The sequence below is a fragment of the Hyperolius riggenbachi genome, unplaced genomic scaffold, assembly GCF_040937935.1.
Source record: "Hyperolius riggenbachi isolate aHypRig1 unplaced genomic scaffold, aHypRig1.pri scaffold_170, whole genome shotgun sequence".
NCBI lineage: Eukaryota > Metazoa > Chordata > Amphibia > Anura > Hyperoliidae > Hyperolius > Hyperolius riggenbachi.
This window is the reverse complement of record NW_027152381.1, coordinates 4337-148515: the sequence shown is the minus strand read 5'-3', so window position 1 is coordinate 148515 and position 144179 is coordinate 4337. Positions and strand designations below refer to the sequence as shown.

The following is a 144179-nucleotide window of genomic DNA, read 5'->3' as shown; positions in this document are numbered from 1 at the left end:
GGATGGTGGGAGAGAGAGTGTGTGTGGGTGTCGTCTCTGGAACGATTCCACCCCGCCATTGCGGGGTGGCATCGTTTCATAGACGACATCCTCATCCTATGGCAAGGCCCTCAAGAGGACCTCAAACAATTCTTGAATTTGTTGAATACCAATGATGTGAACATATTTCTAACATCTGATATCTCCTCCACAACAGTTAATTTTTTGGATTTGCATATTACGAAGGATGAGGAGGGACATCTGAACACAACTCTCTACCGGAAGAAAACCGCTGTCAACAGTCTGTTGCATTTTTCCTCTTATCATACGCCCACAACGAGGAGAAATGTACCAGTGGGACAGTTCTTGAGGCTGAGGCGGAATTGTTCAACGCCGCAAGCATTTGAGGAAGAAGCAGGGAAACTGGCATGTAGATTTCGTGAAAGAGGTTATCCAAACAAATATGTGAGAAAAGCATGGATGAGAGCCAGATTTACGAACAGGGAGACCTTGCTACAACCTTCCAGCACCAAAAGGGAGAAAACAAGGGGGGACCAAATGGTCACACTAACAACAAGATACAATGACAAATGGAATGAAATATACAAGATTATACAGACTCATTGGGGTATTCTACAAAGTGATCCTATTTTGAAACAACATCTAGCCAAGAAAGCCTCAATCACAGCCAAGAGGGCACCTACCTTACGTGACCAGTTGTGCCACAGCCACTATATGTCGCCTATAAAGAATCTAAGTGTGAAGGGGAGCCACCCTTGTGGACATTGCTCGATTTGTAACTTAATGCCTCCAACCAAATTTATAATTAATTATAGAGATGACAGAAGGATCTATCTACAGGATTTTATAAACTGCCAAACTCCCTGGGTTGTATACATGCTTGAATGCATATGCGGGAAGAGATATGTAGGACAAACTCAAAAGCCTTTAAAAATCAGGATACAGAAACATCGATCCACGATAAAACTGGCCCCCAGGGATAATCTGGAGGGTAAGATGCTCACTACAGTGGCAGCACATTCCTTATTATGTACACCTGGAAACATGGATAGATGGAGGGTCTATGGAGTCAAAAGACTATCCCTCAACAATAGAGGTGGTAATCATACAATCAAACTGCTACAGTTGGAGCTACAGTGGATACATAGATTAGGTACAAGGTGCCCTATGGGCCTTAATGAAGAATTTGGGTTTGGGTGCTTTTTACCATCTTAATGAAGCTTGAGTTTAACCAGGGGAGATTGGGGTCACCCTTTGTCTGATGTGGGCACTACGTATTTCTGGCCTGGATCACCTCTGTGGGTGTGTAGGGGTTTTTTGGAAACTTGGAAATCTATAGGCTCACCTATGCTGTCTCTTATTCTAGGATCTCAAGGTGAGGAGATCTGACTCTTGTGTTCTCGTGATACTCTTTATGACACTCTCTAAGACCCTAAGGTAGGAGGGTCTGACTTTCTACATCATTCCCCATTACTATGTTTTTATTACTTCCCTACCATTTGATCTAAGACCGTGAGGTAAGACGGTCTGACTTTCTTTGTATTTGAGAGAAGTAGTGGCGCACCTATGTGTATGTTTTTCTTTAGGGGATGAGTAATAACACTATGTATTCTTTATGTTTCCCCTTGATTGAACCTATAGGGCTCTATACTCCATTATGAAGGCCTTATGTACTAAATGATGAAGATTCTACACATGGTCACATGGACTAGTCCTCAAGAAGATGGTGGGATAGAGAATCCAGGAAGGATGTGACTTTTTGGATGTGTCTTATATACATGTTTTGGACGTGTTTTGTATATACATCTTCTTGTGAAAAACATAGCTAAATTTATTGTTGTACACAATTGTCTGGGATTAATGCTTATGGAATGTGACCATTGGATATGTCTATTTCTTCCAGTTCTGAATTTATACTTGGCTTGTAATACAGGCTTGTGGCTATAATTATAAGTTTTTGGGTATTGCTTTTATTGTGAAAGGATGCTGTTCATTGTTCCACCACTACATGTCCTTGGCAGTCTCTTTTTCCATTTCCCTCGTTTCCTCATCTTTTTCTTGTCCCTGCACTACTTGCACTCTCCACCAGATGTCTCTGCAGGGCTTACATTTGATCCCAATGCCTTCCAGTGAATTTTGAATGATAGAAGCAACCGTAGTTTGAGGGGCGGATTTGGCAGCGCCGTTGCTATGGCAACGGCGCGCCTGATCACGCCGATGACGCGGCCGCGTCCATTACGGAAGTATAGTATTTAAGCGACTAGCTGATAGACAGCGTTATCCCTGAGGTAGCTTCTGGCGCAACCGGTAGGATCTGGATCCCCACGGCCCCATCCTCTTCTCTAAACAAGGGTAAGCTCCGCTCAGATGTGCGAACTATTACCTTCCTTACATGGTCATATCTTTGTCTGATCTTTTCTTACTGCGGGCTTTGGTCCATTACACGTGGTCATCTGTTTCTGGGTTTGTTTGGGACTGTTCCCTGTTTTATATCACCTCATCTTTCACTGAATTGCTCTGCACTTTCTCCATTGGAATTTTATCACCATTATTAGTCCTCTTTTGACTTTGAATTGTATTTCAAATATTGTTAACACATTGTGGTTCACATTTGTCTAATACATGACCTTACATTGACTGTATTGCACAGCACTTTATGCTTCTGCATTTTTGCACATTTCCTTAACCAGCAGTTATTGTCATACTGTTTTATAACTTGTTTGGCTCCCTGGATTATTGGTTACGCTGACACAGCTACTAAGCTCTTATACTTTATATATTAAATTGGCTGTTTATTAAAACAAGCCCCTGGATCAGCATACTAACAATCCCGGGTCCCAACCTTACTGAGCGGATCTGTGAATTCATTGTATTACACTACAAGGGTATATGGATGGCAAGAGGCCAGGGGATCTTTATTGTTGTTTTTAATTGTTTTTAATCATCATTTTGTCTGAATCTAGCAATAAATATGAATTTATTATTTGAGAATTACTGTGGCTTGAGTACGATTATTGATAGACACTAAGGGGGCTACTTTTTTTCCTTTGTTTGTGACTTAGGCACTACCTCGGGACGTGCATGCCATGCCTGCTGTATTCCTTAGATGTGTGGTAGCCGTTCCTGCTCCTTTGCCCACAGGGTGCTTGCTGCCTTCATTGGATGTGTGGTGGTGGTAGCCGTTTCTTAGGCTCCCACTCCGGACCGGAATCTAACCAGAATTCCCCGGCTATTACCAGTGGTCACTCACAATGGCAGACTTGCCCTCCATAAAAGATTCTCGTTGCAGGTACTGAACTGCAAGCAGAACAAGTATTTAAAAAAATAGATGTAAGCTTTAACAATGGTAGAGAAAGAACCATTGAAAGTTGATAAGGCAGTCAGACATTACCTGACATCACTGAGTGAGTAAGAGCAATCTCGCCATGGTGCGCACCAGTCCAGCACGTCCATCACTATGCAAACAGCTGTTTGCGGTGCGTTACACAGTGAGTTTGGTGTGTGAGTGTGAAGCAGTACACTCCCTAATTGATGTATACACATGCAAGATGTTTTAAACCACATTAGGCCTGCAATTTAGCATGCAATTTGATTTCTGCCCTTAAAACACTGCTTTGCGTCAAATCCAGATTTTTCCCCGGGACTTTTGGCATCTATCCCACTCATCCATGCCCCTCTCCAGGTGTTAGACCCCTTGAAACATCTTTTCCATCACTTTTGTGGCCAGCATAAGTGTTTCTATCTTTCAAAGTTCGCCTCCCCATTGAAGTCTATTGCGGTTCGCGAATCGAACTTTTGGCAGAGGTTCGCGAACCGAAAATCGGAGGTTCGGGCCATCTCTAAAAATCGTACCGTATATTTGGTATATAAGGTACACCCATTTCACCCCCAGATGTGAGAAAGACAAGTGTGTCTTAAATTCTGAAAAAGACGGTATGTACTACATTAAAAGCAGAAGCAGCATGTATGCACCTGTGTATTGAATGCTTTCTCCTATGCTACAGCAGCAATCATTCACTCTTAGAGGTTTACAAAATAAAAACATGGTGGTGTCAGAGTGTCTGTGTACATATTTTCTATTTTTTTAATGAAATTTCACCTGTACTTGGCCTTAAGATGTGTGTGCAGCTCTAATGACTGCCGCCTGTAGCAATTGTTAGGGCAACAGTTTGTGGCCATATTGCTGTGCAGATTGATTACTATGCAGATGCCTAGCACTGCATCTGCATAGTATTAGGTGCTCCAAACTGTCACCCTAGCGATCAGAGCCAAATTGCTACCGATGCGCAGTCAGGGGATAATGGTCTGCTACATGCCCAACTAGTAATAAATTAAGGCATATGTGGTGTCATTTTAACAAATTCTGCTTAACTGGATGGGTATATCCATCCAGCAAGAATAATTTAGTGGTAATCTGGATGGACATATCCATCCAGCAATGTCGCAGCAGTTGCACGCTCATTCCCGGTGGTTATTGCAGGGGATTGATCGCGGAAGGGGAACGAGTGTTCCCCCAAGCCAACCGATCCCCTGTGAATGAATCAACATGCCTTGAATCATGAGGCATGTTGATTCATAAGACTTAAAAAAAGACTGTTGACTTCCCACTAACTTCTAGGAGAGTGTACAGCGCCAACTAGTGGCCAAAAAGTAAGATTAGAGCAAAAAATAAATAAATAAATAGGTTTATTGTTTATTAAAGCTCTATTAAACCCCCAGCCCTCCCCAGTAGCTGCAAAACATAAACACAACAAAAAATGACAGTTTAAATAAAAATACATAAATAGTTACTTTTGGAACTGAACTTTTTTTTAATATGTAGGGTGTGAGGGTTTATTACTGATGCACTTTTATTTCCAAATAAAATATTGGCGCCATACATTGTTCTAGGGAAATGTTTTAAACCTTGCAATAACCGGGACAAATGGACAAATTAAATGTGTGCATTTACGCACAGTAGAACATTTTATTTTAAAACTATAATGGCTGAAAACTTAGAAATAATGAATTCTTTCTATTTTTTTTCTTATTATTTCCGTTAAAATGCATTTAGAATAAAATAATTCTTAGCAAAATGCACCATCCAAACAAAGCCTAATTGGTGGTGAAAAAAAACAAGATATAAGGTTGGAGGTTTGTATTGGCAGACGTTCACAAGTCAGGAACTCCCTGCAGTTGGACTATAAGACGCAGTGACTTTTTTTTATCCACTTTTGAGGGAGAAAAAGTGAGTCTTATAATCCAAAAAATACAGTATATAATTTAGGTGTGATAAGTAGTGATAAAACTATTGGCAAATGAATGGAAGGAGCTCTGATGGGAAAATTGCTTCCGTCCTTAAGGTGAAAACTCCTGTGGGCTTAAGTGGTTAACCAGGAAGAGCCAATAAATATATTTTGAGGTATTTTATAGCAGTGGCACTTGTGTAAAAATTGGGAAGACCTGAAAATTGGGAACCTGAAAAAATAATATTTTCTGCATTTATGTCCCTGGTGTTCAGTGGTTCTTGTAATTAAAAAATATACCTTCAAGCTCACTGTAGGATTGTGATGAATAGCGGAAAAGCCGCCGCATGTTCTGACAGTAAGGCGGCTGATTCCGCGTCTGATGCGGCGGTTTGTCCGCGTTTGTCCTAAAAGCATAAGAGGAGCGATGCTGCCAGCGCATGCATCCACCCTCATTTTCAGTCAGAGTATCATGTGGTCGGATCCCCGCAGACACGCTGTTGACATCATCCCCGCCGATGCGGCCGGCCGCACCGGAAGTGCCAGATGCGCTGCCAGCAGAGGTAACAGCAACTGAGCTGGTAAGCGCAGGATTACTGACAAAATGTATGACCAATTCTGATATAGTAAACTACTTCTCCTGGCCCCTTGGTGTTTACCATAAATGGATTCTACTGTATAGCAATTCTGTAGCAAATATGCATGTCATATCAAAGCAAGGACTGGTAAGAGGTCAGTGAATTCAAGTTTCTGATATTTCAGCCATATGTATGAACGTGCGGCAAAAACTTTTCTAAATAAGTACAGACTGCTGTAGATTTATGAAACGTGTGTTCCTGCCTCTGCTGTTTGATAGAAGACCATTGTTTTAAAGGACAACTGAGATGAGAGGAATTTGAAGGCTGCCATATTTATTTATTTTTGATAAAAAAGAAATAACTATGGCAGCCTCCATATACCTCTCACTTCCGTTGTCCTTTGAATCTAAGCCAGGTTTTCATTTTTTAATTTGAAAAATCACCCTCATACACACCACCAATTTAAAGCGTACCTGAAGACAAAAAATAAAAAAACCTTGATATCTACCTCAGTAGAGGGTAGTCTCTGGATGGTCCAGAGGTTACCCTGACCTCTTCACACCCGTTCCTATGCAGCACTGGATCCCTCTAAAACTTGCTTATGGCCACATACCAGTTGAGGCAGGAGCACGGCCCTACTAAGCAGACACCACTAGAGTTTGCACCTGCACAGTACCACAAAGCCACTCGTGCACATATTTTCCCTCAATGCATGCGTCTGGGTTATCTGGAACTAATGGTGCACATGGGAAGAAAGGCGTGTGGGCCGCCGCATGTTCTCACGGTAAGGCAGCGGATTCCGCGTCCAGTGCGGCGGTTTCCGCGCAGAAACATGCGTCTGGGTTGTCTGGACCTAGTAGTGCACACAGATGGAGAGCTACGCGCGCGCGCTGCAAGACAAGCTCTTTATACCAATAGGAGGAAGATCAGCTGATCAGGGCGGTCAGCTGATTCCTGCTCAGCTAGGGATTGGTTAATGGGAGCTGGGCGGGCCATGAGGCGCTTTACTATATATATCTCTTGCTGTTCAGTTGCTGGTTGTCTGGCGTTGCGAATGCCTATGTGTTAGCACTCAGACCTTAGTCAGATCTTTCAGTGTGGTGGAACCAGGAGGACCTGGGAATCTACACTTAGCCAGTTACTGTATATCATCTGTGTTATTCTCTAGCATAGTTCCAGGGCGTTGAGATCACGGCCCTCACACCCCAGACTAGGAATACTGTATATCATCTGTGTTATTCTCTAACATAGTTCCAGGGTGTTGAGATCACGGCCCTCACACCCCAGACTAGGAATACTGTATATCATCTGTGTTATTCTCTAGCATAGTTCCAGGGTGTTGAGATCACAGACCTCACACCTCAGACTAGGCCTTGTTCTGATATCTGTTATGACCTGTAGCTTTCCTGACTATTCTTCTGATCTCTGATTTGGTACCTTGCATATCTGATACACTGTTGCCGACCCGGCCTGTCTGACCTTCTGGCTGTCACCCCCCCTCAGGGTGTCCAGCCTTCCCGCAGGGGTCCCCTGCTCCACAGAGGGGACACTGCTCCTTATCAGTCAGGGACTCCCTCTCCAGGTGTCCTTGACTGCAGTAGAGTCTTCTCTACTTATTGGACCACCTGCTACCCCGGTGGTCCAAAGATTACTTTTGCACCAAAACACTTACACACTTAGGAGTCTAGAGGTTAAATATATTTGATTATTGGCGATTCTGCAGATCCTCAATAATCAGGTATATCTGTATTCTTGGGGATACTGCAGATCGCCAAGAATCAGATTCTCTCTCTGGTTGCTGACACCTATCGTTACAAGGATCAGGGCACCGGTCAAAGGTTTTCCTTAACTTTGTAACACTGTAACTGTCAGGTTACTCCCAGCCCCTCTTCTTGAGTTTCCTGTTTGCATGATAAGTAGTAGCAGATTTGCATATGATTTGCATCTGAATTGAATGTGAAGTGTGCAGAAAATCTATTTAGGTGCTACACACTGAGCTGGTGGTCATTTCAGATGCAGCCTTAGTGGTATGTGCTGGCGTTCTCCCCGCTGTTAACCCAAATGTAAGTTACACATTTTTTTTGCTTAGCTGCTCCCAAGGTTTTAAATTTAGGTTAGGACACTTGCCCGGAGGTCTGTCTCACCGTGGCGCAAGTGTCTAGTATAATATATTTTGCATGAAAACCGTATTGGAAACTAAAGTTCCTCCTAGTTTAATAAATGTTAGCACTTGTCTTGGATGCAGGGCATGCATTTTTCAGTCCGGCAGAGGCGGTGTACGCCTGTGCCATTAACCATTCAATTGCAACATGTGTTTAGGGATGCGCAGCCTTTCCCCCCACCTTTCCTTAACTTTGTTTTTCTTTTTAGTTTGTTTGTTTTTAGTTTAATTACAGTCGAATCTTGTTATAGTAAACTCAATCCTAAGGTCTCAGCAAATGTGTCTGTATAAATATGCAATGTGTAACGATCTGCTAGTGTGTGAGCACTAGCAAACAGACAAATATCGGACGTTCCCTAAACGGGAAACGGCTACAGACAGTGTCAGTAGAAGGCAGCACTAACACGGAGTACAGATAATGAGAATGGTCAGCAAATAGGGTTGGTAGCAGTTCTGACAGATATGGTACAAAATCGGCAGGCAAATACAACGTGAGTGAACAGGCAGAGGTCGTCAAGTACAGAATCGGCAGGCAAGGGCTAAGTGAGTGTTCAGGCACAGGTCGGCAACAGATCAGATATGCAAAGGTACAGAATCCTTAGGCAAATGGGAAGTCAGATAACAGGCAGAAGTCAAACACAGTATAACAGATAATGATAATAATAATAGTAGGCTAGCTAGTATGGAATCCCCAGGGTCCTGCCGGTTCAAGCCACACACGGAACTGACTAAGGTCTAAAGCCTTCACTGCGAAGTGTTAGCTAGAGCAGACAGTGAGCAAGTGTCAGAACAGACCTTAAATAGCCCGGGTAAGCAGGAGAACACGCCCCCCAGCCGCTTGGCCAATCAGGAACCGGAGGTGGAGTCCTGCATGTCAGCTGACAGTTGGTCAGCTGACACGCTTCCTAAGAGCATAAGAGGAGCGATGCTGCCAGCGCATGCATCCACCCTCATTTTCAGTCAGAGTATCATGCGGTCGGATCCCCGCAGACACGCTGTTGACATCATCCCCGCCGATGCGGCCGGCCGCACCGGAAGTGCCAGATGCGCTGCCAGCAGAGGTAACAGCAACTGAGCTGGTAAGCGCAGGATTACTGACAAAATGTATGACCAATTCTGATATAGTAAACTACTTCTCCTGGCCCCTTGGTGTTTACCATAAATGGATTCTACTGTATAGCAATTCTGTAGCAAATATGCATGTCATATCACAGCAAGGACTGGTAAGAGGTCAGTGAATTAAAGTTTCTGATATTTCAGCCATATGTATGAACGTGCGGCAAAAACTTTTCTAAATAAGTACAGACTGCTGTAGATTTATGAAACGTGTGTTCCTGCCTCTGCTGTTTGATAGAAGACCATTGTTTTAAAGGACAACTGAGATGAGAGGAATTTGAAGGCTGCCATATTTATTTATTTTTGATAAAAAAGAAATAACTATGGCAGCCTCCATATACCTCTCACTTCCGTTGTCCTTTGAATCTAAGCCAGGTTTTCATTTTTTAATTTGAAAAATCACCCTCATACACACCACCAATTTAAAGCGTACCTGAAGACAAAAAATAAAAAAACCTTGATATCTTCCTCAGTAGAGGGAAGTCTCTGGATGGTCCAGAGGTTACCCTGACCTCTTCACACCCGTTCCTATGCAGCACTGGATCCCTCTAAAACTTGCTTATGGCCACATACCAGTTGAGGCAGGAGCACGGCCCTACTAAGCAGACACCACTAGAGTTTGCACCTGCACAGTACCACAAAGCCACTCGTGCACATATTTTCCCTCATTGCACAAGTGGCTTTGTGCTACTGCGCAGGCATGAACCCCACTGGCACCAGCACAATACAGAGGTGAAGAGAGTCCCAGGCAGCAGCGGGTGGATCAAGAAAAATCCAGGACTATCCAGAGGCTTCTCCCCACTGAGATTAGTATCTGCCTTTTAAAAGTTTTTTTTTTATTTTTACCTACAATTTTAAAGTGGATCTGAGCTCAGAACTTCCTCTCTGCTCTAAAAGATTAGGCACAGTATGAAAACAATTAGGGAAAATTATTTGTTATAATACACAGAAATCCCCCAAAAAAGCCCTGAAAATGTACTGGATGAACTCTCAGGGAGCAAAGGAAGGGTTAAAGCATTTGTCTTTTCCTGTATAGCAGCGCCTAGGCACTGTGAATCATGTCTACTGATTACACACTTGTTACACTACTGTATCTAAATAAACAAACACACCTCAGTGCAGCTGATTTCTATAGCATTTCTATGTGTAATGAACACTTTTCAGTATGTTCTTTGCAAGAGCTCGGGTCCACTTACAGCACCCAGCATGTGGAAACAAAATCATGAATAAAATCTCACAATCTGTTTTGTGAATCACTGTGCTTCTAAAGCCCCATCTACACGATGCGATTCTTTGTACGATTCGATTACGATTCTATTTACGATCCGATTAAATCCTACATGTCCGATCGGGATTCGATTCAATTCAATTAGATTATCCATTGTGAAACAATGGCAAATTGAATTTAATCGAATCGAATTCCGATTCGGGCATGTCGGATTTAATCGGATCGTAAATAGAAGCGTAATCGAATCGTACAAAGAATTGTATCGTGTAGATGGGTCTTTACAATTACACTTTCCCATTTGTTATATACGAAGTTCGATCTTTTTGGATTTTAAGATCCAAGAAAAAGTGATGTTTTTCAACTTAGACCAAATCACATTTAGGGCTTCAAGATTAAGGCCCGGTGCACACCAAAACCCGCTAGCAGATCCGCAAAATGCTAGCAGATTTTTAAACGCTTTTTTTTATTTTTATGAGGCGTTTTGCTGATTGCTGCTGCGGATTTCAGTGTAGCAAATTTCATATATTGTTACAGTAAAGCTGTTACTGAACAGCTTCTGTAACAAAATTGCCTGGCAAACTGCTCTGATTAGCCGTTTTTCAGAGCGGTTTGCGTTTTTCCTATAATTAACATTGAGGCAGAAACGCCTCCGCAATCCAAAAAATGCCTCTCTCCGGGAGGATTCGTTTCTGCAAAACGCCTCCCGCTGTGGTGTGCACACCCCCATTGAAATACATTACCCTAGCATAGGCTGCAAAAACGCTCAAAAAAGCCGCTCGGTGTGCCCCAGCCCTAAAAGGGTATTGGAAAGTGCACACAGTGCTCATTTATAATTCCAAGTCCTAAATAATGTACATGTGCATTAGGAATAAAATGTAATCATTCTCTGCACTGTTTGGAAGGAACTAACTCGAGGTATGTAAGGAAGTCAGAAATGCAAACAAAAAACTGACTTGAACTTAAACAATAAATATAATAAGTAAAAGAACCTGACGAAAGTTAAACAATGACAGCCTGCTTCCTCCTTTGGCTCCAAACTACCGGATCAGGTGTCCTGGCTTACTCTTCATTTGTTTACCTTGTGTTTCTAACAGCATATGCTTTCTACTGCCTCCGATAAAGAAATAGGCTTCTCTACCACTCATATACCATTACACTGCTGCCTGTGTGTTTATTGTGGAGAATGTATTTACTGCCAGTCTCAAGGGTACAACTAGAGATGTCGCGAACCTCCGTTTTTCGGTTCGCGAACTTCCGTGGAATGTTCGGTTCGCGTAAAAGTTCGCGAACCACAATAGACTTCAATGGGGAGGCGAACTTTGAAAAATAGAAAAAATTATGCTGGCCAGAAAAGTGATGGAAAACATGTTTCAAGGGGTCTAACACCTGGAGGGGGGCATGGATGAGTGGGATAGACACCAAAAGTCCCGGGGAAAAATCTGGATTTGACACAAAGCAGCGTTTTAAGGGCAGAAATCACATAAATTGCAGGCCTAAAGTGCTTTCAAACATCTTGCATGTGTATACATCAATCAGGGAGTGTAATTAGAGTTCTGCTTCACACTGACACACCAAACTCATTGTGTAACACACCGCAAACAGCTGTTTGTGTAGTGACGGCCATGCTGGACTGGTGCGCACCATGGCCAGAGTGCAGGCCGTGGCAGTTTTCCAGCCCATATGGTCGCCGGGCTGTGGTAGCTCAATGATAGAACAACAGTGACTGTCCAGCTGATCGAATTTGGTCTGTCCACAATGAAGCAACAACCTTATTATCTTCTTGTATGTAGGTAGGCATAGGTAGGAGTCCCAGTATAGGTAGGTAGGCATAGGTAGGAGTCCCAGTATAGGTAGGTAGGCATAGGTAGGTGCCTCAGTAGTTAGCTAGGCATAGGTAGGAGACCCAGTATAGGTAGGTAGGCATAGGTAGGAGTCCCAGTATAGGTAGGTAGGCATAGGTAGGTGCCTCAGTAGTTAGCTAGGCATAGGTAGGAGACCCAGTATAGGTAAGTAGGCATAGGTAGGAGTCCCAGTATAGGTAGGTAGGCATAGGTAGGTGCCTCAGTAGTTAGCTAGGCATAGGTAGGAGACCCAGTATAGGTAGGTAGGCATAGGTAGGTGCCTCAGTAGTTAGCTAGGCATAGGTAGGAGTCCCAGTATAGGTAGGTAGGCTTAGGTAGGTCCCCTAGTATAGGTAGGTAGGTAGGTGTCCCCGTATAGGTAAGTAGGTGCCCCAGTAGTTAGGTAGGCATAGGTAGGTGTCCCAGTATAGATAGTTAGGCAGGGCCTGGCTGGCACAGTAATAACAATTACCAAGGTCCAGCTAGGGCTGTATAATGTCAGTGAGCAACACACACACAAAAAAACACATCAGGAAAACATTATCTCTCAAAAGAGAGCTGAGGGGTGCTATTTTAGCAATAACAATCATCCAGGAGCAAGCCAAGAGCCTAACTAATCTGTCCCTAGGAGAACAAGTCTGCAGCAGCTGTCCCTAGTCCGTCTCTAGCAGGCACACGAGTGAGTGTAATGGCCGGCAAACCTGCCTTATATAAGGGGGGGGTTCCAGGGCTTAGTGCAGCCTGAATGGCTACAATGTGCCTGCTGACTGTGATGCAGAGGGTCAAAGTTGACCCTCATAGTGCATTATGGGGCGAATCGAACTTCCGCAAAAGTTCGCCTGGTGCAGGCGAACGCGAACCCCCAAAGTTCGCCTGGAACCGTTCGCTACATCTCTAGGTACAACATGTTTATGGTACAGCTCCCTAAGTGCCACAGGAAAAGGGGAACTCTCCCCTATTGGGAACGTACACCAGTGACGAATTCGTGTGCAAAAACTAAAAACACACATTTTACGGAATGGTACAAAGTTTTCATGAAGAGTTGATAGAGCACAATGAACAATTCACAATACGGTCTCCGAATGGGGCTGACACACTGAAGTCTCCACCACATTCTAAGGCAAATTATTTTTGGGGATGCTAAATGATCCAGTATGCATTGGGTTGTGGGAAGAAAACGGACTTGAAATCTAGAAAAGACATAATGGGAAAGGGGTATAAAACTATAGGAATATTGGAGTCCCCTAACATCACCTAAAGGTCTGAGACACCAGGTGCCTGATGCACTAAATGCCAGTAATTTTGCCATACACAAGCAGTGCACGACAATCGTACTGGTGGGGGGAAAGGCTGCGCGTCCCGAAACACATGCTGCAATTGAATGGTTAATCGCACAGGCATACACCGCCTCTGCCAGACTGAAAAATGCATGCCCTGCATCCAAGACAAGTGCTAACATTTATTAAACTAGGAGGTACTTTAGCTTCCAATATGGTTTGCATGCAAAGTATATTATACTAGACACTTGCGCCACGGTGAGGCAGACCTCCAGGCAAGTGACCTAACCTAAATTTAAAACCTTGGGAGCAGCTAAGCAAAAAAAATGTATAACTTACATTTGGTTGAACAGCGAGGAGAACGCCAGCGCATACCACTAAGGCTGCATCTGAAATGACCACCAGCTCAGTGTGCAGCACTCTATTTAGGTGCTGCACACTGAGCTGGTGGTCATTTCAGATGCAGCCTTAGTGGTATGTGCTGCCAATTGTACTGGGCCTGACGTCAGGGCGGCACCGGCCGATACTCTATTAGCACACATGTAGCCCCTGGATAACATGCATGACCATAGCAACATGCACATTACCCCGGTAATGCATGTGACGCTAATAGAGTGGTCTGCCTCTTTTTTGCATCAGGAATATTGTTGACATGTAATGTCATTGTTTCCATGTTCTATGGTTTAGTTTGCATCACCCAAATCCTGTGCTGATGCAAAAAATAATTAAAATTGATAGGTTTTCTTAAACTAAAAAAAAAAAAAAACGATAGAAATTGCGTGCATCATGTGGGATTGCAATTTTATGTTAGTCTAGTGTATTTCAATGGCATTGCATTGAAATTGCGTTTTCCTGAAAATGTTCTCACATTCAATGTGCAAATCACATGCAATGAAAGGCAATGGTGTGTCTCAAGGAATTCTGTTGGATACCCATGTCAACCATGTAAAAAATTAAAGCTTTTTATTTTTTATCCAGAAAGTGAATGGATGAAATAAAGGTTTTGTGCACTGGATATCCTCCAATAAAACCCCTGTGTCCCTGCATCACGCTGTCCCTGTGTAGCTTGGTCCATGCTTTTTGCTACTGCGCATGTGCACAGCACAGACCCAGCATCACAGAGATAGGAGGACGGGGCCAGGGAGCCGGACGAGTGTGTGAGTGGGCGGCAGGGTGGGCGCGGCGGGTGTGCGTGCATGCGCAGTAACATGCGGTGGGCAGCGGCGAGAAATAGACCCTAGAGCCTGTTTTTAAACGGGCTTGGGTCTGCTAGTTTTATTATAAACCGTTACTTACCTGGGTTTAAATTGATTGGTCCATTTCCAAACTGCATACATTTGCATAAAAATGTGCATCAACTCAGAAGAATTTGCATCTTATTGATCATCCCTAGTCCTGTAACAAGGCGAGATTAGAAGTGATGCCATACAGAGGGTGCTCTGAATCTCAGCTCACTACCTGCATACCGTGAAGATGCCTGGAACCTTGCTGATTAAAAGGGGATCAAATACTTATTTCACGCATTACAATGCACATCAAGCTCTGACTTTGCTGAACTGGGTTTTTCAGGGTTCATTTGCTCTTATTCTGTCCCTTTAAGCTACAATAAACCAACCATTACAATTACACTTGTAAACTGGTCATTTCTTGGTCAGAGGGCAAACAACATAATTACTTGTTTGTAATGTATTGCGTGATGTAGTGATTTTTACATGCATCACTGGAGGACATATACAGCAGTATATAGTATGAATGCCTCTGGAATTATGGTAATTAAATCAAGCATGGCCACATGCAAATAGGGAACAAATCTGTTTTGCAGCACCTGCTTGGCATGGTACACAACATTATCCACTCATGGACGAGCCAACTTCCTTTATAAAATCAGGCCATGGCTATAAATCAAGAGCATAATTGCAGAGATTATTGATTTTTCTTTCCTCTACAAATTCTGCAAATGAAAGCATTAAAGGTTCCTAGCAGAGATGAGGGAAATGTGCTTTCACCAAGGCAAAAGTAGGTGAAAGAAGGTTTAAATAGCTTTCACACATCTGCAATCAATTATTTAGCCAACAGTATTAAATAATCAATGTAAAGATAGAAAGTATTATGTGGTATAATTTTTTAAAGACTTGCACAAAATAATCATGTGGGGTTAAAATAAGAAAAAAAAGTGACCTCATTAGAGGGAAGCCTCTGAATGATCTAGAGGCTTCTTTGAACCTTATCTAACTCTCCATGCTCGCCGGGACCCTTTCTACACACGTGCGCCTCTGGGGTTACAGTAACAACCAGTAATTAGGAAGTATGGAAGCTAAGAGGAATGGAGGATCCAGAGCTGTATAGCGGCAGGCGGCTGCAGTGTACAGGGAAATCACCAGCAGCTGCAGGAGGAGAAGAGGAGCATGCCTGCATCAGCAGGACCAGAAGGGAGAGTAGCACAGCCGCAGGATCAGGTGAGATCATAAGTGTTAGTGTAGTGAAGTGTAAGCGTAGTGTTAGTGCAATGCAGTGTTAGTACAATGTAGTGTAGTATTAGTGCAATGCAGTGTAGTGTTGTGCAGTGATGTATAGCTTAGCTGGTGGGGCAGCAGGGGTTAGTGTAGTGTAGGGGAGTTAGTGTAGTTAGAGGGCAGCAAGGGTTAGTGTAGTGCAGTCTAACTGGTGGATGCAGCAGGGGTTAGTGTAGTGTTGCTGGGCAGTGTAGCTTAGAGCAGCTTAGAGACAGCTTGGGGGAAAAGGTCCATTAGATGCCCCTGCACCATACACACACCAGGTTTAGTATTTTCTTTCCCTAATTTTTTCCCTCTTAACCTAGGTGCATCTTATAGTTTGGTGCGGCTTATGGTCCAAAAAATACAATAGCTGATGTAATATGAAAATGTGTACAAAGGGTATAATTTGTTTGGAGAACATTGGAAAGTATACATGGATTAGCCAGAGCACTGATAGAACCTGTGTAATATACATACACCATAACTCACACCACCACACCAGCTATGACCCCTCAAAGTATGGACTCATCTATGCTTCCATATGACTCAAAGGAAGGATCTTTATTTTTTCAGATATGTTTAAAAATATTCAACCCCCATGTGATACAAAAGGGGAAGGAATTCCAGAAAAAGGGAGGTGCTTGTGAGAAGTTCTGTAAATTAGAAAGTGAGGTGATGCTAGGACAGGTGTGGGCAAACTACGGCCCGCTTGGCCATTTCATATAGCCCGCCGATGCAGAGCCAGTTTGGATGCCCCCCCCCCAGTAGGTGAACTGGCTTGCGTCGTCCAACGGGCACCGCCCCAGTTGACACGCTGCAGCTCACCAGTTCCAGGCTGCAGGTGTCTCTTCTGAATTCTAAAGAAGGGTTGGGGGAAAATTGCATGTGAAGCCCGACAATGGAGTCTATTTGTGTCTCCAGCCACCATTTTCATGTAACCCTGCTCTGCCTTTGACAGCGCGGGAGATTTACAACTGTAATGAAGATCAGAGAGCGACCCTGGAGGCCCAAGAGAAGAGCCTTCAGCCAGGTGAGTAGTGTATTTTTTCTTATTAGGTGCACCACTAGCACCAGGGCTATTAGGGGCACTACCGGGGGGGGGGGGGGGGACATTAAAGGATAACCCTGCCACAAATTTTATGGGGAAAATGCTGCCAATTAAGTGGGTTTTTTTCTGAATTATTTTCTGGGGAAATGCAGTGCATTATATGTATGTTATGGGAAGAGCTGTGCATTCTGTGTATTTTATGAGAAACACTGAACATTATGTGTATCCTATGAAAAACACTGCATGTTATGTGTATTTTAAAGAGAATCTGTACTCTAAAATTCTTACAATAAAAAGCATACTATTCTATTCATTATGTTCGCCTGGACCCCTCTTTGCTGTTTCTGCCACTCCCTGCTGAGATCCTGGCTTGTAATTGCTAGTTTTAGGCAGTGTTTACAAACAAAAAACATGGCTGCTAACCAGCATGTGACAGGCTCAGAGAAGCTCAGTCTGTGACTCATACAGAGCATGCAGGGGGCGTGGAGAGGGCGCGCATAACTTCCATCCTATCACAGCCATGGGCGTCTGCAGAAAATGTTCCAGGGGGGGCAAAGAAAAAAAGAAGGTAGCGCGCGCCGCGCCGAAAAATGGGCGTGGCCATAGACTATAATGTGGGCATGGTCATGGGAGGAGCCAACTTTACATGAATTTAGCAATGGTGGGAGATTAGGCTAGGAGTATGTAGGGATTACATTGTGAGCACCTCTGACAAGGTTCAGTAATATGACTATGAACTTTAAGGTGCTGTAGAATTAGTCAGTGCTATATAAATACACAATAAGGTAGGACATTAGACTAAATATGGTAGGATTAGATTGTTAGCTCCTCTTGAGTATGTACTCAGTAAAGTGCTGCAGAAGATGTCAGTGCTAAATAGAGTACATAGTCAAGAGGCGCTAACTATCTAATCCTACCATATTCAGTCTAATTAAGCAATCGTACTGCGGCAGTATGTCACCATTAAGCAATCGTACTGCAGCAGTGTGTCACCATTAAGCAATCATTGTGCTGCAGTGTGTCACCATTAAGCAATCATTGTGCAGCAGTGTGTCACCATTAAGCAATCGTAGTGAGGCAGTGTGTCACCATTAAGCAATCGTAGTGAGGCAGTGTGTCACCATTAAGCAATCGTAGTGAGGCAGTGTGTCACCATTAAGCAATCGTACTGCGGCAGTGTGTCACCATTAGGCAATCATTGTGCAGCAGTGTGTCACCATTAAGCAATCGTATTGCGGCAGTGTGTCACCATTAAGCAATCGTACTGCGGCAGTGTGTCACCATTAAGCAATCGTATTGCGGCAGTGTGTCACCATTAAGCAATCGTACTGCGGCAGTGTGTCACCATTAATCAATCGTACTGCAGCAGTGTGTCACCATTAAGCAATCATTGTGCAGCAGTGTGTCACCATTAAGCAATCATTGTGCAGCAGTGTGTCACCATTAAGCAATCGCAGTGAGGCAGTGTGTCACCATTAAGCAATCGTACTGCGGCAGTGTGTCACCATTAAGCAATCATTGTGCAGCAGTGTGTCACCATTAAGTAATCGTACTGCGGCAGTGTGTCACCATTAAGCAATCGTACTGCAGCAGTGTGTCACCATTAAGCAATAATTGTGCAGCAGTGTGTCACCATTAAGCAATCATTGTGCAGCAGTGTGTCACCATTAAGCAATCGTACTGCAGCAGTGTGTCACCATTAAGCAATCAAACTGCGGCAGTGTGTCACCATTAAGCAATCGTACTGCGGCAGTGTGTCACCATTAAGCAATCGTACTGCGGCAGTGTGTCACCATTAAGCAATCATTGTGCAGCAGTGTGTCACCATTAAGCAATCGTATTGCGGCAGTGTGTCACCATTAAGCAATCGTACTGCGGCAGTGTGTCACCATTAAGCAATCGTACTGCAGCAGAGTGTCACCATTAAGCAATCGTATTGCGGCAGTGTGTCACCATTAAGCAATCGTACTGCAGCAGTGTGTCACCATTAAGCAATCATTGTGCAGCAGTGTGTCACCATTAAGCAATCATTGTGCAGCAGTGTGTCACCATTAAGCAATCGCAGTGAGGCAGTGTGTCACTATTAAGCAATCGTACTGCGGCAGTGTGTCACCATTAAGCAATCATTGTGCAGCAGTGTGTCACCATTAAGCAATCGTACTGCAGCAGTGTGTCACCATTAAGCAATAATTGTGCAGCAGTGTGTCACCATTAAGCAATCATTGTGCAGCAGTGTGTCACCATTAAGCAATCGTACTGCAGCAGTGTGTCACCATTAAGCAATCAAACTGCGGCAGTGTGTCACCATTAAGCAATCGTACCGCGGCAGTGTGTCACCATTAAGCAATCATTGTGCAGCAGTGTGTCACCATTAACCAATCGTACTGCGGCAGTGTGTCACCATTAAGCAATCGTACTGCAGCAGTGTGTCACCATTAATCAATCATTGTGCAGCAGTGTGTCACCATTAAGCAATCATACTGCGGCAGTGTGTCACCATTAAGCAATCGTAGTGAGGCAGTGTGTCACCATAAAGCAATCATTGTGCAGCAGTGTGTCACCATTAAGCAATCAAACTGCGGCAGTGTGTCACCATTAAGCAATCGTACTGCGGCAGTGTGTCACCATTAAGCAATCATTGTGCAGCAGTGTGTCACCATTAAGCAATCGTACTGCGGCAGTGTGTCACCATTAAGCAATCGTACTGCAGCAGTGTGTCACCATTAAGCAATCATTGTGCAGCAGTGTGTCACCATTAAGCAATCATTCTGCAGCAGTGTGTCACCATTAAGCAATCGTACTGCGGCAGTGTGTCACCATTAAGCAATCGTAGTGAGGCAGTGTGTCACCATTAAGCAATCGTACTGCAGCAGTGTGTCACCATTAAGCAATCATTGTGCAGCAGTGTGTCACTATTAAGCAATCATTGTGCAGCAGTGTGTCACTATTAAGCAATCATTGTGCAGCAGTGTGTCACCATTAAGCAATCATTGTGCAGCAGTGTGTCACCATTAAGCAATCGTACTTCGGCAGTGTGTCACCATTAAGCAATCGTAGTGAGGCAGTGTGTCACCATTAAGCAATCATTGTGCAGCAGTGTGTCACCATTAAGCAATCATTCTGCAGCAGTGTGTCACCATTAAGCAATCGTACTGCGGCAGTGTGTCACCATTAAGCAATCGTAGTGAGGCAGTGTGTCACCATTAAGCAATTGTACTGCAGTAGTGTGTCACCATTAAGCAATCATTGTGCAGCAGTGTGTCACCATTAAGCAATCATTGTGCAGCAGTGTGTCACCATTAAGCAATCATTGTGCAGCAGTGTGTCACCATTAAGCAATCGTACTGCAGCAGTGTGTCACCATTAAGCAATCATTGTGCAGCAGTGTGTCACCATTAAGCAATCATTGTGCAGCAGTGTGTCACCATTAAGCAATCATTGTGCAGCAGTGTGTCACCATTAAGCAATCGTACTTCGCAGTGTGTCACCATTAAGCAATCGTAGTGAGGCAGTGTGTCACCATTAAGCAATCGTACTGCGGCAGTGTGTCAGCATTAACCAGTCGTACTGCAGCAGTGTGTCACCATTAAGCAATCATTGTGCAGCAGTGTGTCACCATTAAGCAATCGTATTGCGGCAGTGTGTCACCATTAAGCAATCGTACTGCGGCAGTGTGTCACCATTAAGCAATCGTACTGCAGCAGTGTGTCACCATTAAGCAATCGTATTGCGGCAGTGTGTCACCATTAAGCAATCGTACTGCGGCAGTGTGTCACCATTAAGCAATCGTACTGCAGCAGTGTGTCACCATTAAGCAATCATTGTGCAGCAGTGTGTCACCATTAAGCAATCATTGTGCAGCAGTGTGTCACCATTAAGCAATCGCAGTGAGGCAGTGTGTCACCATTAAGCAATCGTACTGCGGCAGTGTGTCACCATTAAGCAATCATTGTGCAGCAGTGTGTCACCATTAAGTAATCGTACTGCGGCAGTGTGTCACCATTAAGCAATCGTACTGCAGCAGTGTGTCACCATTAAGCAATAATTGTGCAGCAGTGTGTCACCATTAAGCAATCATTGTGCAGCAGTGTGTCACCATTAAGCAATCGTACTGCAGCAGTGTGTCACCATTAAGCAATCAAACTGCGGCAGTGTGTCACCATTAAGCAATCGTACTGCGGCAGTGTGTCACCATTAAGCAATCGTACTGCGGCAGTGTGTCACCATTAAGCAATCATTGTGCAGCAGTGTGTCACCATTAAGCAATCGTATTGCGGCAGTGTGTCACCATTAAGCAATCGTACTGCGGCAGTGTGTCACCATTAAGCAATCGTACTGCAGCAGAGTGTCACCATTAAGCAATCGTATTGCGGCAGTGTGTCACCATTAAGCAATCGTACTGCAGCAGTGTGTCACCATTAAGCAATCATTGTGCAGCAGTGTGTCACCATTAACCTCCTTGCCGGTCTAAAAAATCCGGCAAGGAGGCAGCGCCGCACATTTTTTTTAATTTTTTTTTTTTTTAAATCATGTAGCGAGCCAAGGGCTCGCTACATGATAGCCGCTAAGCGGCGGCATCCCCCCACCCACTCCGATCGCCTTCGGCGATCAGAGTATGCAGGGAATCCCGTTGAGAACGGGATTTCCTGCAGGGCTTCCCCGGTCGCCATGGCGACGGGGCGGGATGACGTCACCGACGTCATGGACGTCGGGACGTCATAGGGAATCCCGATCCGCCCCTCAACGCTGCCTGGCACTGATTGGCCAGGCAGCGCAGGGCTCTGGGGCGGGGGGGAGCGACTCGGCGCGGCGGATTGCGGCGGATCGGCGGCGAGCGGCGGCGATCGAAAGTTACAAGCAGCTAGCAAAGTGCTAGCTGCTTGTAACAAAAAAAAAATTATGCAAATCGGCCCAGCGGGGCCTGAGATATCCTCCTGCGCAGGTTACCCCGAGCTGAGCTCGGGATAACCGGCAAGGAGGTTAAGCAATCATTGTGCAGCAGTGTGTCACCATTAAGCAATCGCAGTGAGGCAGTGTGTCACTATTAAGCAATCGTACTGCGGCAGTGTGTCACCATTAAGCAATCATTGTGCAGCAGTGTGTCACCATTAAGCAATCGTACTGCAGCAGTGTGTCACCATTAAGCAATAATTGTGCAGCAGTGTGTCACCATTAAGCAATCATTGTGCAGCAGTGTGTCACCATTAAGCAATCGTACTGCAGCAGTGTGTCACCATTAAGCAATCAAACTGCGGCAGTGTGTCACCATTAAGCAATCGTACTGCGGCAGTGTGTCACCATTAAGCAATCATTGTGCAGCAGTGTGTCACCATTAACCAATCGTACTGCGGCAGTGTGTCACCATTAAGCAATCGTACTGCAGCAGTGTGTCACCATTAAGCAATCATTGTGCAGCAGTGTGTCACCATTAAGCAATCATTGTGCAGCAGTGTGTCGCCATTAAGCAATCATACTGCGGCAGTGTGTCACCATTAAGCAATCGTAGTGAGGCAGTGTGTCACCATAAAGCAATCATTGTGCAGCAGTGTGTCACCATTAAGCAATCAAACTGCGGCAGTGTGTCACCATTAAGCAATCGTACTGCGGCAGTGTGTCACCATTAAGAAATCATTGTGCAGCAGTGTGTCACCATTAAGCAATCGTACTGCGGCAGTGTGTCACCATTAAGCAATCGTACTGCAGCAGTGTGTCACCTCTAAGCAATCATTGTGCAGCAGTGTGTCACCATTAAGCAATCATTCTGCAGCAGTGTGTCACCATTAAGCAATCGTACTGCGGCAGTGTGTCACCATTAAGCAATCGTAGTGAGGCAGTGTGTCACCATTAAGCAATCGTACTGCAGCAGTGTGTCACCATTAAGCAATCATTGTGCAGCAGTGTGTCACTATTAAGCAATCATTGTGCAGCAGTGTGTCACCATTAAGCAATCATTGTGCAGCAGTGTGTCACCATTAAGCAATCGTACTTCGGCAGTGTGTCACCATTAAGCAATCGTAGTGAGGCAGTGTGTCACCATTAAGCAATCATTGTGCAGCAGTGTGTCACCATTAAGCAATCATTCTGCAGCAGTGTGTCACCATTAAGCAATCGTACTGCGGCAGTGTGTCACCATTAAGCAATCGTAGTGAGGCAGTGTGTCACCATTAAGCAATCGTACTGCAGTAGTGTGTCACCATTAAGCAATCATTGTGCAGCAGTGTGTCACCATTAAGCAATCATTGTGCAGCAGTGTGTCACCATTAAGCAATCATTGTGCAGCAGTGTGTCACCATTAAGCAATCGTACTGCAGCAGTGTGTCACCATTAAGCAATCATTGTGCAGCAGTGTGTCACCATTAAGCAATCATTGTGCAGCAGTGTGTCACCATTAAGCAATCATTGTGCAGCAGTGTGTCACCATTAAGCAATCGTACTTCGCAGTGTGTCACCATTAAGCAATCGTAGTGAGGCAGTGTGTCACCATTAAGCAATCGTACTGTGGCAGTGTGTCAGCATTAACCAGTCGTACTGCAGCAGTGTGTCACCATTAAGCAATCATTGTGCAGCAGTGTGTCACCATTAAGCAATCATTGTGCAGCAGTGTGTCACCATTAAGCAATCGCAGTGAGGCAGTGTGTCACTATTAAGCAATCGTACTGCGGCAGTGTGTCACCATTAAGCAATCATTGTGCAGCAGTGTGTCACCATTAAGCAATCGTACTGCAGCAGTGTGTCACCATTAAGCAATAATTGTGCAGCAGTGTGTCACCATTAAGCAATCATTGTGCAGCAGTGTGTCACCATTAAGCAATCGTACTGCAGCAGTGTGTCACCATTAAGCAATCAAACTGCGGCAGTGTGTCACCATTAAGCAATCGTACTGCGGCAGTGTGTCACCATTAAGCAATCATTGTGCAGCAGTGTGTCACCATTAACCAATCGTACTGCGGCAGTGTGTCACCATTAAGCAATCGTACTGCAGCAGTGTGTCACCATTAAGCAATCATTGTGCAGCAGTGTGTCACCATTAAGCAATCATACTGCGGCAGTGTGTCACCATTAAGCAATCGTAGTGAGGCAGTGTGTCACCATAAAGCAATCATTGTGCAGCAGTGTGTCACCATTAAGCAATCAAACTGCGGCAGTGTGTCACCATTAAGCAATCGTACTGCGGCAGTGTGTCACCATTAAGCAATCATTGTGCAGCAGTGTGTCACCATTAAGCAATCGTACTGCGGCAGTGTGTCACCATTAAGCAATCGTACTGCAGCAGTGTGTCACCATTAAGCAATCATTGTGCAGCAGTGTGTCACCATTAAGCAATCATTCTGCAGCAGTGTGTCACCATTAAGCAATCGTACTGCGGCAGTGTGTCACCATTAAGCAATCGTAGTGAGGCAGTGTGTCACCATTAAGCAATCGTACTGCAGCAGTGTGTCACCATTAAGCAATCATTGTGCAGCAGTGTGTCACTATTAAGCAATCATTGTGCAGCAGTGTGTCACCATTAAGCAATCATTGTGCAGCAGTGTGTCACCATTAAGCAATCGTACTTCGGCAGTGTGTCACCATTAAGCAATCGTAGTGAGGCAGTGTGTCACCATTAAGCAATCGCAGTGAGGCAGTGTGTCACTATTAAGCAATCGTACTGCGGCAGTGTGTCACCATTAAGCAATCATTGTGCAGCAGTGTGTCACCATTAAGCAATCGTACTGCAGCAGTGTGTCACCATTAAGCAATAATTGTGCAGCAGTGTGTCACCATTAAGCAATCATTGTGCAGCAGTGTGTCACCATTAAGCAATCGTACTGCAGCAGTGTGTCACCATTAAGCAATCAAACTGCGGCAGTGTGTCACCATTAAGCAATCGTACTGCGGCAGTGTGTCACCATTAAGCAATCATTGTGCAGCAGTGTGTCACCATTAACCAATCGTACTGCGGCAGTGTGTCACCATTAAGCAATCGTACTGCAGCAGTGTGTCACCATTAAGCAATCATTGTGCAGCAGTGTGTCACCATTAAGCAATCATACTGCGGCAGTGTGTCACCATTAAGCAATCGTAGTGAGGCAGTGTGTCACCATAAAGCAATCATTGTGCAGCAGTGTGTCACCATTAAGCAATCAAACTGCGGCAGTGTGTCACCATTAAGCAATCGTACTGCGGCAGTGTGTCACCATTAAGCAATCATTGTGCAGCAGTGTGTCACCATTAAGCAATCGTACTGCGGCAGTGTGTCACCATTAAGCAATCGTACTGCAGCAGTGTGTCACCATTAAGCAATCATTGTGCAGCAGTGTGTCACCATTAAGCAATCATTCTGCAGCAGTGTGTCACCATTAAGCAATCGTACTGCGGCAGTGTGTCACCATTAAGCAATCGTAGTGAGGCAGTGTGTCACCATTAAGCAATCGTACTGCAGCAGTGTGTCACCATTAAGCAATCATTGTGCAGCAGTGTGTCACTATTAAGCAATCATTGTGCAGCAGTGTGTCACCATTAAGCAATCATTGTGCAGCAGTGTGTCACCATTAAGCAATCGTACTGCGGCAGTGTGTCACCATTAAGCAATCATTGTGCAGCAGTGTGTCACCATTAACCAATCGTACTGCGGCAGTGTGTCACCATTAAGCAATCGTACTGCAGCAGTGTGTCACCATTAAGCAATCATTGTGCAGCAGTGTGTCACCATTAAGCAATCATACTGCGGCAGTGTGTCACCATTAAGCAATCGTAGTGAGGCAGTGTGTCACCATAAAGCAATCATTGTGCAGCAGTGTGTCACCATTAAGCAATCAAACTGCGGCAGTGTGTCACCATTAAGCAATCGTACTGCGGCAGTGTGTCACCATTAAGCAATCATTGTGCAGCAGTGTGTCACCATTAAGCAATCGTACTGCGGCAGTGTGTCACCATTAAGCAATCGTACTGCAGCAGTGTGTCACCATTAAGCAATCATTGTGCAGCAGTGTGTCACCATTAAGCAATCATTCTGCAGCAGTGTGTCACCATTAAGCAATCGTACTGCGGCAGTGTGTCACCATTAAGCAATCGTAGTGAGGCAGTGTGTCACCATTAAGCAATCGTACTGCAGCAGTGTGTCACCATTAAGCAATCATTGTGCAGCAGTGTGTCACTATTAAGCAATCATTGTGCAGCAGTGTGTCACCATTAAGCAATCATTGTGCAGCAGTGTGTCACCATTAAGCAATCGTACTTCGGCAGTGTGTCACCATTAAGCAATCGTAGTGAGGCAGTGTGTCACCATTAAGCAATCATTGTGCAGCAGTGTGTCACCATTAAGCAATCATTCTGCAGCAGTGTGTCACCATTAAGCAATCGTACTGCGGCAGTGTGTCACCATTAAGCAATCGTAGTGAGGCAGTGTGTCACCATTAAGCAATCGTACTGCAGCAGTGTGTCACCATTAAGCAATCATTGTGCAGCAGTGTGTCACCATTAAGCAATCATTGTGCAGCAGTGTGTCACCATTAAGCAATCGTACTGCAGCAGTGTGTCACCATTAAGCAATCATTGTGCAGCAGTGTGTCACCATTAAGCAATCATTGTGCAGCAGTGTGTCACCATTAAGCAATCATTGTGCAGCAGTGTGTCACCATTAAGCAATCGCAGTGAGGCAGTGTGTCACCATTAAGCAATCGTACTGCGGCAGTGTGTCACCATTAAGCAATCATTGTGCAGCAGTGTGTCACCATTAAGTAATCGTACTGCGGCAGTGTGTCACCATTAAGCAATCGTACTGCGGCAGCCAGCAGCGTGTCACCATTAAGCAATCGTACTGCGGCAGCCAGCAGCGTGTCACCATTAAGCAATCGTACTGCGACAGCCAGCAGTGTGTCACCATTAAGCAATCGTACTGCGCAGGGGCGTAACTAGGCCCCACCGGGCCCCCTGCAGAATTTCAGAGCGCCCCCCCCCCCCCTGGGGCCCGCTCGTGGCCTTTTTTGGGGGGCTGGAGGGGTGGCAGCATGAGGGGGAAAGCCTTGGCCACAGTCGGCGGGGAGAGAGGAAGTTCCCCCCCTCTCCCTCACCTCGGGGCTCTCCCCTCTGTGCTCCCCTCCAGCTAGTTACAGTGTGTGGGCAGCGGCGGGCTGATACATACCTTCTTCCGTGCGTTCCATCGCAGACTGCTCGCTCTAGCGGCTGACGTCAAGTGACGTCAGCCGCTAGAGCGAGGAGTCTGCAATGGAACGCACGGAAGAAGGTATGTATCTGCCCGCCACTGCCCACACACTGTAACTAGCTGGAGGGGAGAGCCCCGAGGTGAGGAAGAGGGGGGGAACTTCCCCTCTCCCCGCCGACTGTGGCCAAGGCTTTCCCCTCATGTTGCCACCCCTCGAGCCCCCACAAAATGGTCCCCGCGGGAGCAGGGGATGCAGGGCCTATTGTTACGCCACTGGTACTGCAGCAGCGTGTCACGATTAAGCAAGCGTACTGCGGCAGAGTGTCACCATTAAGCAATCGTACTGCGGCAGAGTGTCACCATTAAGCAATCGTACTGCGGCAGTGTGTCACCATTAAGCAATCGTACTGCAGCAGTGTGTCACCATTAAGCAATCGTACTGCAGCAGTGTGTCACCATTAAGCAATCGTAGTGAGGCAGTGTGTCACCATTAAGCAATCGTACTGCGGCAGAGTGTCACCATTAAGCAATCGTACTGCTGCAGAGTGTCACCATTAAGCAATCGTACTGCTGCAGAGTGTCACCATTAAGCAATCGTACTGCGGCAGAGTGTCACCATTAAGCAATCGTACTGCGGCAGAGTGTCACCATTAAGCAATCGTACTGCGGCAGAGTGTCACCATTAAGCAATCGTACTGCGGCAGAGTGTCACCATTAAGCAATCGTACTGCGGCAGAGTGTCACCATTAAGCAATCGTACTGCTGCAGCGTGTCACCATTAAGCAATCGTACTGCGGCAGAGTGGCACCATTAAGCAATCGTACTGCGGCAGCGTGTCACCATTAAGCAATCGTACTGCGGCAGTGTGTCACCATTAAGCAATCGTACTGCGGCAGCGAGTCACCATTAAGCAATCGTACTGCGGCAGAGTGTCACCATTAAGCAATCGTACTGCGGCAGAGTGTCACCATTAAGCAATCGTACTGCGGCAGCGTGTCACCATTAAGCAATCGTACTGCGGCAGAGTGTCACCATTCAGCAATCGTACTGCGGCAGAGTGTCACCATTAAGCAATCGTACTGCGGCAGCGTGTCACCATTAAGCAATCGTACTGCGGCAGAGTGTCACCATTAAGCAATCGTACTGCGGCAGCGTGTCACCATTAAGCAATCGTACTGCGGCAGCGTGTCACCATTAAGCAATCGTACTGCGGCAGCGTGTCACCATTAAGCAATCGTACTGCGGCAGTGTGTCAGCATTAACCAGTCGTACTGCAGCAGTGTGTCACCATTAAGCAATCATTGTGCAGCAGTGTGTCACCATTAAGCAATCGTATTGCGGCAGTGTGTCACCATTAAGCAATCGTACTGCGGCAGTGTGTCACCATTAAGCAATCGTACTGCAGCAGTGTGTCACCATTAAGCAATCGTATTGCGGCAGTGTGTCACCATTAAGCAATCGTACTGCGGCAGTGTGTCACCATTAAGCAATCGTACTGCAGCAGTGTGTCACCATTAAGCAATCATTGTGCAGCAGTGTGTCACCATTAAGCAATCATTGTGCAGCAGTGTGTCACCATTAAGCAATCGCAGTGAGGCAGTGTGTCACCATTAAGCAATCGTACTGCGGCAGTGTGTCACCATTAAGCAATCATTGTGCAGCAGTGTGTCACCATTAAGTAATCGTACTGCGGCAGTGTGTCACCATTAAGCAATCGTACTGCAGCAGTGTGTCACCATTAAGCAATAATTGTGCAGCAGTGTGTCACCATTAAGCAATCATTGTGCAGCAGTGTGTCACCATTAAGCAATCGTACTGCAGCAGTGTGTCACCATTAAGCAATCAAACTGCGGCAGTGTGTCACCATTAAGCAATCGTACTGCGGCAGTGTGTCACCATTAAGCAATCGTACTGCGGCAGTGTGTCACCATTAAGCAATCATTGTGCAGCAGTGTGTCACCATTAAGCAATCGTATTGCGGCAGTGTGTCACCATTAAGCAATCGTACTGCGGCAGTGTGTCACCATTAAGCAATCGTACTGCAGCAGAGTGTCACCATTAAGCAATCGTATTGCGGCAGTGTGTCACCATTAAGCAATCGTACTGCAGCAGTGTGTCACCATTAAGCAATCATTGTGCAGCAGTGTGTCACCATTAAGCAATCATTGTGCAGCAGTGTGTCACCATTAAGCAATCGCAGTGAGGCAGTGTGTCACTATTAAGCAATCGTACTGCGGCAGTGTGTCACCATTAAGCAATCATTGTGCAGCAGTGTGTCACCATTAAGCAATCGTACTGCAGCAGTGTGTCACCATTAAGCAATAATTGTGCAGCAGTGTGTCACCATTAAGCAATCATTGTGCAGCAGTGTGTCACCATTAAGCAATCGTACTGCAGCAGTGTGTCACCATTAAGCAATCAAACTGCGGCAGTGTGTCACCATTAAGCAATCGTACTGCAGCAGTGTGTCACCATTAAGCAATCATTGTGCAGCAGTGTGTCACCATTAAGCAATCATTGTGCAGCAGTGTGTCACCATTAAGCAATCATACTGCGGCAGTGTGTCACCATTAAGCAATCGTAGTGAGGCAGTGTGTCACCATAAAGCAATCATTGTGCAGCAGTGTGTCACCATTAAGCAATCAAACTGCGGCAGTGTGTCACCATTAAGCAATCGTACTGCGGCAGTGTGTCACCATTAAGCAATCATTGTGCAGCAGTGTGTCACCATTAAGCAATCGTACTGCGGCAGTGTGTCACCATTAAGCAATCGTACTGCAGCAGTGTGTCACCATTAAGCAATCATTGTGCAGCAGTGTGTCACCATTAAGCAATCATTCTGCAGCAGTGTGTCACCATTAAGCAATCGTACTGCGGCAGTGTGTCACCATTAAGCAATCGTAGTGAGGCAGTGTGTCACCATTAAGCAATCGTACTGCAGCAGTGTGTCACCATTAAGCAATCATTGTGCAGCAATGTGTCACTATTAAGCAATCATTGTGCAGCAGTGTGTCACCATTAAGCAATCATTGTGCAGCAGTGTGTCACCATTAAGCAATCGTACTTCGGCAGTGTGTCACCATTAAGCAATCGTAGTGAGGCAGTGTGTCACCATTAAGCAATCATTGTGCAGCAGTGTGTCACCATTAAGCAATCATTCTGCAGCAGTGTGTCACCATTAAGCAATCGTACTGCGGCAGTGTGTCACCATTAAGCAATCGTAGTGAGGCAGTGTGTCACCATTAAGCAATCGTACTGCAGTAGTGTGTCACCATTAAGCAATCATTGTGCAGCAGTGTGTCACCATTAAGCAATCATTGTGCAGCAGTGTGTCACCATTAAGCAATCATTGTGCAGCAGTGTGTCACCATTAAGCAATCGTACTGCAGCAGTGTGTCACCATTAAGCAATCATTGTGCAGCAGTGTGTCACCATTAAGCAATCATTGTGCAGCAGTGTGTCACCATTAAGCAATCATTGTGCAGCAGTGTGTCACCATTAAGCAATCGTACTTCGCAGTGTGTCACCATTAAGCAATCGTAGTGAGGCAGTGTGTCACCATTAAGCAATCGTACTGTGGCAGTGTGTCAGCATTAACCAGTCGTACTGCAGCAGTGTGTCACCATTAAGCAATCATTGTGCAGCAGTGTGTCACCATTAAGCAATCATTGTGCAGCAGTGTGTCACCATTAAGCAATCGTACTGCAGCAGTGTGTCACCATTAAGCAATGGTACTGCGGCAACGTGTCACCATTAAGCAATCGTACTGCGGCAGCATGTCACCATTAAGCAATCGTACTGCGGCAGCCAGCAGCGTGTCACCATTAAGCAATCGTACTGCGGCAGCCAGCAGCGTGTCACCATTAAGCAATCGTACTGCGGCAGCCAGCAGTGTGTCACCATTAAGCAATCGTACTGCGCAGGGGCGTAACTAGGCCCCACCGGGCCCCCTGCAGAATTTCAGAGCGCCCCCCCCCCCTGGGGCCCGCTCGTGGCCTTTTTTGGGGGGCTGGAGGGGTGGCAGCATGAGGGGGAAAGCCTTGGCCACAGTCGGCGGGGAGAGAGGAAGTTCCCCCCCTCTCCCTCACCTCGGGGCTCTCCCCTCTGTGCTCCCCTCCAGCTAGTTACAGTGTGTGGGCAGCGGCGGGCTGATACATACCTTCTTCCGTGCGTTCCATCGCAGACTGCTCGCTCTAGCGGCTGACGTCAAGTGACGTCAGCCGCTAGAGCGAGGAGTCTGCAATGGAACGCACGGAAGAAGGTATGTATCTGCCCGCCACTGCCCACACACTGTAACTAGCTAGAGGGGAGAGCCCCGAGGTGAGGAAGAGGGGGGGAACTTCCCCTCTCCCCGCCGACTGTGGCCAAGGCTTTCCCCTCATGTTGCCACCCCTCGAGCCCCCACAAAATGGTCCCCGCGGGAGCAGGGGATGCAGGGCCTATTGTTACGCCACTGGTACTGCGGCAGCGTGTCACGATTAAGCAAGCGTACTGCGGCAGAGTGTCACCATTAAGCAATCGTACTGCGGCAGAGTGTCACCATTAAGCAATCGTACTGCGGCAGTGTGTCACCATTAAGCAATCGTACTGCAGCAGTGTGTCACCATTAAGCAATCGTACTGCAGCAGTGTGTCACCATTAAGCAATCGTAGTGAGGCAGTGTGTCACCATTAAGCAATCGTACTGCGGCAGAGTGTCACCATTAAGCAATCGTACTGCTGCAGAGTGTCACCATTAAGCAATCGTACTGCTGCAGAGTGTCACCATTAAGCAATCGTACTGCGGCAGAGTGTCACCATTAAGCAATCGTACTGCGGCAGAGTGTCACCATTAAGCAATCGTACTGCGGCAGAGTGTCACCATTAAGCAATCGTACTGCTGCAGCGTGTCACCATTAAGCAATCGTACTGCGGCAGAGTGGCACCATTAAGCAATCGTACTGCGGCAGCGTGTCACCATTAAGCAATCGTACTGCGGCAGTGTGTCACCATTAAGCAATCGTACTGCGGCAGCGAGTCACCATTAAGCAATCGTACTGCGGCAGAGTGTCACCATTAAGCAATCGTACTGCGGCAGAGTGTCACCATTAAGCAATCGTACTGCGGCAGCGTGTCACCATTAAGCAATCGTACTGCGGCAGAGTGTCACCATTCAGCAATCGTACTGCGGCAGAGTGTCACCATTAAGCAATCGTACTGCGGCAGCGTGTCACCATTAAGCAATCGTACTGCGGCAGAGTGTCACCATTAAGCAATCGTACTGCGGCAGCGTGTCACCATTAAGCAATCGTACTGCGGCAGCGTGTCACCATTAAGCAATCGTACTGCGGCAGCGTGTCACCATTAAGCAATCGTACTGTGGCAGAGTGTCACCATTCAGCAATCGTACTGCGGCAGAGTGTCACCATTAAGCAATCGTACTGCGGCAGCGTGTGACTAGTAAGCAATCGCATACCTCCCAACTTTTTGAGATGAGAAACCGGGACACTTAAGCCATGCCCCCAACCACGCCCCAACCACACCCCCTGACACACCCCTAGTCAAAAATGTGTATATATATATATATATATATATATATATATATATATATATCTGAATGGTGGGGAGAAGGGTGAGGGTGCCCATTCCTCGTCGCATATGGGCATCTCGTCTTCTCCGCTTCCTGCTTCCTGTGACGTCACAGGAAGTAGATGGAAGCAAGAGATGCCCGTACGCGAGGAAGATGGTAAGACTGCCGCTCTGCTGTGCTCGTATCTCGCCATACAGGGGGACACTGGGGGGCACATTCGGAGGGAGGGGGACAAGCTTAACCCAGACCCGCATCCCGCACACCACAGCCGCGGCTGGCGCCTCGATCCTTTTTTTTTCCTCCGCTGCCTCCTCTGCTGCCTGCGGGGACACAAGGGGGGCTATCCCGGGACAGCGGGACCCCTCCCCCAACCCGTGACGGTCCCGGCGAAAACGGGACGGTTGGGGCCCCTGAGCAATCGTACTGCGGCAGTCTCTCTCACACTTCCAGAAACTGCAACAGACACAACTTGCCAGGTAGGAGAGGGCAATGGTGTGGGCTGGGCTCAGGCCTAGTGAGGTCTGGCACTACCAAAGGGGACAGTGACACTGACTGACACCCCAGTGGGGTGTCACACTATGAGGGTCACCCACACAAATAACAGGCAAAGAAAACCACTCACATAATCTGCCTCAGGAACAGCCTGTCACTCAGCTCACTCCCCAATGCCAGCATGTGTGTGCAGCTTGACCAGACCAGCTAAAACTGGATAAGGCTGGTCTGGAAATGTCTAGATCACTGATTGCACCAATGTTAAAATGGGGGAGGTAGGGGGAGTCTGGGCAGAACTTACCACAGCAGTAGGTACACCTTACACGCAGACAGTTCCACTCTACTCCGTCCCCCACACACAGTTGCAGGTGGCCCGACTCATTGTTCAGTCTGCAGACAGTCCCTCCTCCCTCAGCTCCCTGGCCATGCCCGCCTCCTTGCTGACATCTGTCTGTGGGCTGGGCTCTGGCCGCATGATCCCCCTCCCCGAGAGAGTAATGTTTATTTGTGTGTGACTGACTGACGTCACGTCAGACTCAGTCACTCGGTTGGGACTCACTGTGACTGGAGCAGGCAGCAGGAGGAGCAAAGCGGCCAGCCTAGCATCAGAGCGTGCTGCGGATGCAGGCGGCTGCTGCTCTGACACCATGACTGCCTCCTCCAGGCTCCACCATGTGACTCCACGCCGTTGCCATGCCTCCCGCCGTCCCCCGCAATCGGCTATCGCCGATAATCAGCCAGCTGCCCACCTGGTGCCCAGCTGCAGCCCAGCCTGAGTCAGAGTGGAAGACAGAGACTCAAGGCAGCGCAGCAGCAGCAGCCGGACTGTCAGCTTGGCGGCTGGTGGCCGTGGCCTCATACTTCCGGGTTCGGCAATCTAGGGGGGGCCGCAGCTGGCTAGGGGAGGGCCAATGCCCTATTTTGCCAGACGTGCGGACGCCCATGATCACAGCAGAGCAGCACATTCCAGCGTGGGCCGATAAAGGCGGCAAAGGAATGAAGATTAGATTAGATAACAGAGATAATACAGCCAATTTGCAACTAGGAAAGGTTGCAGTAAGACAGACCACATTAGAACAGGTATAAGAACTTATAGGATAGAAGAAATAAGGCTGAACATTTTGTTACAGGGTCTCTTTAAGGGGAACACTGTACATTATGTGTGTATTACGAGAAACGCTGCAGCATAAATGTGTATTTTGTGGGTTAACACTGCCAAAATATGTGTATTTTGGGGTAATGCTGCCACAATTGTGTATTTTGTGGGGTAACGCTGCCACAATTGTGTATTTTGTGGGGTAACGTTGCTATGTGTCTTGCTGTCTGAGGGGGTCTGCCTGCTGTCCCTAGGCTTGTGTTGTTCGCTGCCAAAGACATCTTGCTGCTGCCATTTGAAACCATTTGGTTACTCAGGTTTTTGATTTTAAAAAAGTGCTTTAATATGTTGTGTCACTCAGCTATATGTTTTATTCCACGTATAAGGGCAATTCAATACTCGTGTAGGTTTGTACACGGAATAGTGCTTTATGCCAGAATATTCTTTTTTGAATAATATTCATGTATAACATGCTGTGTACTGACCAACATGACGATTTTATTATTGTGCCTATACCGGGAAAACAAACATATAGCAGCTCAGCATGGTTGTTTTTCTCACTTCTGTTCAGTTGCTGTCCGAGGGGGTCCACTTGCTGTCCTTGGCCCTGTGTTTGGTGCCAAAGAAGTATGGCTGCTGCCATGTGCAGTTTGGGTGGGGGGACATTGTCTAATTAACTTTACAGTCACTTTGCCTAACTGACAGTCACTTTGCCTTTGTTTTTGGAGAAAACTAGTGCCCACTGTCTTTGCATTACATTACAGTTAGCTCTGCCCACATCCTTTTATGTACACAAAGAAAATTCTTAGGGTGCGCTCAGGTATGGATGAAATTACTATACCCTCGTAGAGGGGAGCCAACCTCTGACTGAAAAGTAGAGTTGGGCCGAACCTCCGATTTTAGGTTCGCGAACCTGGTTCGCGAACTTCCGCGGAAGGTTCGGTTCGCGTTAAAGTTCGCGAACCGCAATAGACTTCAATGGGGATGCGAACTTTGAAAAAAAAATAATTATGCTGGCCACAAAAGTGATGGAAAAGATGTTTCAAGGGGTCTAACACCTGGAGGGGGGCATGGCGGAGTGGGATACATGCCAAAAGTCCCGGGGAAAAATCTGGATTTGACGCAAAGCAGCGTTTTAAGGGCAGAAATCACATTGAATGCTAAATGACAGGCCTAAAGTGCTTTCAAACATCTTGCATGTGTATACATCAATCAGGTAGTGTAATTAAGGTACTGCTTCACACTGACACACCAAACTCACCGTGTAACGCACCGCAAACAGCTGTTTGTGTAGTGACGGCCGTGCTGGACTGGTGCGCACCATGGCGAGAGTGCAGGTTTTGGTGGCTTTACAGCCCATATGGTCGCATGGCTGATGTAGCTGCGGGTTCACAGAACAGGTATGCAGTGGCAGGTTCACTGAACACAACAGGTATGCAGTGGCAGGTTCACTGAACACAACAGGTATGCAGTGGCGGGTTCACTGAACACAACAGGTATGCAGTGGCGGGTTCACTGAACACAACAGGTATGCAGTGGCGGGTTCACTGAACAGGTATACAATGGCGGGTCCACTGAACACAACAGGTATGCAGTGGCGGGTTCACTAAACAGAACAGGTATACAGTGGCGGGTTCACAGAACAGGTATGCAGTGGCAGGTTCACTGAACACAACAGGTATGCAGTGGCGGGTTCACTGAACAGGTATACAGTGGCGGGTCCACTGAACAGAACAGGTATGCAGTGGCGGGTTCACTGAACAGGTATACAGTGGCGGGTCCACTGAACAGAACAGGTATGCAGTGGCGGGTTCACTAAACAGAACAGGTATACAGTGGCGGGTTCACTAAACAGAACAGGTATACAGTGGCTGGTTCACAGAACAGGTATGCAGTGGCAGGTTCACTTAACACAACAGGTATGCAGTCGCGGGTTCACTGAACAGGTATACAGTGGCGGGTCCACTGAACAGAACAGGTATGCAGTGGCGGGTTCACTAAACAGAACAGGTATACAGTGGCGGGTTCACAGAACAGGTATGCAGTGGCAGGTTCACTGAACACAACAGGTATGCAGTGGCGGGTTCACTGAACAGGTATACAGTGGCGGGTCCACTGAACAGAACAGGTATGCAGTGGCGGGTTCACTGAACAGGTATACAGTGGCGGGTCCACTGAACAGAACAGGTATGCAGTGGCGGGTTCACTGAACAGGTATGCAGTGGTGGGTTCACAGAACAGGTATGCAGTGGTGGGTTCACAGCACAGGTATGCAGTGGTGGGTTCAATGAACAGGTATACAGTGGCGGGTCCACTGAACAGAACAGGTATGCAGTGGCAGGTTCACTGAACAGGTATGCAGTGGTGGGTTCACAGCACAGGTATGCAGTGGTGGGTTCACAGAACAGGTATGCAGTGGTGGGTTCACAGCACAGGTATGCAGTGGTGGGTTCAATGAACAGGTATACAGTGGCGGGTCCACTGAACAGAACAGGTATGCAGTGGCAGGTTCACTGAACAGGTATGCAGTGGTGGGTTCACAGCACAGGTATGCAGTGGCGGGTTCACAGAACAGGTATGCAGTGGTGGGTTCACAGAACAGGTATGCAGTGGTGGGTTCACAGCACAGGTATGCAGTGGTGGGTTCAATGAACAGGTATACAGTGGCGGGTCCACTGAACAGAACAGGTATGCAGTGGCAGGTTCACTGAACAGGTATGCAGTGGTGGGTTCACAGCACAGGTATGCAGTGGTGGGTTCACTGAACAGGTATGCAGTGGTGGGTTCACAGCACAGGTATGCAGTGGTGGGTTCACAGCACAGGTATGCAGTGGTGGGTTCACAGCACAGGTATGCAGTGGTGGGTTCACAGCACAGGTATGCAGTGGTGGGTTCACAGCACAGGTATGCAGTGGTGGGTTCACAGCACAGGTATGCAGCCAGACAGGAACAAGTTAAGCCTAACTAATCTTTCCCTGAGAGACAGTCTGCAGCAGCTCGCCCTACTCTCACTAACGCAGGCAGCACACGAGTGACCGTAATGGCCGCCGCTGCCTGCCTTATATAAGGGGGGTGGGGCTCCAGGGGCTAGTGTAGCCTAATTGGCTACACTGGGCCTGCTGACTGTGATGTAGAGGGTCAAAGTTGACCCTCCATGTGCATTATGGGGCGAACCGAACTTCCGCAAAGGTTCGCCTGCGGGACGCGAACGCGAACCACTGAAGTTCGCATGGAACCGTTCGCAGGCGAACCATTCGGCCCAACTCTACTGAAAAGTCATAAAGTACAAAAAAAATTCAGAGGATGTCTACAAAAGTAACAAATTTTATTCGAACACGTATCATGTACAGCCCATTAAACAACCCTTATCCCCCCTTAAAAACACGGCCGTGTTTCCTAGTCAGCTGACCTCACACCCTTCCACCCACACGACTCACACATTATCAATGAGGTATGAGCAATTTGGGGAGACTCCCCACTCTATGCTCAAAGTCCAATGGATCGTGATCCTTCATATGTTGGTAATTGAGATTTATAAAGGGTGATACATGCCGCTTTGAAAAACAACTAGAGCACTTCCCTTTTGGCCAAGAGTTCAATAGCAAGGTGTCTATAGTATAGAGCAACCAGAGTAATGCACCGTGGCACCCGTTAGTTGTCCATGATATAACAGTGGCATCACAGTAGTGTCACTTCCATAGCAAGCCTGCCAAATGAATACACACTGTTGCCACCGGTCAACACAAGTTTTAACTTGGAGGGTTCAGCTCTAGGACCTAGATATTAGGCAATCCACATCTCATACTACGCATTTTCCACAAGCTCAATCGCAGCCTTAAACATCGATGCCTTTACTATGCCTCAGCTTGTTGTCATGCAGATGCAAAGCCATGCGTGTTAGTGAAGCCTTGAGCAGAATGTAACATTGCCCGGTCGGGCTCTCACCCCTCAGGTTGTGTTGTTTTTTATCCTGGACACTCGGCATGAGTCCACGGTTCCCGGCTCATCCGGTCTCTCTACGCTCTCCACTAGGAGAGGGTAATTCACTAGCGTTCAGCGTGCGCCGCTACACGGTGTGCAGAGTCAGCCTTTGGTCACGTCCGTGTCACGTGACATGTTTCGCTTGGTATGCTCCAAGCTTTTTCAAACGCACTTTAGGATTGGATGGTATTTCCTTCTTATATAGTCACGTGAATTGTGTATTAGCCAATCATATTTCAATTAAAATCTTGCCTGGCAACTGGTGATGCTGCTTACGAGTCCATCATTACTTGCCCTTTCATTTTAACAAAGCTTTTCATGCAATGTTTTTCTCTTGATCCAGCGTTACCTTGTCACACCAATCATAGCACCTTGTCACCATACTTGCTCATGATCGACCATGGCACACACATGCGTAAGTGCAGACCCAGTATAGCATGCTATATATCAGATACATTTTATGCATTATTTACATTTTTTACACACAGAGACCCAGTCATAGACCCCCTTGAGAGATTAGGAAGTATATAATCGCGGACCTGACCATCATATACGCCTAAGGGCCGCAGATGCAACCTCCCATTCTCAATACTTGGAGGCTACATAATCAGTTGAAGTCCAAATTTATCCAAGGACCCCCCGCCCCCAGAAAGGACCATGAACTTTCATTATACATGGTGACAGGATGTCCCAGGGTCCCCAGGGGCTGCCCGGCTTTCAGATATTACACCGCAGCAGGACCTGAGCCCCCCGGGCTGTCCATTACGCCCTAATGAGGCAAGAAGGGTACCAAGGACATATCAGTGTTCAAACCCCTAGGTATCAGCGTATGTAATTTAAAAATCCATTTGATTTCCATTTGTTTTAAGATCTCTCATAGTCACCGCCTCTTGGGGATAAATTCATCTTGTAAAATCCCTTAAACTTGATTTGATCTGGATCACTTGCATGGAAGAAACAACAAAAACGCAGACAGCAGCCAAAACCGATCTTGAAAAGGGAGATACCCCATCGGGAAGCCAAGAACCCGAGGGGGAAGTGATAGATCAAGAGGAGTCCAATGAGAAAGGAGCAAGTGAAGGAGGAGCCAATATAATTAATCTATCGGGATTTCAATTGAATTCTGCCCATACTAAATTGCTAAATAAGGGATTAACCTTCTGTCCAATAGCAGTGAGGGATCATTTTGAGGTCTAAAAGATCTACGGCTCTTCCTACGAAAAGTACTGCTCAAAGCTATGTGGTCAGGGGATCAAAATGGCGAATCCATAGATCCAATGACACCTCACGATCCTAGAACTATATCAGACACGATAAGAGATAGACAGGCTCTTATTGATTTGGAGTCCCTATTGGATGAGAATCATCCACAAGATTGTGTGTCCAATGATGAAGTGAAAAGATTTACTAGAGTTAAAAAGAAATCCACCTACTTCCCCTCTATCTCAATTAACCCGTATTTACGATAATTTTGTGGGGCAGTTGAACAGGATTTAAAAACAATAAACTGGCACCCCCCAGGGAAAAATAATCTCACAGTGGAAGAACAACAGGCACTTGTTGAATTAAAAGAGATGGAACAGGTAGTGCTAAGACCCAGTGATAAGGGGGGCAATCTGGTACTATGGGGTGAGCAGTTATATATGGAGGAAGCCCAGAGGCAACTAAATGACCCTGAAGTGTATGTGAAACTAAGAGGTAATCCCTTTCCAGAAATAGTGAAACTTTTGAATCATAAACTTAATGTAGCGTTTTCTGCGGGGACCATTAATTTCAATGAATGGACATATATGAAGGTAACCTCATACCGTATACCTATACTCTACCTAATACCTAAAATACACAAAAACCAGGATCTCCCTCCGGGGAGACCCATTGTGTCTGCGATAGAGGGACCCTTTGAAAAAGTGTGCAGATTTTTGGATGAAGTTTTTAAGCCACTTGTGGAAGGGCTTCCCTCATTCGCAAGGGACACAGGTGAAGTGCTGGCCCTCTTAGATGGTTTTCAAGTATTATCAACTGATCTATTGGTAGGCATTGACATAGAAGCCTTGTATACATCCATACCCCATCACGTGGGAATAGCAGCAATTGAATTTTTTCTTACCGAAGTTGAACAGATGCAAAATGAGAGAAAACAGTTCATCCTGGAACTACTTGAGATGGTACTAACTCGTAATTGTTTCAAGTTTGGAGGAATGTTTTACCGCCAGATCAGCAGGACGTCGATGGGGGCGGCGTGTGCCCTATCATACGCCTGCCTGCACCTCGATTTGTGGGAACGAAACGAGGTGTATGTGAATGCGGCGTTTGGGGCGCACGCCGCCTGCTGGATTCGTTTTATTGATGACGTCTTCCTGGTCTGGCGGGACACAGGTTGTGATCTTGCAGTATTTCTCGATCATTTGAATATGAACGATAGAAACATTTCACTTACCCATACAGTTGACAGCAATGAGATCAGCTTCCTTGACCTATTGATTCGAAAGGATGATATTGGAATCTCTACATGCACATTTAGGAAACCGACAGCTGGTAACATGCTGCTGCATGCGTCCAGCTTCCATCCTAAAACTCTGATTCGGGGCATCCCTGTGGGTCAGTTTCTGCGCATTCCCAGGAACTGTTCCAGGGAGAAGGATTTTGCCCTTGAATCGGAAGCTATGACAAAAAGATTTCGTGAAAGAGGCTATGATGATAAATCACTAAATGAGGCAAGAATAAGGGCTCAATCTACCCCACGAGAGAACATGATTGTACAAAAGGACAAAAAATCTGTTCCAAAGAAAGATGACCCAATTAGATTGATTACAAGGTACGGCACCCATTGGAGTCAGTTGAGGGGCATCCTGTCCAGGCATTGGCACCTACTGCAGCTTGATCCAAAAATTGCTGGAATAGTGGGTGACTATCCTAGAATGACAGCTAGAAGGGCACCCAATTTACGTGACATATTGGTGCGCTCAGACTACCAGCCCAAAGCGGCAACGACCACAGCCATGTGGCTGGGTATGTCTCAGCGCCCCAAGGGGATGTTTTCTTGTTCGAGCTGCAGTGTTTGCCACTTGGATAAAAGAACTGATGTCTTTGAGGATGCAGACTCGAGGCATGAATTTCACATTCGGTCATTTATAAACTGTAACAGTAAATTTGTACTGTACATGATTACATGTCCATGCGGATTAAAGTACATAGGGGAAACAACACGGGCCTTAAAAGCACGCATTCAGGAACATGTGAGCAATGTCAAAAATGCAACCATTGGTTCACTGCTAGGGGAACACTTTCAGAAATTCCATGCAAGTGATCCAGATCAAATCAAGTTTAACCACTTAAGGACCGCAGTCTTTTCACCCCTTAAGGACCAGGGCCTTTTTTCCATTCAGACCACTGCAGCTTAAATGGTTTATTGCTCAGTCATACAACCTACCACCTAAATGAATTTTACCTCCTTTTCTTGTCACTAATACAGCTTTCTTTTGGTGCTATTTGATTGCTGCTGCGATTTTTACTTTTTATTCTATTCATCAAAAAAGACATGAATTTTGGCAAAAAAATGATTTTTTTAACTTTCTGTGCTGACATTTTTCAAATAAAGTAAAATTTCTGTATACATGCAGCGCGAAAAATGTGGACAAACATGTTTTTGATAAAAAAAAACCCATTCAGTGTATATTTATTGGGTAAAAGTTATAGCGTTTACAAACTATGGTGCAAAAATTGAATTTTCCCATTTTGAAGCATCTCTCTCATTTCTGAGCACCTGTCAGGTTTCATGAGGTGCTAGAATTCCAGGATAGTATAAATACCCCCCAAATGACCCCATTTTGGAAAGAAGACACCCCAAAGTATTCACTAAGAGGCATGGTGAGTTCATAGAAGATTTTATCTTTTGTCATAAGTTAGCGGAAAATGACACTTTGTGACAAAAAAAATAAATAAAAAAAAGTTTCCATTTCTGCTAACTGGTGACAAAAAAAAATGAAATCTGCCACGGACTCACCATGCCCCTCTCTGAATACCTTGAAGTGTCTAGTTTCCAAAATGGGGTCATTTGTGGGGTGTGTTTACTGTCCTGGCATTTTGGGGGGTGCTAAATTGTAAGCACCCCTGTAAAGCCTAAAGGTGCTCATAGGACTTTGGGCCCCTTAGCGCACCTAGGCTGCAAAAGAAATGTCACACATGTGGTATCGCCTTACTCAGGAGAAATAGTATAATGTGTTTTGGGGTGTATTTTTACACATACCCATGATAGGTGGGAGAAATATCTCTGTAAATGAGATTTCTTTTGATTTTTTTACACACAATTGTCCATTTACAGAGATATTTCTCCCACCCAGCATGGGTATGTGTAAAAATACACCCCAAAACACATTATACTACTTCTCCTGAGTACGGCGATACCACATGTGTGACACTTTTTTGCACCCTAACTGCGCTAAGGGGCCCAAAGTCCTATGAGTACCTTTAGGATTTCACAGGTCATTTTGAGGCATTTATTTTCTAGACTACTCCTCACGGTTTAGGGCCCCTAAAATGCCAGGACAGTATAGGAACCCTACAAGTGACCCCATTTTAGAAAGAAGACACCCCAAGGTATTCCGTTAGTAGTATGGTGAGTTCATAGAAGATTTCATTTTTTTTTCACAAGTTAGCGGAAATTGATTTTTATAGTTTTTTTCACAAAGTGTCATTTTCCACTAACTTGTGACAAAAAATAAAATCTTCTATGAATTCCCCATACACCTAATTGAATACCTTGGGGTTTCTTCTTTCTAAAATGGGGTCACTTGTGGGGTTCCTATAATGCCCTGGCATTTTAGGGGCCCTAAACCGTGAGGAGTAGTCTAGAAACCAAATGCCTCAAAATGACCTGTGAAATTCTAAAGGTACTCATAGGACGTTGGGCCTCTTAGCGCACCTAGGTTGCAAAAAAGTGTCACACATGTGGTATGGCCGTACTCAGGAGAAGTAGTATAATGTGTTTTGGGGTGTATTTTTACACATACCCATGCTGGGTGGGAGAAATATCTCTGTAAATTAAAATGTTTTGATTTTTTTTACACAAAATTGTCCCTTTACAGAGAGATTTCTCCCACCCAGCATGGGTATGTGTAAAAATACACCCCAAAACACATTATACTACTTCTCCTGAGTACGGCGATATCACATGTGTGACACTTTTTTGCAGCCTTGGTGCGCTATGGGGCCCAACGTCCTATTCACAGGTCATTTTGAGGCATTTGGTTTCTAGACTACTCCTCGCGGTTTAGGGCCCCTAAAATGCCAGGGCAGTATAGAAACCCCACAAGTGACCCCATTTTAGAAAGAAGACACCCCAAGGTATTCCGTTAGGTGTATGGTGAGTTCATAGAAGATTTTATTTTTTGTCACAAGTTAGTGGAAAATGACACTTTGTGAAAAAAAACAATACAAATCAATTTCCGCTAACTTTTGACAAAAAATAAAATCTTCTATGAACTCGTCATACACCTAACGGAATACCTTGGGGTGTCTTCTTTCTAAAATGGGGTCACTTGTGGGGTTCCTATACTGCCCTGGCATTTTAGGGGCCCAAAACCACGAGGAGTAGTCTGGAAACCAAATGCCTCAAAATGACTGTTCAGGGGTATAAGCATCTGCAAATTTTGATGACAGGTGGTCTATGAGGGGCCGAATTTTGTGGAACCGGTCATAAGCAGGGTGGCTTCTTAGATGACAGGTTGTATTGGCACTGAAGTGCAGGAATGTTCTCAAATCGTGACCTGGACATGGCAATTAAGTCGTACCAGCAGTGATCAGAAAAAAAATTTCTGTCACTGCGGTGGGGCGGGTGAGGGTTTGGCCGGGTGATCAAAAGCCCGCAGGGGGCATATTAGGGCCTGATCTGATGGGTAGTGGTGACAGGGGGTGACGGGGTGGTTGATAGGTGATCAGTAGGTGATTACAGAGGAGAATATATGCAAGCAATGCACTGGCGAGTTGATCAGAGGGGGTCTGGGGGGCTAATTTAGGGTGTGGGCGGGTGATTGGGTGCCCGCAAGGGGCAGATTAGTGTCTGATCTGATGGGTAGCAGTGACAGGTGGTGACGGGGTGATTGATGGGTGATCAGTGGATGATTAGAGGGGAGAACAGATGTAAACAATGCACTTTCAGAGGTGATCTGAGGGTAGGTCTGCACGCAATCTGAGGGTGTGGGTGGGTGATCAGGTGCCCACAAAAGGCAGGTTAGGGTCTGATCTGATGGGTGGCAGTGACAGGTGGTGACAGGGGGTGATTAATGGGTGATTGACAGGTGATCAGTGGGTGATTATAGGGAAGAATAGATGTATACAGTACACAGGGGGGAGGGTCTAGGGAGGATCTGAGGGTGTGGGGGGGGGTGTGTTCAGGAGCCCCCAGGGGGCAGTTTAGGACCTAATCTAAAAAATAGCGTTGAGATAGTGACAGGGAGTGATTAATGGGTGATTAGGGGGGTGATTGGGTGCAAACAGGTGTCTGAGGGGTGGGCAGGGGGGGTCTGATGGGTGCAGTGGGCGATCAGGGGGCAGGATCAGTGTGCTTGGGTACTTACTAGGAGGGCTGCAACCTGCCCTGGTGGTCCCTCAATCACTGGGACCACCAGGGCAGGAGGCAGCCTGTATAATACGCTTTGTATACATTACAAAGCGTATTATCCGCTTTACATGCGGCAGATCGGGGGTTAACAACCCGCCGCCGCTGGTAATTGGCTGGCGGGTTGACGTCGCGGGTGGGCACATCCAGCGTGCGATCCCCGGCCAGCTAGTCCGCAACGAGCCGCCGCCGATCGGCGTATTGCGGTCGTTGCGGGCTCCACTTTGCCGCCGCCCCTAGGTAGGGGCGGTCGGCAAGTGGTTAAAATCACAATCCAGTAAGAAGAAAAAAAAAAAAAAAAATTATATATATATATATATAGATCTATATATATAGATCTATATATATAGATCTATATATATATATATATATATATATAGATCTATATATATATATATAGATCTATATATATATATATATATAGATCTATATATATATATAGATCTATATATATATAGATCTCTATATATATATATATATATATATATATATATATAGATCTATATATATATAGATCTATATATATAAATATATATAGATCTATATGGGAGGGGATCAAGGGATACATGGGGGGGGGAGAGCTGGATAAAAGTTTATTTTTATACTAAAATCGCACAGCCTGTCACGGCTGCAGGCTGTGCGTCTCTCCCTGTCACACAAGATCCACAGTGACAGGGAGAGGGAGGCGGAGAGGGAGGCGGAACGGCAACTATGTTGCCTTTCAGAGGGTGATCGCTGTGATTGGCTCACAGCGATCACACGGCAGGGAGCCAATCAGTGACGGCTCCTGCCGATACCCGGAAGCCTTAGCTGTCATAAGACAGCTAAGTGCAGCCGGTTCGGTGCGCGCGATCGCGGCGGGGAGCGGCGGCGCCGGTGATAGAGATCTACGCCCTGCCAACCAGGAGCCCATCAAAACAGGGCGTAGATCTCTATCACTGCGGTCCGGAAATGGTTAAGGGATTTTACAAGATGAATTTTTCCCCAAGAGGCGGTGACTATGAGAGATCTTTAAAACAAATGGAAATCAAATGGATTTTTAAATTACATACGTTGATACCTAGGGGTTTGAACACTGATATGTCCTTGGTACCCTTCTTGCCTCATTAAGGCGTAATGGACAGCCCGGGGGGCTCAGGTCCTGCTGCGGTGTAATATCTGAAAGCCGGGCAGCCCCTGCGTTTGAAAAAGCTTGGAGCATACCAAGCGAAACATGTCACGTGACACGGACGTGACCAAAGGCTGACTCTGCACACCGTGTAGCGGCGCACGCTGAACGCTAGTGAATTACCCTGCCGTGAGTTTCATCTAGTGGAGAGCGTAGAGAGACCGGATGAGCCGGGAACCGTGGACTCATGCCGAGTGTCCAGGATAAAAAACAACACAACCTGAGGGGCGAGAGCCCGACCGGGCAATGTTACATTCTGCTCAAGGCTTCACTAACACGCATGGCTTTGCATCTGCATGACAACAAGCTGAGGCATAGTAAAGGCATCGATGTTTAAGGCTGCGATTGAGCTTGTGGAAGATGTCGAGTATGAGATGTGGATTGCCTAATATCTAGGTCCTAAAGCTGAACCCTCCAAGTTAAAACTTGTGTTGACCGGTGGCAACAGTGTGTATTCATTTGGCAGGCTTGCTATGGAAGTGACACTACTGTGATGCCACTGTTATATCATGGACAACTAACGGGTGCCACGGTGCATTACTCTGGTTGCTCTATACTATAGACACCTTGCTATTGAACTCTTGGCCAAAAGGGAAGTGCTCTAGTTGTTTTTCAAAGCGGCATGTATTACCCTTTATAAATCTCAATTACCAACATATGAAGGATCACGATCCATTGGACTTTGAGCATAGAGTGGGGAGTCTCCCCAAATTGCTCATACCTCATTGATGTTGTGTGAGTCGTGTGGGTGGAAGGGTGTGAGGTCAGCTGACTAGGAAACACGGCCGTGTTTTTAAGGGGTGATAAGGGTTGTTTAATGGGCTGTACATGATACGTGTTCGAATAAAATTTGTTACTTTTGTAGACATCCTCTGAATGTTTTTTTGTACTTTATTTTTTTGTACTTCACATCCTTTTATGGTCAAATCCATTTTTTACCACAGCACACTGTACGCACACCTATTTCAGTTGAGTCGCTTTGTCAAACTTGAAAACCCTATGTGGCCCTCGATTCAAAAAGTTTGCCCACCCCTGACCTAGCTGCTTGTGTCCCTGTTAGGCTGTAAAAAATCTGCGTGCAGTAGGAAACACAGATGAGTCAATGTAATTAAAGTAACTTTTGTTTATTCAGTCAGTGATTGCAAAGCGTTTCAGGGACATTCCCCCTTTCATCAGGCAAAAAATTGTCAATTACATACGTTTAAATACAATGGTGTGACGTTGGTGTTGAAACAGCCAATCTTATGTGGTTATGCAAATTTAGGTACCATGAATGTTTGCATGAAAGATTAGTGTCAGTTTGGATTGTATTAAAGTAAATGTTAAGGTACATACACATGTCTGATATTCGTGAACGATTTGTCGTTGAAACCGGTTGTTGGAATGACAGTTTGGTGTGTGTACGAACGATCGTTACACTGATAGCAGCAGTTTTAACTGATCTGCTTGGCAGATGCGTGGATTAACTGTCGTTCAAGCGAGAGTTTGGTCCGTACATGTGTACAAACGACTTGTTGTTTGAAAGTCTATTACTTTGACACTAATATACTTTCAAACAACAAGTCATTTGATCTAGTCCATTGTTCTATCAAGTCCATTGACCAATCAAACGACATGTAAATTAGCTGTAATTAGCATTTCAAACATTTTGTCATCTATGTGCACAAGGAGTCTGAACAACTTTTTGTTTGAAGGACAAGTCGTTCAAACGTCCAGTTTGAATGACAATCAGGCATAAAATCAGACGTGTGTATGGACCTTTAGGAATTGCAAAAAGCGCAATCTAGGAGCTAAAGGGATTATATTCAGGCTGGCCATAGCATTGTGGTGCGATGATCCACCCCCATTGCATCGCAAAAAACTACATTCGTATGACCCAGCGGCAGAGTGCGCTGACAGGGTCAAATGCATAGCAATAATCAGTTGGAAGTTTAAAATAATTCTGTGTAAGAGTGTATAAAATGTATACAAATAGTCAATACTTCATGCATAACATGTAAATAAGAGCATAGTATAATCATAACACTGGAAACAAAATATTGTCCTGAGGATAATTCATTTTTGAGGATTCCTGAGACAAATATACAGTAAAAATGTATGTTTTCTATGTTTTAAAAAGACCATTTTTAAAATAGGAAGAACACGTGTCCATATACATATGTTGTCATTCATAGATTTTATTTGGACATGTTTTCCAATGCAATAGTGAGGCCATTAGCGGTCAAGGACTCCAGCAGCAAAATCCAATGTTTCCCAATTGCACAAAGCTCTGAATCTATTAAATTTGTTATCAATAATCTGTTCTATGATGGTAATTTTCATTCATTAAAATCTCGATAATGCATTTGCTAAAAATGTTTTGAAACATTTTTTTTGCAACCTTTTTGTTGTTTTCTCCAGGTTTGTAAATGCATTTATGAAGTGGTTGTTTGGTTATGTGCTGAAGGTTGTGAGGCAATTAAAGTAGGTAGATCACATAGTCAGTTTTGCATGTTATAAATTGATGAATGGGCCTCTTCTCATTGGTATAGGAGGTGACATTTTTCATGCCGTGTTGATGTTCTCACAAGAGAGGCATTTTCCCCTCTGCAATTATAACATCCAGTATTCCGTGCATGGGTTTAGTATAACGGAACTTTGCTCCTCTGTATTTTTCAATAGGCTGGTTGCTATCAGATTTTATATCATTTTTCATTTTCTGAAAGTGATTTTGGGTTTCAGTAGCAGTACAGTTTTAAGTAATGGATCATGAAGCAATAATCCCCAGCATTTTTCTAAAATGGCTCGGAACTTCTTATGTTGACTTGAGTAGTTAATAACGATGTTCACATTTCTTCTTGTTTCAGTGTTGGTGTTTGAGTCTTGTGGATTATTTCTCTTTTTCCTTGGTAGTAGGCAATCTTGTTGGGTTAGGCTGCTTCCACACAGGGACGTTACAGGCGCACGTTAGTGCAGCCTGTAACGCTCCCCCAACGCACAGCAATGTAACACAAGAGGGCTGTTCACACTGCCCACGTTGCGTTACATGTAACGCTGCACGTTGTAGTGAAAGTGCAGCATGCTGTGCGTTCTAGCGGCTTTAGCCGCGTTAGACTGTTTGCACATGCTCAGTGGGGGGCGGAGAGGAGGCGGGAAGATGCCGCTACAGTGGCCGCGCACATGGCTACTTAATATGCACTGCACTGGCGGCCGCTGATTGGCCGGCGGGACCACGTGATGCGGAGTGTCTCGCTCCGCATCATGTGGTCCCGCCGGCCAATCAGCGCCACCCTGGGAGACCTTATGCGGATAGAGCCGCCTAACGCGGCTCACTCTACCGTCCTCTCCCGCACCACCATGCGTTGCGTTAGGGGCACGTTATGCGACCATAACATCCCCTAAAATGCAACGTCTTGGTGTGTAAGTAGCCTAAGGCCTGATGCTTTTTTGAATACGTCTTTAACTTTTTCAGGGTATTTTTTTAAATAAAAATCTATTTTTCAGTTGTTCAGATTGTTCCTCAAAATTGCTGGTTTGTGTACAATTTCTTCTTATTCTTTTAAATTGTCCACATGGCACATTCTTCAACCAGGGCTTTTAGTGATTGCTTGTGTAATTTAAATAGCCATTACAATCTGTCTTTTTGAAGAATGTTAATGCTAATATTTTTTTGAGGTATTTTCTTCAATATAAAAGGTTAAGTTTAATAAGTCTATCGTTTTCTCGTCAATGTTATCAGTTAGGACAAATTGATTTTGGTTTAAATAGGTAATATAGTCGTTGAGCTTCTATGTCGATCCATACCAGATGCAAATAATGTCATCTATAAATCGTCTATAGAAGACCAGGTTCATACCATATGGGTTGCTGGGTGACCAAATGAGGGTGTATTCCAGCCAACCCATATACAGTCAAACACGCGACCAGAGTGCGGAGACGGAGCCAGCGGCGGAAACAGACAGGTAAAGTATTCATGCATGGGGCACTGGGGGTGCATTTCACACTAGGAAGGACATTGCCGGGGGTTCCGTTGCCGATATCGCATGGCGTTACCGCCGCACCAGTGATGTTCGGATACCCCCAATCACAAATTCAAGTAAATCTGGCCACGGCAGAATAGAAATCCGGATACACCGTGATCATGATCCGGATTTGAATCAGAGCTCCGAATTCAACTCGGATTTTAGCTGTGATTACATGTAGAATCTGTGATCACGGATTTGACTTTAACGTTAATAGCAAAGCCCCCATATATGCTACAATCACCAAAATTGCATGAATTATAAAGGTGATCAGTGGCTACAACTTTAGTGGTTAATAGCAAAGCCCCCTTACATATTAGAAACACCACATTTGCCAGATATGTTAAGAAGAACAGTGGGAACAAGAGGAAAAACATTTTTTCAAAAAGACCTTATAGTTTTTGAGAAAATAGATTTTAACGTTTCAAAGGAAGTTTCAAAGGAAAAAAAGTATACATATAAATGCGGTTAATAAATTAACTGTCATTTACCGCATTTAAATGTATACTATTTTCGTTTGAAACTTTAATCGATTTTCTCAAAAACAATTTTTTCCCCTTGTTCCCACTGTTCTACTCAACATTAGAGATGGCCCGAACCTCCAATTTTCGGTTCGCAAACCGCGAACGCGAACTTCCGCAAAAGTTCGGTTCGTGCGAACTTTCGCGAACCGCAATAGACTTCAATGGGGAGGCAAACTTTGAAAACTTGGAACATTTATCCTGGCCACAAAAGTGATGCAAAAGATGTTTCAAGGGGTCTAACATCTGAGTTTTTGCATGGGTGAGTGGGATGGACGCAAAAAGTCCCAGGGAAAAATCTGGATTTGACGCAAAGCAGTGTTTTAAGGGCAGAAATCAAATTGAATGCTAAATTGCAGGCCTAAAGTGCTTTAAAACATCTTGCTGTGACGATCGGTGTAACACAGAGAGGATCTGATTACCGGTGATCTGCAGTATCACCGAGAATACAGATATATACCCGATTATTGATGATCTGCAGTATCACCGATAATCAGATATATCTCTATCCTCTGGACACCTGAGTAATATGAGTGTTTGGTGCGACAGTAATACTTTGAGGAGGATCCCCATAAAGGGGAAACAAGGCAGTAAGCGATACTGCCTAAAGGACAGACTCCTTCCAAGGCCTGAGGCTCCCTAAGGGGGGGGGAGTCAGGCTGAGTGTGGGAAGGACCAGAGTGTGAGTGACACCAAGGGTGGAGTGTCACTGACAGATCTGTGAACTATCTCTAAATAGAGGAGATCGTTCTCGAGGTCGGACTAGCCAGGTTGGCAACAGACAGACAGATAAGGTACAAAGACAGAAGGCTGATTCGGTATCCAAGTCAGGCAGGGTTTGGCAACGTGATATCAGATATGCGTGGTACCGAATCAGAAAGCAGAGGGGTGGTCAGGAGAGCAGAAGGTCATAACAGATAATATACAATGCCTAGTCTTGGTGTGAGCTCCGTGATCATCAACACCCTGGAACTAGTCTGAAGAATAACAGAATGACAATACAAGTCCCTAATCTGGGTGTGAAGTCCGTGATCATCAACACCCTGGAACTAGTCTGACGTATCACAGATTGGTAACACAAGTCCCTAATCTGGGTGTGAGCTCCGTGATCATCAACACCCTGGAACTAGTCTGAAGTATAACAGGTTGGTAACACAAGTCCCTAATCTAGGTGTGAGGTCCTTGATCATCAACACCCTGGAACTAGTCTGAAGTATAACAGGTTGGTAACACAAGTCCCTAATCTGGGTGTGAGGTCCTCGATCATCAACACCCTGGAACTGGTCTGAAGTATAACAGAGATATAACAGAGAATCTGACAAAAGGTCTGAGTGCTTCCACGTAGTGATCGCAACGGCAGACAACCAGAGAATGACCAGCACCCAGTATATATAGCAAAGCGCTCTCCAGCGCCTCCCCTAAGTGCTGGACCAATGAGAAGTGGTACTGCCGTCAGCTGACCGGCTTGGTCAGCTGACTCCCTTCTGGCTGTCATATAAGCTCTGCCTCTCAGAGCGCGTGCGCGTCCTTCTGAACCTGTGTGGACTATCAGTCCCAGCCACACCAGACATGTGATGTAAAGCACCCGCCGCGCTGGAAGCGGAAACCGCCACACCGCTATCAAGGCATGCGGCGGTTTCTCCGTGTTCGCCCATACCACTGAATGTAGGCCTATGCGTGCCAACTGCCGCGTTGGACGCGGAATCAGCCGCCCCGTTCTGAGTACACGCGGCGGCTTTTCTGCGTTTCCTCACAGTACCCCCTGAGGAGTGGACTCCGGACAGCTCCTACCCGGTTTCTCAGGATGTAGGGCGTGGAATTCCTTCTTTAATTCATCCGCATGCATGCGGCAATCAGGTACCCATGTTCTTTCCTCAATACCATAACCCTTCCAGTGAACCAAATACTGTACTGAGTTTTGTACAATGCGTGAATCTAAAATCTTTTCCACTTCATACTCAGGTTGGTCATCCACCATCACAGGGGGAGGAGGAGTGGAACCTACATGCACTGCTGGCTTAAGCAGGGATACATGGAACGATCTTACCCCACGCATGCTGGCAGGAAGATCAATGGCATAAGTAACATTCTTGATTTTCCTGGTTACTGGGAAAGGGCCCACAAATCTGGGTCCTAACTTGGGCGAAGGCTGTTTCAAATTCAAATGACGGGTGGACACCCAGACCAAGTCTCCTCGTCGGAACTTCCATTCTATGAAACGTTTCTAGTCAGCTTGATCTTTCTGACTCTGAAAGACATTCTCTAGATTCTTTTTCACGTTCTCCCAAATGTTCTTAAATGACTTTTGCCAAGCCTCCAAAGCTGGAAACGGAGTGGAAGCTACTGGCAGTGGGGAGAACTTAGGCAACTTTCCAGTTACCACCTGAAATGGAGAGAATCCAGAGGAAGAACTTTTTAAATTATTGTGTGCAAATTCTGCAAATAGCAAGAACTTGACCCAATCATTTTGCGCATCCGCAACATAACACCTAAGAAATTGTTCCAGTGACTGATTAATTCTCTCGGTCTGACCATTTGTCTGTGGGTGGTAGCCCGATGAAAATGACAGTTCCATGCCCAATTGATGGCAAAATGCCCTCCAAAATTTAGAAACAAATTGGACTCCCCGATCAAACACTATATTTTCCGGGATGCCGTGTAGCCGGAAAATGTGCATGATGAACAGATCGGTCAACTCCTGGGCCAAGAGGAGTCCTTTCAGGGGCACGAAATGGGCCATTTTACTGAATCTGTCGACTACCACCCAAATGACCGACATGCCTTCAGACCTCAGGAGCTCACCCACAAAATCCATGGAGAAGTGGGTCCATGGTTCACTCGGGGTGGGCAAAGGCTGCAATGTTCCCACAGGAGCCAGACGGGAGGGTTTGCTTTTCGCACACACTGCACATTCTCTCACATATTCCTTGCAGTCAGTTGCCAATGAAGGCCACCAAGCACACCTAGCAACAAGGTCCTGCGTTCTGGAGGCCCCAGGGTGTCCAGCATTTTTGTGGGAGTGGAACATCTGCAATATCTGAAGAGGAAATGGCAATGGTACAAACATGACCCCTTCAGGCTTTCCCTCAGGAACATCCTGCTGGAAGGGATTGAAAGTCTCCATCCAGTTCTTCCAGGTCTCTGTGGCTGCCAATACCACTCTCTGTGGGATAATGGTCTCTGGGTCTGAGGGCTGTGCTGTCTCTGGCTCAAAGCATCTGGATAAAGCATTTGCTTTAATGTTTTTACTACCCGGAGTATACGTAATTACAAATCTGAATCTCGAGAAAAATAGTGGCCATCGAGCCTGACGGGGACTCAATCTCTTAGCCCCCTCAATGTATTCCAAATTTTTGTGATCAGTGTAAACTGTAATCGTATGTTCTGCTCCTTCTAGCCAAATACGCCATTCTTCAAAGGCCAATTTAATGGCTAGGAGTAGTGTTGGGCGAACATCTAGATGTTCGGGTTCGGGCCGAACAGGCCGAACATGGCCGCGATGTTCGGGTGTTCGACCCGAACTCCGAACATAATGGAAGTCAATGGGGACCCGAACTTTTGTGCTTTGTAAAGCCTCCTTATATGCTACATACCCCAAATTTACAGGGTATGTGCACCTTGGGAGTGGGTACAAGAGGAAAAAAAAATTTAGCAAAAAGAGCTTATAGTTTTTGAGAAAATCGATTTTAAAGTTTCAAAGGGAAAACTGTCTTTTAAATGCGGGAAATGTCTGTTTTCTTTGCACAGGTAACATGCTTTTTGTCGGCATGCAGTCATAAATGTAATACATATAAGAGGTTCCAGGAAAAGGGACCGGTAATGCTAACCCAGCAGCAGCACACGTGATGGAACAGGAGGAGGGTGGCGCAGGAGGAGAAGGCCACGCTTTGAGACACAACAACCCAGGCCTTGCATGAGGACAAGAAGCGTGCGGATAGCATGCTTTGTACCACCATGCAGTCATAAATGTAATAAAGATAAGTGGTTCAATAAACAGGGACCACGCGGCAACGCTAACCCAGCAGCAGCACACGTGATGGAACAGGAGGAGGCGCAGGAGGAGAAGGCCACGCTTTGTGAGACACAACAACCCAGGCCTTGCATGAGGACAAAAAGCGTGCGGATAGCATGCTTTGTACCGCCATGTAGTCATAAATGTAATAAAGATAAGAGGTTCAATAAACAGGGACCACGCGGCAACGCTAACCCAGCAGCAGCAGCAGCAGCAGCACACGTGATGGAACAGGAGGAGGCGCAGGAGGAGAAGGCCACGCTTTGTGAGACACAACAACCCAGGCCTTGCATGAGGACAAAAAGCGTGCGGATAGCATGCTTTGTACCGCCATGTAGTCATAAATGTAATAAAGATAAGAGGTTCAATAAACAGTGACCACGCGGCAACGGTAACCCAGCAGCAGCAGCAGCACACGTGATGGAACAGGAGGAGGCGCAGGAGGAGAAGGCCACGCTTTGTGAGACACAACAACCCAGGCCTTGCATGAGGACAAAAAGCGTGCGGATAGCATGCTTTGTACCGCCATGTAGTCATAAATGTAATAAAGATAAGAGGTTCAATAAACAGGGACCACGCGGCAACGGTAACCCAGCAGCAGCAGCAGCAGCAGCAGCACACGTGATGGAACAGGAGGAGGCGCAGGAGGAGAAGGCCACGCTTTGTGAGACACAACAACCCAGGCCTTGCATGAGGACAAAAAGCGTGCGGATAGCATGCTTTGTACCGCCATGTAGTCATAAATGTAATAAAGATAAGAGGTTCAATAAACAGGGACCACGCGGCAACGGTAACCCAGCAGCAGCAGCAGCACACGTGATGGAACAGGAGGAGGCGCAGGAGGAGAAGGCCACGCTTTGTGAGACACAACAACCCAGGCCTTGCATGAGGACAAAAAGCGTGCGGATATAGCAGCAATGCTTTTTGCCGCCATGCAGTCATAAATGTAATACAGATGAGAGGTTCAATAAACAGGGACCGGAAACGCTAAACCATCCCAGATGTTCATCGGTCATGTTACTTGGTTGGGGTCCAGGAGTGTTGCGTAGTCGTTTCCAATCCAGGATTGATTCATTTTAATTTGAGTCAGACGGTCTGCATTTTCTGTGGAGAGGCGGATACGCCGATCTGTGATGATGCCTCCGGCAGCACTGAAACAGCGTTCCGACATAACGCTGGCTGCCGGGCAAGCCAGCACCTCTATTGCGTACATTGCCAGTTCGTGCCAGGTGTCTAGCTTCATGCCCGGTTTCAGGTCCAGCGGTGCCAGCCACAAATCCGTCTGTTCCTTTATTCCCCTCCAAATTTCCTCCCCTGTGTGCTGCTTATCCCCAAGGCAGATCAGCTTCAGCAACGCTTGCTGACGCATGCCAACAGCTGTGCTGCACTGCTTCCACGATCCTACTGCTGCTGGTGCTGGGTTAGCATTTCCGGATGAGGTACAGCTTTGAGATGCGTTGGAGGAGAAGGAGTCAGAGAGGTAGGTGCTGCTGTTGTTATCCAGCTGTTTGCGGCGTGGGCAACACCCGCGCCGTAGCAGGTGAGGAATCGCTGCCAGGCTCCACAAGGTTCACCCAGTGCGCGGTAAGGGAGATGTATCGACCCTGGCCGAACGCACTCGTCCAGGTGTCAGTGGTGAGGTGAACCTTGCAGGCAACGGCATTCTTCAAGCTTCGGGTTATTTAGCTGACCACGTGCTCATGCAACTCAGGCACTGCAGAGCGCGCAAAGTGGTAGCGGCTGGGAACAACGTAACGTGGGATGGCCACTGACATCATGCCCTTGAAGCTGTTTGTCTCCACCACTCGATATGGCAGCATTTCGCAGGCCAGAAGCTTGGCTATGCTGGCTGGCTGTTACTGCCACGGCCCGGGGGTCATTTGCTGGCAATTTCCTCTTGTGCTCAAACATCTCAGAGACAGACAACTCAACCGTAGCGCTGCACACCGAAGGGCTGTTGGTTGTTGTGTTTGATGAACACTGGGAGACCTCAAGAGCACTAGTCCGGAAAGTGACAGTGTCAGCATCGTCTGATGTTTGTGAATGTTGTGAACCACGCAATGGCTGGGCTACTGCTGCTGCTGAGGCGGGTCTGGTGGTGAGTCTGGTGAACCCAAGGGAGGCAGTGTTGCTGGTGGTACCCTGTCCTGCCGCGTTTGCCCACAGAGTGGGATGTTTGGATAGAATGTGGCGGCTCATGCTGGTGGTGGAGAGGTTGTTAATACTTTTCCCCCTGCTCAGGCGGGTCTTGCACACCTTGCAAATCGCCATGGTAACATCCTCAGTGCAGTCTTCAAAGAAAGCCCAGACTTTAACTGGCTGAGGACTCGGACCTCGTGCGTGATGTGCTGGTGCTGCTTAACCCACTGCTGGACGCTTGAGAGGTCATCCAAGTAATTATCTGGTCCTGTTCTTTTGGATCTGTGAGGGTTGTTGTCCTGGACAACATGGGCAGTATTGAGTGGGTTTTCTTGGGTGCTCCCCTGTGGCCTGTACGTGAACCGTCAGGGGAAACACCTCTTCCCTTGCCCCTCCCTCTTTCACCGGATTTCTTCCTCATTTCACTTATCCTTAAAGTACACGCTGACTGGCAGCAGTACAGTGGCAGTACAGAAATGCTATACAGTGGTGGGTGAGCGGTGTACCACTATTGTCAGCAGTGACACAGAGCACAATGCTATACAGTGGCGGGTGAGCGGTGTACTACTGTTCCCAGCAGACACAGAGTGGAAGTAAACACAATGCTATATAGTGTGGCTGAGCCGTGTACACAGAGTGGCATTAAACACAATGCTATATAGTCTGCTATATAGTCACCCCGAACAGGGTGATGTTCTGCAGAACCCGAACAGTGGCAAACACTGTTCGCCCAACACTACTGGGAGGGAACGCAGATTTTAGTACCTAAACACACGATACAACATGTTTTCCGGGGTCGGACTCTGAGGCACATACAGATGGTCCCGATCATCATCCTCATCATACAACTCTTCTCCTGAGTCTGACCCACCCACCACCTCTGCCACCCCAACATCCCCAGACACAGACCCCTCATCGTCCTCAACATTAACTTGGGATGCTGGCCTGAGCCAGACCTCCTCCTCCACATCAGGCCCCATCATCTCCTCAATGGCAGCCCTCATTAATCGCTCTGGCGACGGACTGATGGACACAACGTTCTCCTCCGGGGAGGGCTGCTGCTGACCACTGGCTGCTGGGGTGGATGTTATAGCTTGCGTGGGGCGTTGGCTGTTGCTGTTGTTGGGAGTGCTGCTCACAGCGGAGGTCTCTGGGGAACTCATGTTGAGCTCATATAGTGGTTGACGGTGAGTGGAGTATTACTGATCCCAGCAATATACACACTGACTGGCAGAGTACGCAATGCTATATAGTGTGGCTGAGCGGTGTACACAGAGTGGCAGTAAACACAATGCTATATAGTCTGGCTGAGCGAGCGGTGTACTACTGTTCCCAGCAGAATCAGAGTGGCAGTAAACAATGGTATATAGTCTGGCTGAGCGGTGTACATAGAGTGTCAGTAAACAATGGTATATAGTCTGGCTGAGCGAGCGGTGTACTACTGTTCCCAGCAGAATCAGAGTGGCAGTAAACAATGGTATATAGTCTGGCTGAGCGGTGTACATAGAGTGTCAGTAAACAATGGTATATAGTCTGGCTGAGCGAGCGGTGTACTACTGTTCCCAGCAGAATCAGAGTGGCAGTAAACAATGGTATATAGTCTGGCTGAGCGGTGTACACAGAGTGTCAGTAAACAATGGTATATAGTCTGGCTGAGCGGTGTACACACAATGCTATATAGTCTGCTATATAGTGTCAGTAAACAATGGTATATAGTCTGGCTGAGCGGTGTACACAGAGTGTCAGTAAACAATGGTATATAGTCTGGCTGAGCGAGCGGTGTACTACTGTTCCCAGCAGAATCAGAGTGGCAGTAAACAATGGTATATAGTCTGGCTGAGCGGTGTACACAGAGTGTCAGTAAACAATGGTATATAGTCTGGCTGAGCGGTGTACACACAATGCTATATAGTCTGCTATATAGTGTCAGTAAACAATGGTATATAGTCTGGCTGAGCGAGCGGTGTACTACTGTTCCCAGCAGAATCAGAGTGGCAGTAAACAATGGTATATAGTCTGGCTGAGCGGTGTACACAGAGTGTCAGTAAACAATGGTATATAGTGTGGCTGAGTGGTGTACACAGAGTGTCAGTAAACAATGGTATATAGTCTGGCTGAGCGGTGTACACAGAGTGTCAGTAAACAATGGTATATAGTCTGGCTGAGCGAGCGGTGTACTACTGTTCCCAGCAGAATCAGAGTGGCAGTAAACAATGGTATATAGTCTGGCTGAGCGGTGTACACAGAGTGTCAGTAAACAATGGTATATAGTGTGGCTGAGTGGTGTACACAGAGTGTCAGTAAACAATGGTATATAGTCTGGCTGAGCGGTGTACACAGAGTGGCAGTAAACACAATGCTATATACTCTGGCTGAGCGAGCGGTGTACTACTGTTCCCAGCAGACACAGAACAGTAAACAGAATGCTATATAGTGTGGCTGAGCGAGCGGTGTACCACTATTCCCAGCAGACACAGAACAGTGAACAGAATGCTATATAGTGTGGCTGAGCGAGCGGTGTACCACTATTCCCAGCAGACACAGAACAGTAAACAGAATGCTATATAGTGTGGCTGAGCGAGCGGTGTACCACTATTCCAAGCAGACACAGAACAGTGAACAGAATGCTATATAGTGTGGCTGAGCGAGCGGTGTACCACTATTCCCAGCAGACACAGAGTGGCAGTAAACAGAATGCTATATAGTGTGGCTGAGCGAGGTACACAGAGTGGCAGTAAACAGAATGCTATATAGTGTGGCTGAGCGAGCGGTGTACCACTATTCCCAGCAGACACAGAACAGTGAACAGAATGCTATATAGTGTGGCTGAGCGAGCGGTGTACCACTATTCCCAGCAGACACAGAACAGTGAACAGAATGCTATATAGTGTGGATGAGCGAGCGGTGTACCACTATTCCCAGCAGACACAGAACAGTAAACAGAATGCTATATAGTGTGGCTGAGCGAGCGGTGTACCACTATTCCCAGCAGACACAGAACAGTGAACAGAATGCTATATAGTGTGGCTGAGCGAGCGGTGTACCACTATTCCCAGCAGACACAGAACAGTGAACAGAATGCTATATAGTGTGGCTGAGCGAGCGGTGTACTACTGTTCCCAGCAGACACAGAACAGTACACAGAATGCTATATAGTGTGGCTGAACGAGCGGTGTACTACTGTTCCCAGCAGACACAGAACAGTACACAGAATGCTATATAGTGTGGCTGAACGAGCGGTGTACCACTATTCCAAGCAGACACAGAACAGTGAACAGAATGCTATATAGTGTGGCTGAGCGAGCGGTGTACCACTATTCCCAGCAGACACAGAGTGGCAGTAAACAGAATGCTATATAGTGTGGCTGAGCGAGGTACACAGAGTGGCAGTAAACAGAATGCTATATAGTGTGGCTGTGCAAGCGGTGTACTACTATTCCCAGCAGACACAGAGTGGCAGTAAACAGAATGCTATATAGTGTGGCTGAGCGAGGTACACAGAGTGGCAGTAAACAGAATGCTGAGCGAGCGGTGTACTACTATTCCCAGCAGCGACACACAATGACTGGGGGGGACCCTGGCTAGCGTGGCTGGAGCGCGAACTACCCTGCCTGCCTACCCAAAGCTAAACCCACAGACAAATGGCGGAGATATGACGTGGTTCGGGTATTTATTTACCCGAACCACGTGACAGTTCGGCCAATCAGAGCGCGTTCGGGTCCGAACCACGTGACCCGTTCGGCCAATCACAGCGCTAGCCGAACGTTCGGGGAACGTTCGGCCATGCGCTCTTAGTTCGGCCATATGGCCGAACGGTTTGGCCGAGCACCGTCAGGTGTTCGGCCGAACTCGAACATCACCCGAACAGGGTGATGTTCTGCAGAACCCGAACAGTGGCGAACACTGTTCGCCCAACACTAGCTAGGAGCTCCCTGTTGCCTATATCGTAGTTTTTCTCTGCTGGTGAAAACCTACGAGAAAAATAGGCACACAGGTGTAATGTTCCCTGCAACCCAGATCGTTGAGACAGCACAGCCCCCACCCCAACCTCTGAGGCATCCACCTCTACAATAAAGGGATAGGATGTGTTAACGTGTCTCAAGATGGGTGCAGAACAAAACAGCTCTTTCAGGGTGGAGAAAGCAGCCAAAGCTTCGGGGGACCAGTGGTTGGTATCTGCCCCTTTCTTTGTGAGACTGGTGAGGGGTGAAATGACTGTGGAGTACCCCTTTATGAACCTTCTATAGTAATTTGCGAACCCTAAGAACCTCTGGAGGGCCTTCAATCCTACTGGCTGAGGCCATTCCAGGACAGCAGAGACTTTGGCAGGGTCCATAGAAAGGCCCGAGGTGGAAATTATATACCCCAGAAAGGCGACAGATGTTACCTCAAAAATGCATTTCTCCAACTTAGCATAAAGCATGTTTTGTCTTAGCTTGTGCAACACAAATCTGACATGGGCCCTGTGCTCTGTGAGGTTAGCTGAGAAGATTAGTATATCATCTAGATATTCCAGGACAAATTTACCTAAAACCTCCCTGAACACCTCATTGATGAGTTCCTGAAAGACGGCCGGGGCGTTACACAACCTGAAGGGCATCACCAGGTACTCGTAATGCCCATCGGGTGTGTTAAAGGCCGTCTTCCACTCATCGCCCTCTCTGATCCGTACCAGGTTGTATGCACCCCGCAAATCCAATTTTGAGAAAATTTTAGCATTGGTGACCTGAGTAAACAAATCGTCTATCAAAGGTAATGGATAGCGATTTTTTACTGTAATTTTATTCAGACCCCAGTAATCAATGCACGGTCGAAGGCCTCCATCTTTTTTCTTTACAAAAAAGAAACCTGCTCCTGCAGGTGACCGGGAACGGCGAATGAACCCTTTAGCGAAGTTCTCGCGGATATATTCCTGCATGGCCAATTTCTCCGGCCCCGATAAGTTGTAGAGGTGACCTCTAGGGGGCATACAACCAGACCGGAGATCGATGGGACAATCGAAAGGGCGATGTGGAGGAAGTTTATCAGCTGATCTAGGACAAAACACGTCTGAGAATTCTGAATACTGAACTGGTACTCCCTCCACGTGAATCTTGGTCAGGCCCAAAGTTACCTTCGCCAAACAGTGATGAAATCAATTGGAGGACCAGCTCGTTAGCTGACCCGTGGCCCAATTTATCTGAAGAGAGTGGAGTTGTAACCAGGGCATGCCCAGAATGTTCGTGGAGGTTGTCATGTGTAACACAAAAAAATGCAAATTTTCTCTATGCAACACCCCAATAGCGACTCCCACCTCTGGAGTCTGTGACAGTGGACTGTTACCCTGCAGTGGGGAATCATCCACTGCAGTAACTTGAATCGGTGGTTTCACCGGTGTGAGCGGAATTCCCAGTTTCTTAGCAAATTCGTAATCCATAAAATTAGCCGCTGAGCCTGAGTCAATGAAGGCTACAGTGACTTCAGACTTATCTTCCCATGAAATAGTACAAGGAAGAAGCAAACGTTTCTCATCTAGGGGTAAAAATTGTACGCCTAGGGTATTACCCCCAACTACACCTAGGCAGTAGCGTTTCCTGATTTCTTAGGGCAATTCTGTACTCTATGACCCCTTTCTGTACAATACAGACAGAGCTGCTCTGATATTCTGCGTTTCCGCTCCACCTGAGACAATTTAGACCGACCAATCTGCATTGGCTCAGGAGGAGGTGATGCGGGGGGAGTAGGAGTTACTGGGGGCACAGCATGGGACACCATTCTCACGTGGTTTTTACCCCGGGTCTGCCTCTGATAGCGCAGCCGACGATCTATCCTAATGGCTGATGAAATGGCCTCATCGATGGATTTGGATTCAGGCTGACTTAACATAAGATCAGAGACTTCATCTGACAACCCTGATAAAAAACAATCTAAAAGAGCAAAAGTATCCCACCTGGCCGATACCGACCATCTCCTAAATTCAGCAGCATAATCTTCAACCAGACCCTTGCCTTGACGCAAAAGTTTGAGCTTCCGCTCAAAGGAGTCGAGGCATTGTCTGGGTCGTCGTAAATTACAGCCATAGCTTGAAAAAATTCCTCTACAGAGGCCAGGGCTGGGTGATTGATGGGGAGACGGTACGCCCAGGTCTGGGAATCACCAGATAATAAAGTTTTGATAAATGTAACCCTTTGGGCCATAGTGCCTGAAGACTTAGGTCTTAACTCAAAGTATGATAACACTCTACTTCTAAAATTTCGGAAGTCAGATCTGTGACCAGAAAATCGTTCGGGTACAGGCATACGTATGTATGTGCTAGGAGGAGATCGTACTTCATCCACAGTCGTCTGGAGGGTTTGTACAGATCCAGATAAGGCGTCTATTAACGTCCTGTGGCTACCCAGCACTTGGTTGATGTTATCCACCGAGGTGGTAAGTGTGCCCAGACGGCTGGTGAGTGCGTCCATTTGTGTTTGGTCTGCCGTTCTGTAGTGTTGGGCGAACAGTGTTCGCCACTGTTCGGGTTCTGCAGAACATCACCCTGTTCGGGTGATGTTCGAGTTCGGCCGAACACCTCATGGTGTTCGGCCTTTTTAGTTCGGGTTCGCCCGAACAGCTCAATGCCCAGCCGAACATGCCGAACAGGGCCCCTGTTCGGCCGAATACTGCCCCCCTATGGGGTCGCAGGCATAAGGGGGGAGCATGCCCCGGTCGCGGGGGGGGTCGGAAATTCCCCCCACCCCCTCCGCTAGCGCTCCCCCCTCTGCCCGCTTCCCCATACAAAAATTTTCCTTAAAGTTCAATAGTACCTTCAGTGGCTGGCCTGGCTGGCACTGTGGTGTGTTGTGAGTGAGGAGGAGGAGGAGTCCGGAGAGTGACGTGTTGAGTCCGGGCAGCGGGCGGTTCAGCGGTAGTACCCTTGTGGTACTTCCGCCCTTTCTCTGACCTCACGTCCTCTACGTGATGACGCATACGAGGGTACGCGTCACGCGTACCCTCGTATGCAGAGGACGTGAGGTCAGAGAAAGGGCGGAAGTACCACAAGGGTACTACCGCTGAACCGCCCGCTGCCCGGCCTCAACACGTCACTCTCCGGACTCCTCCTCCTCCTCACTCACAACACACCACAGTGCCAGCCAGGCCAGCCACTGAAGGTACTATTGAACTTTAAGGAAAATTTTTGTATGGGGAAGCGGGCAGAGGGGGGAGCGCTAGTGGAGGGGGTGGGGGGAATTTCCGACCCCCCCCCCCGCGACCGGGGCATGCTCCCCCCTTATGCCTGCGACCCCATAGGGCCCCCAAAAGCGGGATGTTCGGGGAGTTCGGGGTTCGGGCCGAACATGCCGAACATCTGGCCCATGTTCGGCCTGTTCGGCCCGAACCCGAACATCCAGGTGTTCGCCCAACACTACCGTTCTGTGACGATCGGTGTAACACTAAGAGGATCTGATTACTGGTGATCTGCAGTATCACCGAGAATACAGATATATACCCGATTATTGATGATCTGCAGTATCACCGATAATCAGATATATCTCTAACCTCTGGACACCTGAGTAATATGAGTGTTTGGTGCAACAGTAATACTTTGAGGAGGATCCCCATAAAGGGGAAACAAGGAAGTAAGTAAGGGATAATGCCTAAAGGACAGAATCCTTCCAAGGCCTGAGGCTTCTTAAGGGGGGGGAGTCAGGCTGAGTGTGGGAAGGACCAGAGTGTGAGTGACACCAAGGGTGGCGTGTCACTGACAGATCTGTGAACTATCTCTAAACAGAGGAGATCGTTCTCGAGGTCGGACTAGCCAGGTCGGCAACAGACAGACAGATAAGGTACAAAGACAGAAGGCTGATTCGGTATCCAAGTCAGGCAGGGTTTGGCAACGTGATATCAGATATGCGTGGTACCGAAATCAGAAAGCAGAGGGGTGGTCAGGAGAGCAGAAGGTCATAACAGATAATATACAATGCCTAGTCTTGGTGTGAGCTCCGTGATCATCAACACCCTGGAACTAGTCTGAAGAATAACAGAATGACAATACAAGTCCCTAATCTGGGTGTGAGGTCCGTGATCATCAACCCCCTGGAACTAGTCTGAAGTATAACAGGTTGGTAACACAAGTCCCTAATCTGGGTGTGAGGTCCTTGATCATCAACACCCTGGAACTAGTCTGAAGTATAACAGGTTGGTAACACAAGTCCCTAATCTGGGTGTGAGGTCCTTGATCATCAACACCCTGGAACTAGTCTGAAGTATAACAGAGATATAACCGAGATATAACAGAGAATCTGACAAAAGGTCTGAGTGCTTCCATGTAGTGATCGCAACGGCAGACAATCAGAGAATTACCAGCACCCAGTATATATAGCAAAGCGCTCTCCAGCGCCTCCCCTAAGTGCTGGACCAATGAGAAGTGGTACTGCCGTCAGCTGACCGGCTTGGTCAGCTGACTCCCTTCTGGCTGTCATATAAGCTCTACCTCTCAGCGCGCGCGCGCGTCCTTCTGAACCTGTGTGGACTATCAGTCCCAGCCACACCAGACATGATGTAAAGCACCCGCCGCGCTGGATGCGGAAACCGCCGCACCGCTATCAAGGCATGCGGCGGTTTCTCCGCGTTCGGCCATACCACTGAATGTAGGCCTATGCGTGCAAACTGCCGCGTTGGACGCGGAATCAGCCGCCCCGTTCTGAGTACACGCGGCGGCTTTTCCGCGTTTCCTCACACTTGCATGTGTATACATCAATCAGGGAGTCTAATTAGAGTACTGCTTCACACTGACACACCAAACCGTGCAGAAGCTGAAAAAGATCAGGTGTTCTGTGTTAAATAGTCAACTACGTCCTGACAATATTGGGGGTTGATGGCACGTGTCTTCTTCTGAACACTGTACTTTGGTCGAGGGCCACACAAAATCACGACAGCACGACCTCGACCTGCCAGGTGGCCTGCCTCTGCCTTTTGTTTTGTCCATATAGGGAGGTATGAAGTAAAAGGTATGCACTGATTTGACTAATACAATGTGCAGTCACACAGGTGCAGTTAACAGGTATGCACGGAGTGGTATATCACACTGCGTGAACTCACGTAGGTAGGTGGGTGCACTGAACACAACAGGTAGGTATATGCAGTGAAGGGTATTATAAATGTGCACCTGTCACACACAGACAGGTACCGGACAGGCACAGTGACAATGCGTGCAATCACATAAGTAGGTGCGTGCACTGTGAACAACAGGTAGGTATATGCAGTGATGGGTATTATAATGTGCACCTGTCACACACAGACAGGTACCGGACAAGCACAGTGACACTGTGTGCACTCACGTAGGTAGGTGCATGCACTGTGAACAACAGGTAGGCATATGCAGTGATGGGTATTACAATGTGCACCTGTAACACACAGACAGGTACCGGACAGGCACAGTGACACTGTGTGCACTCACGTAGGTAGGTGGGTGCACTGAAGTGAACAACAGGTAGGTATATGCAGTGATGGGTATTACAATGTGCACCTGTCACACACACAGGTAGTCAATGAATGTGCTGGGCCTGGCAGTGGCACACACAGTAGGAATAACCAAGGCTGTCTATTCAACATAAGTAAGTGTCTGTGGGACACACACACACAAAAAAAAAAGATCACAAGAACAAGATTAGCTCTCAAAAGAGCTGTTGAGGGATGCTTTTTAGCAATAAGAATCAGCAAGGAGCAAGCTAAGAAGCCTACAAGAGCCTAACTAAGCTTTCCCTATGACAGTCTGCAGCAGCTTTCCCTTCTCTGAATAATGCAGGCACACGAGTGAGTCCAATGCCTGACTCTGACTGCCTTTTATAAGGAGGGGTGGTGCTCCAGAAGGGAGTGTAGCCTCATTGGCTACAATGTGCCTGCTGACTGTGATGTCAAGTCAGTGCATACCTTTCACTTCACCCCCCCCCCCCCCCCAATATAGACAAAACAAAAGGCAGAGGCAGGCCACCTAGCAGGTCTGTTCGAGGTTGCGCTGTCGTGATTTCGTGCGGCCCTCGACCAAAGTACAGTGTTCAGAAGAAGGCACGTGCCATCAACCCCCTGGCTACAATGTGCCTGCTGACTGTGATGTCAAGTCAGTGCATACCTTTCACTTCACCCCCCCCCCCCAATATAGACAAAACAAAAGGCAGAGGCAGGCCACCTAGCAGAACTGTTCGAGGTTGCGCTGTCGTGATTTCGTGCGGCCCTCGACCAAAGTACAGTGTTCAGAAGAAGGCACGTGCCATCAACCCCCAATATTGTCAGGACGTAGTTGACTATTTAACTAGAACACCTCATCTTTGTCAGCTTCCGCACGGAAGCCTGACATATCTTCCTTCTCCTGCTCTGATTTTGGCGCCCCACTTAACACTCAATCGGCCGCCATCACCCCAGGGTTCAGCGGTGTGGAACATTTTTTGTGTGTCTGTGTTATGATCGCTTCTGCAGGGTTTACTGCTGACTGCAGTGGTATTGCAAACCAAGCAGTTCTAATGTCATTACATGCATTTGCTTGCATAGTTTGGTTTGCACTTAAACTAGTTGCTGATTCCATCTGCAGTCGCTCTGAAGTTAATGACAGTTTAATATGCTTTTGTGTAAACAAACATTGTCTGCTGCAATGGAGGGGCAATCCCTTTCCTGCAGGCTGCATATCATTTTCTGCCTTTTCCTGCTATCAGCCTGTGATTAATTACCATTCACTTGTGTGGGAATCTGCAGGTCTGCTCCCATTGGATGACCTCAGTATAAAGAACTGCTTCCTGCAATGCCTCATGGGCTACCATAGTCTCAGATTCTGTCTGTTACTCTGCTCGTGCCCCACCTCGTTCCTAGTCCGTGTGGACTGCGCTGACTCCTGCGAAGGGGTCAGCGAGTCCTCCTAGTTCTGCTCTTGTTTCTAGAAGTTGTTACTTTGCTTGTCTTGTGTCATATATTGGTTCATCGCCAATATATACGCATACTTGCACGTTTATTATTTTCCTTGTATTCGTGTTACGTTGATACATCAGTGTCGCTGATATATACGTACACGAACTGTTTATATCCTGTGTTCCGTTAGTCAGCGTTCCAGCACGCTGAGCTAGTTATCCTGTTCCTGGTCCTGTTTGTGGATTGCGTTCATCTCTGCGAAGAGATAGCGAATCCTTCTGAGTCCTGTTCCCTGTATTACTCCAGTCTTAGAGTTCCTGCTTATGTCATATATCGGTTCATTGCCGATATATACATATGTTAGTCAGACGTTACAAATAGTTTCATTGATAGCTGTAATTGTAATACGCTAGGAAATCATACTTATTGTATATTTATCTGTGTTACGTTTCTCTATCTTGATCCTGCTATTTCCTGACTATCCTGTCCTGTCTTTGTGAGGCACGCCATCGCTGCAAACGCATTGGCTACCTCATTCCAGTCTGTCTTGTTGTGGACGCTTGATGTCACTAAGTAGTGGCTAGTTAAGCAAGCGTTCATTCTGTCTACCTGTCCTGATCTCCTCAGTCCTGGTTTATGCGCTCAGCGCTACTTTGCGCTGAGACGTTATTACGAAAGTGTTGTTTGTGGCTGTTCGGATCTGCACCGGCTCTGTGCACCACAATCTCCTATTGGAGTCAGTCCTCTCCTCCACTAAACTGGGGATATCCTGATTCCTTGTGCTAGTGTGTGTACCTCCTTCACGTCAGCTTATGTGTTGCATGCTGACTGTGGAGAATACACCCCCAAGCTTAACATTATGGTAGCCCCATTACCAATCCCCATTGTGGGGGGGGGGGGGGGGGTTCCCAGCAAAAATGACACTGTTTGTTATGGTTCCTGTTCCTTTAAGAAATTTGAGAAACTTAATTCTGAAACAGAAAATGAGGTTTTTTCTGAATGTACCAGGTTTTTGGCCAATCCCGAGCTCCAGGCTACTCCTGTTTCAACGTGGGCCCCCCAGTTAATTTATGTTTTGTTTAAGGGAAATTTGTTCCAGTGGGCGTACGATGTCTTGGATCATACGAATTTGAAAGAAAGACCGCTGGAATTTCTAGCGTTTGTGATCCATAACTGGCTGCGCAAAACCGATTTGCCTAGCCCTTTTGATAAGCTCCTGGCAGCTTGTCAATCAGCTGCTCCTTCTACTGCCTACAAAAATAATCAGCAAGCAGATAATTGTTCTGATAACTTTTCTTCTGCTAAGGCAGCAGGGTCTAAAGCCAAACGTAAACGCTCCAAAAGAAAAGCGTTACAATCAGCGGAGTCGTTGCCCTTGGCGACTGCGCATCAGATCTGTAATGAGACTTCGCCAGTAGCAGCTAATGAAATTCAGTCACCATTCAGGGGAGTCAAATGGACCTATGAAACTACTAATGAACTTTCATTGCTAGCCAGGGAAAATAAAAGTTCTTGTTTAAATGAATTATCTGAATATGATTATGAAGATATATTACAGAGTATTGAACAGATCAATTTATTCGTGCAGCAAGGGAAATTTGCATACACTACAGTTCAACACTTGCTACAGGTATTGGAGATCCTTAGGAATAAGAAATCGGCCAATCACCTAAATAACCCAATGTATGTTTCTGCCACTAACACATTTGCAAACTATGATCAGCCGGAATGCTCAGCTGTTAAATATGCATGGGATCCTCCATTTGAGAAAGGAGAGATGGAAGCCCTGGTCTATGAATGGAAGAAAGATGCAAGTTCATTTTGTCAGTTTTACAGTGCAAAAAGTGAATTAGTATTGAATGCATGCATTAAGTCTGCCTATAACCTAATAAAAACTGGTGTGTGTGGGTATGACTTTGTGGTTCCATTGATCGATGTGTGGAAGATGATTTTGGACAATTTTTATGCGATTCAATCAGTTGATACCAGGGAAGACACACTGTCAATTGGAGACTGTCCCACTTCTCCAGTTACTGAGTCCCTGCCATGTCTTGTGAATGTTCCTGTAACTCTACCCTGTACCATGGATAACTCAGTGTTACTTCCCAGTAAAACAGAAGCCACTGATACTTTCTTAACTTTGCCCTGCACAAATTTCTCAGCAGAGAAACCAGAGGTCCTGCTGACTTCTGAGTCCAGCCTAGCCAGTACTCATGAGTCTTTGTTCAGTGAAACAGACATTAGAAAATCTTTGCCTGCCTCTGCAAACACTTCTGTAGAATTTACCTGTGTTAATAAAGTTCAACTCCTGTCTGATCCAGCAGATGCCAATAGATGCACTACATTAGTTTCTGAGTCCCAGCAATCCTGTCTAGAAACCTCAGAACCCCAGCATCTGAATTTTCCAATTTTACAATTGAATAGTGCTTCAGATGCACAAACTTTGTGTCTTGATCTTCCTGTCTCTACACCTCGCTCTAGTTTCGTGAATAGCTCAGAGCATCTGCTATGTGAACCTGAAATCGTAGAATTATTACCTTGTTCAGAAAATGTTCCAGTAAATTTGCCCTGTACCATGAATTGTGCAGTAGATCTCTCCAATGAAACTCAGGTCACAGAATCATTATGCTGTCCAGCAGGTGCTTCCATGGTTTTGCCCTGCAATATGGACTGTTCAGTGATCCTATCCAGTGAAGCTGTGGTCGCAGAGTCTTATGCTTCACCCAGTACTTTGGATACTTCAAACCCTCTAGCAGAGGAGTCTGAGGCACTGCTTACCTCAGTTGGTGTTGCAGTAATATTCACTTGTCTAGCAGCTGTTTTGGAATTACAGTCTGCTCTAATAAAACTTGATGAATTTCTGCCCAGCAAAGCAGAAGCCATTGAAATATTGTCCTCGTCAGCAAGTGTGTTAGATACCTTGCCCTGTACACAGTCTGATTTAACCAATGTTGTTGAGTCCCTCTCCAGTGTTGTAACAGCCGAGGAACTCCAGCCCTGTCCTCTGAATGTTTCAGAAGTCTTGCCCTGTAACATGGATAATTCTGACTCGCTGGAAAAAATAATAGAAATCTCAGAATTTCAGTCCAGGTTAATGAGTGTTTCTGAAACCCAGCCCTGTATCCTGGAAAATTCTGGTTTTCTACCCGGTGTGGCAGTAGTTCCAGAGTCCCCTTCCTGTCCAGTGAGTTTCTGAGTTTTGCCTAGTTCAGTGGGGATTGCTGCAATATTGACTTGTTTTGCAGCCCTTCATGAGCTCCAATCCAGTGTATTTGATGAGTCTCTGTCTAGTCCAGAAGAAGCTATGGGAACCCTGTCTAGTTCAGTGCATACATCAGAAGATTTGCCCTGTCTTGTAAATGCCCCTGAACATGATTTGTTAATAACCCTGCTGGAATCAGCGACATCTAAGTCTGATCCTGCAGTTTTTAGTGAGAATCCAGTAACTGTGAAGTCTAGTCATGATGAATTTTTTTTGCCCAGTTCTGGTTTCGGTCCTGTCTTGACTGACTTTGAGGTTCGCAGTTCCTTGACATGCCCAGAGGTTTCTCTTGTGCCGGTGTGCCCAGATGTGCTTCGTATGCCAGAGTGCCCAGATGTGTCTGTGTTAGCGTGCTCACGTGCTTCCCTAGTGGAGACATGTTCTGATGTTGCCGGTTGGCCTGCATGCCCGGAGATGGTTCTGGTCCCTAAAAGCCCTGATCTTGATGTTTGTCCTTGTGACCCTGACTCTGGAGTTGCCCTGGGTTCCATAGGGGTTCTTGATGGTTCTCCATGTGAGCCTAAGGGGCGTTCTGACCTGTGGGGATCTCTTTGGAGCTTCCAAGTGTTCTGGGAGATCTCTGAGGAAACTTGTCCTGGTACCTTGGACTGGTTCAACAGTGGGTTTTGTGTTGGTAAGGACAGTTCCGGTGGGCATTGCAAAGGCTTTGGCGTTTTTGGACGGTCCTTGGAAGGCGGTGGGTATCGCTCAGAGAGTTTCTTGGGGTTGTTTTCTGGAAGTCGTGGTTCTGATGGGTGTCACACTGAGGCTTGTGGTGCTGACGGGCATGGTTCGGTAGGTTCTGGTTCCAATTGGTCTAGTTTTGGTGAGACTGATTCGGGAATTTGGTTTTGTCGGGCTGATCCGACCTTCATGAATTTTCAGTCAGATCAGTTTGCTGGATTTCCCACTTCTGATTTTTTGGTTTGGGTGGTTCAGGAGAAATATGTCAGTTTTTATAGGCGTCCAGAGGCCACGTTTAAGGGAGGGGGTACTGTTATGATCGCTTCTGCAGCGTTTACTGCTGACTGCAGTGGTATTGCAAACCAAGCAGTTCTAATGTCATTACATGCATTTGCTTGCATAGTTTGGTTTGCACTTAAACTAGTTGCTGATTCCATCTGCAGTCGCTCTGAAGTTAATGACAGTTTAATATGCTTTTGTGTAAACAAACATTGTCTGCTGCAATGAAGGGGCAATCCCTTTCCTGCAGGCTGCATATCATTGTCTGCCTTTTCCTGCTATCAGCCTGTGATTAATTACCATTCACTTGTGTGGGAATCTGCAGGTCTGCTCCCATTGGATGACCTCAGTATAAAGAACTGCTTCCTGCAATGCCTCATGGGCTACCATAGTCTCAGATTCTGTCTGTTACTCTGCTCGTGCCCCACCTCGTTCCTAGTCCGTGTGGACTGCGCTGACTCCTGCGAAGGGGTCAGCGAGTCCTCCTAGTTCTGCTCTTGTTTCTAGAAGTTGTTACTTTGCTTGTCTTGTGTCATATATTGGTTCATCGCCAATATATACGCATACTTGCACGTTTATTATTTTCCTTGTATTCGTGTTATGTTGATACATCAGTGTCGCTGATATATACGTACACGAACTGTTTATATCCTGTGTTCCGTTAGTCAGCGTTCCAGCACGCTGAGCTAGTTATCCTGTTCCTGGTCCTGTTTGTGGATTGCGTTCATCTCTGCGAAGAGATAGCGAATCCTTCTGAGTCCTGTTCCCTGTATTACTCCAGTCTTAGTCAGAGTTCCTGCTTATGTCATATATCGGTTCATTGCCGATATATACATATGTTAGTCAGACGTTACAAATAGTTTCATTGATAGCTGTAATTGTAATACGCTAGGAAATCATACTTATTGTATATTTATCTGTGTTACGTTTCTCTATCTTGATCCTGCTATTTCCTGACTATCCTGTCCTGTCTTTGTGAGGCACGCCATCGCTGTAAACGCATTGGCTACCTCATTCCAGTCTGTCTTGTTGTGGACGCTTGATGTCACTAAGTAGTGGCTAGTTAAGCAAGCGTTCATTCTGTCTACCTGTCCTGATCTCCTCAGTCCTGGTTTATGCGCTCAGCGCTACTTTGCGCTGAGACGTTATTACGAAAGTGTTGTTTGTGGCTGTTCGGATCTGCACCGGCTCTGTGCACCACAATCTCCTATTGGAGTCAGTCCTCTCCTCCACTAAACTGGGGATATCCTGATTCCTTGTGCTAGTGTGTGTACCTCCTTCACGTCAGCTTATGTGTTGCATGCTGACTGTGGAGAATACACCCCCAAGCTTAACAGTCTGCCTCAGATGAGAGCAATGCCATCTGTACTCTCTGCCACTGAAAATTGAGCCGTGGAAAGACCAAGACCCGCGTAGGGACAACTACCTTACGAAGGCACATGATTACAAAGCACAAACTGCAATGGGATGACCACCTGAGGAAAAGCAGCACACAAAAGCAAAGCCACACAACGCAGTGGAAGATACCAGGCCACAATTTTTTCTCAAAAAAGGCGATACCTAAACTGTACCGTGATGTTGAAAGGCAAATAGTGACATCTCTGGCACACAGCATTGGGTCAAGGGTCCATCTGACCACGGATGCCTGGTCTGCAAAGGATGCTCAGGCCTGCCCGAAGCCTAAGTCAGTCCCCACACACAGCATCTCTACCTGCACGCCGTGTGACTGCCTGCCCCAAGACTAAGTCGCTCCACACACAGCATCTCTGCCCACAGGCCGCTTGACTGCCTTCTCCACCACCACCAACTGCTAGCAGCAGCCACTATAATAATTTTTCTGGTGCGTGTACATACCTGCCTAATTTTTCTGGCTGCACTGCAGGTGCATTACTTATACAGCAAATGCGCAGGTTCATTACTTATACAGCAAATGGGTCCTTAGTTGGATGTGTGGTGGTGGTAGACAGTTCTCAGGCTCCCACTCCGAACCGGTATCGAACTCGGATTCCCCCGGCCATTACCCGTGGTCACTCACAATGGCAGACTTGCCCTCCCACTCCCCTGGGCTGCGTGTGCGCTCCATTACACTAAGCGTCACATGCTAATCATGTGACGCTTAGTGTAATGGAGCGCACACGCAGCCCAGGGGAGGCAGAGGAATCAGCGTGCTTCTGAGCCGAATGCTATGCGCCGGCCAGAAGCGAAGTGGGGATGACATACTGCGCACACAGGGCACAGTATGTCCAGGTTATAGGTCAACAAAGTCGCCGGACACCGGGAGGGTTATTAGAGGAACGGCAACAGACGGAGGGGGGCAGGAGGAGCTAAAGGTATTTACTTATACTCCCCCACACACTGCCGCAATCTTATTTTCAGTTGCGGTATCCTTTAAGGGAAAAAACCTGTGATCCTCAAGTGGTTAAAGAAGTCCTAAATATAAATTTGCCTTCGTAAAACAGAAGATATTTACAATAATTCAACTGAATGTGAGTAAAAAAGATCTCCCATGATGGTCTACAAACTTCATATAAACATTGTAAAACATATTTATGTGATTAACAGACTAAAAATGGCAACAGCTGCTTTATGCAACATTTTTGTATTTAGTCTGGGAATGTGTTTGGGCCACTTTAACGCTACCACTTGACCCATACAGGTTGTTTTCCATATGTGGACCAAAGCAATTTTTATATTTCAGCACTCCGCCCATTCATTTGCCAAAAACATTATCATATTTAAATATTATTGTATTATAAATATTATATTATTTTTTAAGACAAAGTAAGCTTTTTGTGGGCTATATTTTTCTTTTTTAGCAAATTGCTTTGTTTTCTATGCATTTTAAAGGGGAAAAACAAGGGGAAAAAAAAACCGCACTATTTCCCAGCACCGTTTATTTGTTTGCATAGCCCAAGAGTAAAGGGGCCCATACACCTAACGATTTTCCCGCCAAAATACGGCCGTTTCGATCACAGTGATCGAAACGGCCGTGAAATCGCCGCGCACACCGCTGACAGAACGATGGATTTCCGTCCGAAATCCATCGTTCCCGTCGACTTATGTCGATCCATCCGTGCGGAAGATTTTTCTCGGGTCGGGAGTGCGTCGATAGCGGCGTTTGAATGCCCAACGACCCACGCAATACAGCGGAGATACATTACCTGCTCCGCCGGCGCGAGTCCTCGCTGTCACCTCCCGGGTGGCATCTTTTCCGCATCACGGCATCCGGCATAACTTCCTGTGTCACTGCAGTGACAGCAGAAGTACAAATAGAGGGCGCTCTATTTGAACTTCCGCTGTCACTGGAGTGACAGAAAGTTATATGCAGATGCCGGATGTGGGATGCGGAAGGTGATGGGAGAAGATGCCAGCCGGGAGCCGATGCGGAGAAGATGCCGGGACCAGGCGGAGAAGAAGACAGTGGTGGATCAGGGGACTTGCGCCGGCCGGAACAGGTAATGTATGCAGGAAGGGGGGGGGGGGGCGGCAGCTCCTCCACAGATTGTGATCGGTTTTAGGCTGAAATCGATTCACAATCTGTTTGCAGAAGGTGGCCATACGATCCCTCTCTGATCAGATTCGATAAGAGAGGGATCTATCTTTTGGCCGAATCTGATGGCAAATCGACCAGTGTATGGCCACCTTAAATGACATCAGAAAAGGGCCTCAAATGTCACCATTATGGAAAGCTAACAATCAGAGCTATTTAAAAGTGGGTGATTTGTAAACTCATGTAGTTTTGCTCAAATATTCCCAAGCTTGATCATAAGATGCCATAGATGGGTTAATACTTCGGAAACCACAATTCCTAATTTAGATATTAAAGAGACTCTGTAACAACATTTTCAGCCTTATTTCTTCTATCCTATAAGTTCCTATACCTGTTCTAATGTGGTCTGTCTTACTGCAGCCTTTCCTAGTTGCACAGTGGCTGTATTATCTCTGTTATCTAATCAAATCTTCTTTCCTTTGTCAGCTTTGTCAGCTGAGGTAGGAATGTGCTGTTCTACTGTGATAGGCAGAAGCTATACACATCCTCTCCATGCCCCCTGCAGGCTCTGTATGAGTCACAGACTGAGCTTCTCTGAACCTGTCACATGCTGGTTAGCAGCCATGTGTTTTGTTTGTAAACACTGCCCAAAACTGGCAATTACAAGCCAGGATCTCAGCAGGGAGTGGCAGAAACCGCACAGAGGGGCCCAGGACAGGGGCGTGACTAGAAATCACTGGGCCCCCCTGCGAATATTTGGATGCCCCCCCCCCCCCCCCCCCATAGGTGCCAAATAATCGTAATGGGGCAGCGTTTCACTGTAAATTAATTGTAAAGTGGGCAGCATTTTACCAGACAATCGTAATGTGGGCCAGAAAATCGTAATGTGGGCAGAGTTCACCAGAAAATCGTAATGTGGGCCTTTAGAAAATCATAATGTGGGCAGAGTTCACCAGAAAATCGTAATGTGGGCACCAGTCACCAGAAAATTGTAACGTGGACAGCATTCACCAGACAATCGTAATGTGGGCAGCGTTCACCAGAAAATCATAATGTGGGCAGAGTTCACCAGAAAATCATAATGTGGGCAGAGTTCACCAGAAAATCGTAATGTGGGCACCAGTCACCAGAAAATCGTAACGTGAGCAGCAGTCACCAGAAAATTGTAACGTGGACAGCATTCACCAGACAATTGTAATGTGGGCAGCGTTCACCAGAATATCGTAATGTGGGACAGAAAATCGTAATGTGGGCAGAGTTCACCAGAAAATCGCAATGTGGGCAGCAGTCACCTGAAAATCGCCATGTGGGCAGCAGTCACCAGAAAATCGCCATGTGGGCAGCAGTCACCAGAAAATCGCCATGTGGGCAGCAGACACCAGAAAATCGCAATGTGGGCAGCAGACACCTGAAAATCGTAATGTGGGCAGCAGACACCAGAAAATCGTAATGTGGGCAGCAGACACCAGAAAATCATAATATGGGCAGCAGACACCAGAAAATCATAATATGGGCAGCAGACAACAGAAAATCGTAATGTGGGCAGCAGACACCTGAAAATCGCAATGTGGGCAGCAGTGACCAGAAAATCGTAATGTGGCCAGCAGACACCTGAAAATCGTAATGTGGGCAGCAGACACCTGAAAATCGTAATGTGGGCAGCAGACACCTGAAAATCGTAATGTGGGCAGCAGACACCAGAAAATCGCAATGTGGGCAGCAGACACCTGAAAATCGTAATGTGGGCAGCAGACACCAGAAAATCGCAATGTGGGCAGCAGGCACCAGAGAATCGCAATGTGGGCAGCAGACACCTGAAAATCGTAATGTGTGCAGCAGACACCTGAAAATCCCCCTGCAGAATTTCAGAGCGGGCCCCCCCCTCCCCCGGGGCCCGCTCGTGGCCGGTTTTTGGGGGCTGGAGGGGTGGCAGCATGAGGGGAAAGCCTTGCCCACAGTCGGCGGGGAGAGAGGAAGTTCCCCCCTCTCCCTCACCTCGGGGCTCTCCCCTCTGCTCTCCCCTCCAGCTAGTGAACCTGTGTGGGCAGCGGGCAGCAGCGGCGGCGGCGGGATACATACCTTCTTCCTTGCGTTCCATCGCCGCCTTCTCGCTCAAGCGGCTGACGTCACTTCCGCTTCCGGAAGTGACGTCAGCCGCTAGAGCGAGAAGGTGGCGATGGAACGTAAGGAAGAAGGTATGTATCTGCCGCTGCTGCCCGCTGCCCACAGACGGTAACTAGCTGGAGGGGAGCGCAGAGGGGAGAGCCCCGAGGTGAGGGAGAGGGGGGAACTTCCCCTCTCCCCGCCGACTGTGGGCAAGGCTTTCCCCTCATGCTGCCACCCCTCCAGCCCCCAAAAAACGGCCCCGAGCGGGCCCCAGGGGGAAGCCGGGCCCCCCCGCGGGCGCAGGCGCTGCAGGGCCTATTGCTACGCCCCTGGCCCAGGAGAACATAATGAATAGAATGGTATGCTTTTTATTGTAAGAATTTTAGAGTACAGATTCTCTTTAAAGAGACACTGAAGCGAAAAAAAATATACGGTAATGTAATGAATTGGTTGTGTAATACGGATATTTACTAGAACATTAGTAGCAAAGAAAATATTCTCCTATTTTTAATTTCAGTTATATAGTGATTTTTATAACATTGCATCATTCTGTAATAGTTGCAATTTACACACGACTCACCATTCTAAATGATTTTACAGAGCAGGCAAGTGAACTATTGACCTGTCCTCTGCAGAGAAAAAGAAAATACAGTGACCGTTGTGATAACAAGCTTCAGAAGACAGAGCTCTCTGCAACTTTAAAAGTTGTGGAGCTCAATGGCTCTTCTGCATAGATAACAACTGGAGTTTATTAACTCTTCCTGTACTGGAGACAATACTATACTTATGTCTCTGCTCCTAATGTTTTATTTCTTAGCTGTAGTACACATACAAACCATTATATCTTTTATTTACTTATTTGTTTGCTTCAGGGTCTCCTTAATGTAGTAGTACAAAATTTGCAATGATCTAACTGATGTATGATACTGGGATACTTGATCCCAACCTATGTGAGCTGCTACCCAAATGGTTTTGTGTTACTGTCTGTCATGAAGCCTGCTTCTCTTGATAAACATATCTGATGGACATCTGGCCCTGACTCATGTCATCATGTTTGCATTCTCACTGGATTGATGTATGGTTTAATTTTTTTGTTGCTATGTTTTGTTTGTTTCTGTTATTGAAGAAAATCAATAAAAAATCTTGTTAAAAAAGAATTAGGTCACTTCAACCTCATTTACTAACAAACTGGATGCCCAGTAATCCAAATTCAATATTCTTGAGGTGTACCTACTAGTGTTTTTGCACTAATTGTTACAGCACCATTCTTTTTTATTTTTTGCATTGCTGTTCCAGCATTGGGACCCTCTGACCATATTCAAAAATAGCATAGGAGCACTCAGAAGGTGGGACAGAGGACCAGGAGGGGGGCAGTAGGGGGGACAATGGAGGCACAGGGGGACAATGGTTTCCTGGAGGGGGGACAGTAATGACACTGGTGGAACAGATGGGGGCACAGTGGGACAGAGGGGGATACTTTGAGTACAGTGTTTGGACTAACAAACAAATTCAGGTTAAGAAAGAACCCACAGTCCCCATCTTCAACAGTCAACGACCAGTATATTATTTATTAGCTTACATGTGGAGAAATATACTTGAGCATTAGACAAACAAAATGCACAAACTGACTCTCCATATTTCATTGCAAATGACTCAAGATATAGGATGTTCTCTTTCCAAACCTATGCTTAGCTTCAATCCCAACATTTAGTTCTTGCCATGATGTACAATTCTTTGTTCCTACAGAAAAAAACAAAGACAAGAATATTTTAAACTTGTAATACAGATTGTGCGCATATTTTCAAAGGGAATGATTGGTTTCCAGGAGGTGTATTTTTTGTGTAGTCCAGGTAACACTGTTCAGTGCAAACACAAGGGCTCAACACGGAATGCTTTTAGTTTATATTTTAATGGTGCTGTTAAAAATTGAACTATTATGCCTTAAAGAGGAACTGTAAGCTCAAAATAATTTATTGCCAGCAGGTAGCCTATACCCAATTTATAGATGAAAACCCAGTATTTTCTGCTAGAAATCCAGCATTTTGCTGGAATCACACCTTTAAGTAGGAAGCCACGCCCCCTCATGAGGCTGCTCCGCGGCTGTATATTCATTAAGCTTGTGCGCACTGCCTTCTGGGTAGTGACATCATGGGTTGCTAAGGGGGGAAAAAACAGCAGTCCTCACTGTTATCAAGGTGGGACATGTGCACGAGGCAGAAGAAGTTTATCTTGCAGCCTCCGATGGGATGATTGATCATCCCTCTCTGCCCTGTGAAGCTGCCGCTGCCACTATCAGGTCAGCGACATGTGTTTAACTCTCCTCATCCCAGCTGGAATCCCTCTTGTCAGCTCTTCCTACAGCCTCCGATGATCTTATAGCTCTGCCTGCATGTCATGTGCATTCACCCGACATGCAGGCAGAGCTATAAGATCATCGGAGGCTGTAGGAAGAGCTGACAAGAGGGATTCCAGCTGGGATGAGGAGAGTTAAACACATGTCGCTGACCTGATAGTGGCAGCGGCAGCTTCACAGGGCAGAGAGGGATGATCAATCATCCCATCGGAGGCTGCAAGATAAACTTCTTCTGCCTCGTGCACATGTCCCACCTTGATAACAGTGAGGACTGCTGTTTTTTCCCCCCTTAGCAACCCATGATGTCACTACCCAGAAGGCAGTGCGCACAAGCTTAATGAATATACAGCCGCGGAGCAGCCTCATGAGGGGGCGTGGCTTCCTACTTAAAGGTGTGATTCCAGCAAAATGCTGGATTTCTAGCAGAAAATACTGGGTTTTCATCTATAAATTGGGTATAGGCTACCTGCTGGCAATAAATTATTTTGAGCTTACAGTTCCTCTTTAAAGGTAACCAGAAGCAAAAGGAGTACATTGACTGCTATATTTATTCCCTCATAAACAATGCCAGTTATCCTCAGCATTTTATTTTGTTATTTTTGAGTCACGCACCTATAACAAGCATGCAGCCAGTGGCATCAGACCAGAGTCGAAAAATCTTATCTGTATGCTCATTCTGGGCCAGTGACTTCAAGTATCAAGGGCAGCGCATCACCACAAAGGTCAGACAACTGGCATTATTTATTAGAGAGTAAAGACAGCAGCGTTCGTATTCCTGTCACTCCAAGTCCCCTTTACAATGTATTCCTTACACTTTATATGTTCTATTCAAGTAAAGAACTTTTTTAAAGAATTGTTTAACACTATAAAAATATGTTAAAGCGGAATATAACCCTGCATTTCAACTTTGCTCTAAAACATTATTTACAGCATATTATATGCAAAAAGCATTTTTTTTTTACTAGACCAGCATTGGAAGGGTTAAACACAGAGGTTTTAAGTTCCGTGGAGAGATATGCAGAAGTTCAGGTAGTTACATTCTATTTAGTTATATGTATATATTTAGAAATGTTGCACACTCTTTGGCTGTCCTCCAACTCCTTCTCAGTGAGAGAGATGAGTCACATTCAACACTTAGATACATTTATGTAAACAAAATGTATGTCTCTCAAGTTCGGATGGTCTGCAGAAATCTCCAAGAACTTTAACCTCCTTGCCGGTCTAAAAAATCCGGCAAGGAGGCAGCGCCGCACATTTTTTTTTTTTTTTTTTAAATCATGTAGCGAGCCAAGGGCTCGCTACATGATAGCCGCTAAGCGGCGGCATCCCCCCACCCACTCCGATCGCCTTCGGCGATCAGAGTATGCAGGGAATCCCGTTGAGAACGGGATTTCCTGCAGGGCTTCCCCGGTCGCCATGGCGACCGGGCGGGATGACGTCACCGACGTCATGGACGTCGGGACGTCATAGGGAATCCCGATCCGCCCCTCAACGCTGCCTGGCACTGATTGGCCAGGCAGCGCAGGGCTCTGGGGCGGGGGGGAGCGACTCGGCGCGGCGGATTGCGGCGGATCGGCGGCGAGCGGCGGCGATCAGAAGTTACAAGCAGCTAGCAAAGTGCTAGCTGCTTGTAACAAAAAAAAATTATGCAAATCGGCCCAGCGGGGCCTGAGATATCCTCCTGCGCAGGTTACCCCGAGCTGAGCTCGGGATAACCGGCAAGGAGGTTAAAGCCCCGTGTAACCCTTCCAATGCTGATCTAGTAAAAAAAAATGCTGGTTGCATATAATATACTGTAAATAATGTTTTAGAGCAAAGTTGAAATGCAGGGTTATATTCCGCTTTAAGTAAATTTATAATATATAAAAAAATAATTTCATGGAACTGTGCCTAACTCTTCAGGTTAATAACTTGTTATTTTTATTTCATAAATTTCTTGGTGACTATTCAAACAATTACTTATAGGAGCATATTTATAAAGATGGCAGACAAAGTAAATGATCACAGAACAGCCAAGTTAAACAAGGCTCTGGTCCTTATGGGGCCAGAGCAGCGTGGTCCGTAATCAGTTAAAGTGTAGCTGAGATGGGGCCCCTTTAAAAATGTACACATACCTGGGGCTTCCTCCAGACCCTCCTGACCTGATTACTCCCTCGTCGTCCTCAGTCGCCTTCTCCTTCGCCCACAACTGGCCCCGGAAAAAACTCAATTCGGTGCAAGCACAATCCGGCAAGGCGCGCTGTTCTGCGCCTGCGTAGTAGTACTGCAGGCAATGTGAATGTGGCGGGAGCACAAACGCAGATGTGCAGATGGCCCTAGGCTGGAGGTCTTTCCAGGGCCAATTGCAGATGAATGGGGAGTCGGAAGAGGACAGTGTGAGGCCGAGCAGGATGGAGAAGGCTGGAGGAAGCCCCAGGTATGTATATTTTGTCTTTATATACCCATCTCAGGTTCCTTTTAAATGGTCATTGCTTTTATAAGGTTTCTTTAATAAATATCCTGTGGTTAAGTAGGATTTTTAAATTGGCTCACCCTGCAGGAGGGTTAACAAATAACACGCTAAGGATGTTTTGCAGAAGCTACTGTCAAGCAACACTGACAACATGCCCCTCAACCCTACTTCCAGTGCTGGACAACCTGGACTTTGTACTGGGATGTGATAAGCGTGCATATAGTCAGTGGAGAGTACTGGGATTGGTCAGGGTGCAAGCTATGACTTGTGGAAGAGTATGGAGGCCCTTGGAAGAGGTGGCCACCCTGCTGCAAAAAGAGGCAATAATCAGTGGAGTTTGATACTATTTAGATCATTCCTATCGACTAAGGGAGATAAGTGAAATATGTCTAGAGAAAACATCCCCTTTGAGGAATTGTGTGATGGAAAAGGAAGTTTCAAGGGGGCATTACCACAAATATATAGCATAATAAACTCTAGGCTGGATTATACTTTGCATATAAGAAATAAATGGCAGAACTATCTAAAATAAAATGTCACAGATTTTCAGTGGTGAAAGATCGTGACCCTTACATAGAAATCCTCCATCTCTACCAGAATACAGGAATCAGAATTCAAAACATTAAGTAAATGGTTTTATACTCCAAGTAGAGGAGTGCTGGAGGTACCAAAAGGTGGAGGAACCCCTTATGCATGTTATCAGGGACTGCCAAAATATTGGTGACTTTATAAGGTTAAAGGTTAATGTCCATGTTTCCCTATGACTCAATTGGGCGATATTACAGTTTAGGTGCTGACCAGGAAGCTGTTATGGGGTAATGGCCATTTTATAAATGGAGGATGGAGAATTCCATTGATCGCAGTGGAGAAATGGGACGCAGGAGAGGAGAGAGAGATTGAGGAGTAGACTACATGGGAGGTAAGTATGACCTGTGTATCGTTATTTTGACTTTTTATTTTCAGTACAGGTTCTTTTTAACCACTTAAGGACTGCAGTCATAAAACCCCTTAAGGACCAGAGCCTTTTTTTCCATTCAGACCACTGCAGCTTTAACGGTTTATTGCTCGGTCATACAACCTACCATCTAAATGAATTTTACCTCCTTTTCTTGTCACTAATACAGCTTTCTTTTGGTGCTATTTGATTGCTGCTGCGATTTTTACTTTTTATTACATTAATCAAAAAAGACATGAATTTTGTCAAAAAAATGACTTTTTTTACTTTCTGTGCTGACATTTTTCAAATAAAGTAAAATTTCCCATACATTTGAGCGCGAAAGTTATTCTGCTACATGTCTTTGATTAAAAAAAAAAAACATTCAGTGTATATTTATTGGTTTGGGTAAAAGTTATAGCGTTTACAAACTATGGTGCAAAAAGTGAATTTTCCCATTTTGAAGCATCTCCGACTTTTCTGACCACCTGTCATGTTTCATGAGGTGCTAAAATTCCAGGATAGTATAAATACCCCCTAAATGACCCCATTTTGGAAAGAAGACACCCCAAAGTATTCACTGAGAGGCATGGTGAGTTCATAGAAGATTTTATTTTTTGTCACAAGTTAGCTGAAAATGACACTTTGTGACAAAAAAAAAATGGAAAAAAAAGTTTCCATTACTTCTAACTTGCGACAAAAATAATGAAATCTGCCACGGACTCACTATGCTCCTCTCTGAATACCTTGAAGTGTCTACTTTCCAAAATGGGGTCATTTGTGGGGTGTGTTTACTGTCCTGGCATTTTGGGGGGTGCTAAATTGTAAGCACCCCTGTAAAGCCTAAAGGTGCTCATTGGACTTAGGGCCCCTTAGCGCAGTTAGGCTGCAAAAAAGTGCCACACGTGGTATTGCCGTACTCAAGAGAAGTAGTATAATGTGTTTTGGGGTGTATTTTTACACATACCCATGCTGGGTGGGAGAAATATCTCTGTAAATGACAATTTTTTGTTTTTTTTTTACACACAATTTTCCATTTACAGAGATATTTCTACCACTCAGCATGGGTATGTGTAAAAATACACCCCAAAACACATTATACTACTTCTCCCGAGTACGGCAATACCACATGTGTGGCACTTTTTTGCACCCTAACTGCGCTAAGGGGCCCAAAGTCCAATGAGTACCTTTAGGATTTCACAGGTCATTTTGCGACATTTGGTTTCAAGACTCCTCCTCATGGTTTAGGGCCCCAAAAATGCCAGGGCAGTATAGGAACCCCACAAATGACCCCATTTTAGAAAGAAGACACCCTAAGGTATTCCGTTAGGAGTATGGTGAGTTCATAGAAGATTTTATTTTTTGTCACAAGTAAGCGGAAATTGATTTTTTTTTTTTTTTCACAAAGTGTCATTTTCCGCTAACTTGTGACAAAAAATAAATTCTATGAACTCACCATACTCCTAACGGAATACCTTGTGGTGTCTTCTTTCTAAAATGGGGTCATTTGTGGGGGTTCCTATACTGCCCTGGCATTCTAGGGGCCCTAAACCATGAGGAGTAGTCTTGAAACCAAATGTCACAAAATGACCTGTGAAATCCTAAAGGTACTCATTGGACTTTAGGCCCCTTAGCGCAGTTAGGGTTCAAAAAAGTGCCACACATGTGGTACCGCTGTACTCAGGAGAAGTAGTATAATGTGTTTTGTGGTGTATTTTTACACATACCCATGCTGCGTGGGAGAAATATCTCTGTAAATGACATTTTTTTTTTTTACACACAATTGTCCATTTACAGAGAGATTTCTCCCACCCAGCATGGGTATGTGTAAAAATACACCCCAAAACACATTATACTACTTCTTCTGAGTACGGTAATACCACATGTGTGACACTTTTTTGCAACTTAGGTGCGCTAAGGGGCCTAACGTCCTATTCACAGGTCATTTTGAGGCATTTGGATTCTAGACTACTCCTCACGGTTTAGGGCCCCTAAAATGCCAGGGCAGTATAGGAACCCCACAAGTGACCCCATTTTAGAAAGAAGACACCCCAAGGTATTCTGTTAGAAGTATGGTGAGTTCATAGAATATTTTTTTTGTCACAAGTTAGCGGAAATTGACACTTTGTGAAAAAAAAACCAATACAAATCAATTTCCGCTAACTTGTGACAAAAAATAAAATCTTCTATGAACTCGTCATACACCTAACAGTATACCGTGGGGTGTCTTCTTTCTAAAATGGGGTCACTTGTGGGGTTCCTATACTGCCCTGGCATTTTAGGGGCCCTAAACCCGTAAAGAGTAGTCTTGAACCCAAATGTCGCAAAATGACCTGTGAAATCCTAAAGGTACTCATTGGACTTTGGGCCCCTTAGCCCAGTTAGGCTGCAAAAAAGTGCCACACATGTGGTACTGCCGTGCTCAGAAGAAGTAGTATAATGTGTTTTGCGGTGTATTTTTACATATACCTATGCTGGGTGGGAGAAATATCTCTGTAAATGACAATTTTTTTATTTTTTTTACACACAATTGTCCATTTACAGAGAGATTTCTCCCACCCAGCATGGGTATGTGTAAAAATACACCCCAAAACACATTATACTACTTCTCCTGAGTAAGGCGATACAACATGTGTGACACTTTTTTGCAGCCTAGGTGCGCTAAGGGGCCCAAAGTCCTATTCACAGGTCATTTTTAGGCATTTGTTTTCTAGACTACTCCTCACGGTTTAGGGCCCCTATAATGCCAGGGCAGTATAGGAACGCCACAAGTGACCCCATTTCAGAAAGAAGACACCCCAAGGTATTCCGTTAGGTGTATGGTGAGTTCATAGAAAATCTTATTTTTTTTCATTTCCGCTAACTTTTGACAAAAATAAAATCTTCTATGAACGCTTCATACACCTAACAGAATACCTTGGGATGTCTTTTATTCTAAAAAGGGATCACTTGTGGAGTTCCTATACTGCCCTGGCATTTTACGGGCCCAAAACTGTGAGTAGTCTGGAAACCAAATGTCTCAAAATGACTGTTCAGGGGTATAAGCATCTGCAAATTTTGATGGCAGGTGGTCTATGAGGGGGCGAATTTTGTGGAACCGGTCATAAGCAGGGTGGCCTCTTACATGACAGGTTGTATTGGGCCTGATCTGATGGATAGGAGTGCTAGGGGGGTGACAGGAGGTGATTGATGGGTGTCTCAGGGGGTGGTTAGAGGGGAAAATAGATGCAATCAATGCACTGTGGAGGTGATCGGAAGGGGGTCTGAGGGGGATCTGAGGGTTTGGCCGAGTGATCAGGAGCCCACACGGGGCACATTAGGGCCTGATTTGATGGGTAAGTGTGTTAGGGGGTGACAGGTGGTGACAGGAGGTGATTGATGGGTGTCTCAAGGTGTGATTAGTGGGGGGAATAGATGCAAGCAATGCACTGGCAAGGTGATCAGGGCTGGGGTCTGCGGGCGTTCTGAGGGTGTGGGCGGGTGATTGGGTGCCCTAGGGGCAGATAGGGGTCTAATCTGATGGGTAGCAGTGACAGGTGGTGACAGGGGTTGATTGATGGGTAATTAGTGAATGTTTAGAGGAGAGAACAGATGTAAACAGTGCACTTGGGAGGTGATCTGACGTCGGGTCTGCAGGCGATTTAATGGTGTGGGTGGGTGATCAGATTGCCCGCAAGGGGCAGGTTAGGGGCTGATTGATGGGTGGCAGTGACAGGGGGTGATTGATGGGTGGCAGTGACGGGGGGTGATTGATGGGTGATTGACAGGTGATCAGTGGGTTATTACAGGGAAGAACAGATGTAAATAATGCACTGGCGAATTGATAAGGGGGGGGGGGTCTGACGGCAATCTGAGCGTGTGGGCAGATGATTGGGTGCCCGCAAGGGGCAGATTAGGGTCTAATCTGATGGGTAACAGTGACAGGTGGTGATAGGGGGTGATTGATGGGTAATTAGTGGGTGTTTAGAGGAGAGAACAGATGTAAACAGTGCACTTGGGAGGTGATCTAATGGTGTAAGTGGGTGATCAGATTGCCCGCAAGGGGCAGGTTAGGGTCTGATTGATGGGTGGCAGTGCCAGGGGGTGATTGATGGGTGGCAGTGACAGAGGGTGATTGATAGGTGATTGACAGGTGATCAGTGGGTTATTACAGGGAAGAACAGATGTAAATAATGCACTGGCGAATTGATAAGGGGGGATCTGAGGGAAATCTGAGCGTGTGGGCGGGTGATTGGGTGCCCGCAAGGGGCAGATTAGGGTCTAATCTGATGGGTAACAGTGACAGGTGGTGATAGGGGGTGATTGATGGGTAATTAGTGGGTGTTTAGAGGAGAGAACAGATGTAAACAGTGCACTTGGGAGGTGATCTGACGTCGGGTCTGCAGGCGATCTAATGGTGTGGGTGGGTGATCAGATTGCCCGCAAGGGGCAGGTTAGGGGCTGATTGATGGGTGGCAGTGACAGGGGGTGATTGATGGGTGATTGACAGGTGATTGACAGGTGATCAGGGGGGATAGATGCATACAGTACACAGGGTGGGGGGGGTCTGGGGGGGGTCTGTGGAGAATCTGAGGGGTGGGGGGGGGGTGATCAGGAGTCCCCAGGGGGCAGTTTAGGGACTAAAAAAAATAGCGTTGACAGATAGTGACAGGGAGTGATTGATGGGTGATTAGGGGGGTGATTGGGTGCAAACAGTGGTCTGGGGGGTGGGCAGGGGGGGTCTGAGGGGTGCTGTGGGCGATCAGGGGGCAGGGGGGGCAGATCAGTGTGTTTGGGTGCAGACTAGGGTGGCTGCAGCCTGCCCTGGTGGTCCCTCGGACACTGGGACCACCAGGACAGGAGGCAGCCTGTATAATACACTTTGTAAACATTACAAAGCGTATTATACGCTTCCTATGCGGCCATCGTCGGGTTAACAACCCGCCGGCGCTTCCGATTGGCCGGTGGGTTGACGTCGCGGGTGGGCGGAGCCTATTGCCGGCGGATGTGCGCGCATCCCAGCGTGCGATCCCCGGCAAAACAGTGCCCCAGGACCCGACGCCATTCTGCGTTACGTGGTCCTGGGGCTGCCACTTTGCCGCCGCCAATATGCAGTAGGCGGTCGGCAAGTGGTTAAAGGACACCCGAGGTGAAAAAAACCGATTGAAATAAAAAACCTTATCTATCATCTTTCTCCTAAAGATATTTTTTTAAGATATTCCACAGTTTTATTTTATATTTAAATTTACTTTTTAAGTTTTTACAGTTTTATTGTATTCGCTCAATGACACATTCATTGACGTATGCCAGAGCTAAAATCTATGAACTATTGAACCTTTTTATCTCTTCCCTGCTCTCAGAAGCCATTTTCTGCCAGGAAAGTGTTTTATAGTTGTAATTTCCTATCAGTGAGGGTCACACTGTAGTCTACATACCTGATGTTTAACTCTTTAAGGCAGAGAAAGAAAAAAAGGAACACAGCATAGTTATTTGTGTGCTAGGCATCATGTCACATGTTACCTCGGGTATCATTTAAAAGTAAATAATTATGGCAGCCTCCATCTCCCTCTCACTACAGTTGTCCTTTAAGGGCATATTCACAGTGGGACGTTGCGTTTTAATGCAATGTTAAAGTCGCAACGCATCTACTGTATGTTTAGAGGTAATGCACTGTCTGCAAGCAGTGAGTTACCACAACGCAACATTTTTCAATGCGACATTAACGTTGCACTGTGAACGACCCATAGGATTAGCATTGCAGTGCTGTAAGATGCGTTATAAGGCCTCTTGCACACTGCACGCGTTTCAGATTCAGATTCCGCTTTTTAATCAGTTTTTACATCCGATTCAGATTCTGATTTGCAGTTTGCTCCCTGCACACTGCAAATCGGAATCTGAATCTGATGTAAAAACTGATTAAAAAGCGGAATCTGAATCGGAATCGCGTGCAGTGTGCAAGAGGCCTAAGACTTTATAACACAGCTCCGCAACGTGGCACTGTGAATGCGAGCTCAAGGTTAAAGAATATATAAAGAACTCACAGGGACAAGACCCCCAGAGAAAGATAGTTGCTATCTTTTACATTCAAAAGTATGGAGTATAAAAGCTTATGGGAAGTCCTTGATAAGGTACTTGATAAATGCAGTTACAATGTTAATAGGCAGGTACTGGAAGGCCACACAGACTCCATCTGTTGCAGAGTGCCTTGGAGAGGTAAATATTCAGTGGATGGAGAAATTGACAAGAATCTCAGCATATACAAATATGAGGGAAGTGGCTAGAGTTCACAAATTTGGAAGAATATATGAATATGACAGCAGGGTAGGTTAGAGTATCAGCATAACACGAAGGAGACAGAAGTTGGCACTGCAAGCAATTCGGTTTAATCCACCACTAAAGTGCAACAGCAAAATTCTTATAGTGCAAGCTTGTGCAACAGTTCAAAAAGTAGGTGCACATACCGGTCCCGTTGGCCTGTTAGTGGATGGTGGGTGCAGGGCTTCTACAGAGGCTTGAGTTGGTTAGATTATTAAAGGTCCGGGCTACGAAAAGGGGCATCCCGCCTTGATGGGTGAATAGCTGGTCATGGATGGCTTCGGCTGGTTCCCTTTCCCTACATTCTTCCTCTCCGGTAGCCCCCCCCCCCCCACTTCCCCCCAGTACACTTAGCCATGACGTTACCATACAGCCCCTGCCGAGAGTCACTGGTCTCGGGGGGTGGAGGGGCTTCTCCTTTATTTTCACCTTAAGAACATCGCAAATATCAAACACCTCATCCCCCAGAAGATCTACCAACTTTAGTCCATGCCTTCATTACATCCTGACTGGACAACTGCAATGCTCTCTACACTGGCCTTACAAAAAAGGACTTGTACCACCTACAGCTGATACAGAATCCTGCTGCCAGACTGCTAACCAAGCAACCCTGTCACTGCCACATAACGCCAGTCCTGCACTCCCTTCACTGGCTACCTATAGAATGGAGTGTCCTATTCAAGATTGGCCTACTGACATTTAAATCCCTGAATAATCTAGGCCCTGGATACATGAAAGAAATGTTGCTGTGCTGCCACGCAGCCTCTTATTTTCTAGCAGTTGTGATTTCATGTTATGTTACAGTTATTTAGTATCTTCCTTACACCCCTGCTGTTTCTTGCTAGTTGGTAGCTCCCACCCCTTCTCTTCCTGCTGTAACTCCATTTTGCATATTTGTTATGTAGAGACTGCAGAGTTAGGGAGCTGTGTAACTTAATTGGAAATTTAGCTATGAGAAAGACTATGAAAAAGCCTGATGTTTGTACCCTTTGTTACCTTGAAGCATAAAGAAGCATTGGAAAACCCCTCAGGAGTCTTTATTCATTGAGTAAGCTGCCTGTTAAAGCGTTATTAACCTGCTGCACACATCCATACAGACTGGGTCTACAGGAGCTTGTGGCAGGTACAACAGATGCTGAGACAGAACAGTAAATTTCCAGAAGAATCCAATCGCATGGCTATCTCTGCAGCTTCAGAACCGTGAGTAACCATTGCCTGTGTGAAGAACAAAGGCCCTAAGACAGGAATTCTTCATACTGTGCACTGAAAGACACTTGCCTGTGTGTTACAAGCCATCAGAAGCATTGCACTGCATTAGAATACAGCTACCTACTGAATATTCCCCTACAGTGCCAACCTATCACTACCAGGGATTGCTGCTCTGTGCTATGGGCTCATCTCTCTAGGACTACCAGCTTACACAAGTTTGCTTTCTTGGTGAGCCATAAGCTCCTTCTCAACTGTGCAAAGATTGTGTATCATTGCTGTACAAGTCACAAGGATTCATTACTATACAAGTCACAAGGATTCATTATTGTCAAGCTGTTTGGACTGTGAATTTAATGCCTGCATTTATTGAAAGAGCTGTATTTCTGCCTTCTATAGTGATTTTGAACTGTTTCTGTGTGCATTGCTGAGAAATCCAGCTAAAACCAGTCTGTAGCCTTAGGCCCGGTTCACATTAGCGGTTGTTTGCCAAACGGACCGGATGACCTGACCGGATCCGGACCGGATCCGGATCGGAACCGTACGGTTCTGATCCGGATCCGATCCGGATCCGGTCAGGTTGCATCAGGTGGTAATCAGGATGCGATCCGGATCCGTTTGGCAAAGTTAACGTAAAAAAAAAAAAATGTTGGGGTCTGGGAGGTCAGCAGAAGGGGGACCTGTGGAATCAGGCCCTCTGCTGTTAGCACTCACCTCCACCTCCGACATGCTGCCAACATCCTGCCAACACCTCCAGCTCGTGCTGCTCCACTCCAAAATGCTTGCCCATGTGTCCCCAGCCAATATCGCCGCAAAAATCCGCATAGGAAGTGGGGTAGAATATCCGGATTTCTCAGCCAGTGTGTTGTGCGGCCTCCGGTTCCCATTTGTTTGTATTGGCCGGATGGTGCAGTCCGGCTCCGCCCCGGATACGGCTGCCGGAGGGGCCGGATGAAAAAATAGCGCATGTTGGAACGGAGGCCGGAGTCCGGATCCGGCCCGGATCCGGTCCGGCTCCGGTTCTGCAGAACGGACCCATGTGAACGGACGCATAGGCTTTAATTGCTATGCCGTGCGTCCGTTCCGTCCGTTCTGCAGGCGGTGCGGCTCCGGCACGGCGATTCCGGAGGGCCACCGCAAGTGTGAACCGGGCCTTAGCTGGCTCATTGTAACAAACATTCAGCTCCACCCAGCCCAGCTCAGCTTGTTTGTAAACAAAAAGTATCAATTCACACAGCACTGAGCCTTGGCAGACTTCCAACAAGACTCTGAAACTACAGCACTTGTCATTATGTCTGACAGAGATTCCACCTATGAGTTGCCTGCATTTAATACAGATGAAGCAGACACCTTGCTTCATTCTGCCCGTCCAGTTAGAGCTCCTCATCCATCCTTAAAGGCAAGAGAAGCTTATGAGTCAAGTAAAGAAGAAACGTCTAGCAGCTTGAATGCATTATGGGAGAAAACTTTAAGTTGTATAACAGCCGCTAATGAAACCAGCAATAATACTGAGCAATTGAACACTGCTCTTTCAAGGGTTAAGAAGGCATTTGAGAACTATAAAAGACTTTCTGAAAAATACTTTTCCCTTTTGTCACGTTCCAGCACAGAGGAAGCTTCACTAGAATTAAAGGACTTTTCTTCTACTGACCAGCAAAGATATAGCACATATCTTGAAGCAAAGACACAGATAGAGGGTAGATTAGCACAGCTACATGAAACTGCATCCTGTATATCTGCTTCTTCCAGACACTCAGGAAAATCATCTAGATCTGCCCGATCGCATCATAAAGCATCTTCTAAGTCATTGCGATCCTGCTCTGTTAGGTCAACACTGAGCGACCAGATACTCAAAGCTCGCCAAAAGGTTGCAGTAGCCCAGGTTCAAGCCACCTGTTCTGAAAGAGAAGCAGCCTTTAAGGCAGAAGCTAAACTCATGGAAGCTGAAGCACAGGCAGAAGCTAAACGCAAGGAAGCTGAAGCACAGGCAGAAGCTAAACGCATGGAAGCTGAAGCTAAACGCATTCAAGCAAGAATACAAGCTGAAACAGAGGCCCAGCTAAAAATCCTTCAGAAGAAAAGAGAGAAGGAAGTAGCCTTAGCAGAGCTATCTGTCTTAGAACAAGCTCTATTGGAAGAGGAAGGAGCGTCTTTTCCTAGCTTGGCTGCCCATCAAGACCCTGTTGAAAGGACTCTACAGTTTGTCTTGACCCAGAACCATGAAGATACAGTCCCACCTACAGTTGGAGATTCTTTTCATAATCATTCAGCAAGTCAAGCAAACGACAACACATCACCGAAGCAACCTGAACTAGACGCACCATCCAACAGAGACACTCCACAACTACCGCGTGCCACAAGATCAAGTGTACCACCCTATCCACCTCATGTGCCACCACAACCCTCTGTGGACAGAGATTACAAGGTCACAGCAGAAGACGACCGAGTGAACTCTATACTTCCTGTAATACAGCGCAATTCAACTTCAAATGCACAGAGATCTTCTGATGCCAGACCCATACCTGGATTGAACCCATCTGCAACACCTTTCTCTCCACCTTCCAGCCAGCATCAGATACCAACTGTGATCCAAGATGGTGCACCATCACTATCACCTGCGCATGTAAAAACTGAAACTGTTGACATCGCAGAGTTCAGCAAGTATATGATTCGACGAGAGTTGATTACTACTGGACTGTCTAGATTTGATGACCGCCCAGAGAACTATAGGAGTTGGAGATCTACATTTAAGGTGGTAACCAAGAACTTGGACATTGAACCTCAAGCAGAATTGACTTACTAATAAGGTGGTTGGGGCATCAATCTTCAGAACAAGTAAAGAGACTTAAATCTGTCTACATTTATAACTTTGAAGCAGGCCTTCAGGCTGCCTGGGAACGTCTGGAACAAGACTATGGGAGCCCTGAAGTCATTGAATCTGCCTTACTTCAGAAACTAAAAGACTTTCCTAAGATCTCTGTTAAGGACAATCATAAGCTTAGAGAGTTAGGTGACCTTCTTCATGAACTTGAATTTGCTAAGTCAGATCCTAGTTTGCCAGGCCTTAGCTATTTAGACACTGCTCAGGGCGTAAATCCTATTGTTGCAAAGTTGCCTATTCATCTCCAAGGAAAGTGGACTAGTATAGGATCAAAGTATAAATATGAACACCATGTTTCCTTCCCCCCATTTTCTTATTTTTCTGAGTTTATAAGGAAGATCGCAAGATCCAAGAATGACCCAAGCTTCTTGTATCCAGAAACAACCACCCTTCCTTCTACTACTTCAAAGGGGTTTGCCCCCAACAATAAATTGAAGGACTTAAGGCATCCTACTGCCGTGAGGAAAACTGCGATCACATCCAATGTCTTGGCCACAGACACTAAATTAGAAGATACCAAGGCAAGCAATCTTGATCAACGGTGTCCCATTCATAATGCACCACATTCCCTCGCCATATGTCGTGCATTTAAGGACAAGCCTATTGAAGAACGCAAGACATTTCTTAAGGAACATAATATCTGTTTCAAGTGTTGTGCATCCTCCAACCATTTAGCTAGAGACTGTAAGATCGCCATCAGATGTTCCCTATGTAACAGTGCCAAACACATGGATGCTCTTCATTCAGACCTGTTCAAAAATAAATCTTCACCCGACAGCAAACCCAAGACTACATCATATGATGGCGGGGAGAAGACTGAGCAACATACCAACACCGTAACTACAAGGTGTACAGAGGTGTGTGGAGAAGGCCGTTATATCAAGTCTTGCAGCAAGATATGTCTTGTAAGAGTTTTTCCTGAAGGATGTCCACAAAATGCCATAAAAATGTATGCCATACTTGACGATCAGAGCAATCGCTCATTGGCAAGTACAGAGTTCTTTGACTTATTCAACATTCATGGAGAGACTTGGCCCTATACCTTGCAGACATGCGCAGGACAAATCGATACTTCTGGAAGAATAGCCCACGGTTTCATAGTGGCATCAGAATATGAGAACATAGAGTTTCCTCTTCCAACTCTAATTGAATGTGATCAGCTACCGAACAACAGAGAAGAGATACCCACACCTGAGGTTGCACGATATCACTCTCATTTGAACTTCATTGCTGACTGCATACCACCACTTAACAAGGATGCGAAGATCTTGATTCTTCTTGGGAGAGACATTCCCAGAGTTCATAAAATAAGAGAGTTGTGCAACGGTCCAGATGATGCTCCTCATGCTCAAAAACTTGATCTTGGATGGGTGATAATAGGAGAAGTCTGTTTAGATAAATCGCACAAGCTCTTGGACGTAGCTTCCTACAAAACGAATGTGGAGGAATTCTGTACCTATCAGTCGATGAAATGTAAATTGCACTATCATGTGAAAGAAAGACTGGATTTCAAATCTGAAGTTCCATATCAAGCCCTCCAAAGTATTACTTGCAAGCTTACTTCTCACAAGGACCTTGGTGATTCAGTGTACCAGACTACCTGTGATGACAACAAGATTGCCCCTTCAATTGAAGACAAGGAGTTCATCAAGATTATGAATGAAAAGTTCTTCAAGGACAACTCCAACAGTTGGGTAGCTCCATTACCCTTCCGTTAACAAGGCTTACTCTCCCTAACAATCGAGAACAAGCTTTAGCTAGATTTGCTGCACTTAAGAGAACTCTCCGTAGCAAGCCTGAGATGCAAGAGCACTTTCTAGCATTCATGCAGAAGATTCTAGATAACCATCATGCTGAGCCAGCACCAGACCTTAAGGAAGGTGAAGAATGCTGGTACCTTCCATCCTTTGGAGTCTACCATCCTCGTAAACCAGGACAAATCAGAATTGTCTTTGACTCAAGTGCTCAATTCAAGGGAACCTCCTTAAATAATGTTCTTCTAACAGGCCCAAATTTAACAAACAACCTTGTAGGAGTGTTGATGCGGTTCAGGAAGGAACCCATTGCCGTGACAGCTGACATCCAACAAATGTTCCACTGTTTCATTGTCAGAGAGGACCACAGAGATTATCTCCGATTCTTGTGGCACCGCAACAATGACATCAAGGATCAGGTGATAGATTATCGCATGAGAGTCCATGTCTTTGGAAATAGTCCATCTCCTGCAGTGGCAACTTACGGCCTGAGAAGAACAGCACAGGAAGGAGAAAGGGAATTCGGATCTGACACCAGGCAGTTCATTGAGAGAGATTTCTATGTAGATGATGGCCTCAAATCCTTCTCAAAACCTGAAGAAGCTGTCAGTCTCATAAAACGAACTCAACAGCTCTTGTTGACTGCTAATTTAAGGCTTCACAAGATTGCATCTAATAGCAATGAAGTAATGAAGGCTTTCAATCCAGAAGATCATGCTAAGGATTTGAAAGATTTGGACTTGGGAGTAGATGCCCTACCCACACAAAGGAGTCTCGGTCTTCTTTGGAATGTAACTTCAGACACATTCACCTTTCAGGTCTCTGATACAGAGAAGCCATTCACCAGACGAGGAGTCCTGTCAACTGTCAATAGCCTTTACGATCCCCTAGGCTTTGTGACACCAGTTACTGTCCAAGGGAGATCCATACTTCGTCAGCTTACTGAGAGAGTCACAGATTGGGATGCCCCTTTGCCAGCAGACCTACTGCCTAAATGGGAGAAATGGAGAAACTCCTTGAAGGCTTTGGAAGAACTTAATATTCCACGCTGCTATTCACCCACTTCACTTTCAAAAGGTCAGAGGAAAGAGATTCACATGTTCTGTGATGCATCCACTGAAGCTATAGCGGCTGTGGCTTATCTCAAGATCATAGATCCCTCTGGAAGATCCCATGTTGGTTTCCTACTAGGAAAAGCTAAGTTAGCTCCGAAACCTGTTCATACTATTCCAAGATTGGAATTGTGTGGTGCAACCCTAGCAGTCGAAGTTGCAGAATTCCTGCAAAATGAAATGGACACTGAAATTGATCAGATTAAGTACTACACTGACAGCAAGATTGTACTTGGCTACATATGCAACAGTGTAAGAAGATTCTACGTGTATGTGGCTAACAGGGTGGAACAGATAAGAAGAATCAGTAGACTTAAACAATGGAACTATGTCCCGACTGATTTGAATCCCGCAGACATCGCCACAAGGTCAGTGCCAGCAGCTGCCCTCACGCGAACCATTTGGTTTTCAGGGCCCAAGTTTTTAACAGATCAGTCTTCCACAAATTCAGAAGAAGATATTGATTTCCACTTGGTGGATCCAGATACTGATCCAGAAATCCGCCCTGAAGTTATAACATTGAGTTCCAACATCTGCTCAAGAAGAGGCTTGGAGGTGAGACGTTTTGAACGTTTCTCTTCCTGGAAAAGATTGGTGAGGACTATAGCAAGATTAAGCCATATTGCACAGTTTCCGCAAGCCCAATCAGACATCATCCTGCCATGGATGGCACACCTGCAAAGAGTTACCCAATGCATTAGAGTATGAGAAGGCAGAGTTATTCATCATACGTCGTGTGCAAGAAGAGGTCTATGCAGACGAGATCAAGTGTTTGAGAGGCAATAGACCAGTCTCAAAGAGTAGTCCGCTATTCACACTGAACCCAGTAATCGACAATGAGGGTATGCTTAGAGTCGGTGGACAGCTGAATAAGTCCAACCTGCTAAGAGGAGAACAGAACCCGTTGATAGTACCAGGAAACCACCATCTGGCAACTTTGATTATCCGGCATTACCATGAGACAGTCAGACACCAAGGAAGACATTACACAGAAGGTGCCATCAGAGTTGCAGGGTTCTGGATAGTTGGAGTGAAAAGACAAATAGCCACGATCATTCACTACTGTGTCAAATGTCAGAAGTTAAGAGGTAGACAGCAGTATCAGCAGATGGCTGACCTACCCGCAGACAGACTGAGTGAAGATGCACCCTTTTCATATGTCGGGATCGATGTATTTGGACCATGGACAGTAACGGCCAGAAGAACACGTGGTGGTCAAGTCAACAGCAAAAGATGGGCTGTAATGTTCACTTGCTTAAGTGTAAGAGCTGTACACATCGAAGTGATCGAGTCTATGGACACTTCAAGTTTCATCAATGCTCTTAGGAGATTTCTTGCACTAAGAGGTCCTGTGAAGATGTTGAGATCGGACTGTGGCACTAACTTCATTGGTGCGTGTAGAGAGTTACAGATAGACCGACAACAAGTTGGAAAGTATTTGAGTGATCAAGGTTGTGTGTGGAAGTTTAACCCACCACACTCTTCACACATGGGCGGAGTATGGGAACGCATGATTGGCATGGCAAGGTGAATACTGGATTCAATGTTGCTTGATGTGAGTTCTTCACGCCTTACCCACGAGGTGCTCACCACATTCCTTGCTGAGGTTGCAGCAATAATAAACTCAAGACCACTGACTGCCGTATCCTCAGATCCAGAATTTCCGACTATCTTAATTCCAGCTACATTGTTGAGCTGGAAAATTGGACAGATTCCAGCACCAAAGGGTATCTTTGATGAAAAGGACATGTATAAACGTCAGTGGAGACACGCTCAATACCTTGCAGATCAGTTCTGGGACAGATGGAGGAAGGAATACCTCACACTTTTGCAAGGACGTAAAAAGTGGCAAACCCAGAAGCCCAACTTAAAGGAAGGGGATTTGGTCCTGCTAAAAGACCAGCAAACTCACCGGATCCAGTGGCCAGTTGGACTTATTACAAAGGCCATTGCCAGTGATGATGGAAGGGTCCGAAGTGTGGAAGTCAGGATCGTGAAGAATGGGGACTCAAAAACTTTCCTCAGACCAGTCCCTGAGACTGTCCTTATTATGCCTGCTTCTAAAGGTTCTGATCCAGTCTTATGTGAGGGAGTCACTCAAGCCCCTAACATAGATAACCAATAGACTTGAGAAGGCTAGGTTTAGAATGCTAGATAGCATTTTACTCCATGCAGTGTTAAAAAGAAAAATAATTGAGTAGTGGTATCTCACGATACCAGGCGGGGAGTGTGCTGCCACGCAGCCTCTTATTTTCTAGCAGTTGTGATTTCATGTTATGTTACAGTTATTTAGTATCTTCCTTACACCCCTGCTGTTTCTTGCTAGTTGGTAGCTCCCACCCCTTCTCTTCCTGCTGTAACTCCATTTTGCATATTTGTTATGTAGAGACTGCAGAGTTAGGGAGCTGTGTAACTTAATTGGAAATTTAGCTATGAGAAAGACTATGAAAAAGCCTGATGTTTGTACCCTTTGTTACCTTGAAGCATAAAGAAGCATTGGAAAACCCCTCAGGAGTCTTTATTCATTGAGTAAGCTGCCTGTTAAAGCGTTATTAACCTGCTGCACACATCCATACAGACTGGGTCTACAGGAGCTTGTGGCAGGTACAACAGATGCTGAGACAGAACAGTTGCAGCTGCGTAGCAATCCCCGTATTCTCAGATCCACAGGTTCTAATAATCTAGTCATACCCAGAGTCCACTTGGAATCTTTTGGTCCCAGAGCCTTCTGTCATGCTGCCCCTACGTTTTGGAAGTCCTTACCTCAACAGATCAGGACAGCTCCATCCCTGGACGTGTTTAAATCCAGACTGAAAACCCACCTGTTCAGTTTGGCATTTGCAGAAATATAACTTTTGTTGTGTGAATACTTCATCCTACTACCAATTACTGAATCTGAGAGAGCCTAAGCACATTGAGTCCTATGGGAGAAAAGCGCTGTAGAAATGTTATTGTATTGTATTGTATTGCTTTGCTTTATTTATTTTTATTTTTTTCTTCCTTTTTAGTTTCTTTCTCTTCTTTTCTCCATTTGTTCTTCCTGAGCCACGACAATATATAAGTTAAGTATTATGGCAGGGAGTAACAGGTTATTGAACACGGAGTACAACTGACTGCTCTACAGTTAGCAGCTGACATCTAAAGAATGAGGAGGGCTAGAATGCGCTTTACATAGAGGGATTAATGGGATATTTAATTGGAGTTAATTAATAAGTAAAAATGTCTGAGGAAAACATTCCCTGTAACTGGAAATGATTCATTTTTTTTCAGCATATAAGACGTACCTAGGTGTAGGTGCTGCATAGTGTACATGTTAAGGGCTCTGCCTCTGACACAGGATGAGATCTGGGTTAGATTCTCAGCTCTTCCTGTTCAGTAAACCAGCACCTAGTCAGTATTTCCTTGGGCAAGACTCCCTAACTATGCTACTGCCTATAGAGTGCATCCTAGTGGCTGCAGCTCTGGCGCTTTGTTATTTATCTTTTCTAGGTTTTGAGGGCAAAAACCAGGGAAGGATAAATATACTAAAAATGGGGCGTCCATCGTCCAGGAGTGTCTTGTAGATGTTCGCCCCAATTATTGTGTGCCCCTTGTACCTCATGTGTCCTCCTGTGTCCCCTACACTCCCACCTGGTGTCCTCCTTCACCCCCCCCCCCTGAATAAATGCAAGCAGTGGCAGCTCAGCTCACCTAATCCATCACAGCCCGTGGCGATTAGTGTTCTCTCCCTCCCTCACTGATCCCCTCATGCCAGCTTCTTCTGCTGATGATGCGATTAGCAGACGCTGGCACTGAGGGAACAGTGAGAGAGGAGAAGTCTCTGATCCCCGCTATCTCTGATGGATTAGGTGCTGCTGCCTGCATTTATTCGGGGGGAGCAAGGAGGATATGAGGGGGGAGTGGGGCAGAGGAAACATGGGGACAGGACAAGGAGTCCCCAACATTGTGGCCGATCGTTAATAGATATCGGTGGGCGTTCTTAAGTCAGGGACTCCCTGTATTTGGCATATATTTGGCAGATGCAGTGACTTTTTCTCCCCATTTTTGGTGGAGAAAAATGAGATCTTACACGCTGAAAAATATGGTATGTATCGTATTCTAGTCCTTTGTTGATATTTCCTTTTTCGGTATATAGCTCCTTGTACTGTGAAAAAATGTATGTATTTATATACTTTTTTTACTTATATAATATGAAAAATAGAGTCTTAAAAAATAATAATTCTGTTCAGGTTTGCTGGATCATATAAAGCTCAGTTACCACTTCGGTACCAGCAGTCCCCTATGCTGGGTACACACGTTGCGATTTTCCCGCTCGATTCGCTGGATCGAATGGATCGATTCGATTATTTCAAACATGCTCGATTGGATTTCGATAATTCCTGCCGTTGATTTTGCATGCTTAACATGTAAAATCAATGGCAGGAACTATCGAAATCCAATCCAGCATGTTTGAAATAATCGAATCGATCCGTTCGATCCCGCAAATCGAGCAGTAAATCTCAACGTGTGTACCCAGCATTAAAGAAACTCTGTAACAAAATTTTCAGCCTTAGTTCTTCTATCCTGTAAGTTCCTATACCTGTTCTAATGTGGTCTGTCTTACTGCAGCCTTTCCTAGTTGCACAGTAGCTGTATTATCTCTGTTATATAATCTAATCTTCTTTCCTTTGATGGCTTTGTCAGGCTCAGGCACTCAAGCAGGAATGTGCTGCTTTGCTTGTGATATTTAGAAGTTATACCAGGCATGGGCAAACTTGGCCCTCCAGCTATTAAGGAACTACAAGTCCCACAATGCATTGCAGGAGTCTGACAGCCACAGTCAAGACTCATAAAGACAAATGCATTGTGGGACTAGTAGTTCCGTAACAGCTGGAGGGACGAGTTTGCCCATGCTTGAGCTATACACACCCTCTCCACGCCCCCTCCGGGCTCTGTATGAGCCACAGACTGAGCTTCTATCAGCCTATCACATGCTGGTTAGCAGCCATGTCTTTTGTTTGTAAACACTGTCTAAAACTGGCAATTACAAGCCAGGATTGCAGCAGGGAGTAGCAGAAAAAGCACAGAGGGGCCCAGGAGAACATAATGAATGGAATGGTATGCTTTTAATTGTAAGAATTTTAGAGTACAGATTCTCTTTAAGGACCAAAGATCACTGGTACAAAAAACGGGGATTTCTGATGTAACGCTGCAAGAAATCACCGCTAAAGCCAAACGCACCACTATCCCGTTGCTGAAGCTAACTCTGCCATCGCTATGACAGCAAAGCTCTTTTAGCCACTTGGGTACCGATTTCATTGGCTCCTGACCTTGTGATCAATGTGAGCCAATAAGATTGGCTCACAGTGATCATGGGGTCAGGAGCCAATGAAATCAGCTCCTGAGTCCTGACCAGGTCACGGAGCTCTGCTGTCATACAGACAGCAGGGCAAATGAGCTGTAGAGGAAACAGAGCAGTGCAATCTTTGGTAGCGGCAGAAGTGTGCGGCGGGAAGTTGAAATCTACGCCCTGGCAGGGATAACTGCTCCCAAACAGGGTGTAGATTTTGACTAGTACGTTCCGGAAGCGGTTAAGCTAAATATTAAACATAGTAAATTCTGTAGGCAATCATGGTAATCAGTGAAAATGATTAACTTTAGAAATAAACTTTTACAATTGAAAGTCCTTTGTTTAGCTGTGTTTTCTGCAACAGGGCACCTAACCCAATGGGTTGTTTTCTGCTTGTTCGTACCCGTTAACAGAATTTGTGTCTTACTATTGCTCAGAACCACTCGCTTTAAAATACTAAGTCAAAACCCCTTATTAGGAAGCATGATTTGTACTCTAATGCAGGCATTCTGGGAAATGCTGTCTGGCATCTACTGTTCTTTCTACTTTATGTGTCACACGGTCACACCTGACTAGCCTGCCTGGCAGCTGAAACCACAGGCACAGGCAGCAAGTTGTACTGCAGGTCCAGGCACACCTGGCCCATGAAACTGGCATTCTGTCCACCGGTTCGCTTCTTTACATGGGTTATATTCACGTGTACTGACTGCTATGGGAATTTGCCGTGTGCAGTTATGGATTTAGTTGGGCTTTAAATTCCAGTGTTCTCCACTTTTTAAACATCTAGTTTTAGATGACTATATTACATCCAATAGAATAACCATAATATACAATTTCACATGTCAAAACTAAAGCCATCACAGATACTTTGTAACGCAAAAGGATGCATGTATTCTTCATCATGTCAGTATTGTACTCACGTTGCCCATTTTCTGCAAAACACACAAGAATTTTCATAAGTGACAAAATCAGATCCGCAAACTGGGTTCATGTCCAAAGTGCACATTTGATCAGGCTGAGCTCCTTCACATTCATCCTAAAATAAAGAACAGCTAATATCATACATCTAAAATACAAGAAGCATAATTTAAAATACAATGATTAATAGTTTTATCATTAGCCAAATTCATAAAATTATGAACCCCCACCCAACAAAAGAAAACAAATAAAACACAAAACAACTGAGTTTTCTGACACTTCCACCCCACTCTCTCCGGCATCAGCAGAGGTAAACTGCACAATTTCCAGGGGTCAAAGATCCTTTAGGAAACCCAAGTCAAGGATTGGGGACATCACAATTGTACAGTCATTATGGGGGTCACAGCAGACTTTCATTGGCTAAAATGATTGGTTTGAACAGTATCAACCAAGATTACCTTGAACCTCAATTCATGCTGATCATCCACAAAGCAACCTAGGGACTTGCCTGGGGCCTATTGGCCTTTAGGGGGCCTATCTCTCACCTCAGATTGCCAAAAGGTCCATCAGGATGAGTCAAAGCTACTACCTGGCCTCGGGCCCCATTTCAGCTTAGTCCATCATTGCTGGCCCAGGTAGAACTCACCGGTGAACTTCTCCTGCAGGTACACCACTCATGCAAACCAGAAAATCAGCAATAAAGTAGAAGGCAGTGAACCCATAACATGTAGTATTTTACGATGCTCAATCAACTACAAATTAAAGTTTGAAGCCTGTAGAGTACCTTCTTCTACATTATTGTGGATCGGTTAGGACAATGGTCAACTTGAGAGCGTAAGTTTCCCCTTCCTCTTTAGAAACCAGTCATGTTGGAAAATTCTCTGCCAATTGTTATTGTAAATTATGAATAAACATACATATATCCAGGCACATCGCCTCTAGTTAGGACATTAAATAAATTATTAGGGAAAGGGAGGTGCTGAAGGGGGTGTGGCTAGAAACAGAAAAAATCAATTAACCCTTCGCACACTCACATGCAAATGTTCAAACAAATGCATTCACAGATTTACTCATCCAGGCACAACTGTTATCCCTACAGCTAAATTAAAAGCCAGGGTTTTAGTTCACAGAAGAATGCATTCTTATGCTTAGTCACCTATACTGCGCAGAAGTACCCAGGTAAACATAGGTGTCCTAACTCTGGCCCTGTAACATGCATAGTGCAGACATGCAAACACAATCATTGCATCAAACCTATCAATGGATTAGGAGCACACATCCTAACTTCCTCTCCTGGGAAAGACAGTGCATCTTACCAATCGCACAAGGGAGCTAACATTATGTGTCCATGTGCACTATGCGCATACACCAGCATAAGCTGTCTGCATGCTGACAAACATACAGGGAAAGGGGGAGTGCACCGAATTGGACCCTAGCCACAAGGGTCAATGATAAGAATAAACATACATATATCCAGGCACATCGCCTCTAGTTAGGACATTAAATAAATTATTAGGGAAAGGGAGGCATGTTACAGGGCCAGAGTTAGGACACCTATGTTTACCTGGGTACTTCTGCGCAGTATAGGTGACTAAGCATAAGAATGCATTCTTCTGTGAACTAAAACCCTGGCTTTTAATTTAGCTGTAGGGATAACAGTTGTGCCTGGATGAGTAAATCTGTGAATGCATTTGTTTGAACATTTGCATGTGAGTGTGCGAAGGGTTAATTGATTTTTTTTTATTGTAAATTATGAAGACAGCCTCCTTCACACCTCTCTGTTGCTTAGCAAGGAGCTCAGCAGCATGAACGTGCAGTAAATAGTCATCTGAAACAATCACAAGAAACTGTTTTGGATGACAGAAATGTCTCATGTGTGTTTGGATGAAGGACCTAACTCAGGTCTGTATTGTTGTCCAGGCCAGGTTTGGGCATAGGTCTCATAGGTCAGTGCCTAGGGCACCTGGGGAGCTGGGGCGCTACAGGTTTGGGGTAGCACTGGGTAGTGCCCGCCCACTCATGCACCTGCCCGGATTACCAGCCCTGCTGTCACTGCTCTGCTCCTTCTCTACCACTCTTCTCCTTGCAAACATCCTGAATACCCCCAGACCACCCCCTCCGAGTCCCCACCCCCTTGTTGTGCTGTCGGCATAGTCCCACTTCACATCAGCGGCGATCCGTAATGTAAAGAGACAGGCAGCAGTGCCCAGTGTCAGCAGCCGCCTTATGCAGAAAGTGAGCTGTGATGTCACTTCCTGAATACGGCGGCCACCGATACTGAGCACCAGTCACTGCCTGTCTCTCTTCATCACTAATTACCGCTGATCTGAGGTTTAACAATGACGACAGCGCAAGCAAGTGGGAGCAGGAAGTTTGGGACGAGGAGAGCTGTGTAGGAGGAATAGAGCAGCACCAGCAGGTCTGATTACAAGCAGAGGGAAGGCAGCGATCATGGGAAGCATACTGGGGGGACAACTACCTATACTGTGGGGCAGCTACCTACACTGATGGGACAGCTACCTATACTGTGAAAGCTACTTATACAGTTACTTATACTAGTTGTCCCCCTAGTATAAGTAACTGTCCCCCAAGTAAAGGTAGCTACCTTTACTTGGGGGACAGTTACTTATACTAGGGGGACAACTACCTATCCGGGGGGGACAGCTACATTTACTGGGTCAGGCAACTACTTATACTGGAGGGCAACTACCTTTACTGGAGGACAGCTACCTATGCGAGGGACAGTTACCTATACTGGGGGAACAGCACAGCTACTTATATTTGGAGACGGCTACCTATACTGGGGGGACAATTACCTATACTGGGAGACATCTACCTATACAGGAGGGACAGCTACCTATACGGGGGACAGTACAGCTACCTATACTGGGGGAAAGCTAGCTCTACTGGGGGGGGGGGGGGAACGACAGCTACCTATACTAGGGGGACAGTACAGCTGCATATACTGGGAGGACAGATACCTATACTGGAAAAAAAGCAACATATACTGGGGGGACAGCTAACTATACTAGGGAAAAACTACCTATACTAAATATACTACCTATACATTTTCTCTTCCTATACTGGGGGACAACTACCTATTGAGGGGGGAAGGCTTCCTGCCCTAAAGCGTGTGTGTGTGTGTGTGTGTGTGTGTGTGTGTGTGTGTGTGTGTGTGTGTGTGTGTGTGTGTGTGTGTGTGTGTGTGTGTGTGTGTATGTATAAAGGGGAGGGGGGGTGGTAGAGGAATGCTATCAGTCAGGGCGGCTATAGTTGGCCTTGGGCAGTAAAAAGTACATATCCGGCCCTGATTGTTGTCTGTACCCCTAGTGGACAAATTTCCCCTCCAATCCTATCTCTTTGACAGCTTCTACTTAGACATAAAGGGCTCTACTCATAAAATTATTGCGGAAGAAAAAAATCTTGGAGGGAAAATACTGCATCGGTATTTTAGACTTTCGTGTGCTAATTCATAAAAATGTTTACAGTTGCAATAAAAGGTCGGAGAATTCCCGACCTAAACTGGCGGTGCTGCCTAAATTGATACATTTCTCTATGCAAAGACAGAGTTACAATAAACGAGGCAACCCCAACTTCCCTTTAGATGTGCATTTTTTTAAACCTGCCTCTCCTTGCCCTAAATCTTCTCTGAATCTGTCTAATAGTCTTTCTAAACAATCTATTTAATTGCTGCAGCTTAGAAGAACTTCAAGAAATGTTACACATGCAGGCTTTCTGATGTGAAATTTATCTGAAAACAGGTACCCAAGAGGTTAAAAAACACAGTCTGGGTATTCTGGGATGCCTTTTTTGTTCTGCTCTCACTGCTGCTGCCTGGGAGGTCTGTATGAATTGACATTTAGTGACATGTGTTGAGATAATCACCACACAAGGCGGCAATTTCCAGCACTGCTCAGGAATTGTAGATTTTCATGCGGAAACAGCTTTTATGAATTGAGACTTTGCTAAATGGTCAGGAAAGTCAGCTGTTTCCAGCGATAAGCATGTGGTAAAAGTTTTACGAATAGAGGCCATTGTCTCTGCTTCAGGATTTATCTTATAGCTTCCTATCAACAGGAAACAAGGAGACATGCTACTGCTGAGCGCGTAGATAGCAGTTAAATCCCACTGAGGTTCTTTTCCTTCCCACACTCTATCCAAAATTATCTTTAATGGCTTGACTTCAACTTCAAGCCTCCCGAAATCTCTTCATTCCATTCTAAGTTAATTGAATAAAAAGTTTTACCTTAGCGCATTGCCAATCAGTTTTGACTCCGAGGTCTTGTTGTGTCCTGGTAAAAACAAATAAAGAGAGCTATGTATCTCTTTCTGATACTGGATGTATATATATAGCTGTGAACTCTAATATATACTCTGTGTGCTCAAATGTATACTGATACAAAAACAAAAGTCAGAAGAAGGCTCATTAGGCTAAGGCTCACTGTTCTTATTTTAAAGAGACTCTGTAACACAATTTTCATCCTTATTTCTTCTATCCTATAAGTTCCTATACCTGTTCTAATGTGGTCTGGCTTACCGCAGCCTTTCCTACTTGCACAGTGACTGTATTATCTCTATTATATGATCTAATCTTCTCTCCTCTGCCGGCTCTGTTGGGCTGAGGCAGTCAGACTGGAATGTGCAGGGCTGCTTGTGATTGGATAGAAGCTATACACACCCTCTCCAGGCCCCCTGCAGGCTCTGTATGACTCACACACTCTGCTTATGTGAGCCTATCACAAGCTGGTTAGTTTGTTTGTAAACACTGCCTAAAACTGGCAATTACAAGCCAGGTTTGCAGCAGAGAGTGGCAGAAACAGCACAGAGGGGCCCAGGAGAACATAATGAATAGAATGGTATGCTTTTTGTTGTAATAATTTTAGAGTACAGATTCTCTTTAAGTTAGCCAATAAATGGTACCATTCGGTTTTAAAAATTCAAAACTCCCTGCTGACCCATTTTAAGATCTATGCTTCCTTTCCTTGCCTTAAAGGGACTCCGAGCTCTGGCTAAAATAAAAATTTTCACTAACCAGGGGCTTTCTGCAGCCCAATGCTGGTCGGGACGTCCCACGCCGGCCTCCTGGTTCTTCTCCCCACGGCTGTCCATATAGGGCTGTCCGGCGGCTCCCCGGGCGACACTGCCCGAGTGTCGGGGCTCCTTCTTCCGCAAACCTCATCAATGACGTTGCACGCCGGCTGCTTCGCGTCATCACGGCGGCCGGCGTGACAGTACGGCTCATGCGAGATTTAATTTAGTCGCGCATGCGCCGTGCTGTCACGTTGGCCGCCGTGATGATGCGAGGCGGCCGGCGTGCGACGTCATTGATGAGGTTTGCGGAAGAAGGAGCCCCGACACTCGGCCAGTGTCGCCCGGGGAGCCGCCAGACAGCCCTATATGGACAGCCGTGGGGAGAAGAGCCAGGAGGCCGGCGTGGGACGTCCCGACCAGCACTGGGCTGCAGAAAGCCGCTGGTAAGTGAACATTTTTATTTTAGCCAGAGCTCGGAGTCCCTTTAAGTGTTAAATTGTTTAAAGCACACCTGAGCTGATACTACATCTATGCCAGCGTGTGTAATTTGGTATCCTTCTACTTACATGTAGAGATAGCCCGAACTTCGATTTTCGGTTCGCGAACTTCCACAAAAGCTGATCAAATTTGGTCTGTCCACAATGAAGCAACGACCTTATTATCTTGGGTGTGCCCCCCCAAGACACTCATATAACCGTCAGTCATTGCTTTATTGTGATACGCAAGCCCCTTCACCGCGGCAAGGTAATGATCACGAAGGGGAATTGGCACATGTACATGCCTTTTGTTTTGTTGTTGCAGCTGCAGTGCAGCCAGAAAAATTAGGCAGCCATGTACACAGACCAGAATTATTATTATAGCGGCCGCAATTCAGGAATCCACCTGGAGTCCTGGACCCTGGTGGTGGTGGCGGAAAAGGCAGTCAAGCGGCCTGCGGGCAGAGGTGCTGTGTGGGGAGTGACTTAGTCTTGGGGCAGGCAGTCACATGGCGTGCATGCAGAGATGCTGTATGTGCGGACTGACTTAGTCTTTGGGCAAGCCTGAGTGTGCTTTGCAGACCAGGCATCTGTGGTCAGATGCCTGGTCTGCAAACTGCAATGGGATGACCACCTGAGGAAAAGCAGCACACAAAAGCAAAGCCACACATCACAGTGGAAGATACCAGGCAGCATTTTTTTCTCAAAAAAAGGCGATACCTAAACTGTACCGTGATGTTGAAAGGCAAGTGGTGGGTCCCTTAACCCAACGCTGTGTGCCAGAGATGTCACCACTTGCCTTTCAACATCACGGTATAGTTTAGGTATCGCCTTTTTTTGAGAAAAAAATGCTGCCTGGTATCTTCCACTGTGGTGTGTGGCTTTGCTTTTGTGTGCTGCTTTTCCTCAGGTGGTCATCCCATTGCAGTTTGTGCTTTATAATCATGTGCCTTCGTGAGGTAGTTGTCCCTATGCGGGTCTTGGTCTTTCCATGGCTCAATTTTCGGTGGCAGTACAGATGGCATTGCTCTCATCTGAGGCAGACACACAAAAAATGTCCACACCGCTGAGCCCTGGGGAGATGGCACTTTGGTGGTGGCGGCCGACTGAGTGTTAAGTGGGGTGCCAGAATGAGAGCAGGAGGAGGAAGATATGTCACGCTTCCATGCGGAAGCTGAGAAAGATGAGGTGTCCTCTGTTAAATAGTCAACTACATCCTGACAATATTGGGGGTTGATGGCACTTTCTTCTGAACACTGTACTTTGGTCAAGAGCCGCACAAAATCATGACAGCGCAACCTCGAACAGACCTGCCAGGTGGCCTGCCTTTGCCTTTTGTTTTGTCCATACTGGGGGGAGAGGGATGAAGTGAAAGGTATGCACTGACTTGACTAATATAATGTGCAATCAGTCCCACAGGTGCAGTTAACAGGTATGCACGGAGTGGTATATCACACTGTGTGCACTCACGTAGGTAGGTGGGTGCACTGTGAACAATAGGTAGGTATATGCAGTGATGGGCATTACAATGTGCACCTGTCACACAAAAACAGGTACCGGACAGGCACAGTGACACTGCGTGCACTTACGTAGGTAGGTGGGTGCACTGTGAACAACAGGTAGGTATATGCAGTGATGGGTATTATAATGTGCACCTGTCACACACAGACAGGTACTGGACAGGCACAGTGACACTGCGTGCGCTCACGTAGGTAGGTGGGTGGGTGCACTGAAGTAAACAACAGGTAGGTATATGCAGTGATGGGTATTATACAATGTGCACCTGGCACAGTAGTAATTATACCACCAAGGGGCCAAAGGCCAGCTGCGACTGACTGACAGGGCTGTATATAATGTAAGTAGGCCACACACACACACACAAAAATAGATCACAAGCACAAAATTAGCTCTCAAAAGAGCTGTTGAGGGGTGCATTTTAAGAATCAGCAAGGTGCAAGCTAACAAGCCTACAAGAGCCTAATTAAGCTTTCCCTATAGGTCTCTGCACAGCAGCTATCCTTTCTCTAATTACTGCAGGCACAAGAGTGAGTGAAAAGCCTGATGCTGCCTGCCTTTTATAAGGGGGGGGGGGGGGGCCTCCAGGAGGGAGTGTAGCCTGATTGGCTACAATGTGCCTGCTGACTGTGATGTAGAGGAGGCGAATCGAACCGCCATAAAGTTCGCATTCGCCCCCGAAAACGTGAAACACCGAAGTTCGTTGAGAACCATTCGCCGGCGAACCGTTCGGGCGATCTTGACTTACATGTTCTCTGTTTTGGATGGGCTTCTCTTCATTGTGCTGCACTGTCACCTGTTTGTGGCTCTGACTGCAGCCAGTCATACAGAGAACAAAGAATCTGCTCATGCTCTGTCCACTCACAATCCCAGTCCCAGTTTTACGCTCTTATACGGATGTGCACAGCAGCCAAGTCTAGGAGTGTTATGGGTTTGTGTACTTGACAAGTGCTGCTCATACATGAGCGTCATTTCTGAAGTATGGATGCCCAAAATGCTATCGGCTGCTGTGCATCCAGGCAGGAGTGCAAAATTACAGGGAGTGGACACAGCACTGCTTCTTTGTTAAATGGGGGGCAGAGCAGCAAGACATAGGGTATCCCATTCAAACCAGTGATCGCTAGGGTGTTGGACAGAATTGGGTAGTTTGCCATATATATATATATATATATATATATATATATATATATATATATATATATATATATATATATATACATACATATAAAACAATTCCCACCCATTATTTATCAATACCTTTTAACTTCAGTAGTTTTATTTTTTAACTTGATTTTATCATAGTTAAACTTGGACTTTTTTCCCTCCAAGACTGCAAAGGATTTTGGGATTTGTATTTGCATACCCACATGCATTGGCCAGCTTGTTACCTTTGTTAACCAATCACAGTCTGTCTTATTGTATTTAAATGTACTGAACACTTGTACAAATGTTTTTCGCCTGAAGAAAGGAGAAAGCTTCTCTCCAGAAATGCGTTGCGTATTAAACATTTTATTATTTTATCAACCAAACACGGACTTTGCCGTGTAACCTTTCTGCACGCACTGCTTCTTCCAGGAACCTTCAGCAGCACACTCTATCCCCACACATAGTGGGAGTTCAGAGTGCAGCTAACAAACTTGCACACACAGCCTCCAGGCACTATTCAGCAAGACCCAGTGAGCGGCCATCTATGGAGATCAGCTGATGTGACCGATCCTGTTTGAAACCACCACTGCTGCCTGCGTCCCCAGCATAGAGAGGGACAACGCTAGACTGCTGACAGACCCATATGGGCTAGTCAGTCTGTCCTAAAGGTGAGATCATTCCCCGGCAGGCTTGCCAGGGACAACTGCTACCCTTCTGAGTGCGCTCTCCTCTTTCTCCTCCCATTCCCCCCACCCCTTGTCTATACAGATACTTGGACAGAATTGGGGGCACACGGTTGGTGAGATCAGGCATTGGGCTCTGGAAAGTACAAAACCGGCCCTGGTACTGTCATTCTTTACAACTCACAATGATGCACATTTGAAGCTCTCAAAGGCAATATAAAATGGCAAGGAGGGCCTCATTCGGCCCATGGGCCATGTGTTTGACACCTGTGTTTGACCAGCATTATAGTTGTATAATTTTCCTTTCATATATACACATGAAAAATGATACATTTTGCAATTATCCTACCTAATAAAACCTAAGTGTCCTGCGTCCAGCAGTTTTGTCCCTGTGACCCAGGATTTTTGTTACTGCGCATGTGCGCAGTAACTGACAGCTGGGACCAGGGAGCTGGACGAGCGAGCGAGGTGGGCGGGTGTGGGCGAGCGAGGTGGGCGGGTGCAGGCGAGCGAGGTGGGCGGATGCGGCCGTAGACCTAGAGCCCATTTTTAAACGGGCTGGGTCTACTAGTAGTAATTAAGCTGATAAAGCTGTACCCCTCTTGCAGAGACCTCATGGGATTGAGTCACTGCTACTTGTGCGCGATGTAGCTTTGCGCGGCTGTTAGCTACTTTTGGGGCACTAAGTGGTTTTTCACTCTGGCGTTAACACTTAGCGCTGGAGTAAAAAAACACTTAGTGCTCCAAAAGTAGCTTTGCGCACACTAACAGCCACGCAAAGCTACATCGCGCACAGCAGCACGTGCAGTGTGGTGCACCGTAATAGTGCACGTTGGGATGATAACGTTGCACCTGCTGCCCTGTAAACGTTGCACCCGATGCGCCGTTTTCAGCGCACCGGGTGCAACGTTCACGGGGCAGCGGGCGCAACGCTATCGTCACAACTCGCACTATTACCGGCGCTGCGCTCGCTGCTGTGCGTGATGTGTGGGCACAAACCACCTAACTACGTGGTTTGCGCCACCTAGGTATTAAGGCTCACTAACTGGCTTAGCGCCGGTTAGTGAATCAAGCTCCATATAGATCTAGGCCAGGTGCTAAAGGGATGTTGGCCAAATTAAGTACCGTATTTTTCGGACTAGAAGACGCCCCTGAACATAAGATGCACCTAAATTTAGAAGACAAAAAGCAGGGGAAAAATATATATACTAAACCTGGTGCATCTATGGTGAAGTACATCCATGTTCCTCTTGTGTTTTCCTGTGTCTTCCTCTGTCCCCCTTGTGTCCCTCTCTATGCCCCCGTGTCCCCCTGTGTCTTCAGTTTGTCCCCGTGTCCTACTCTGCATGGGCATAGTTCAAGGGGTTAAGAAAAAAGTGGGGGGAAGGCTGCGCATCCCTAAACACATGCTGCAATTGAGTGGTTAATCGCATAGGCATACACCGCCTCTATTCAGACGCGTATCTGGAGCCGTGCAGATGGGGCTCTTGCTATAGGCGCCCTTGTGACTCACCTCCCAGGGGGCGCATCAATCAGCAAATCACGCCTCCCTCCCAACCAAACCTGTGGCTGTATAGTACATTCCTAAGAGGGAGAGGACTCTGTCCCGTTCCTCCTCCCTCCTGCCAGCTACTGTCCTAGCCCCAGCAACGCTGCTCACAACCCTCTCCTAATTGGTCTCATGCCTGTGCCCTGGGGCTTATGGGGCTGGAAGAGGAGAGGAATGTGTGTGTGTGTAGCAGCCAGCCACGAGGTGACACACTACACAGAGCAGAATGGATGGAGTGGACACACTGCAGAGGACGGTAGGCAGGGACAGAGACCATCACGCTGGTCAGTGCTCTTAGGATGATCTCCTGCAGCAGCGTTTATAAAATCAAAGGAACTGTGAATTTTCTCATCAGCATCTGTGTACTGTAAGCCTCAGGAGAGCTGCTATATCAGCATTGTCAGATTTACAGTCTACACTGCCCACATTGCTCTCAGCAGACTCACTGTACACAGCAGCAGGTCAGAAGATTCACAGGTCCTTTCCTTTTATCAGCCCTGCTGCAGGAGATCATTCTGATAAGAGCACTGACCAGCAATGACTAGATAAGGAAACAGATGCTGGGGTAGGGGGAGGGTACTGAACATTCTAATGCTGAATACACACTTGTGATTTCCTGATCGATCGACTATTTACGACATCGGGTTTCAATCGATACAGCTGTCGATTTTGTATGCTTAACATGCAAAATCGACTGCTGTATTGATTGAAACCCAATCGAACATGTCGGAAATAATCGATCAATCCCACGGATCGAGTGGGAAATCGCAACGTGTGTACCCAGCATTAGGTCAACTCACTGTCTTCACTCACCGCTCTTCAGTCCAAGTCTCAGGGTGAATATTCACCAGCACAACATAGGAAGATGTAACCAGCGAAGTCCCCCAATGACAAGCGTTCCCCGATCCACCTTCCTGCGGGCAATGTTACACAAGCAGCGTTACAAAGTCAAGCGCTTGCGGTACTTTTGCAGAGTCGTCAGGGATCTTAAAGAGACACTATAACTTGAAAAAATCCCTATGGGGATACTTACCTCCAGAGGGGGAAGCCTCTGGATCCTAATGAGGATTCCCCCGTCCTCCTGTGTTCCAGCGCTGGCTCTCCTGAAACCACTACCGACAGCCTGTGGCGGTTGTGGCGCAAGCGTAGTAGCGCCTGCAATATGTACCTTTCCCTGCTCCAGTGCAGATGCAGTAGTGGCTTTCTAGATGAAAAAAGCCAAGCCCAAGCAGGGCTAATCTACTGGGCAGGCAACGGGGGGGGGGGGGCGCAACTTCAGTGTTTGCCATAGGCGCTATTTTACTCAGATACGCCCCTGCCTCTATTAGACTGAAAAATGCATGCCCTGCATCCAAAACAATGCTAACATTTATTACACTAGGAGGAACTTTAGCTTCCAATATGGTTTGCATGCAAAGTATAAAGTACTAGACACTTGCGCCACGGTGAGGCAAACCTCCGGGCAAGTGACCTAACCTAAATTTAAAACCTTGATTTGCATCTGAATTGAATGTGAAGTGTGCAGAAAGCCTATTTAGGTGCTGCGCACATGAGCTGGTGGTCATTTCAGATGCAGCCTTAGTGGTATGCGCTGACGTTCTCCTCATAGTTCAAGGGGTCCCCAGCATTGCGGCAGGATGAAGGTTCATATTGGCAAGTGTTCACAAGTCAGGAACTCCCTGTGTTTGGACTATAAGACGCAGTGACTTTTTCCCCCACTTTTGGGGTAGAAAAAGTGAGTCTTATAGTCCAAAAAATACAGTACATGCCAATATCAATATTTTACACTAAAAAGTACATATACATAGCAAACTGCAACACAGACAGCTATAAATCCACTATTAAAAAATATGATGATATTAGTTACAAAAATCAATTTAGCTGAGTATTTGCATTAAGTCAGTTTATACTAACAGAGCAGTTTTTGTAGGTGGCGCCAACTATTTTCTGTTTGCTGCTTAATGGTCAAATCACAGAGAGAGAAATGAGAATTGATGGAGCGGACTTGAGTTCCATTTCCAACACTAGCAGCCTTGCCTTGTTTAGAAGGGGGAGAAGCTCCACAAGACGCCCCCGTGCACCATGGACACACCAGGTTTATACATTTTTTTTCCTTGGTTTTTGACCTCTAAACCTAGGTGCATCTTATAGTTTGGAGCATTTTATAATCTGAAAAATACGGTGCACAAATAAAGAAAAATCCCTGTCTGAGCAAGGAAAAAGAATAGTGAAGACACTCAATAAGTAATTTTAAGACAGCAGCATGTAGAACGTTATCACATACTGTATTTGTTAGACTATAAGACTCACTTTTTCTCCCCCAAAAGTGTGTGTGTGTGTGTGGGGGGGGCAAGTCACTGCTTCTTATAGTCCAAAAGCAGGGAGTCCCTAACTTGTGAACACCTGCCAATATGAACCTCCAACACTCCACAATGTCGGGGCCTCCCTGTACTGTGCCCATGCAGAGGAGGACACAGGGGGACACAAAAGGGCATAAAGGAGGACACAAGGGGGCATAGAATAGGGTACAAGGATGACAGAGGAGGACACAGGAGGACACAAGGGGGACAGAGGAGGACACAGGAGGACACAAGGGGGACAGAGGAGGACACAGGGAGACACAAAAGGTACAAGGAGGCATGAGGTACAAAGGGGGCATAATCCCTTCACCAATGGATGCACCAGGTTTAGTATATATTTTTTCCCCTGGTTTTTGTCCTCTAAACCTAGGTGAATTGATGATCGGTTAATGGTCGCTTATGGTCCGAAAAATACAGTAATTGCTTTACATTGCAAGATTTCAAAAATGAGATTTAAAGTTAAATCCTATAGTGTACTTACAGTTTGGCACTGCAAAGTTCACATTCATTAGAATAGGTAATGTCATCAGTCCCACATACTGCACGATAGATTTCAAAACAGGCATAACGATTGTTTGAAACTTTTTTGTAGGGACATTCAGGCTGTGAAAAGAACAAAGCAGCTGTTATTATTTATCTGTTATCTGACATGTCCAATGTGGTCCAGCTATAGTTATTTGGATTACTATTAAAATGTTACAAATTCAGAAACATAAGCATGTAGCACATCAAGAAATGGCACTGCATATTCAGTGGTCTCTGTGAACATAAGGTTTTAGTAAAATAGTACAATTTTAATTACGTAAATTAATTTAAATTTAATGTAAAGATAAAGAACACCAAAAAGATATGAATTCTTATGCACAACAATATAATAGCACATTGCATCTCTGCAAAGAAAAGCACCACAAAACCGTGGCAGAGTTACACAATACTACAAAAACTCTCCCTTGTGGATGCATTGGCTTATTAACAGTACCCTCCTTAAGAGATCTGAGCAGTATTTCATAAAAACGAATGAACCTCCAGCCCAAGGAAGGTTCATAAACTGTGGGGGATAAAACAGGCATTTACTTATCTAGGGAGACTTCTCCGTACCCCCAACCCCCCCGCACCCCTGCCGCCTCCCCTTGACCATGCGGAAGCCTCCATTTCTTCTCTTCCTGGCAAGATGATCTGCAGGTACCCACTGATTATTTTATGTTACCAGCCGAGCAATGTATGCTGGGGATGCTCGATGCATGCCAGTATGCATTCCGTGGCCTGGGACATAACCAGCGCTATTCAGCGGCATGCTCTGCTATAATACGGTGACCATACGTCCCGCTTTACCCGAGACGCGTCCCGCCTTCGGGGGGTGCTGTCCCAGGCTGCATGAGGTCCCGGGGAAACGTCTCGCTTTTAGCAGCGGGACGTCCCGGCCTCGGGACTCTGGCCACCGTACTGAATGAACTAGCCGCAGCGTCTCATAGACGCTGCACTAGTTCATTCCCCGCAGCCCCGCTCCAGCAGCCTGCATTGTCCTCCGGCAGGCACAGGCAGAGCAGGGCTACGGGAAGATGGCGTCCGGAGGCGGAGCCCTGTACTGGAGACTATTTGTGTCTCCAGTACCAGGCTCCACCTCCGGACGCCATCTTGCCGTAGCCCTGCTCTGCCTGAGTGCCTGTGAGCCCGGGGAGCTGCACACACACCAGAGGCCGGCTGCGTGAGGGGACTTCTGTCAGGTGAGTAAATGCTTTTTTTCCCAGGTGAAATGTGCCCACATTGTGTTTATTTTGTGCTGAAATGTTTGCCCCCATTGGCTTTTATTTTGTGCTGACGTGTTTGCCCCCATTGCGTTTAATGTGTGCTAGCATGGTTGCCCCCATTGCGTTTATTTTGTGCTGATATGTTGCCCGCAATGCGTTTATTTTGTGCTGAAATGTTGCCCCCATTGCGTTTATTTTGTACTGACATGTTTGCCCTCGTTGCGTTTATTTTGTGCTGAAATGTTGTCCGCAATGCGTTCATTTTGTGCTGACATGTTTGCCCCCATTGCGTTTATTTTGTGCTGATATGTTGCCCGCAATGCGTTTATTTTGTGCTGAAATGTTGCCCACAATGCGTTTATTTTGTGCTGACATGTTGCCCGCAATGCGTTTATTTTGTGCTGACATGTTGCCCGCAATGCGTTTATTTTGTGCCGACATGTTGCCCGCAATGCGTTTATTTTGTACTGACATGTTGCCCACAATGCATTTATTTTGTGCTGACATGTTGCCCGCAATGCATTTATTTTGTGCTGACATGTTGCCCGCAATATGTTTATTTTGTGCTGACATGTTGCCCGCAATACGTTTATTTTGTGCTGACATGTTGCCCATTGTGTTTATTTTGTGGTGTCTGGGGTAACTGTTGCTGCATTTATTATTTAATGGTCATAGTTGGCTATGTTTGCTGCTTTGGGGTTACGGTATACTATTAACCACTTGAGGACCGTGGGCTTTACACCCCTTAAGGACCGGACACTTTTTTTCCATTCAGACTACTGCAGCTTTCACGGTTTATTGCTCGCTCATACAACCTACCACCTAAATGAATTTTGGCTCCTTTTCTTGTCACTAATAAAGCTTTCTTTTGGTGCTATTTGATTGCTCCTGCGATTTTTACTTTTTATTATATTCAGCAAAAAAGACATAAATGTTGGCAAACAAATGATTTTTTTAACTTTCTGTGCTGACATTTTTCAAATAAAGTAAAATTTCTGTATACATGCAGCGCGAAAAATGTGGACAAACATGTTTTTGATTAGAAAAAACCCATTCAGCGTATATTTATTGGTTTGGGTAAAAGTTATAGCGTTTACAAACTATGGTGCAAAAAGTGAATTTTCCCATTTTCAAGCATCTGACTTTTCAGACCCCCTGTCATGTTTCATGAGGGGCTAGAATTCCAGGATAGTATAAATACCCCCCAAATGACCCCATTTTGGAAAGAAGACATCCCAAAGTATTCACTGAAAGGCATAGTGAGTTCATAGAAGATATTATTTTTTGTCACAAGTAAGCGGAAAATGACACTTTGTGACAAAAAAAAAAAAGTTTCCATTTCTTCTAACTTGCGACAAAAAAAAATGAAATCTGCCACGGACTCACCATGCCCCTCTCTAAATACCTTGAAGTGTCTATTTTACAAAATGGGGTCATTTGTGGGGTGTGTTTACTGTCCTGACATTTTGGGGGGTGCTAAATTGTAAGCACCCCTGTAAAGCCTAAAGGTGCTCATTGGACTTTGGACCCCTTAGCGCAGTTAGGCTGCAAAAAAAAGTGCCACACATGTGGTATTGCCGTACTCAGGAGAAGTAGTATAATGTGTTTTGGGGTGTATTTTTACACATACCCATGCTGGGTGGGAGAAATATCTCTGTAAATTTTGTATTTTTTTTTACACAAAATTGTCCATTTACAGAGATCTTTCTCCCACTCAGCATGGGTATGTGTAAAAATACACCCCAAAACACATTATACTACTTCTCCTGAGTACGGCGATACCACATGTGTGGCACTTTTTTGCACCCTAACTGCGCTAAGGGGCCCAAAGTCCAATGAGTACCTTTAGGATTTCACAGGTCATTTTGAGAAATTTCGTTTCAAGACTACTCCTCACGGTTTAGGGCCCCTAAAATGCCAGGACAGTATAGGAACCCCACAAATGACCCCATTTTAGAAAGAAGACACCCCAAGGTATTCCGTTAGGAGTATGGTGAGTTCCTAGAAGATTTTATTTTTTGTCACAAGTTAGCGGAAAATGACACTTTGTGAAAAAAAACAATAAAAATCAATTTCCGCTAACTTGTGACAAAAAATTAAATCTTCTATGAACTCACCGTACTACTAACGGAATACCTTGGGGTGTCTTCTTTCTAAAATGGAGTCATTTGTGGGGTTCCTATACTGTCCTGGCATTTTAGCGGCCCTAAACCGCGAGGAGTAGTCTTGAAACAAAATTTCTCAAAATGACCTGTGAAATCCTAAAGGTACTCATTGGACTTTGGGCCCTTTAGCGCAGTTAGGGTGCAAAAAAAGTGCCACACATGTGGTATCGCCGTACTCGGGAGAAGTAGTACAATGTGTTTTGGGGTGTATTTTTACACATACCCATGCTGGGTGGGAGAAATAACTCTGTAAATGGACAATTGTGTGTAAAAAAAATCAAAATTACACCCCAAAACACATTGTACTACTTCTCCCGAGTACGGCGATACCACATGTGTGGCACTTTTTTGCACCCTAACTGCGCTAAGGGGCCCGGAGTCCAATGAGTACCTTTAGGCTTTACAGGGGTGCTCACAATTTAGCACCCCGCCCACTTGCCAGGACAGTTAACAAACCCCACAAATGACCCCATTTTGGAAAGAATACACAACAAGGTATTCCATGAGGGTAATGGTGAGGTCATTGAAAATTTTATTTTTTGTCACAAGTAAACGGAAAATGACACTTTGTTAAAAAAAATAAAATAAAATAAAAATTCTGATAACTTGTGACAAAAACTAAAATCTTTTATGAACTCACCATGCACCTCACATAATACTTTAGGGTGTCCTCTTTCCAAAATGGGGTCATTTGTGAAGTCTGTCCTGGCATTTTAGGGTCTCTGCAATCATTACATGTATGGCCAGTATTAGGAGTTTCTGCTATACTCCTTATATTGGGTATACGGGTAATGCACTCTGGGCTGAAAGGAAAAATGAACGGCAAACATACCTTGCTCCACATCAATGGCAGATCTTCCTCCACATCAATGGCAGTGATAACCTCAGGAGAGAAACACCCCGTGCCACCCTGCACTCAGGGTGAGCCACCAACTTATGTGACTGGGCCTCAGAACTTTAGTATACAGCATTATGCCTGTAGGATACAGCAATATGCCTGCCAATAGAGACGACTCTGTGTGGCATTAAAGCATCATCATAGGCCCAAATCACATATAAACCGGGGGTGTCCACACTCAAGGGAAATTCAAACATGCCGTCTTATATCGCCAACCCAGGACAGATCAGCAATATCAAGCATGGAAACCGATCCTTCTTCCGACTTTTATGCTTACCCGTTTGGTTTTCAAGCTTACCTCTCCTCTCCCTGCGACAATGTGCGAAAGACCACTGAGTGTGTGCCTACTCCTGTGTCTGGAGTTCCCTAGGTTCTAATAGTGTACCTGCTCGTGGTACCTCTCAAAACACGGCCCTACGCATAGGCCAGGCTGGTCAGGACAGCGGGGACAATAATAAACGGTGTCAGTCCTTGTTCCAGCCCTGCTGCAGACACGGCAACGTTTTCTTCGGATGCGTTGACCTGGGGCACACGGAAGCTGATAGGCGTAATGCCTTCCATGCAGTCGGCTAGTTGCATCTGGGGGGGGTGGGGGGGGGCTGGCACCTCCTGGATACAGGATGTCCAGAATGATCTGTTCCTGAAATTGGAGGAAAGATCCAGTTCTCCCAGCCTTACTGTAGAGAACAAAGCTGTTATAAACTGCCAATTGAATCAGATAAAAAGACACTTTCTTATACCAGCGTCTTGTTTTCCTGGTAATTAAATAGGGCGCTAACCTCTGGTCATTGAAGTCCACCCCTCCCATGTTGACATTATATTCGTGGACGACAAGGGGCTTTTCAATGACCTTAGTTGCCCGTTGAATTTGGACTGTCGTGTCTGTGTGAATGGTGGACAGAAAGTAAACGTCCCTCTTGTCCCTCCATTTCACCGCGAGCAGGTCTTCAGTACGCAAGGCGGCCCTCTGCCCCCGTTCAAGTCTGGTGGTAACGAGCCGTTGGGGGAAGCCCTGGTGACTTGGCCGCGCAGTGCCACAGCATCGGATTCCTTCTAACTTTAAGTGCTGAAAGAGGGCCACACTTGTGTAATAATTGTCCACAAAAAGATGGTACCCCTTCCGGAACAAGGGTGACACCAAGTCCCACACAACCTTTCCACTGCTCCCCAGGTAGTCAGGGCATCCGACCGGCTCCAATTTTGAGTCTTTTCCCTCATAGACCCTAAAACGACATGTATAGCCTGTGGCCCTTTCACAGAGCTTATACAGTTTCACCCCATACCGGGCGCGCTTGCTTGGGATGTACTGTTTGATGCCAAGCGCGCGGTAAAGCGTAAGAGGGACTCGTCTACGCAGATGTGCTGTTCAGGAATATAAGCATCTGCAAATGTTGATGACAGGTGGTCTATGAGGGGCCGAATTTTGTGGAGCCGGTCATAAGCAGGGTGGCCCTTTTCATGACAGGTTTCGTCGTCGTTGAAGTGCAGGAAGCGCAGGATGGACTCAAATCGTGTCCTGGACATGGCAGCAGGGTACAAGGGAACATGATGTACTGGGTTCGTAGACCAATACGACCGCAATACATTCTGTTTCATTAGTCCCAAGTGAAGGATAAGGGCCAAAAAGATTTTAATGTCGGAAACTTGGACTGGTTTCCACCCGAAAGGCTGGGCATACATGCTCTCCGGGTGCTCGGTGATGAATTGTGTGGCTTTACGGTTGGTCTCAACCACAATTGAGTCCAAGAGAACCTGGGTGATGAACAGCTGCAAAAAGTCTAGGGCCGTTCCTAGATGAGCTGTCGCCACCTGGACTGCAGACTGGGCGGTGAAAGGGGGCACTACGGGTGCGGCGGAATCAGGGGATTGCCAATCTGGTTGTGCCAGCACCTCTGGGAGTCTATGGTTACTACGGGCCCGTCTTCTTCTTGGTGGCTGCGACGGGGGTACTACTGCACTTGCCACCGTACCAGTTTCAATTTCCATGCTGACGCTCACCACTTCGCCAGGGTCTACAGAAGTACTGGTACCAAGTCCAGGAGATGCTGCGCTGCTGGTGCCTGCCTCACCAAGAAAACTATCATCAGCGCTAGCACCACCCTGCTGCCCTTGAGGCGGATCCTGCGCCACCTGCGGTCTAACGACATGGGGTCTGGTACGCCTGGCTCTAGCCGGGACCAAAGCCTCGTCATCACTTTCGGTCAGGGAACTACTGCTTTCTACAGGTTCAAATTCGGACCCGGAAGATTCGACGGATGATTCTTCCCAAAAGAACTCATCCGACTGGTCCATGTACCTGTATGCCTCGTCATCGGAAAGCCCCCTTCTTGCCATTGTGGATTGCTAAATTTATGGGGTTTTCCTCCGAGACTACCCAGAAAAAAAGAGCACCTACCTAGCAAAAAGGGAGTATTTGAGAGGTATTGGGGTTGGTGGGAAGTGGGGTCTCAGAGGCAATCAAACAATCACGGGACAATCAAATACAATTACAGCACAATCGACTCCAATCACAGCACAAGCAAATCTGATGCACTCGGAAGGTGGTGGTTGGGTGTGGTGGGGGGGGAGGGTGGGGTTGGGTGTGGTGGGGGGGAGGGTGGGGTTGGGTGTGGGGGGGTTGGGTGTGGTGGGGGGAGGGGGGGTTGGGTGTGGTGGGGGGAGGGGGGGTTGGGTGTGGCGGGAAGTGGGGTCTCAGGCAATCAAACAATCACGGGGCAATCGAAGCTGATCACGGGACAATCAAATACAATTACAGCACAATCGAATCCAATCACCGCACAATCAAATCTGATGCACTCGGAAGGTGATGGGGGGTGGGGGTGGTGGTGGGGTGGGGGTTGTTGGGAAGTGGGGTCTCAGAGGCAATGAAACAATCACGAGACAATCGAAGCAGATCACGGGACAATCAAATACAATCGCAGCACAATCGAATACAAGCGCAGCACAATCGATACAATCACAGCACAGTCAAATACAATGCACTTGGACGGTGATTAGGGGGGGGGGGGGTCTGAGGGCGATGTTAGGGGGTGGGGGGTTGATCAGGAGCCCGCACGGGGCAGACTGAGTCCTGATCTGATGAGAGGCAGACACAGGGGGTTACTGATCAAAGATCAGTTAGTGATTGCTGGGGAGGACAGATGTAAACAAAGAGCAGGGGATGTAATCAGGAGGGGGGTATGAGGGCAATCGAGGGCCTGGGCAGGTGATCGGTTACCCCCGTGGGGCAGTTAGGGTCTGCTCTGATGGGTGGGGGTGATGGACAGGTGATAGACAGGTGATCAGAGTGGGATCAGAGGGGGATCAGGGGGTAAGGTAGCTGTATACAGATGTATACAGTATACAGGGGGGTAGTCTGGGATGGGGTGTGGGGGTGATCTAAAGGTAGGGGGGGGATCAGGGGTGACTAGGAGGCAGTTAGGGACCTAACGCAGGGGATAGCGTTTAAAGTTAGTGATAGGTGGGGGGGGGGGTTGGGGGTTTTAAAGGGGTGCAAGGGTGCTGGGCAGGGGTCTGCTGGGGTGATCAGGGGGGGTATGAGGCCTGGGGTGGGAGATCAGGGACTCTGTGGGCAAAAAAAAACACGTGTGCTGTAGTACTTACAAAGTGCTTCCTCCTCGCTGGTGGTCTCTGCAACAATGAGACCACGAGGCGAGGAGGAAGCACGTATAAGGCACTTTGTTTACCTAACAAAGTGCCTTATACTCTCTGATTGGCCCCTTCTGCGGATTCCTCCGCTCGCCGGCGCTGCTAAGTGGCCGGCGAGCGGAGACAAAATGCCGGGCTATCGATCCCGGGCGGAGGATCGCGTCACGGATGACGCGATCGCTCCGCCCATGCCCTTACAAGGACCGCCGCCTCTGTGGGTGAGCTGGTCCTTAAGGGCTCCACTTCCCGGCCGCCACTGTGCGTTAGGCGGTCGGGAAGTGGTTAAATAGCATCACACAGTTTCTGCACACCCATGATGCGAATCCTCGTTTGACCACATCATGGCGTAAACACTGCTTTCTTATTCCTCACTGTTACATCATTACGTTAGCTCCGCCCATAGAATGTCATGGCCACGCCCATTTTTCAGCGCGCCGCGCAGCCACCACATTTTCCGCCACGGCGCAGTCCCCCATTTTACGGCGCAAGTAGCTGACATGTTTCGGACTCAGGCGTCCTTAATCAGCTATGATTAAGGACGCCTGAGTCCGAAACATGTCAGCTACTTGATGCCTGCTGAACTTGTAATTTGGATATGTCCATAATAAAGGTTACTTCAAACTGACAAATGCAGACCTTCCCTTATGTGCAGCTTCTGTGATAAAATGTACATGTTTACACACATACAGACGCACCTGATGTGCAGAAAACATGCAGAAAATTGTCCGACGAGTGTGCTCCCAACTTCAGCTTATTACACAAACTCTGTCCACCTCTGATGGAGCAGAACTGGCTCTGCAGGCTCCTCTGGCACCACTACAGTACAGAGCACATGGAGAGGGGTAGAGAGGTTGGGGGCTGGGTGCTCCTGCACACAAGAGCCTGCTGCACACTGAATAGGGACTGTCATTGAAACAATTGTACAGAGAGCAGAAAACTTTTTCTCTCCCTGCCCAGACTCTTTAAAGTGGATCCGAGGTGAACTTTTACTCATTGCATAATTGTGTTCCTTTCCTATTGTTTATAGGGCATTCCTCAAGCCAAATACTTTTTTGTTTTTGTTTTAACACTCTAATTCCCTATAAACTAAATAAACCACGCCCACAGGTTTTCAGAGAGCCGTGGCAGTAGCAAGGGCTCTTGGGAGCTCAGTCTGGGCAGGGGAGAAGGAGGTGTTACTAGCCATTGATTTCAGAGGCAGAGCGGAGGAGGGAGGAGGGGGGATTAGGTTTTTTTCACAGTCTGAGTGCTGATGGTGCAGATAAGCCTGCCTCTGTGTAATGTTTACAAACAATATGGCTGCTGTCATTGTATCACAAGAAGAAATAATCATTTTCTAAATTTCTGTTTGCAGCTAGATTTGCTGTGTAAATGATCTAAACTTTAGATAAGATATATAGACAAGTTACTTGTTATAGTTCGTTTTTCATCTCGGATCCGCTTTAAGCATCACAACAGTACACAGCACTTGGGGAGGGGTAGAGAGGATGGGGTAGAGTGGCACTGTACACAAGACCCTGCTGAACACTGAATAGGAACTGTCTACAAATCTTTATCTGCAAAACTTTGTACGATTCCTTATCGGTGGCTGAGCAGATGCAATCATTAGAACAATTTTGCAGAGAGCAGAAAGTTTTTTCTCTCTATGCCCTTAGTTGTCAGTCTCTCAGGACTGAGAAAATAAACCTTTCCCCCACAGAGCCACCTGCAGCTTCTGCCCCCCCCCCCCCCCCCCCCCCACGGCTGAATCTCTTCTATCTATTGTTACGCCCCTGCAATCTTGCATGCTCATTTCAAGTGTGTGATTCAGACACTGCAAATGCATAAAATATTTGCAGGATACCAAGCAACAGTTATTGTTTAACTGCTTAGAGATTCAGGATGTAGATTCTATGTCCTGATTAGTGCTGCAGTAGGTTCCAGGATGTAGAATCTACATCCTCCATTAAAAATCGCCACCCGTTCGCTCTACCGCACATGCACAATCCTTTGTTAGAAGTGAATGATTGTTGCAAACAACAATCATTCAATACAGTTAAAAACTGTAAAATTTAAAATAAGTGCAAACATATACAAAGAAGAAGTACATTTTTTCCAGAGTAAAATGAGCCATAAATGACTTTTCTCCTATAATGCTGTCACTTACAGTACGCAGTAGAAATCTGACAGAAGTGACAGGCTTTGGACTAGTCCATCTCTTCATAGGGGATTCTCAGCAAGGCTTTTATTCTTTATAAAGATATTCCCAAAAAAGGATTTAAACAATGATGCTGGCCAGCCTCCCTGCATGCTGCACAGTTTTTTGGCAGTTAGACAGAGCAACTGCCATTCACTAAGTGCTTTTGAAAATAAATATATCCCTGAGAAGCCCCTATAAAGAGATGGACTAGTCCAAAACCTGTCACTTCTGTCGAATTTCTACAACCTACTGTAAGTGACAGCAACATAGTAAAAAAGTAATTTATGGCTCATTTTACTCTGGAAAAAATGTACTTCTTATTTGTATATGTTTGCACATATTTTACATTTTACAGTTGTTCGCTGTAGTGCCCCTTTAAGGAAAAAAAATAGTGACATGGTCCTAATAAAATAAAAATAGTTTTTTGATTTTTTTTTTTTTTACCCCCATTTAATTTGTAACCCCAGCCTAGTCTATTAACCCATTGTTAACCCCTGCAATACCTATACTTGTTTATAAACTTTTAATGACTGCCTCCTGTAGCGATTGGATGCGATTGTTAGGGCAAAGGTTTGGGGCCGCAATGCTCTACAGATGAATCGCTCTGCCGTTGCCTAGCGATGCACCTGTTCAGCACTATGGCCCCCAAACTGTCACCCTAGCGAACACATCCTATCCCCACAGACACGCAGGCTGGGGATAACGGTCTGCCATGTGCTGAGCTATTAATAAAATACGGCATTTGAGGTATCATTTTACCCTGGAGGGGCCACAGAATTCATTTTCATGTGTTTTTTTTTTAACTGTGGGATGTGCCATGTGAAAATTAGGAAGGGTGAAAAATAAAAAAAAAGTGTGTATTTTCTGCATTTATGCCTAATTTTCCCCCCAAAAAATTACTTCAAAATAAAATAGTTTGTGAAAAAAATATTACCCAAAGTAAGCCTAGATAGTACTGAAAAAAAAAAAAGATATACAGTATATCACTAAGATGGCATAAGTAATTAAAAAGTTACTGTTGTAATATAGCTAAAGTGTCAAAAATGTCAGGAACCTTAAGGGTTAAAAACCGTGGAACGCAAACCAGTTAAGAGGAAATAAGTATGGCAGCCTCAGGTGTAATTTAACCCTTGGCTGATAGTGTAATGGTTAAGGGTTCTGCCTCTGACACAGGAGACCTGGGTTCGAATCTCGGCTCTGCCTGTTCAGTAAGCCAGCACTAATTCAGTAGGAGACCTTTGGCAAGTCTCCCTTACACTGCTACTGCCAATAGAGCGCGCCCTAGTGGCTGCAGCTCTGGCGCTTTGAGTCCGCAAGGAGAAAAGCGCAATATAAATGTTATTTGTCTTGTCTTGTCTTGTCTTTAGCAGCCAAATAAAGTACAACTTTATTTGGCTGCAGGGCCGAATTTTTCCTGCTGCTGGGAAAGTGTGCCCTCGCTCAACAGGGTAGAGTGGCAGCCGGGGAGCTCTCATACAGACCTGTCCAGACCCCTGAATTAGCTTCTTATTCCTCCACCACGTCAGGGACGTACTCCCGACATGCCTTCTCGCTTCCAATAACATGATATGACATGTGAGTGGGATATAGGAGACCATAGCGTTACAGCGCCACCTGGTGCTGGAAGAAGGGTGTTCATCACCCCTCTTCCACCACTGCATAGTGCTGTAATGCTGACAAGATCTCTTGTCAATATCATGTGATCGGGACCCAGAAGACCTGCCGCAGAAATATAACTGCTTACTGGCACGCACTCGTTTGGTTGCACTAGGCAGCCAAATGAGATATGCCGACAGAGGTACAAGCAGTTTTCAAATGAAACATTTTGTTTGAAACTGCTAATGAGTTAATGATTAAACTGCAGCAAAAGTTTGGATGTTGCAAATGAAAACCTGCAACCATTGATGTATGGCTTTGAACTGCAAGTGAGGTCTGGGTTCACTAGCAGCACTTTTCAGAACTCGCAAAAGTTCACGATTCCCAAATGGCAGAAGTCCCACAATTTTAAATGCAATTCACGGAGCAGTCTCAATTTGGAGCCATTGAATGAGATTGCTCCACGATTGCAAAGCTGAAAGTGGAAACACCCACATAGCGTTCTACTGTTGCATCGCTTTGACAATCACCAGTGATCAGCAAGCGCTGCCAGTAAGCCCCAGGCCTAAGACATAGCTAGCAACAAATACTAGGTTAGATTCTAGCTGGAAGCTGATCTAACATAGAGTGGTGATCAGGGCCGGGCTGAGGCAGAGGCGAAAGAGGCTCCAGCTTTAGGGCGCAGTGTAGAAGGGGGCACATAACTCACTCAGCTATCATTCCCCTATTGTGTTTAAAGCAGATAGAAATAAGAAAAGGGGATACCTGGCAGTGATTAAAAGCCAGATAACTAGAGATTAAGGTGTTAGTGGGGTTTTGGGACCCTGGGGCACCTCTTAGTCTAATAGCAATCAGTGTGTGACGGTTGGGGTGGCAGGAATGGAGGGGCGAACTTTGGTGTCTCAGCCTTGGATGCTGGAGGACCTTGACCCAGCTCTGATGTTGATGCTTATGTATGTAATTGTGCTAAAAAAGGGGTTGCAGGGACAGGAGAATTGCCTACTAATTGTGTGCATTAAAAACTTTCATGCTTCCAAAACTTCAATTTTTTTTCCCACATAGACTTTTATCCCTAAAGGACAACTTTTTAGAGAACAATTGTAAAATTTCTCCCTCCGTAAATGCACCATAAATGACTTTGCTACTATGCTGCTGCAGCTTACAGCATACCATAAAAATCTGACAGGTTTTAGACTAGTTCTTCTCCTTGTGGGAGATTCTCCATATTTCCTTTATTCTTTATAAAAGCAATCCCTGGTAGGCATCATACAAAAATGCTGGCCAGCATCTTCTTGCTTGCACATTGTTTTGGCCGTCAATTGAGCAAATGCCATTCAGTAAGTCCTTTTGAAAATAAAGAAAACCCTGAGACTCTCCCATGAGGAGATGGTCTAGTCCAAAACTTGTTAGATCCGTCAGATGTTTACAACCAACTGAAAATGGCATAGGAAAAATACATTTATAGTGCATTTTATTCTGGAACAAACATCCATTTTAAACATATGGATCATATACATGCATTTTAAATGTTATAATTATTCACAGTAATGGTCGTTTAAAGGGATACTTAAGTCTGGGCAAAAAAATGAGTTTAACTCACCTGGGGCGTCCCTCAGCCCCCTGCAGCTGATCGGTGCCCTCGCAGCTCCGCTCCGATGCTCCTGGACCCACCGGTGACGGCTTCCGGTTTCACCCTCACCGGCCGACAGGCATGGGAACGTGAGTGATTGTTCGCGTTCCCAGCCACAATAGCACCCCCTATGCGACTATTGCGGCCTTCTTGCCGCAATAGTCGCATAGGGGGTGCTATTGTGGCTGGGAACGCGAACAATCACTCACGTTCCCATGCCTGTCGGCCGGTGAGGGTGAAACCGGAAGTCGTCACCGGTGGGTCCAGGAGCATCGGAGCGGAGCTGCGAGGGCACCGATCAGCTGCAGGGGGCTAAGGGACGCCCCAGGTGAGTTAAACTCATTTTTTTGCCCAGACTTAAGTATCCCTTTAAGTATGAGTTCCCACTGTGTCGCATTGTGCTGCGTGCAATTGTTATGGGCATGCACATATTTCTGCATTGTAACGGACCACATTTTCCAAACACAATTTGTGCAGTGCATTTATGTAATAATTTGCCTGATAAGCTCCATTCAGTACTTTGTTATTGTTTCTGGAAAAGTGTGCAGTGTTTTTGCATGCTGCAAATCAAATAAAAAAAAAAGAGTTTTTAAAACATGAACAAGAAAACATGTTTCATCTTATGTCAGAGTTGCATCCTAGAAACCTCCAAGCAAATAATATTTGTGTAAGATTAAGTTCTACTAAATCTTTAAACTTTTATTAAATATTTAACAGAATTCCCAAGTATTCTCCAAGTGTAAAATTGTTTATTTCCACTGCTGAGAGCAGTAGAGGCTTGCTGATCTCTGGTCACTGGCAATGGCAAGTATCTCTTGGCTTGTTTCTTCACTCTGACCCCGTTCTTTCCTGCTAAGTGACTTAGCTGTTGTCAGGGCGGTGTGTCTATTCAGCAGAGGGAGAGGGCAGAGTGAAGACACATGCAGAGAGCTTCAGCCAACAATGTTTGCCTTTGCCAATGACCAGAGATGAGCAAGCTTCTACTGCTCTCTGCAGTGAAAATAAACAATTTTGTACACAGGGAATGCTTTCAAATGCTCTTTTATGTAACTAAGAGAAGTTACTGAAATTTTAATTTTGGGAGTATAATCCCACTTTAAAATTAACCTGTGACTTCTTAAAATGAAAATAAATGGCTACTTATCTTGGAAGAGGAAACCTCTGGATCCTAAAGAGGCTTCCCCATTCTCATACATCAGTTGTTCAAGTGCTGGGACCCCTGAAGAGTGCATGAGCACTAGCACCTTCCTACTTGGGCACTGGCCAAAATAGCCAAGTCTGATTGGGTCCATGCTACTGCGTATGTCGCCATGTGTTTAACTTTAAAGGGAACCTGAAGTGAGAGAGATATGCCAGTTCCCTGGCAGCACTGCTGATCCTCTGCCTCTAATACTTTTAACCATGGACCCTGAACAAGCATGTAGATCAGATGTTTCTGACAAAAATCTGACAAAATTAGCTGCATGCTTGTTTTCGGTCTGTGAATCAGACACTACTGATGCAGGACTGCCCTGCAACTGGTATTGTTTAAAAGGAAAAAAATATGGCAGTCTTCATATACCTCTCTCTTCAGGTTTCCTTCAGCCTCCTTGGCGGTATTTCCGAGCTAAGGTCGGGGCAGAAAACGGCAGCTAACAGCGGTAATCCTGACCTCTGCGCGGGGTAGAACCCGGAGGCTGTGTAGAGAGTATAGCGCGCAGCGGGCAGTTTTACATACCTCCCAGGGCATCCCGACGTCGGCTGCCATTCTTCTTCCTCTCCTCCGGGGCTCTGCTTCCTGCTGGTGAGATCGCCGGCTGTCGTCATGACAAAAGCCAGAAATTTCACTTTAGAGTTGCAGCGCCACCCGGAGGATGGAGGCTTAGCTGCAGCGCTGGAGCCAGGGAGGTGAGTGGTTGTAGAAATGCTGCAGATCTCCCTGGCACCATGATTTTATCCAGGTTTTAGAGTCTGAAAGGATGCAAAAAATTGCACCGCTTTTAGACCCTAAAATCCAGAAAGAATCAGAACGGCAAGGGGGTTAAAGGACAGCTGTAACGAGAGGAAAATGGAGGCTGCCATGTGTATTTCCTTTTAAGCAATACCAGTTGCCTGGCAGTCCTACTAATCCTCTGCTTCTAACACTTTTAGCCATAGACCCTGAACAAGCATGCAGCAGATCAGAGGTTTCTGACATTAATGTCAGATCTGACAAGATTAGCAACACGCTTGTTTCTGGTGTGGGATTCAGACACTACTGCAGCCAAATAGATCAGCAGGGCTGCCAGGCAAATGGTATTGTTTAAAAGGAAATAAATGTGGCAGCTTCCATATCCCTCTTGTCACAGTTCTCCTTTAAAGTGACACTTAAGTCAAACAAAAAAAATGAGTTTTACTCACCTGGGGCTTCCAATAGCCTGCTGCAGCTGTCCGGTGCCCTCGCCATCTCCCTCCGATCCTCCTGGCCCCGCCGGCAGCCACTTCCTGTTTCGGTGACAGGAGCTGACAGGCTGGGGACGCGAGTGATTCTTCGTGTTCCTGGCCACAATAGCGCCATCTATGATGCTATAGCATATATCATATACCATATAGCAGCATAGAGGGTGCTAATGTGTCTGGGAATGCGAAGAATCACTCGCGTCCCCAGCCTGTCAGCTCCTGTCACCAAAACAGGAAGTGGCTGCTGGTGGGGCCAGGAGGATCGGAGGGAGACAGCGAGGGCACCGGACAGCTGCAGCGGGCTATTGGAAGCCCTAGGTGAGTAAAACTATTTTTTTTGTTTGAGTTAAGTGTCCCTTTAAGTGTGCTATCAGTGCACAACAAAGTTTAGTGTATAAAGGCCCATGAGTGTTCCACAGACATGATTTGAATCCTTAGGGTCTGCACACACTGGCTGTGTTGCGCTGGGATTTAAAATCGCATGCAATTTTTTTAATCGCAAAGCCTTTATAAATATAAAAAATCACATCGCACCATTGTATACAGTGCCTCGCGATTTGCTTTGTTTTCATAAATTCTTTGTGATTAAATATCGCAGGCATTCTAAAATCACAGCACAACGCAGACAGTGTGCACAGCCAGGCCCTAAGTATGATTTATGGAAGTAAATGGTAGATCCTTCCTCAACTGTCCCTCCCAACACAGGTCTCATTACAGATTGATGTGAACATAAAGTCTAAAAAATAAACCAGACAGTACAGCTAGCTACATCAGTGCATTGTCAGTGTTTGCCTAAACCTCATTAGGTAAAATCATCTGACACTACAAAGAAATGCCTTGAAAGAGAGCATTCCAATTTTCATGTCACTTGGTATGGGATTGCACTTACCTCCCTTTCTGCAGCAACATAATTCACATCTGGAAATAAATAGAAACAAAATAAATACATTGTATTCTAAAGCACAATAAGCAACTAAACGTGTTGCTGAATAAGCAGATGAGTAACTAAAACAGACCTGAGAAGCTGAACAGTGCAATGAGCACAATAGTGAGCACTCCTCCAGTAATCTTCATGGTGTAAGGATTATTCTGTGCTGGTCTGCTTCACAAGTCTGGCACTGGGGAGCTTTTATACAGTCTTCACAGAGGCTGACCTTAGATGCACACATCCAGATTCTGAGAAAAGTGCATATATTAGGTCATGCCATGTGATCATATGTTACAACATAATTAGGTTTTAAATATTTCTTGAACGTTTGGGCTGTTCCTGATGTGTTAGTCATTCATTTACAGGAAAATATTGTTGGCAATTTTAATTAAAACCTGCAACATTATGGGAGGGAAAAGGGAGATGCTTACCTTGGTACAGGGAAGCCTTTGAATCTGTCTGGGACTCTGTGAAAACCCACCAGCACAGCCGCACTGCGCAGACGCATGACGACCCATGGCTAGGCAGTAGCACAGAGCAACTTGTGATCAGTGGAGAATGCAGAGCCTGAGTGGCTCAGTGCTACTGCACAAGCATCGTGTCCTGCGCAGTCGGGCTGAGCTCAGTCGACAAGCCATTGTTGAGTAGATTCAGGTGTTCACAAATGCTGGAATGACAAAAGTGGAGGTGGGCAGGAGAAGTCGGGAGCAGAAAACTTTGGCACAGAAGGCACTGCAAAAGTTTGGGTGGCTCTATAAAAATAAAAAACACATGGCAAATACAAATGTGTGGCTAATATAGACACCGGGGCCACTGGCTATGCAAACTGCAACTACAAATGGCAGGTGCTTTACCTCTTTCCCAGATTTGCAGATACCTTACTTCTATGGGTGCCTAAGGTGGGACCCAAACCTCCAAGGCAGTCAATATTTTTAATTTTCCGGTGGATTTTTGGCACAGGTTGGGGACAGTTAAGATTAGAAATAAGGAGGGGGGTTTAAGGTTAGATGTCAGGAAGGGGGGGTTAAGGTTAGGCGTGGGGGTGATTTAAAGAGGAACTTCAGCCTAAACAAACATACTGTCATTAAGTTACATTAGTTATGTTAATTAAAATAGATAGGTAATATAATCTTGTACCCACCCTATTTTAAAAGAACAGGCAAATGTTTGATTTCATGAGGGCAGCCATCTTTTTGGTTGAAAGGAGGTGAAAGCATGAGACACAGTTCCAACTGTCCTGTATCCTGATCACCCCTCCCAGTTGCTAGGAAACGTGAACAACAACATAGGAATATGTAAAAGCGAGAACCGAGAGCCCAATGTAAGTATTGATTAAATGAGTTTATGAGACGAGTACATCTTTTATACTCACAAACTAGGGTTACCTCCAGGCAACCACTGTATAAGCAGGTGAGGAGATTATCCTGTCTGTCCTCACTCAGGATTAAGAAGTCTCTCTCTGTAGACAGGAAAAAGAAAAGGGTATCCCCCTCCACCAGGGGTGGATATCAAATATAACGTAATGAAAAACAGAGGCGCCAAAAGTATAAAATCAACTATTAAAACATTTAAAAATGCTTAGGAGGCAGTGGTGGACTTACCTCCTACAAGCAGACATAAGAAGCTGTGTATTCAAAACAAGTAAATTTTATTGGTACACTCCAAGGGGATATTCGCAACGCGTTTCGCAGGCCTAGACCCGCTTTATCAGGCAATAGATTGTTGGAGTACACAACTGGGGACAGAGGCACAGATAGATGTGTATAAGAACCAAACACATGAATACATATAGTGTGCAGAGGGGTCCCATTAGAAGTGTTGGAGACAGGTGCATGCAAAATACATTATATTATATTATACTACAATGCATCATAAATGGGGAGCAGGAAGTGAGGTGTTGTTAGGCTGTATTACTGGCCAAAGGTACTGCGGAGGCATGGTGGGTAATGAATAACAAGCATAAGTGCAAAGGATTGAATTAAACACTAAACATTAATAAGAACAAAAAACAAAAACAACCAGCCAACTCACCAGCATTTGGTCCGGGTAACACCTGGCGCCTCAGTGCCGAGGTGTTCCCGTACCATTGTTTAAATGAGGAAGTGATTCCGCCCGCTGACCAATCAGGAGGCAGGGCTGGTTGGAAGTTTCCCGCCAGGAAGAGACACGACCTTTTGATCGCGTCATCCTTATGCGTCAGCGTGCGACCTTTACATCGCACTTGTTACTATAGGAAAAGGGCATAGTAGTGTGACCATAACATCGCACTATGGGCACGACGTACTTCCGGTTGGGAGCGGAAGTTACTATGTGGTGTGCATGTATTGCGCATTTGCCAGAAGCAACGTCCGCCATTGTAGATGTGGGCAGGACAGAAGGAGCATTGCGATATCTAGATGGAAGGAAAATAATTTTATTTTCCTTCCATCTAAATATCGCAACGCTCCTTCCCTCCTGTACCCCTGCAGTACCTTTGGCTAGTAATACAGCCTTACAACACCTCACTCCCTGCTCCCCAGTTGTGATGCATTATAGTATAATGCATTATAGTGTACTTGTCTCCAACTACTTATAGGACCCTTCCCTCTCCTGCCTATTCCATTTTCCACCCCCTACCAAGCAGATTACTCCACCCACTGCTCCAAATTAGCACTATTACCAATATGATAACCATTTTTGTAACCATTTTTGCAACCACTTCCGTTTAATTACAAACACACTATAAAACTAAAGTCATATACTATATGTATTCATGCATTTGGTTCTAATACACATCTATCTGTGCCTCTGTCCCCAGTTGTGTACTCCAACAATCTATTGCCTGATAAAGCGGGTCTAGGCCTGCGAATCGCATTGTGAATATCCCCTTGGAGTGTACCAATAAAATTTACTTGTTTTGAATACACAGCTTCTTGTGCCTGCCTGTAGGCGGTAAGTCCACCACTGCCTCCTAAGCATTTTTAAACGTTTTAATAGTTATTATTATTATTATTTAGTATTTATATAGCGCCGACATATTACGCAGCGCTGTACAGTGTATATATATATTTATCTTGTCACTAACTGTCCCTCAAAGGAGCTCACAATCTAATCCCTACCATTGCCATATGTCTATATTATGTAGTGTAAGTACTGTAGTCTAGGGCCAATTTTAGGGGGAGCCAATTAACTTATCCGTATGTTTTTGAGATGTGGGAGGAAACTGGAGTGCCCGGAGGAAACCCACGCAGACACGGAGAGAACATACAAACTCTTTGCAGATAGTGCCGTGGCTGGGAGTCGAACCAGGGACCCAGCGCTGCAAGGCGAGAGAGCTAACCACTATGCCACCGTGCTGCCCTAGTTGATTTTATACTTTTGACGCCTCTGTTTTTCATTACGTTATAACAACATAGGAAATCCCATCATGCTTTGCACAGCATCAGGGGAAAAAAGACCGGGCAGTTTTCTTTGATGGGTGGAGCTTAGTTAAAAAATACAGCTAAAAATGATGCTTTGGTGTAACGATCGGTGTCAGCACACAGAGAGTATATGATTATTGGTGATTTGCAGTATCACCAACAATACAGATATATACCTGATTATTGATGATCTGCAGAATCACCGATAATACAAGTATAGCTAACCTCTGGACACCTGAAAGCGTGTAAGTGTTTGGTGCAACAGTAATGAGTAGAATCACCTGAGGAGCAGATGACTCCAACAAAGGAAGATCAGACTCTACTTCAGTCAAAGGACTCCTAGAGGATGAGCCCCTGACTGGTTTGCAGAGAGGTCCCTCTCAGAGACAGGGGGTCCCTGCAGATGGACTGAACACCCAGGGAGCGGGTGACAGCCAGAAGGGTCGGTCAGATCGGGTCGGCAACACACGAGCAGATAAGGTACAGAGACAGAAGGCTGATTCGGTAACCAGGGGCAGGCAGGGTTGGCAACAGGTAATCAGATATGCGAAGGTACCGAATCAGAAAACAGAAGGAGAGTCAGGAAAGCAATAGGTCATAACAGATATCAAACAAGGCCTAGTCTTGGGTGCGAGGTCCGTAGTCTCAACACCCTGGAACTAGTCTGAAGTATAACACAATAGTAACACAGTAATCTGGCTAAGTGTGGATTCCCAGGTCCTCCTGGTTCAACCACACTGAAAGATCTGACTAAGGTCTGAGTGCTAACACATAAGCATGTGACAACCAGCAACTGACAGGCAAAGAGTATATATAGCAAAGTGCTCCTCAGCGCCGCCCAGTTCCCTTCAGCCAATCCCCTGCCACGCTGGGATCAGCTGATCGTCCCGATCAGCTGACCCCTCTCCTATTGGCATAAAGAACCTGTCTTGCAGCGCGTGCGCGCGTAGCTCTCCATCTGTGTGCACTACTAGGTTCAGACAAATTAGACGCATGCTGCTACGGAGAAACCGCCGGTCTGAACGTGGAAACAGCCGCCTCACTGTCAGACCGCGCGGCGGTGTCTCCGCAATCCATTACATTTGGTAAGAAAAACAAAGTTCTGATGCTGTGAAACTATTAAAGAAAAACCAAACCTTTTCAGTTCTGCTGAGTAGATTTTTAGTCCGGAGGTTCACTTTAAGGTTATGCATCAAGGGGGGTTAGGTATGGGCGGTGGTTTGGCTTAGGAATTGGTGAGGGGAGTGTTCTGTGCGAGAGTAAGGTTAGATTTAGCTATAGTAAATGATCAGTAATATTTACTGATATACTGATATTTTATTATTGGAATTATACCACTGCAAAATTCTAGTATATCTGTAAAATGTTACCAATATTCTACCATCGACTATATCTGGGCGCCCACATTTCCGTGAGCCTTTATCTCAGATACGCCGGAAACATCTGAATTATCTTTTTTTCCTTACAGGTTTACTTTTGAGCAGACTTGAAATAAAATTAAAAAATTAAATAAAATGAAGGCATAGTTGGGAAGCTATAGCACTGCTCTCTGAAAATATCCCTGTCCACGAGGTCTGCTCAGCCAACTTGCTGTACTTCTGTTCAGAGAACCTGAATGCATTGCCCTTGCTGATGTCCCTTCACAAAGTCCTACACCAACTTATAAGCAAGGACATGAACTAGCAGGGAGTTAAAATATGTTGACTTCTTGCCTATTTAGTTACCTGCTGCATATATGTTTGGATCCAGTGCCAACTTTTTTTCATGCCGCTGTACATTTCAGCAACATTTAACGCAATCTTAGTGCCTGTTGCTGAAGAACGATAGAGCTGTGGAACATAAGTGAGCTTAAAGTTGAGTATGAGATCTCTTTTATAGCAGGCACCAAACACCAATAACTTACAAAGCACCGCTGAGGAGGGGCTGACTAATTATAAAATTTGGGGGCAGTCTACATTACTTGATGGGAATCTGCCCAGTTATGTTGTTTGAGGGGACTCTCTGCATAACTGAAGCCAATTCACAAAACTTCTCATAAATGACTTTTTTTTTCTCCTGAATAATAAAAATAAACTTTCAGCACATCTACAAGAGAAATAATCACTCAATGTAAGTTGTTTCTGATTAACTTAATTTCAATATTAGTTTTCTTACCTATTATATTTGTTTGCTCTTTGGGAGCTTAAAAATGTAACATTGATAAGGTGAAAACAGATGGAAAAAGGTGAAAAAGCTTTGTGAATCATGTTCATTGTGTTGTTTGGAGGAACATGAGGCCTAACTATGTTGTATGAAGGAGCATTCTGGAAAATTATGATGTTCTGGGGAGGGGGATTAGGGGACACTCTTGCCCAAATTATTTTGCTTTGTTTTTCAGTTGAGACATGGAGACAGAAACCAATCCACACTCAGGTAAAAGTGCCATGCACTCCAAAGAAGTATTGGGAAGGTCACAAACCCAACCTATCACCAAGGCGGGTAAATAGCAATGAGGCACCAATAAATGTAAAATAATTAGAAATCATTTTTTTTTAAAAGGGAGCCGAGGTTACTTACCCCCTTTCAAGAGCAACACCACAGTATTATTTAGACAGTAGATGATGCATTTGGCGGGATAACCCATTACTTCAGGTTGAAGAAACCGTCACTGTAGTAGATGTGCTACAGCATATTATTTTTTTCCTGTGCCCGGTAGCCTTTGAAGTCCCTCTGTGTCCACTGTCCACCAGGTTCACGCCTTCATTCTGCTTACACAAAAAGAAAATTATATATACCTGCATATTGGACAGATAAAAAAAAACCCACTCAATTCAGCTCTGGTAAAATTAAAATCTTCATTCAAGCTCCTTGGCTGTCTAGTTTTCATATTTCACTTTTTTATTTTATTCAGCTCTGAGTCACTTTAAGGAATCTTTAGGTGAGTAAAAGTATATGCACACACACATATATATGTCTCTGTGCTAACCACCCTTCCTCGTCTCTGCTCCTACAATTTTCTCCACCTCTTGAGGGCCTCGTGTTCGCTGTAAGTATTGAGCGTGGGACAACCATCTATAAATTATTTTCTCTGCTCTGGTGTATTCTGCAACCCTTTTCGTTAGTCATCTTCTGGGTTTGCACTCCCATTGTTTCGGTCTGCGTGAATATCGGATGTGGATTGAGCATTCGTCAAAAAAGGGCGTCGGGGAAAAAAGGGCGCGGGGTATAAACGATAAGCACTAATAGCGTTTATAAAAATATTGTGCTGTATTTCGTTTAAAAATAATGTTTTACAAATTTATAAATCATTAAATAATGTGTATGAAATCGGCAATTGTGAAAACGTTAATCTTCCCTATATCAAAAGTGAAACTTTTAATTACGTTTCTTTAAAAAAACGATAATATCTGTTTAATCGTTGTAATTGTATATTATTGTGAATAACCTTCATTTATTGTTTCTTCTTATAATAAAATCTGAAAACAATGATATAAATATAACTAAGTTCGTAATAAGTGTTGTAAAACATTAGTAAGTATTACTAAAATTTTACTACAACTATACCTAACCCTACTCTCACACAGAACCCTCCCTGTACCTACCCCTAACCCCTAGACCCCCCTGGTGGTGCCTAAACCTAAGACCCCCCTGGTGGTGCCTAAACCTAAGACCCCCCTGGTGGTGCCTAAACCTAAGACCCCCCTGATGGTACCTAAAACCCCCCTGGTGGGGCCTAAACCTAAGACCCCCCTGGTGGTGCCTAAACCTAAGATCCCCCTTAGTGATCGCTTTGTTGTGTGGAGAATAGTGTTTTAAAAACAGTAAAGGATAAAATATATTACAATTTACGTTACGTACTGATCGCTTTATTTTGTGAATAATAATGTTTTACAAACAGTAAGGGATAAAATTTTAAATAACGTTTTAGTTAAATAGGTTAAATATGTTTAGTATTTTTATAAACGTTATTCGTCACGGGTGCATTTTCTAAACGTAAATCACCACAAGCAGTTATAGAACATTAAAAATCTCTGGGCGCCGCTTGTAAAACGTTATTATTCTCCGGCGCCCTTTTTTCCTGTTCGGCGCCCATTAAACGATATTTATAATGGGAGTGAATGGCGGCGCCCATTTTGTCCACTAGCTGCCTGCGCCCTTTTTTCCTGTTTCCGTGGATTGAATGTATATTGAACGCCTGGCTTCCCTATACACACAATTTTATAGGACTTGCTGTTCATATCAGAAGTTATATATTTTTAACGTATTTATTTTTTTTGCAATTATTTTTTATTTATTCTTATGTGCCAATGTTTTGCTCACATCTATTATCTGATCAGTATTGACCTTTGTCATTTAAAGGGAACCTAAACTGAGAGGGATATGGATGTTTCCTTTTAAACAATACCAGTTGCCTGGCATCCTGCTGATCTCTTTGGCTGCAGCAGTGGCTGAATCACACACCTGAAACAAGCATGCAGCTAATCCAGTCTGACTTCAGTCAGAGCACCTGATCTGCATGCTTGTTGAGGTACTGTAGCTAAAAGTATTAGAGACTGTCACGGTATTTACAGAGATCTAATTGGTCACCGGATGAACAATTCCCTGCTATAGACTTGTTTGAAAAAGCAGTCAAGCGTGACATCAAACAGAAATGGGATAGCAGCAAGTATGCACACTCGAACCTCACTTTTGCTCAAAAGCAGGCATTAAAAAGGCTAAGCGATAACCCTGACATTATCATTACAAAAGCAGATAAGGAGGGAGCCACTGTTGTTCAGAACATGCAAAACTACTTGAGGGGCACCCCATACTTAAGTGGTAAAGAGGTGGACAGGAAGGGCCCCATAGACACTTTTTGGGTTCTACCACTCAAGAAGGATTGGAACCACTGAAGAACTATGCCATCAATGCCGCAGTATTCCGGTAGCCTGTTTATCAAGATGTCATGGTGAACTGTATCAAAGGCTGCAGAGAGGTCTAGCAGTATAAGGATGGAGCACTCTCCTCTGTCTCTTGCCATGAGCAGGTGGTTGCATATTTGAATGAGGGCAGTTTCAGTGCTGTGGTGTTTCCTGAAGGCAGACTGGAATGGGTCATAGCTGTTGTTTTGTAGGATTTTGGCTTCTAGCTGGAGGTATACAGCTTTTTCAATTAGCTTGCCCAGAAAGGGAAGGTTAGAGACAGGTCTGTAGCTGGTCATTGCAACTGGGTCCAGGGAGGGTTTTTTGAGGAGAGGCCTTATGATTGCTTCCTTCAGTAAAGCAGGAAATATCCCTGATTGTAAGGATGGGGTTATTGATAGCAACACAGCGAAGGGCCTCAAGATAGAGTATCCTGTTGTACCCTTATTATACCTATTGCCTAAGATACATAAGCAGCTGCATGATCCCCCTGGACGCCCCATTGTTGTGTCAGGGGCTCAGTACTCTACCCACTAGCAGGGTTGTTGGACACATATTTGCAATCTATTGTGTCATCTTTTCCACACTGCCTTAAAGAGACACTGAAGCGAAAAAAAAATTATGATATTATGATTTGTATGTGTAGAACAGCTAAGAAATAAAACATTAACCACTTGAGGACCGTGGGCTTTACCCCCCCCCCCCCCCCTTAAGGACCGGCCACTTTTTTTCCATTCAGACCACTGCAGCTTTCACGGTTTATTGCTCGCTCATACAACCTACCACCTAAATGAATTTTGGCTACTTTTCTTGTCACTAATAAAGCTTTCTTTTGGTGCTATTTGATTGCTCCTGCGATTTTTACTTTTTATTATATTAATCAAAAAAGATATGAATTTTGGCAAAAAAATGATTTTTTTAACTTTCTGTGCTGACATTTTTCAAATAAAGTAAAATTTCTGTATACATGCAGCGCGAAAAATGTGGACAAAGATGTTTTTGATTAAAAAAAAAAAAACATTCATTGTATATTTATTGGTTTGGGTAAAAGTTATAGCGTTTACAAACTATGGTGCAAAAAGTGAATTTTCCCATTTTCAAGCATCTATGACTTTTCTGACCACCTGACATGTTTCATGAGGGGCTAGAATTCCAGGATAGTATAAATACCCCCCAAATGACCCCATTTTGGAAAGAAGACATCCCAAAGTATTTACTGAGAGGCATAGTGAGTTCATAGAAGATATTAATTTTTGTCACAAGTAAGCGGAAAATGACACTTTGTGACAAAAAAAAAAAAAAGTTTCCATTTCTTCTAACTTGCGACAAAAAAAAATGAAATCTGCCACGGACTCACCATGCCCCTCTCTGAATACCTTGAAGTGTCTACTTTCCAAAATGTAGTCATTTGTGGGGTGTGTTTACTGTCCTCGCATTTTGGGGGGTGCTAATTTGTAAGCACCCCTGTAAAGCCTAAAGGTGCTCATTGGACTTTGGGCCCCTTAGCGCAGTTAGGCTGCAAAAAAGTGCCAAACATGTGGTATTGCCATACTCAGGAGAAGTAGTTTAATGTGTTTTGGGATGTATTTTTACACATACCGATTCTGGGTGGGAGAAATATCTCTGTAAATGACAATTTTTTAATTTTTTTTACACACAATTGTCCATTTACAGAGATCTTTCTCCCACTCAGCATGGGTATGTGTAAAATACACCCCAAAACACATTATACTACTTCTCCTGAGTACGGCGATACCACATGTGTGGCACTTTTTTGCACCCTAACTGCGCTAAGGGGCCCAAAGTCCAATGAGTACCTTTAGGATTTCACAGGTCATTTTGAGAAATTTTGTTTCAAGACTACTCCTCACGGTTTAGGGCCCCTAAAATGCCAGGACAGTATAGGAACCCCACAAATGACCCCATTTTAGAAAGAAGACACCCCAAGGTATTCCGTTAGTAGTACGGTGAGTTCATAGAAGATTTTATTTTTTGTCACAAGTTAGCGGAAAATGACACTTTGTGAAAAAAACCAATAAAAATCAATTTCCGCTAACTTGTGACAAAAAATAAAATCTTCTATGAACTCACCGTACTACTAACAGAATACCTTTGGGTGTCTTCTTTCTAAAATGGAGTCATTTGTGGGGTTCCTATACTGTCCTGGCATTTTAGGGGCCCTAAACCGTGAGGAGTAGTCTTGAAACAAAATTTCTCAAAATGACCTGTGAAATCCTAAAGGTACTCATTGGACTTTGGGCCCCTTAGCGCAGTTAGGGTGCAAAAAACTGCCACACATGTGGTATCGCCGTACTCGGGAGAAGTAGTACAATGTGTTTTGGGGTGTATTTTTACACATACCCATGCTGGGTGGGAGAAATAACTCTGTAAATCGACAATTGTGTGTAAAAAAATCAAAAGATTGTCCATTTACAGAGGTATTTCTCCCACCCAGCATGGGTATGTGTAAAAATACACCCCAAAACACATTATACTACTTCTCCCGAGTACGGCGATACCACATGATTGGCACTTTTTTGCAGCCTAACTGCGCTAAGGGGCCCAAAGTCCAATGAGTACCTTTAGGATTTCACAGGTCATTTTTGTTTCAAGACTATTCCTCACGGTTTAGGGCCCCTAAAATGCCAGGGCAGTAAAGGAACACCACTAATGACCCCATTTTAGAAAGAAGACACCCCAAGGTATTCCATTAGGAGTATGGTGAGTTCATAGAAGTTTTTATTTTTTTGTCACAAGTTAGTGGAAATTGATTTTAATTGTTTTTTTTCACAAAGTGTAATTTTCCGCTAACTTGTGACAAAAAATAAAATCTTCTATGAACTCACCATACTCCTAACGGAATACCTTTGGGTGTCTTCTTTCTAGAATGGGGTCATTTGTGGGGTTCCTATACTGCCCTGGCATTTTAGGGGCCCTAAACCGTGAGGAGTAGTCTTGAAACCAACAATGTCGCAAAATGACCTGTGAAATCCTAAAGGTACTCATTGGACTTTGGGCCCCTTAGCGTACTTAGGGTGTAAAAAAGTGCCACATATGTGGTACCGCCGTACTTAGGAGAAGTAGTATAATGTGTTTTGGGGTGTATTTTTACACATACGCATGCTGGGTGGGAGAAATATCTCTGTAAACGACAATGGTTTGATTTTCTTTACACACAATTGTCCATTTACAGAGAGATTTCTCCCACCCAGCATGGGTATGTGTAAAAATACACCCCAAAACACATTATACTACTTCTCCTGAGTACGGCGATACCACATGTGTGGCACTTTTTTGCAGCCTAGGTGCG

The 144179-nt window shown here is 45.7% G+C and overlaps 1 protein-coding gene across 3 annotated transcripts; it reads right to left on the bottom strand.

The window, feature by feature from the left end:
- Positions 1 to 78944: 78944 nt before the first annotated feature.
- On the bottom strand, positions 78945 to 138702 carry LOC137543700 (double-headed protease inhibitor, submandibular gland-like). Of its 3 annotated transcripts, XM_068264821.1 has the most exons (7): positions 138546 to 138702; positions 132677 to 132836; positions 132550 to 132578; positions 115860 to 115981; positions 106865 to 106910; positions 102621 to 102736; positions 78945 to 79125 (listed from the first exon to the last, which is right to left on the bottom strand). In XM_068264821.1, the coding sequence occupies exons 2-7, from the start codon at positions 132732 to 132734 to the stop codon at positions 79080 to 79082; spliced, it is 417 nt and encodes a 138-aa protein (XP_068120922.1). In that variant the 5' UTR covers positions 132735 to 132836; positions 138546 to 138702; the 3' UTR covers positions 78945 to 79079. The 3 variants fall into 3 exon arrangements, with proteins under 3 accessions (XP_068120922.1, XP_068120924.1, XP_068120923.1); XM_068264823.1 differs by lacking the exons at positions 132550 to 132578; positions 132677 to 132836; positions 138546 to 138702 and adding an exon at positions 130960 to 131008; XM_068264822.1 differs by lacking the exons at positions 132550 to 132578; positions 132677 to 132836; positions 138546 to 138702 and adding an exon at positions 125984 to 126061.
- Positions 138703 to 144179: the final 5477 nt, after the last annotated feature.

Coding starts and splice junctions, on each gene's coding strand:
- LOC137543700 (XM_068264821.1), bottom strand. CDS start 132,734: ATGAAGATTACTGGAGGAGTGCTCACTATTGTGCTCATTGCACTGTTC. Junction 132,579..132,676: donor TGCACTGTTCAGCTTCTCAG/GTCTGTTTTAGT, acceptor ATTTATTTCCAG/ATGTGAATTATGTTGCTGCA. Junction 106,911..115,859: donor GAACTTTGCAGTGCCAAACT/GTAAGTACACTA, acceptor TGTTTTTACCAG/GACACAACAAGACCTCGGAG.